General features: G+C 42.4%; 1 protein-coding gene across 1 annotated transcript; it reads left to right on the top strand.

Moving 5' to 3' along the window:
• The first annotated feature begins 44,682 nt into the window (after positions 1-44,682).
• On the top strand, positions 44,683-112,722 carry PRKX (protein kinase cAMP-dependent X-linked catalytic subunit). The gene is made up of 9 exons (XM_035114637.3): positions 44,683-45,376; positions 79,038-79,206; positions 82,049-82,312; positions 90,928-91,047; positions 104,142-104,237; positions 105,510-105,567; positions 106,605-106,682; positions 107,195-107,345; positions 108,432-112,722. The coding sequence occupies exons 1-8, from the start codon at positions 45,190-45,192 to the stop codon at positions 107,318-107,320; spliced, it is 1,098 nt and encodes a 365-aa protein (XP_034970528.3). The 5' UTR covers positions 44,683-45,189; the 3' UTR covers positions 107,321-107,345; positions 108,432-112,722.
• The last annotated feature ends 31,457 nt before the right edge of the window (positions 112,723-144,179 follow it).

Below are 144,179 nucleotides of genomic sequence, written 5' to 3'. Positions count from 1 at the left end.
GAATAGCTAAATATCTGACCATAATTTCTTACTCATACCCCTGTGCTCCTTGCTTATGCTCCTTGCTTGCTTGCTTGCAATTTCACTGCCCCATTCTTGCTGGGCATCTGTGGTCTTATCCTGACATGTGCACTTGAATGTACTTGCAATACCAGCTATCAGTGCTCCTATATTAGCTTTTGGAATCTTTCCATCATTCATGCCCTTTCACTCATATCCCTGTGTTTCACTTCTTCTTTTCAAACTCCATACTTCAGCCAACACAACAGTTTGTACCCATGTTTTGTGACATCTGGTCCCTCTAAGAATCCACAAATAGGACTTGCAATATCATAATAGCAGAGCATCAGTATATGCCAGGGATATTTTTGGCTCCCTAAGAAAAGCTCAACAATTTTGGCTCCCTAAAAGAAAGCTGAACAACTTTGGTCAATCCAATGGGTACATCACTGCCAGGTTTTTTTTTATAGTGGGACTAGATCGCAGTCTCTTGAAAGTTGGACATGCCTGGTATATACCATAATCAGTAGAGGTCTTAAGGTCCTGTACTCACACACCCCAAGCCATAGCACTGGATTCGGAACACGGAGAGCAAAATCGGGGCTCTCTGGTGTTCCCAGCTTCAACTGAAAGGAGACTGACTATTGTTTTCTTATCTTCACTAATGATACTACCTCCAGACATCTAGCCATTAAACTATTTACATGAAACCACAGAGAGAGGTTGTCTGGAGGTTTGGGGTTCGGTGTCACCAGCAAGCTGATGCTATCCAGTTCTGTTTCTCCTTTCCACCTAAGTCCAAGGAAGATGCCTCGATTCAAAATTTAAATGTGCCTTGCACAAAAATACCTGCATCCATCTGTCTGATATTTTACAGTGTTCATCTGAACAGATGGTGTGAGCAGGCCTGCAAATTTCATCTGATTATCCCAAACGATAAAGTTTTAGACAACGAAAAGAAAAAGAAATAAACACCCAGAACCATAGCTGCCAAGTTTTCCCTTTTCTCGCGAGGAAGCCTATTCAGCATATGCCCAGAACCTATTTGTTTGATGATTGGTAGGCTTTATCTAACCAGGAGGGGCTAGCAGGTCTGCAAATTCCATTAATTTGTAACAAAAAGCAATAAAATAAAATAAAATAGACATTTGTTATACCCCATGATAGTTAATGGGGAGGCACATTGTTACCAAAATGGCTGAAGTTAAAGCTAGAGCTGAAATATTCACAAATATTTGAAATCCATCACCATTCCCCAAAATGGAAGTTGGGCTCTGAATGTGCCATCTCTCAATTACCTGTGCAGGCATGAAATAGAATCTCTCATAACATGCTTGCTGCTAAATATTTCAAATACTAAATATCATTCCATCCCAGCTGTCCAAGACATGCCAATCATCCAATATATGAAATACCATTGCATGTCAGCCATCAAGTCCCATTACATGCCAACTATCAAAAGCTGAAAGCAAAATGCTCTCGAGTGTCAAATATAGATGTCAAATAGATTGCCTCTTGTACTTCTGCAAACTTTGGCATTTTCCTGAGCCTGCTGATAACCCTTCCCGGTAGTTGAGGCTCATTTCGGCTACATACCCAATGGGATTCAAAGCCTGAACATCAGAAATAGGATTGATTAAAAGGTTGCAGAGTAGTATTTAGTGAGCAAATTTGTTCTAGCTTTCAGTCAAACAAGCACAGACACTTTTGATGACTGAAGCAGTATTCCCCCCCCCCCAAAAAAAAAATGAAATGGATGCTGTGATGCCATGAGCCACAGAGCTGCTGCTGGTACTACCATTAAGAAAATGTTGAGTGGCAGAAGGAAGCTAAAGTCCCTGCAGCAGATGCCATCTGTCCTATAAATACTCAGACAGATGCTACTGCTGCGCCAATTGCTCATGTCTTTCCTGGTGTGTTCAAGGTTCTCCTAACTTTCCTTTGACAAATGCAAAGCTTTTGCCAAGAACCGACCCTGCCAAATGACCATCTTTTATAACACGGAAGCATTCCCCAGCTGCCAATTACGCTCAAAGTCATGACGCTGGCACAGTTTACCAACATATGCATTCCGGAGGATAACTTTAACAACCAGAGTGCAACTGTGCTGTTATCGCAGTTGTACCCATAACCCTTTATGTGTTCCTGTTAATGCGAACGACGCAGCTCAGCTAAGATGCAGCTGCCAAGGCAACAAATATTCTCTCACGTGCTGGGCCCAATAACCATTTGGATCCCATTTTAAAAGATAAATGTTTTCCTTAGTCCAAGCTAACAGGTGTGAAAATGTCTTGGCTGGGCAGGAAACAAGCAGTTCATAAAACCAGACACTAGAGGTAGCATGCAGATATAACAAAAAAATATTTAAAATTAATAAATGAATGTGTAAAGTAATACATTCAGAAATTACAGCATGGGCAAGCACAAAAAAGATTAATCATAACAAGAGTATAGTAGCACTCTAAAGAAAAGCATGCCTGGAAACTAATCCAGAGCAAATGTATGCTTAGCACGGAGGAGATAGAAGGCAATGGGTGTGATCCAACTAAATGTAAGCATTTTTGCTCAAATGGTAATACAGGAAAGTAAAATATATACTACTTAAACCTCCCACTTGGGTGGGCGATGAGAACTTAGTGTCTGAATCATGTTCAAAGACCTATCTGGCTTATGCCCATGCTATCTGAATAATAATAATAATAATAATAATAATAATAATAATAATAATATATTATTTATACCCCGCCCTTCTGGCTGGGTTCCCCCAGCCACTCTGGGCGGCTTCCAACAAAACACTAAAATACAGAAATCCATCAAACATTAAAAGCTTCCCTAAACAGGGCTGCCTTGAGATGCCTTCTAAAGGTCTGGTAATTGTTGTTCTCTTTGACCTCTGGTGGGAAGGCATTCCACAGGGTGGGTGCCACTATCTGAAGGAGTATTCCCTCCTACAAACCTGCCCAGGACCCAAATCTTCGGTGGAGGCTGTTCTCTCAGTCTCTCAGTGGAGGCACCAGCTGGGGAACCTGCAAAGGAACCGCCAGGGGAAGAAGGATCAGTGCCAGGTTGTGGGACGACGCTGAGTGGTCAGAGGGAGAAGAAGGGGCAGAATGGGAGGAGGAAGGGTCAGAAGCTGAAGAGGCAACAGGGAGAGGCTGTGCCAGATGCAGGAGAGGAAGGGGGTCAGGAGACAAAGATGAAGCAGGCTGTTGAACAATCCAGGGAGTCTCCCCCTCCTGCTGCAACCAGCTTGCCTCCCCCATGTTCTCCCAGAACACATAGAGGAATTAAGAGGGCAAAGCAAAGAGAGACAAGGTAAAGAAGTCTTAGATTGCTTTGGAAGGGCCAGGGGGAGGAGTAGTCTAAGGAAGTGATGGGGAGGCGACCTTCAGTCCTCACAACTGCCTCATTGGGGCAAGACCTACTGCAGGCATAGGCAACCTTGGCTCTCCAGATGTTTTGGAACTACAACTCCCATGATCCCTAGCTAACAGGGCCAGTGCTCAGGGATCATGGGAGTTGTAGTTCCAAAACACCTGGAGAGCCAAGGTTGCCTATGCCTGACCTACAGGGAAGAGTTGCTGTGATCACTAGGCCTGCGAAGTTTAGGTCTTTTAATAAAGAGTTAACTTCACTGACACCAGGTATTTTATTGCTAACCTAGACCTGACTCCAGCTCCTGACATCCTAGTGAGGCTAGACTGGCTCCCTGCTTGTCCTTCGCTCAGAAGGTGAAGACTGTTTTATTCTGGCAGGCTTTGGGGGACAGAGTCATTCAAGGAAAGTGTGTTTAATGGTGCTGTGCTGTTTTTACTAGACTCGTTTTAGATTGTTTTAATTCTATTATAGTTCAATTATTTTTGAACTATTATCTGTTATATACTTTTAACTTTCTAAGTGAGTGCTGTATAATTGTAAATCAGAGGTGGGGAGCCTGTACTTCTCCAGCTGTCACTAGAACACAACTCCCATCATCCCCGTTGGAAAGTGGAGTTCAACAAATTTGGAGGGCCACTGGTTTCCCTCCCCTGATGTATTCAATTTCATTTGCTAACAAATCTATATTTAACTGTCTCTTTTTTTAGAAATAAAAAACAGTGTGGTGCAATTCTCTCATATGACAGATAGCTAAGGTTTGAGGTTAGGTGTACAGAAAGATGCTCACCTCGTCCTGAACCTGCAGTGTCGTTCTTTTAATAACTGTATTTTTAAACACTTGATCCAGCCCATTAATTGACTAAAAGGTTTCTATGAAATACCTTCAGCTAATCAGTTAAGGAGTCACTACTGTTTTCTGTTTGGTACCTGTCAAGAAGGAGAACAACGTAAATTATAGCTTAGTGAAACTTCTCCACTTTGGGAACTTAGGAAACTGCCATAAATTGAGCTTGCGTTCACATGGCAGTTGATTCCATTTCCGTGACCTTTTTCCTAACTTTTAATTTCCACATGTTATATGAACTTTCACATAATGTAAAAGCCACTTCTGGAACTACAGCGAAATACAGCTCAAGTTTAACACTCACTTCCATATTATTTGCAAATGGGTCTTTTCTGGAAGCAAATGACATGGAAATGAGCACTAAACCTAATAAAGATTCTGGAATGAGCTCAAAGAACGCAAGAGTTAGGAGAAAGTCGTGAACATGGAATAAACTATCATGTGAACGCAGCCCAAGTCAGTGCTATTTTTCTAGAAAAAGAGGTTTCAGAACTCACCATGAATGCCTCACTTGTTCACTTGTTCACGTGCAATGGCACCCACCTGAAAGGTGTCAGAACTGACCTTAGGCTGAAAAAAGCCCCGCCTTTAGCCCATCAAGCTCAGTATTGCCAATACTTAGTGGCAATAACCCTCCAGGGTTTTCAGGCAAGAATCTCTCCCCCACCCCACCCCACATCAAATAAAGCTTATCAGTGAAGCTAAAGTTCATTTCCAATGGCTACAGCGTGTGGATCACTAGCTTGCAAGTATTTACAGAAGTTTGAAGTGACTTTTTTCCCCTTCTCTTTTGACAGGGAGACAGTTGTCCAGTTCTTCCAGAAGAGGGTGCTGTTCTCTTTCAGGAGGTAAGGCACCTCTGTGCCTAAAGATTCTGGAAATGCAATACTGTACAGATTATTGAAAAGACTATGGAGGAGTTCATAAGAAATCGGAGTGGCTTCTCGTGTATCTTTAGCCGTGTTCCTGGGAAGGAAATAAAGCTTTTTAAGACATGTGCTTGTGTTGTGGGGAATACCTAAAACAAATCCAATGTTTCTTGTATTCTGCTCTTAAAAGTATAAGGGCCTTATCCTCATTTCAGCTGGCCATCCTAATAGAATTAGGCTGGAAATCACTTGCATTTATGTAGGGGATACTGCATTAGTTTTCCTGCTTACAATGCTAGTGCATCTTCTTTCTAGCATTCATTTCAAACTGCAGTACCTGTTGTATTACAGAACTGTGGCTTTAGCAGACCAGCATGTCATGCTAAATTTCATTCACCCCAGTGGGGGTGGTGTGACACTACAATTGCCATTGGGCAATGTTGCTACTCCCCTATCCTTTCCACACAAGTATGTACTTCAGTTCCCCCATGAGTCATCCATGAAAATAGCAGAGGAAAACTATGTGCCAGTATTTCACCCACACATTTTGTGACTTCTACAATTTTGGGGGGTTGATGGGGTTACAAACTGAGTTAATGGGAGTTAAACTGCCACTATATTCCATGTTGTTCGGATGCCTGATGATCGTCTTCCAAAGCAACTACTCTATTCCGAACTTAGAAATGGAAATCGTAATGCTGGTGGTCAAGAAAAGAGGTTTAAAGACTCTCTCTCTCTCTCTCTCGAGGCAATTCTTTTAAAAAAATGTAGTATAAACACCAACAATTGGAAAACACTGGCCTCCTAGTGCTCCAATTGGTGTCATGGACTTTACCAAAGGTGTCATGGACTTTGAAGATGCTTAAACTCAGGACAAAAGGGAGAAACGTGCTAAGAGGAAGGCATGTTTGGCAAACTCTCAACTTGATCAACTCTCGCCCAGAAACCCATGTCCCCACTGTGGAAGGATGTGTGGATCCAAAATTGGCCTCCACGGTCACTTACAGACTCACTGCTAAAAACTGTGTTCATGGAAGACAATCTTAGTCGGCTATGAGTGATAGAAGAAGAAGAAGAAGAAGAAGAAGAAGAAGAAGAAGAAGAAGAAGAAGAAGAAGAAGAAGAAGAAGAAGAAGAAGAAGATATTCTACTAAATTTCCAGGAGTGGAATTGCTTTTGTATTGTGTGAAAGCTGAAATATATTGCAAAAGCTAACAATTAGGAAAATTGAATAAACTGCCGTGTAAACTCAATCTTTGTGATTTATTGTTTTTACATGTCTGTGACTGGCATTGACTTGTGCCTTGTTTAAAAAAAATGGGTTCATAAATTAACATCAGTTGGTATTTCTAAGCTGGTACTGTGTGACAGCAGAGCATTGAAGGCTGATAATTAACTCCCCTGAGAAAAGCATTTTCATCAAGGGATAGTGGCACTTAATTTCTAAAAGAAAGAAAATATATAATTTTCCTTCAAGAATTCCCATGTGATAAAGGCAATTTCTGCTCTTGGTTCAGGAGTTAAATCAACATGAGTTCAAAAGAAAAGTGTGGGGGGGGGAGACCTGCTTTGTGTTTTTGTTTCCTGTACATATTTTTGGAAACATAACCCTCGTGACTTGATGTAACCGGATTTGATAGAGGATTCAGCATGACAATGTTGCAGTTGTTCTGTGTACAGGAAAGCAAAGGGATTATTCTGAAAGCTGTACTTAAAATGAAGTCCTTATTTGGAATGCAGACACCATGTGAAATTCACGCTTGGCTTTAAGCTTCCCTGAAAAGAACACCTCTGTTTAAAGGGAGGCGCTGCAACTTGGTAGGCAGGCAAGCAAGGATCGCTTTCAGTTTCCAAACAGGGTTGCTAATTGACTGGGGAGAGGGGGTGCTGAGGTACCCAGATTAGTTTTGCCTCTAACACAGTGGTGGTAAACCGTTGGCCCTCCAAGTATTGCTGGATTTCAGCTTCCATCCTATCTGATCATGTGGGATTTCAACAATACCTGCGGGCTAGAGTCCACAGGGCCCCACGTCCTTTTTAAACAAGTATATAAAGGTAAAGGGACCCCTGACCATTAGGTCCAGTCGTGACCGACTCTGGGGTTGCGTGCTCATCTCGCATTATTGGCCGAGGGAGCCGGCATACAGCTTCCAGGTCATGTGGCCAGCATGACAAAGCCGCTTCTGGCAAACCAGAGCAGCACATGGAAACACTGTTTACCTTCCCGCTGTAGCGGTTCCTATTTATCTACTTGCATTTTGACGTGCTTTCGAACTGCTAGGTTGGCTGGAGCTGGGACCAAGCAACGGGAGCTCACCCCATCACAGGGATTCGAACCGCCAACCTTCTGGTCAGCAAGCCCTAGGCTCAGTGGTTTAACCACAGTGCCACCTGGGTCCCACTTAACAAGTATATAGGAACCAACAAATCAAAAATCATTTAAAGATGGATGCCCAATTTGTTTTATTTGCCTACCATGGAAATTTGTCACTTAACACCAGGATTTTCATACCATAGCACACATTGTATCTGTTTGATAGAGGAAAGGCGATTGCATGCTGAAGGAACAGAGTCACAGACAAGGTACTAGTATGAGTTCAAAAGAGCAAGGTGGGCAGAAGTCATGCAAGCACTGCTTCCAAAAATCTATCAGCTATGGGGGAGATAAAGCAGCTGCCAGACACCTGCCTTATCATTTAACTCAGCAGGTGTGCTCTCAGATGGTGAAGAGTCAGCAACATGGGAATTACTGTTGCACCTGCAGACACCAATTACATCAAACAAATTCCATGCCGTGTATGAATTGACCAACAAAAAGGGGAACCCAAAAGAGCAGCTGGAAGCAAACAGCAGAAAACACCGGGTTCAAATTATTATTTTTGTTACCAGGTATGAATTGTATAGAACTATCATTACTTGTTCAAACTATTGAGCAGGAGAAGAATTCTTTTTCTAAATGCCACTTACATGTATTCTAAGGAAATAAAACAATGGAAGACACACACACACTTCACATGGTAAAATTACAAAACTGGCCAAAATCACAAAAGGCTTAAAACATTTTTTTTCAGTGGTGATGGGCATAATGCACATTTAAGCATGGGTAGAGAGCTGCACATTTAACTGTTTCATAGAAGAAAGAAGTGCACTGCTTCCTTAAAAAGTTATATACTTCTGTTTTTATTCGTATTATTACTGTATTGTACCACTTATATGCCAAAATGGCCTCTAAGCAGTTCACAGCTATAAAATGAATGTTATCTTAAATTGCACAGAACATTAAAGCATTCAATTAAAGAAACCAGGTTAAAACAGTTAAAACAATAAGATTGAAAATTTAGAACATCATTTGTGTCCCTTCAAGGAGCTCTGAGCAGAATACACAGGAGCTCTGGTGCCAGCCACAGACAATAGTGTGATCAGCGTTGGGCACTATAGCATCAATCCGGGGCACTGTGTGAAATGAACATGGTATTTGGTTGGCAAACATGGTGGGTCCAGCTGTGGCCCCAGAAGATGCCCAATTGTGCAAAGAGTCATGGCTGAAGTGCTACTATTCTGACTTGGATAACCACAATGTTGCGCCACAATGTCATGTTTTTCACAGCATCAGCAGCAAAACCACGGCTGCTGCCTTGAAATCCAGGATGATCTTTCATGCTATCTGGGCCTGCTACTTTACCCTAGATTGGAAGATTTGTCATCTAGTGAATTTAGACACTGTGATATTGCTCATCTGTTTAATATACAGCTTTACTCTCCAACTTCTGAAGCAAAGTTTATTTTAGTTCCAAGCCATTGCAATCTCCAAGCTGTCGTTTTAACCTTTCTTATCGCCCTTTCCAAATAATTTTTTGTATCGGATGCCTTTGAATAATGTCACCTTATCCCCTGACTGGAGAGTGCATTGGAAAATAAATCCATATAGCTATGGCAACAAGAGAAGTATCAGATTCCACACCCTGCTCCCGCTACATGCTTCTGGTGTCAGAAAATGGAAATGCCTATGAATTGTTGCTTAAGACAGTGCTGCACATTTGAAATGCCCAAGAAAGCTAACGAGGGAAAGTGCCTCTTAGCTAAAAGCGTTACAATTCTGAAAGGCAATTTTGGCACACACACACACACACACAAAAAAAAAACACACACACCAAAAACAGGTATATTGCAGAGAATTACTGAGGGGAAAATAAAAGTGATATTTAAATGTTTAGAGAAAATACCACCCCCTCAGAAAAGAGTTTCTTTACTTGGGGGGGGGGTACACAATATTCTTCTGTTTATATCAAAGGGATACCTTTTTATAACAACAAGTCCCTCCCCCTCCCAATAATTTATTGACATAGTTTCAGCCCTTGCTCTTTCATGCTGGCTGATTCAAAGGCTGCACATACACTATGCATTTGAAGCCTCATCATCCCATTTTAAAAGGTCAATGCATCCCTCAAGAAATCCTGGGAACTGTAGCTTGTGAAGGGTGCAGAGAGCTTTTAGGAGACCCCTAGTCGCTCGCAGGTTAGATAGCTCTGCCAGAAAGAAGCAACTAGACCAGGTATCCCCAAACTGCGGCCTTCCAGATGTTTTGGCCTACAACTCCCATGATCCCTAGCTAACAGGACCAGTGGTCGGGGAAGATGGGAAATGTAGTCCAAAAAATCTGGAGGGCCAAAGTTTGGGGATGCCTGAACTAGACTCATTGTTGGGAAGGGATATCCCCATCTTACCCCTTTACAGGTTCAGGGCCGCCTTCCTGACATGTCTGCCCTACCCCCTCAAGAGGCACCCTTCTCTCTCCCTTCTCTGACTCTCTGAGACTTCTAAGCTTTCAGAAGGAGTCTGGAATTTTGCAGCATTTCCTCAGCCCCACCCTTTCCCAGCTGCCATCCAATTAAGCTGATTGCTGGTGGTGATAGACATGAGTAAGCAACTGGTCAGGCAGCTTCTTTCCCCCTTTCCTCGCAAAGATCATGGGTGAGCAACAACCCTCCTCAGACTCCCTCCCCATCTCAGAGTCGGCATTCAGAGTCATATGCTGTCTCTAAATATGGAGGTCCCATTTAGCCTTCATGGGGAATAGCTTCTGATAGGCCTATCTTTAATTCTTCTAGCAAACCCTGTTGTGGTAGCAAATTCTGTGTGTTGATTATACAGCATGAAGAAACACACTTCTGAATCCATTGCCATGGCGTGGCCAACCAAGAAATACACTTCTGAATCCATTGCCATGGTGTGGCCAACCATTGACCAATATGGCGGCGTAGACTGTCTTGCCCCAGTCCCTAAATAAGCAAATGCTACTGAATTAAAATTTACTATTTTTCTGAAACCAGGAGCCCCTGATGGGACACACTTTCTAGAAGAAAGAAAAGCAAAGCAGACCCACTTAACCTGTGGATCTCTCCTTCAGTAACCGTGGGACATTCATCCGACATCTCAGCCTCACAGAAAAACAATATGGCGCCCAAGGTGGAAAGAAGCAGGAGCAGCAGACCTGGAAAGGTAAACAAAAATCATGAACTAACTTCAACACAAAATTTAGGTTCCTTAATCAGAAATCAATTAAGCAAAAAACTGGTCACAAGCTTTTAAAGCCCCCGAGGGAAGAGAAAGTGAACTTTCACGAAACTATAACTGAAGTAAACAGAAATGCTAAGGAAGCATTTGATCTGAATGTTAAAAACAGGATCTCAGTCTACTCTCTTAAGTGCTTTCAGGCAGACTTCCAATTGCAACTGAATGCCTTGCCAATCCATCCATGCGGTATGCCCAAAATGGCTGCTGTGCTCTCAAGGGAGAAAATGGGATGTCCCAGTTTTTCCACGGCAGTTGACGGGTTTGTATTTGTAAGCGGTGAGTCTGTAGCCTATGGGCCTAGTTGCAGGCTGGCCTGCCAGACCATTTTGGGCAAACTGCACCTACTTTATCCAACATCACAATGTCAAGCATGAAAAATTGTATGTCACAGCGGCAAACAAAAAAAATTCAGTTGCACACTCTAAATGCACTCCTGGTTCTTCTTTTGAATTTGGCATCTTTTTTTCCCTTTTTTGCCAACCTTAGTAGCCACAGCCTGAGTTAGCTCTGCCCACAAAGGAACATTTTCCCCTTTGCAGCTACATCTTGAATTCAAACTGGGCTGCAACAGAAAAAAAGTCCTTTTGCAGGTGTGACTTAAATTAGCCGTGTTTGCAAGGGAACATTTTTCCTTTGCAGCTTGGAATGTGTTCAAGTCATGGCTGGAAAAGGAAGAAAAAACTTAAGTGCATTTTCTATTCTTTCCTTTAAAGTTGTGTCATTTGTTATTGTGATGTTAGCTGATTGCTGATTCACAGATGGAGAGCTCTTCCCACCTTTTGAAGTGGCTCATCTGGAGCTCAGAATCCATCTCGTTGGCAAGATCCTGTTTCCCATCCCTGGCTTAAATAAACATGCAAGGAGGGGAAAAGGAAGGATCCATGTTACCACATGTATTCAAGGCACTTTCTGTAGCAGGGGAAGTCTCCTGTACTCATGGAGTGAACCCTGTGTTGTACACAGACACTCCTGAACACATGGAGAGTGGTGGCAGACAGACATGGATGCTCATGCATGTTGTCCCCTCTTTGCATACTTATTTAAGCCTTATTTTGAACACATGACTAGGGATCATAAGACACCTCCATTTGGGATTAGGGAGTATGAAATCTCTCCTGTGAGTTCCAATGCTTCATTGTACCTCTGCATGCATAAGAACATGCTCACTTGCAAAGAACCTGCTCAAATTATTTTGAATTACTTCTGATCAATCCATTTTAATCCCATTCACCATTATCTTCATTGGGTAATCAGCACTGATTAGAAGTAGTTTCAATATACTATATACTATTTACAATATACTATTTACAAGTGGTAAATGTTGCTGGTAACACACAAATTTATTATGGAGAAATGAATGCAATGAGTCTCTCTTTGTGTGTAATGCTGGAGTAGGCACAACCCAAGCAATCTAAGGTTAGGTTTGATTCCCAAACTTACCGTAATTTGAAACTGTGGATCAACTCCTTGCTTTGTCTCGAGGTGGATTCTCCACCTAGTCAATTAATTTGCAAGTTGAAGGCGTTCAACTTCTGAGCCCTTGGGGATGCCAAGTGCTCTAACACTACAGTGAAGAGGGAGGATAGTTTTCCAAAATAAGCACACTGACGTCAGAAGCTTTTGTGTTGCTAAGAGAAAGAATGAGCATGGCTTGGGAAAAGCATGCTGTTTCAACAAATCCAGTCGAGTTGGCAGCCAAACCTGGCGAAAGATAATGGAAGCAGTTTGCCGCAATACATACCAGATTGTTACATCAGCCTAGGTTACATGAGCTAGCCACATGTGTGAGGTTATTGAGGATCATGCCAGAGAAGATGATTGTCTTCTCGTTCATGCTTGCTACAGAGACTGCAGACTTATTTAATTTTTTTCTTAAAAAAGTACCAGTTGTTCAAGCAGTAAAAGAAGGGATGGCCTACCAAAGGGTAATTATATACAGAGCACGGTGGTCATTTAACAAAAGGGAAGGAATTTCTTGATCACTTTCCTTTAATCAGCAAGTGTTCCAAGCATTCATGGTCCATTAATTTTTAAGAACTGATCAGGAGATAGATGGCTTGGTTTCTGTAATTCTGCCTAATGATTGTGGACTCTGTATTACCATTTAAATAGCATCATGGTCCACGGAGCAATATGCAGATCACTTTCACTATGGTCCCTAACTGCTCAACAGATGTTCCATTATGATTACACCTCTTTCCCTCAAACAAACAAACAAACAAACAAAAATAAGGCAACTAACAAACCTGTAGTGTAGCCTTTCTACCGAATAACTTTAACACAGCACATAAACTGAACTTTCAATGACTGGATGGAAAGCACAACTCGGCCCTGCTCTCAGGGGCAATGCCAGCGGTCAAGACGCTGAAGACTGCCCCCTTCAGAAATGTTGCTCACATGTTGCATCAATCCCAGTGTGCCTCAGCAAGTATCTGCACCCCCGGGAATCCACATTCCATCTTACCATGCCCTCTGGCGACCACTTGCACAATGCAAACATCCCTATCGGGGTCAGGTAGACCTTCCCGCGTAGGATTCCACACAGTTTGGAAAACCTGTTATCATAGCTGCCAAGTTATCCCTTTTTTACAGGGATTTTCCCTTATGCTGAATAGGCTTCCTCGCGAGAAAAGGGAAAACTTGGCAGCTATGCCTGTTATGCAGCGCTCCAGAACATGCGGGGCCCTTCACAAACACTGCTGTATGCACAAAAGCTTCTTTGCTGAAGATGTCTATGCTGCATGTGCAGATGCTTAGAGGTGTGCACAGCATCAGGGGCGGGGCTAATCATTGTGAAACAATAAATAATACTGATGTGGTACAGGTAGCTAGCCGTGTTGGCCTGACATAGTCGAAACAAAATAAAAAAATTCCTTCCAGCAGCGCCTTAGAGACCAACTAAGTTTGTCGTAGGTATGAGCTTTTGTGTGCATGCACACTTCTTCAGATACACTGAAGCAGAAGTCCCCAGACGCTTATATATAGTCATATGGTGGGGGGGGGAGGTATTACTCAGAAGGGTGGAGGGAGTGGATGATTGTCAGACTGATAGCTGTTGATGACCGTTAACGACTGCAAATGGTCTACAGGAAAAAGCAAGGGGTGAGAATTCCTTCCAGCTTTATCATGTATAATGATGTGGTAGTTACAGGTAGGTAGCCGTGTTGGTCTGAGTAGAAGCAAAATAAAAAAATTCCTTCAGTAGCACCTTAAAGACCAACTAATGATGTGGTAGTAAGTCTGCTTCCATGGCAGAAAGTCCAATTCTACTCATGATGATAGGATGATAGGATTTCATTGTAAAAGCTAGCACTTTTTAAAAATATTGTAAGAGTTTCATGTTAAATGACAAGGCGCTCCCTTATATAACAAATGACAATGGAATACTTAATTCCCAAGATCCCCTGTGCCACATGGCAAGAGGATGAGCACAGGATGACACAGTTAGAAGCATCATAAATTAGACCATGGGCAGAATCGAACTACAGTGGTACCTCTACTTACGAATTTAATGCGTTCCGAACGCACATTCGTAAGTCGAAAAAAAATGTAAGTCGAATCCCATAGGAATGCATTGGGAGAAAAAATTTGTATGTCGAAGCAACCCTATCTAAAAATTCGTAAGTAGAAAAAATCCTATCTAAACCGCATCCAAGATGGCGGACGGAGCTCCATTCGTAAGTAGAAACATTCGTAAGTAGAGGTACCACTGTAAACCGTTCCACCACTGCAAGGACTTTCAGCTGTGCAGAGGAACTTCCATGCCCTCTCTTGTCCATGTGTCCTCATATGACCCATAAATCTGTTTTAGAGTTTTCCCAAATCCTCCTAAGTAGATGCACAAAGCATGGGGGAGAGGAGACGGCAAGGAAGTTCCATTGGGAAGCTAAAAGTCCTTTGCTCTAGCAGAACTGTTTACTTCAATACTGCCCTATATACCCACCTAGTGAATCACGAGGACAGACATACAGACGTTACTTAATATTAAGTAGTTTGCTGAAAAGCAGAATTGCCCATTTGCAACAGGAGAAAATGTATATATAACCAATGGAAGGGCTTTAAACATATTTGATAGGTGACATTTCCATGTTTGTTTATTTTATAAAAATTTGCAAATCATGAGAAAGTGTCATAATAATATTTCTACAACTTTGCATCTAGGTGTGCATGTGGCTTTTTGTTTTTTAAAAAACAACAACAACACAGCTTTGCTTTGCTGTAAGAGTGCAAAACTGTGTGATATATAAATTTGAATTCTTCAATATAACTGAATGTGGGAACCTCTGCCTTCCCACTTGAATGAATTTGAATGCAAAATAAAAAAATAAAATTGGGCTGTCCCTTGATTTCTTATTATGATTACCCAGAGCATCTGTGCAGTTTTTGTTAACTATCCCACAGTCTAATTAACGCCTCGTGACTGCTGTTACATGGCAGGAAACTCAGGTTTATTATGGAGCATAGATTTGACAGTGAATCACAGCAAGCTCTGTACTTGTATAATTCACAATTACAAGCACTTGTCTGGCACATGCATACTTTTATATTTCTGCATGTATGTTTCAAGTAGTGTAGGAATATACCTTAAAGGTGCAAGGCGCAAAGAAGCCCTTATTCTGATTTTAACCTAAAGAATGAAATCTAGTCATTAACAGTGCAATCATAGGCATGCCTACTCAGAAGTAAGTCCCACTGAGACTTACTTCCAGGTAAACATGTCTAAGATTGCAGTCTAATGGGCAGTTTCAGTGCAATCCTAAGCATGTCCATTAGGGGTATTTCCTATTGAATCCCAGTTGAGTGGGGTGAGTATTGCAGCCTTATGTTCCCATCAGTGGATACTAGTCATGACCATTGAATGTTATTTCCAGACGCAGGAGGTGCAGTGGTCTAAACCACTGAGCCTCTTGGACTTGCCAATCGGAAGGTCGGTGGTTCGAATCCCTGTGATGGGGTGAGCTCCCATTTTTCTGTCCCAGCTCCTGCCAACCTAGCAGTTCCAAATCATGTCAATGCAAGTAGATAAATAGGTACAGCTCGGCAGGAAGGTAAATGACGTTTCCATTCGCTCTGACTTCCACTGCGGTGTTCTGTTGTGCCAGAAGCAGTTTAGTCATGCTGGCCATACGACCCAGAAAGCTGTCTGTGGACAAACACTGTCTCCATTGGCCTGAAAGTGAGATGAGCGCCGCAACCCCATAGTCGCCTTTGACTGGACATAACCCTCCAGGGGTCCTTGACCTTTTACCTTTGGTAGTCATGATCATTAGATGTTATCTCCAGGATCAGAGGCAACATACCTCTGAATATCAGCTTCTGGGGAGCAGCAGAGGAAGAGAGATGTTGCTTTCCTGTCTGGCTTGTGTGCTTGCCAGTTGTTCTGGAAAACATAACGTAGATGATACTTTTTTTTAAAAAAAAATATGTACACACTTGTATCTCACTTTATAAGGTGGTGTCTTTTTAAACCAATGAACTGTGAATGCCAATATTTAAAATGATAATAATCATTCAACAACAGTGTCATAAAATCAAGTCATCTATAATTGCAAAAAAAAAGCAAGCGAGAGCACTTCAAAACCTAGCACAAACACTTCAATGGAAAATACTACTAATAAAGTAAAACCAGCAGAGGCAGCGGTGAGATCAGTGCAGTACAAATATGTTTGCCCTGCACTTGCTACTGCTCACTCTTCCCATTTTCATTCCCATTCCCAGCCAGAGGGAAGTCAGGGAACTGTGCAGCACCATCATACCACCTGCTAATGCCTAGCACAACTCTTTAATTAAAAGTAGATTAAAATACAGGGCATTTTCAAAGCCTTTTTGCAACAGATAAGAACCTGCATCAGGCTCATCTAGTGGCCACCTGGATGCCTATGTGAAACCGTCTAGCAGGACCTGAGCACAAGAGCCCTCTCCTGTCATGCATTTTCCAGAAAATGGTATTCAGCAGCATTACTGCCTCCAACCATGCCCACAGAGGATAGACATCATTTCTCTTAGCCATTGGATGACCTTATCCTCCATTAATTTCCTCGTTCTTCTTTTAAAGATGTCCAGGTTGGGAGCCATCGCTGCCCCTTGTGGGAACAAGTTTCGTAGTTTATGTGCTGCATGTATAATAATAATAATCTCAATAATAATAAAGAAGGGGCTCTTGGGATGGAGACCCAAAGAGGTGGGGCCACCACTGAAGATGTCTCTTTGACTCACCAATCCATTAGGTCAGCCACCCCCAAACTTTGGCCCTCCAGATGTTTTGGACTACAACCCCCATCATCCCTGACCACTGGTCCTGTCAGCTAGGGATCATGGGAGTTGTAGGCCAAAACATCTGGAGGGCCGCAGTTTGGGGGTGCCTGCATTAGATCTTGATGGAAAACCAATGGTCTGATCAATAGGATTCTTCTTATGCTATATTCTTCTGAACCTTAGGTGCTTATCTGCAGTGACCATGGGACCCTCATTTGCATTGCGGTACCATAACCAGTGAGGCAGCAACTATAAAAATGTGTTATATGCAGTTTGATGTATGGCTTAAATAAGGAATATGTAAATCCTAGCTAAATTAAATGCCATACATCAGCACACAGGCTGCTGTGCCAAAATTAGAACAGCTCATTTTTCCTCCCCTCTGAGACAGCTTGTGGCTGTAATTCAGACAGATGTATGAACACAATGCATGCAAGCAAAAGTGTACGAGATGATATACAGATGTCGTTGCAAATTGGTCTAATCCTGTGTTTCCCATCCCCATTAAAAATATCAGTTATATCAGTGATAAATTGCATGCACATTCCTATTGGTTGTGACAACACAGTTTCGGTTTTGCCTTTATCTTCCATATATGTTGTAGATATATATGTTTAAAAACAGCTGTCTGACCTCTTATGCCCCGCACTTAAATTTGCTGATATTAACTTGGAGTCGAGTGCAGTTTCTGTAGTGGGAGGATTGCCAACTGAACATATTTCCTTTTAGGGGCAGGGGGAGATTCGAGTTCAGGCTGGAAATGCCCAGGTGGCTATGAGTTTTTGGATGGAAAGGTGTTTCTCAGGAAAAGAAGCCTACATAAGGGAAAACACCTGACCCATATATCCTGTGCTCCATTCTCTTCCAACTTGCGTAGCATACTTATTTCCAGTGAGAGAGCCATGTGGCCGACACATTCCTGCTCAGTAAAACTAGGCAGCTTGTCAGATTTAACTTTGATTTTTTAAAAAAATAAAAAAAGGATAAAAACCATTTTACTCTGCATAGGCATACATGTATTAACAAAGTTCATTATTATTAGTATTAGTATTTTGTAGGAAAGCTTTGGAGCTATACTTGCAAGACTTCAGAACTCATGCAGACAGAGGCTACATACACATCTAACAGTTAAAGCACATTGAAAGGGCATAATCCTCCCCCAAGTATCCTGGGAACGGCAAGTTTGCCCCTCACAGAGCTATAATCCCCAGCACCCTTAACAAACTACAGTTCCCAGGATCCTTTGCAGGGGAGGTCACGTGCTTTAAATGTGGTTTAAACATGTCGTGTGCGTGCAGGCTTAGATTCTGAGCCTGCGTAGAAGATCACACACTACTATGGGATACACTGCAACCAATGAGTAAGGATTATTTATGTCTCTATCAATTTAGGCTAGCTCTAGGCTGGGTGATGACTCCGTGACCCTTCAAGTGTCATGGACTGACAGGTGAGTGTGCACCAGGGGCAGGGGGCTGTAGTCTGACTTGGGAGAGGGGGAGCAGTGGTTTGTGGGGGCCTGTACCAGGCAGAAGGCGAGAATCAGATGCACAGGAAGCTTCAGAGCTGGAATGTGGAACACAGGACGAGTCAGAAGAAGAGGAGGAAGAAGCAGGTCAGGGAACTGAAGGGACAGATGCTTGCCCACCCTCTCCTGCTACACTGTCTCCCAGAACAGAACCAGGAGGGGGTTGAAACAGGATGCACAGGGAAAGTTTCCACATAGGCTACATGCGTGCAGCAGCCCGGCGGGGGAAGGTACATAAACAGGTTGAGGTCCGTGGAGTGCAGACCTGGGAATAGCTGCCTAGCCATTAGATTGGCGTGCATAGATATCCAGAGCTATAGAAGCGACTGCAAGTGTTACCTTTGACAATAAATACTTAACTCTCTGCCATGTGCATTACTCGGCTGGGAAGCCCCCTTGACACCAAGTATTGTTGGACTCCCTACTCTCATCATCGCCAGCCAGCAGGGCCAATGGTCTAAAAAAGTGGGAGCTGTGGTCCAGCTTGGCAGGTGTTAGCTCTATAGTTGAAGGTGGTATGATAGTGCAAAGTAAATGTCTGGTCACAGATCACTGGTGAAAGGAGTGACACCACGCGAGTCCCCTTTCCCACCCCAAATACTGTATATTATAAGGCAAAGTATGTGATGATGTCATTGCAGTGTACTTTCTCTCATCCCTGCTCTCCTTCCTTGGTTGTTGCTTTCTGGAGCAAAGAAGGAAACTCCTTGTGTGAGGATGACATATCTTGTCCCTTGCCTTACTGAATGCTTAGATGTGAGGGTAAGAGGAGGAGGAGAGTTGGTTTTTGCTTTGGTTTATTGATTTATCAGAATTTATATTCTACTTGATTGCAATAAAACCTCAAAGTGGCTAAGCTCGAAGGTTTGCAGAGGGCTGGAGGGGACAAGAGAGGGAGAGGGAGCTCTCATGCATACATGGAAGTCTGTTGCATTAGCAGAGCTGCAGCCCATAGAACTTGAGAACCAGCCTAATATTATTCTGTAATGTTCTTTTGGCACCCCCCCCCCCTCTGTGTGTGTGTGTTATGTGGAGAGAGAGAGAGAGAGAGAGAGAGAGAGAGAGAGAGAGAGAGAGAGAGAGAGAGAGAGAGAGAGAGAGAGCGCACCTGTATGTATTTAGTAAGCAATGTGAGATGCAAATCTGAATCCCAATAGAGTTCAGGCAGTACTCAAGTGTTCTTCTGGTAAAAGTCCAGCTAAAATAAAAGCATAGCTGCCAAGTTTTCCCTTTTCTCGCGAGGAAGCCTATTCAGCATGAGGGAAAATCCCTTAAAAAAAGGGATAACTTGGCAGCTATGATAAAAGGCATATCGGAGGAAGGGAGGGAAGGTGAGGGAGAGGGAGAGAAAAAACTCTTTTCAAGGTCAAGCTGATTATCAAACAGAGAAAGACAAATCCCATGCAATTTACTCTTTTATTTCCCTCGTATTTTCTTCCTGCTTCTAGCAGATTAAAGTTATAGACCACCAAGTGTCCAAGCAGGGAGAGGTTTGACAGGTCCCAGCATTTAACCTGGCTTTCATTTCCTTCAGAATGAGGATGCCTGAGGTTTATTGATGTTTTATAATATTTGTATTTACAAATAGGCAAGTGGCAATACAGCACTGGACGCCTCAACAGACCCCCCCCCCCAAAAAATACATATCAGCTGTTTCCATATCAGAGCTTCAGAGGGAAGGGATAATCAACAACTACAGATTCTTTCAGAAAGCACCTTTACGTGTATTTTCAATAGGTCCATCAACACTTCTGTTTGTCCTGTGATTTCAAGTCATGGGGCTGAGAAACCTTTTTTTTTGTCCTGCCAAATGTGAATCAGGCTTTCTGTGGATTGACATTTGTTCTGATTCAGCAGTAAACAGCAAATTTTCCTCTTGGATGGGACAAACAGAAGTTTGGATGGGTGTCTCTCTCTTCCAGTTTGCCCCTGGCTTGCCTCATCCTTCTGGCAGCTGTCATCTTGGCCTTCTCAGCCATTCTAGCTCTTATTTAGACACACCACCTTAACGTCATGGGTTAACAGTGTCTCCTCGAGTCTTTAAGAGATATTGCCTTGAGGCTACACACACGGATAGCTCCACTCACAGAATCCTGATAGGAAACCCATAAGACTGTGTGCTGTGAACAGGCGCCACTTAAGTCACACTTTGTAACAGTGGAAATTGCAGACTGAGCCTGAACCTGGAACAAAACAGAAGGAATGCAACCCAATTATTCGTGCAATCCTTCCGGGCTAAAACATGCAGCACATTCCACAGCACCTTCATCCCAAACCCACAAGTCCTTTCCCCATGACTTTGTTCAAGAATGCATTTGGCGTTATGGTGCTGCCAAAGTAAAATTCTTTATCTTTGATCTCGATGCAAAATAAATCAGCCATGTGGAAAACATACCATCCAGCTGCTGCAAGCTTGCTGATCATAAGTACTATGAAATGTGGTGCCTGGGAGATTCAGTTTGGATCTGTCTAGCATAATGGAAAGGAGGAATCTCTTAGGATTGCATTTTTCCATGTTTTTTTTCTCTCTCTCTCTCTCTCTTTTTTACTCTGAGTTGGAAAAACTGGTTTCTCTTCCCTGAGAAAGGGTGGGGCTGGAGGGAAAACACAGGGAAAGACTGGGGAAAAAAGAATACAGCTGGAGATCTGGGATGGCTGGTGCAGCAACAGTGGGAACTCTAAGAGCTGGAGCAAAAGAAAGAAGGAACTGAAATTGTAACATAGGATGGCTGTGAAAAAGCTCTGTACAGGAAGCCTTAAACCCAACAATCCCTGTATTTGCAAGCTCGGGTGGTGGGTGCTTAGGGGTATGCACTGGCCCTAAGATTCAACTTGTATCTGTTTTGTTTTGTTTTGTTTTGTTTTTGTTTTAAAAAAAACTGGTCTGTTTATTGGTCATTCTGTGCTCTCTCTGCTTCATTCTGTAATTTGGATTCTAAGCCGCTCTATGTAAAATAAAGCTCTGTGTACTCTATTCACTGTAACAAGAAATAAATAGAGAAATAAAGCTCTAACTTTTCCCCTGGTCAAAGTGCATGAAATTTGCAGGCACAGGAGCCCAATTACAGGCAGGCAGACACATCTGGGAGTTGTGCTGGGCATCTCTAATGTTTGATTTTTCAAAAATAAAAAGTCTACAGCTTTTACATTTTCTTCCCAAATTGGATGCAGTTTGCAGCCACAGGTAGCTTTTATGGGGGCATGAAGCCTGCCAGATTTCAGAAGGATAGCTACGGGGTGTCTAAAATACTAGGAATTACTGAAGCTACCCAAGTGTTTTGTGAGTAATCAGTCTGAAAACTGTTGGCATGAGAGAGGTGTCCCTGGTATGAAAACCTTGCAGACAGATGCATCCAGGGGTTTGGGTGAGGGAAGTAAAAATGATTCACTTTCCTCCATACCCCATGTTAGAGCCATACTTTTATTTTGCTCAGTAAAACTCCCAAATCCATTATTGGTTTTGTATTATTTGTTTATTCATTTTTTTTTAAAAAAAATAGAATTTAAAAAGAGAGATGGAAATAATATTATTTAGAAGTGTAGAGGAGGGAGATTTGTCTCTTGGCTGTTTGATACGTTAAAATGTATTAAAAAAGGAGCTTTACGGCTTCACACTAGCCTTTCTGGTGCTTTTTGATAGGCCCTACTACATGAGGCTGTCAAAGATTTTGCCTGCAAAGATGTAAATTAATTTGGAGTTTCTTTCTTTTCCTTTTTTCCCTAGAGTGGCATATGACAGACAAAGAAACCTTCAATGAAGCTTTCTGATCTTAAAAAACAACAACCAACTGTTGACTGCTGTGCTGAAACAACAACCAAAATCTGGCCCTTTTTGGTGCTCTCCAGGCAACATTTTGGACAGACAGACTCTCTTCTTAAAAAGCCCATGGGCAGGGTGGAGACAGGGACTCAAAGATAAGAGCTAGGGTTGCCAGACTCAGTAGACGACAGGACTTCTGTGCCTTTAAATGCCCTGCTCTCTTTTGAGCCTGGAAACCTTAAAGAGAAACCAGCCGACCCTTTGCTTGGAAATTACTCAAAAGAGAGCAGGGCAATTAAAGGCACAGAAGTCCTGTCTCTATTGAGTCTGGCAACCCTAATAAGAGCTGCACAGTGTGCTTGTTGGGAATGGCTAGATGACACTGAGTTGGCAGACAGAAGCCTAGTGTAAAGACTCAAACGTCTGTGATTTAAACCCAGTATAATGAGCTGTGCCCTAAAAGGGTCTACAGCAGGGTTTCCCAAACTTGGGTCTCCAGCTGTTTTTGAAGTCCTGCTCTCTAGGGATGATGAGAGTTGCAGTCCAAAAACAGCTGGAGAGTCATGTTTGGGAAACCCTAGTCTACAAACTTCCCTGCTTACTATGTTTAATCGTATGTTTATTTCTTGGCCAGGTGTGACTGTGACTGCTGGGACCCACCTGTCTAGGTAGCAATATTTATTTATTATTTATTCACTTTGTATACTGCCCTTCATCCAAAGATCCCAGGGTGGTTCACAGCAGACTATGAGAACATCCAATGCTTTTACTTAACGAGGTTGTTTGCTAAAATGGCAGCTGGAACATGTTGCAGAATGGCATGGAATCTGTGAATTAAAATTACATTAGTGTAATTTTACTATTAGAATTCCTTCCGTATAGCCCACATCACAGCTGCTCCAGAGATGCAGTGATCTACATTCTTGCTACACTGGAAGAAATTGTGTAATAACTGAAACTATTAAGCTTTTAAAAAGAAAGGGGAGGGGAAACCCCAATCCAAGTCCACAACAGAGATTGCTATTTGTGGCAATTAGCCTACCAAGAAAAGAAATCTACACCAAATGTTCACTTCTAATATCCTTGGCTTCTCTAAACTAAGGTTCAAATGAGCTCAGATGAATATATTAAAGTGCATGTATGCCTTTAGGCATTTGATGAAGTAATCCATGTGGATTGCCAAATTGTCATATATGGAACTAATCAGACAGGTTGTTGCCAGTTTGAAATGCTGAATTTGTTTGTCTTCACAAGTAGGAGGTGATTGGTTTTCAGTTGCCCGATCTCAAATATGCATCTATATCCCCATTCTTCTGAAAATGTAACAAAATGTTATGATTTCAGGCCAACACTTTTAAAGAAAGCAAACATATTTTTTTATTTAGTTACAAATGTTTGTTTTTCATATTCATAAAAACAGTTAATTTTTTTTCAAATATACATACAATATAAACAACAGCATAGCAACCTTGTTTCACATGCCCTAGCTTTCCCCAAGAGCTAGTGAGACAGGAAGGAGGGGAAACAAGAAGGAAGGAAGGAAAATATAGAGCTGCTTCAGGCATAATGTTGATTCATGACTTAGTCTTGCATTCAGAAGTAGTCAGGACAGGGGCTTCTAGTTTACCTATTATTCCATCCTTCCTATTGTTAATTATTGTTGTGGTTGTTATTTGTTAAATTTGCATACCTCCCTTCATCCATAGATCTCAGAGCGGGCCACAAGATAAAAATACAATATGTTTATGCAGTAGAATGGGAGGCATTTTTTGGTGATTTCCCCCTCTTGTTATTTATTTCTTTAAAATATTTATCCTTCCACCATTTTTGCTCACATAACTGGAGGTGGCATTTTTACACACACTTTTCCTTAGTACAGTCATACCTCATGTTGCGTCCGCTTCAGGTTACGTATTTTGAAGTTACGTCCCGCGGCAACCCCGAAGTACCGGAATGGTTACTTCTGGGTTTCACTGCTTGCGCATGCGCAGAAGCGCTAAATCGCACCACGTGTGTGCGCAGATGCTGCGCTTCTGGATGCAAACGCTTTGAGTTGTGGATGTGCCTCCGGGACGGATTACGTCCACAACTCAAGGTTCCGCTGTATATGGATTTTTGTAGACCAACACACACTGTACACACAAGTTTTTACTGGGTTGGAGTACAGCATTACAAAATTAAGATGAAGGAAGGCTGTGCTTTGGTTGTCATATTGTTTTGGAAACTGTGGGAATACAATCTGAAGTGAATTTTCACCACATCCCTAAGTGGTATAGGATTGCAGCCTGAGAGTGCCTTATTATGCCTGTTTACCAAATAAAACTGATGGCTTTCAATTAGATTTAGTCACAAGCGTGCATAGGATTGAAGTCTCCCTCCCTCTTTCTCTTTATATATATATGAAAAGAAAAACCTAAATGTTTTCAGATGTTGGCTTTGTATGACATAAAGCAGCGGCATCGCTAGCCTTCTGGCTGCCCGGGGCAGCAAACCCGAAGGCACCCCACCAGGGGGGGGGCAGGGCATCAGTCGCGCGCATCGCAGAGCTTCACGCACGCACGCGCAGGAGGCCGGCGACGCGGCAAACCCCGCGAGCAAGCCACGGAGTGAGGCAGTCTCGCTCGCATCAGGGCTTAAGTCCTCAATGGCGGCAGTAGCGGTGGCCGTCGGAGGTGGTCAGCCCCGTCCAGCCCCATCCAGCCTGCTGCCCCCCCGCCCAGCCTGCTGCCCAGGGCGGCACCCCCCCATCTTAATATGCCACCGACTTAAAGGAGATAAAAGTATTCAGTAGGAAACACACTTTGTGAATAATAAACAAAATACTAAACAGATCTCTTTTTTTTCTAAATTGCCTACAACAGAGTGTGCGAGCAATAACTGTTTTAGCATTAGGGTTTTACATTATTGTACTTACAGCATGTGGATTATAGTTCTTTTTAGAGACCCTTAAAATCCTATTGAGATGAGGATATCTTTAATCATGTAAGTAATCCACAGCTTAGAGCCTCTGCTGATCTGCGTTGCTATGAAAGACGACAACAGTAGTGAAACAGCTCCTGTGGTCTCTGGTGTCATCAGTGACTTTAGAGGCAAAATCCATTTGGAACCATTAAAGATTAATTTTCAGAATTGGAAATACATCCTGGCAGGCATGTGCAATGGCATTTTCCTTGCACTGGGCTGTTATATTACACTATTGCCTTAAACTGCTGCTTCAGTATATTAAATTTAACACCACACTCCCTCTTGGCTCTTGCCGCCCCCCTTTAGGTTGCCAGCTCTGCAAAATTCCGCGGTGATGGGAGGGGGTAAAAGTACTAGAATTTTCATTTGGAGGCGACTCTAAAAAGACACACAAATGGTCACTAAAGTTGTGGATGCAGCAATAGCCTTCCCTGGTTGGCCTCTCACCCAGAAGCCCCATTGTTCCTTGTCTCTTCTCTCCCTGTCTGCTGAGAACTCTGTCCTTAGACCTCGTGTGAAGGTTCCTGCCTCCGCCGCCGCCTCCTCCCCTTCCTTCCTTCCTTCCTTCCTTCCTTCCTTCCTTCCTTCCTTCCTTCCTTCCTTCCTTCCTTCCCACTACCCATAATTTCATTAGGCCCCTAGTTTTCTGGCAACTATCTACTCTGTTTCATTTAATTTAGACCAGGCATCCCCAAACTCGGCCCTCCAGATGTTTCAGGACTACAGTTCCCATAATCCCTGACCACTGGTCTTGTTAGCTAGGGATGATGGGAGTTGTAGTCCCAAAGCATCTGGAGGGCCAAGTTTGGGGATGCCTGGTTTAGACCCTCCCAGCTAGCCTCCCTGCCTGCTCACCTTGGCTGTTTCTTCTCCTCTTATCTCACTAGCTTTCAACAATACACTAACTGCCCTAAAATCACATACAGCTGTTTTTGCAGTTTGCTTATTACTGACCTATCGCTTCTTCAACTCCTCCTTATCTGTCCACCTGCTCCCCAGGCCCTTTTTTGTCTCTCATGCACCTAATCTCCCTTTATCTTACTCCATGGTCTGTGTTCTTTCCCCCACTTCCTTTCTTTCCTGCCTCTGCAGCTCAGCACTATGTTTCTTAGCTTTTTTTTAACCTATTCAAATCTTTTTACCTTCAGCTTTCCAACCTCCAGGCTGTCCACATACCACACAGCTGCTCCTTTCCCAGGTGCACGTATGAAATTTTAATCCCAGACAAACTGATGATTTCCTTTAGTGAAGCCCGAGTACAGAGATCCTGCCAGCCGTGTCACAGCATCTGAGCTAGAATGTTCATAAGCATTCTCTGATATCACAGTAGTTTAGCCAATGGAGGCTTTTTAAACTAACTAACTAACTAAATAAATCCAAATCCATGTACAACACAGCTAAATTAATTCAGTTTGCAACTTCTTTTGTAGATCGGATCAGATACTGTCCATACACACACACACACACACACACACACACACACACACACACACACACACCATTCCACATCATCTCATTTCAGCCTTACATATTGTATTCAAATTTCATATACATATTTGAATGTCATTTATGTCAAAATGAACCTTGTAGCCTGATTCATTCATTTCCATGCAACACTCTCAAGTGGCAGGTCGTTCTGAATTCTAGTTTATATAGAAATAGAAATAGAAATACTTTATTGTCACTGTACCACTTGTTTACAGTGAGATTAAATGACCCCCCCCCCAAACAATCACTCAGTCCTTGTTACACTCTGTGTGCTGTCGTACGACCACCAACCCCGAACGTCAGCTGCAATGTTGCTGTCTTCCATTCAGCAGCCTCATGGCCCATGGGTAGAAACTGTTCTTTAACCTATTGGTATGGCTTATCATGCTTCTGTATCTCCTGCCTGAGGGCAGGAGATTAAAAAGGTGCTGGCCAGGGTGTGAGTCATCCCTGAGAATGTTCCTCGCTCTTCTGAGGCAAAGGTCTCCCGCAATAGCATCTAGCGGACTCAGGGGACAGCCCACAATATCGTGTGCTGTCTTCACCACCCTCCGTAGGGACTCTCTGTCCATGGCTGTCAAACCAGCATACCACACCGTATTGCAGTATGAGAGAACACTTTCTATCGTGGACTGATAGAAGGAAATCATCAGCTGCTGTCCAGCCTTGTTCTTTCACAAGACCCTAAGGAAATGAAGTCTCTGCTGGGCCTTCCTAACCACCTGGGCTGTATTGACCTTCCAAGTTAGGTCTTCACTAAGATGGACTCCCAGGTATTTAAAGGAAGAGACTCTCTCCACACAGCTCCCCCAATATACAACGGGGCTAGCTCCCCTCTCTTCCTCTAAAAGTCCAACACCATCTCCTTTGTCTTGCCAATGTTTAGGTGCAGATTCTTCTCTGAGCACCATGTGGATACTTTTTGAACCTCCCCCCCTGTACGCAGATTAGTCTCCGAATCTGTATCATTAGTTGCCTCAATTTATTGGCAGGGGAATGCTTTACTTACAGTGACTTTTCTATTACACATACGACTCTTTAAAGCAAGTTTTTTTTAAAGTGCTTATTCCTTTTCGGTTCTCTATCTTATTCGCTAAAGGAGTATTGGTATGGGATGATAGAGGAGGATTTACCATTTGAAACAGCTCTCTTTTTTCCCCCTCTTCAAAAAAGGCCATCTGGTATCTTATCAATGTAATGCATGCACATACCCGGCAAAGTATCTATTATAACGATAAACTGCTAGGGAGGTTTTCCATCCTCTTAATCCAGATGGTTTGTAATAACTTAGATCCACAACATTTTATACGTCCCTTTAGCTGTAAGGCTGAATTCATTACAATTATATTACACACACACAAACACACTGCTTTCCTTGTAACAACATATTTTCACTTCAATCTTATTTTTCTGATACTCTAAATCAGCCTTCACCAACCTGATGCCCTCAAGCTGCTTTAGACAACAACTCCCATCTTCCCAAGCCAGCGCAGACATAAATATAGAGCTGAGCTGCAACTTTATTGAAGAATTTCCCGCTCGAAACATGGAGGTTCAGGGCGAAAGGTTTTGCAGAACTGTATGCCCTCTCAGGTTTTTCATGCCTACCTGTTTTCATGAGCCTCACAGCAGAGGTGATGGGGCTCATCACTGCCTTGTTAGCTTTTCCTCTTGAAGGCTTCATATACAGGAGTGGGAGCAAGAACCATTGCTGCCCTCACTCTGACTTGGCTTCTTAATTGTGCCCCTCCCCACTACCTCAATCACCAAATATCTCCACACCCACCCACCCCTCAGCTTCACAGTCTGTGAGCGGAGCAGTGAAACTGCAGAGGCAGATAGGGATTACAGCTTCACTCTGCAATAGATTCTGAAAACCTCTAAATAATAATGTCCTGCCTGAGCTGGTCTCAGAGGCAGTGTTGAGGACTCCCGGACTGCTGGTTTTGGGGGACGTCAACACCCATGACGAGGCAACTGGCTCTGGGGTGGCTCAGGACTCAATGGCTGTTCCAACATGTAATCGGCACAATGCACGTGACAAGTCCCACTCTGGACCTCGTTTTCTCAACAGGGCAGGAAGACGGTGATGTGAAATTGGGGGATATTGACATCAGTCCATTCCAGGAGCTTGTGCTAAGCCATAGCTTGACTTAGTGTTTCAAGTTAGCCAGGAAGCCGAGTAGTTACATGGGCCTGTATACCATGCATGCATGCCGAAAATCTTGTTTCATTTAACAAAGTCAGTACCAGGACAATCATCTTTATGGAAATGTTTGACACCTCTGCTGATGCATTGTACCTGTTAATAGGACCTGCCATGTTGTAAATTTTACACAGCTTTGCACTCCCCGTTAGTGTTTAAGCAAATAGATGACGGACTGACTTTCCTATTTAAAGATCCCAAAGTGAATAGCCACAAAAAGGTATTAGGCCTAGAGATGGGCAAGCACAGCTGTAGATCCCTTTTGTGATCCTATAGCCAGGACTGTTCTGTGGATAATCACCCCCCTCCCTTTTTAAAGCATTCTGACCTGGCTTTGCCAAGTGCCGCAGTACAGCACCATCACTCCTGACATTCTGGCTTCCCTGAATGGAGGCCAGTCAGGGACTAATGCGATTACATGTCCAGGATCCTTTTAAGAGGAAAATGGTTTAGAAACCTGCAATTGGATTGAACCCATAATCCCTTGAAAGCAAGGTGGCTTTTCAAATCCCGATGCTGAACTAATGTGTCTAGGAGCCTTTTATAGGAAAGGCAGCAGAGGCCACAAAACCTGGTAAGGAGCTGTTTCTTTATTTTGCTTACAAGGCTGTAATATATTTAAGTGCTTATCCGTTGGGCATAAACCAAGCTGGTATTCGCCTCAGGCATCTCAGGGAGGAGGGGGGTGTAGAAGGAAAGAAACCATGCTGGTGCAGTGTGTGTGCTATCTGTGGAGAACCTAAATGGTTTGTGTTCCTTAAAATCTATCTCCCTCCTCTGCATTTCAGCAGTATTAGAAAGCAGCCACCGGCAAAGGTCCTGATAGGCAGAAGCCCCTTCTATCCCGCTGTGTGTTTGCAATGCAGCCTGGCCTCAATTACATGCATTGGAAGACTGTTTTATTTTCTCTGCATGAAGACCCAAAATATTGAGACCTGTTTCCTGAAGCCTGCTCAGCTTAACCAAGTCATTTTCACATGAAGGAGTAACTTACTTGAACTGGATTTTGCCTCTTCTCTTTCTGGGCTCGCTACTGTGCTTTAACAATAGTCTTTTTCTTTAAAGAAGTTTTTCCTGGCAAGGAGGCGACTGGGAGCGAAAAGTTCACTTGCAAATAAAAATAAACAAACATGGAGCCAATATATTACATATGTTTGTTGGCTGCTCCTTCAAGTGAGACATTTTTGTTTGGTGGCTCACCAACCATTCCAGGTGATTTTCTGGATCTGGGGCGGGGAATCTTCAACCTGGGGAACAAATGTGACTCTTAGGGTTAGATATATCTGGCACTGATTTACACCCTCCTCCTCCAGTTCTTTTGCCAGGATGGATGGAATGTGGCCTTGAACTGTAATATTGCCCTCTTGACTGCCTGGATGGTGAGATGTACATATAGAAACCTCTGGCTTTTTCATGGTTGGACTATAGCCTACTAAACAAATGTTGTTGTTGTTTAGTCATTTAGTCGTGTCCGACGCTTCGTGACCCCATGGACATAGCACGCCAGGCACTCCTGTATTGCACTGCCTCCCGCAGTTTGGTCAAACTCATGTTCGTAGCTTCGTGAACACTGTCTAACCATCTTGTCCTCTGTCATCCCCTTCTCCTAGTGCCCTCAATCTTTCCCAACATCAGGGTCTTTTCCAAGGATTCTTCTCTTCTCATGAGGTGGCCAAAGTATTGGAGTCTCAGCTTCAGGATCTGTCCTTCCAGTGAGCACTCAGGGCTGATTTCCTTAAGAATGGATAGGTTTGATCTTCTTGCAGTCCATGGGACTCTCAAGAGTCTCCTCCAGCACCATAATTCAAAAGTATCAATTATTTGGCAATCAGCCTTCTTTATGGTCCAGCTCTCACTTCCATACATCACTACTGGGGAAACCATAGCTTTAACTATACGGACCTTTGTAGGCAAGGTGATGTCTCTGCTTTTTAAGATGCTGTCTAGGTTTGTCATTGCTTTTCTCCCAAGAAGCAGGCGTCTTTTAATTTCGTGACTGCTGTCACCATCTGCAGTGATCAAGGAGCCCAAGAAGGTGAAATCTCTCACTGCCTCCATTTCTTCCCCTTCTATTTGCCAGGAAGTGATGGGACCAGTGGCCATGATCTTGGTTTTTTTGATGTTGAGCTTCAGACCATATTTTGCGCTCTCCTCTTTCACCCTCATTAAAAGGTTCTTTAATTCCTCCTCACTTTCTGCCATCAAGGTTGTGTCATCTGCATATCTGAGGTTGTTGACATTTCTTCCAGCAATCTGAATTCTGACTTGGGATTCATCTAGTCCAGCCTTTCGCGTGATGAATTCTGCATATGAGTTAAATAAGCAGGGAGACAATATACAACCTTGTCGGAAAGGAGTACTAAACAAATACAAGTCATATCAATTGCCCGACCCACCATTGGGATTATTTATTGCATAAAATTTATATAGCGCTTGATTGCATGTGGTCAGCAGAGGGTTGCCCATGAGGAAATACGCCCTGTGGAATGAAAAGTGTTCCACACCCCTAAGTCTCAAAGAGGTCACCACCAAATATTCCTCTTAACCATGTGAGATGCACTGATGGTATGAGGGTGGGGGAATCTGCCATTCCATGTGATACCAGTGACAAGCCACACAGAGCAGCCACCATGTGGGCTCAATTTATTTTTATTCATTAAATGTCATGTGACATCCAACTAGCGACCATGTTGGGTGAATGGAGCCTTCAAATACCACAGGATAAATTCTACAGAAGTATGTGGCTAAGTCCAGGACTCATAAGGGTTTTCAAGTTCGTAAAGTTGGTGTGTTTACAAACAATCGAAGGTTGTTGTTTTTCCAACTCAAAGGATTAGATCTTTTTTTCAGCTTGAGACTAGAGTCAGCCGGTAGCCTTCAGGAATGTAGTCAAATACCTCAGAAGCCTGGTCATGTTCGCTTGCTAGGCCCCTTAACAAAAGCTATCTCAATCTTTTTCTGTGTGATGTAACCAATATGGTGTTTCCCTATAGTCTGTAGTCATGCTGGGTATCATAGCATTTTTAAAAAAGCATTCCATAGTACTTGACTCAATAATATAGTTGCTAGCCCAACTGGCATGTGACCAAAACACTGGAGCTATTTTTACCCACTGCCCACACACATTCCGCTTACAGTGTCAGTCAGGTTTAAGGAACTTGTCACTTCTTGTTTTGGATATCTCGTAGGGTGCAATTCTTTGTTGCATGAGAAAACACCCACATGATTCCTACTGCAGTAATGGCTGGCTTTCAGCTGTGGTGGGTGGGAGTGGAGTGATCTGTATAATTTGATTAAAAAAAAACTGCTTTGCCTCGAAACCTCCTGCAAACTGGGATTGCTGCCGCCACAATCTCTGAGCATCAGCCAAGGGGATAGCCAGAGACCTGCCGTGTAGCAGCCAAGACAGGGGTGCTGTTCTGTCAGCACGGTTTAGGGCAGGCATAGGCAAACTCAACCCTCCAGATGTTTTGAGACTACAATTTCCATCATCCCTGACCCCTGGCCCTGTTAGCTAGGGGTGATGTGAGTTGTAGTCTCAAAACATCTGGAGGGCCGAGTTTGCCTATGCCTGGTTTAGGGTATGACTACAAATGATCACAAGCACCTCACATTGGTGTGTGTTCTTATGTGCCAGCAGCAACAACACAAGGTGTGTTGGCCCTTCACACGTCATGGACTTGTACACTGTCACCACAGCTGGGCCTTGCCATGGAGCTCTTTTCTTCCGAGTAAGGACATCCTCATTCCTTTGTTTGCCATGATCACTGGCAGCGTAAAGTACTGCCTTCAGTGTAAAGTACTGACATCAGATTTAATATGTCTCAAATAAAATTTACAGACGGACAGGCTACACTGAGGAATGGCCTATACACTGTTTAGTGGCTGGCTTTTTAAATAGTATAGTATTAAGGCTGTAAATACCTTGTTGGCTTGTACATGTCCACTAGGTATTCATTCAGCGGTAATTATGGCAAAGATCCCTAACCTATCATCTGTTATTGATCACCAGTTTCCATATTCCTCTATTTGCCTCTCATTGGTCGCATCCAAACACTTCCCAACAACCTTCACAAACTACAGTTCCGAGGTTTCTTTGGGGAAAGCTGTGACTCTTAAATTGCCACAAGAATCCTTTAAATGTATGTGGTGGGTGTGCCCTTCATTGATGGCCTGCAATTCTCCATGTGAAAATCATACAATGATTTCCGTTTTTTTTATCCAAGTATTACTGTAGTACACTAAGGCTGCGACCCTGTACATGTTTTCCTGAAAGTAAGGCTAATTGAACACTATGGGGCTCAATTCTGAGTAGACATGCCCACCATAGTAACTAAGTATGGTAGGTGTGGTTGGAAAATCAATTAAGGGAGGGGATGAATTAGGTCTTCTGTAAAAGGAAGGCATATATATCATGAAGCACATAAGCAATAGTTTTTTGGGGGGGGGGATGTAACCGGGAGAAATGGCAAGGCTCACTTTCCCCAAATCATCTCTTTTAAATTTTGTACCTTGAGAGCCTGCTCTTAAGGTACTCTGCACTTAACTACCTGAGCTCTCACAACCTTCAGGAAAATAATGTATGGCAATTGCTGGCAAGAGTAGCCAAGTTCACTTGCAGAGTTTTTCACATGTCAACCCAAGTGTAGTTGATAACAAGACAGTAGAATGCTTGAGGGACAGCAATGTTTTGGAAAGCCAACAATTATCCAATGGCAGCTTTAAAGTTATTATGATCTGACAGACAATTGCCAAGGGCAGTGCGTGCTAAAAATATACCCCACACACATTCCTGGGTTTTACTACCAGGACGTTATTATGAACATAGACTGCAGCCCAACTTCAGAGTATTTTAAAATTATTACTTCTAATCACACACACACACACACACACACACACACACACACACACTTAAGCTGTGCATTAGTTCCTGCCACCTTCATTCCCCCCCCCTGCATTCAAGGGTAGCTTTTAGTCTGATTGTGTTGATTGGAGCCTATTGGGTGTTGTTGATGTTTTGAAGGAAATCTCTTGGTTCCAGCATGCAAATGGATCTCCCTGCTAACCCACAGCTATGCCAAGTACTGGTACATATTGTCAGAGCATTCCATGGCAGGGGAGTAGCAAGGGAGGGACGTTGGGGGTGCTCCGCCCCGGGCAGCATGTGATCCCGAGGGTGCCATGGCGGTTGCTCCTGCCTGCCCTGCCCCCAGAACACGCGGCCCGCCGCCACGGGGCACACGCCTCACCCCAAAACACACACACCACCCCCAGAATGCGCACCAGCCCCGCCCCTGCCTGCTCTCCACCCCCGGTGGCAGAGCATGAAGCTACACCACTGTTCCATGGTCGATCTCCTGCATATCCTTGCAGGGAATCTTATCTTCCACACAATGCATGTAGTGCATATGTGAAAAGACACACTATGCTGAATAGAGTACCCACAGCTGGGGGGGGGGTCAATCTGAATTAGTTTGCATTTGAAGGTGAAGCTAACAAATGAGCACTTTCTGAAACAATGCACAAAGGGAAACACGGCCCTACTTTGAGATTTGCACGTCTCTGAATTTTGTAGTGCAAGTTCTGCAGCCAAGTAACATACACAAAAATGCAAACACCAGGTTAAAGTGTGCATAAAATACATATATTTATAAATGTAATATACAAAAATGCATTATATTAGGCAAAATTGTGTTACAAAATATGTATATTAGGAGAAATTCACACTAAATTACCAATGGATTTTCATGTGAAGTTTTAAAAGAATGTTCACCAACCAATATGGAAAAATGGAAAAAAATAACTTAAGACAAGAAAAATGAGAAAGTGAGAAACACCAAAATAGATTGATTTGCCCATCCCTATCCACAGCACACCTTGAAGTTTTGTATATACAAGCCTCGTGGACATTAGTCCGGGCATTGACAATATGTGGCAGGACGCTCCTGAAGAGCTGATTCTCCTGGCTCCTATCCCTTCATTTCCAGCTTTAGGATACTGCTTGTGATGGGCTATCTAAGTTTCCCCACAGCATGGGATTCTCTCCACTGTGATGCCCAAGACATACAGTTTGGGACGCACAGCGGAGGGACTGTGCTGTGAATCAAGAAGGTCTTCATTCAAATCTCTCGTTGACTGTAAGCTACTGCCTACCTTGCAAGTTTGGCATATGGGTTGTTCAGACAATGGCCAGGATTGTTCATTTACCCACCACTTTATGAACCCCTCCTTTCTTTCTGCCACACACCCGTTTTGGCACAGAGACTCTGACTCGCATAAAGATTGGGTACCTTGGAATTTGCTGCAACACCAGAACCAGGGAACTCTGGTTTAGTGTCAGGAATAAACCAGATAGTAAGTCAGATTGTGGTTTATGAAGCTGTGGACAAATGCCCAAATTCAGTCAACGCATAAGAAGAGGGTGGTAATCTAAAGTGTTATTTAAATGTGAACTATTGGATACATATTTTCAGAATGAATACTGCACCACATTGTGTTTATTGGGAAGCCAAAATTATTACAAGGTTCTGCTTTCATTGTCAACATTCATATCTTCCTCTTTAACAAATGCATTTCCTGAGCACAACTGAATCAGAAAGCCATTTCTAATAAATATTCATGATAGCCTCTCGCTACCACAAGTACCTGTGTTGCAGCAGCCAAGAGGGTGAAGAATGAGATGCTGAAAAGTGATCAACAAATGCGCTCTCAGTAGCAAAGGAAGAAGGCTGCAAAATCAATTCAGCTGTAGAGCCAAGGTGGGATGGCTCAGCAAAAGCGAAGTGCTTAGGGTTGTTTTGGGAAATCATTACTGCAGCTTGTTTTGGAATCTAAAATGCACAAGCTTAAAATGCCATAATAGAAATAATATTCTCTTTCAACAGTCCCAGAAGAAAAAAAGTGTCCTCACTGTGAGATAATCAAGAGGCATAATGAACAATTTAAAACAGAAACACTCATGGGGGTGGGGGTGGGGATAACAAATTTTAAAGATAAATAGCCTACAACCATATACCAATGAAGTTCATTGGCATTTACTCTTGAGTAAGGATGTTTAGCAGGCTTTCCGAAACTGTGGTCCACAAACGTCAGTCAGGTGATCTGTAAATATACAATAAAAACCATACACCAACTAACAGAGAACGTGATAATTGTGAAAAAAGCAGAAAAATAAGTTCTGGTGAGTTCCAGCTTAAAAAAAAAAAAAGCCCTGGGATTCCAGCCTAAGAGGATTAATCCTAGATAGGAGTGGGGGAGAAGCACATTGAATAGCTAAGGGTCTAGAGATTCATAAAGGAAGATCCAGGTACAATGTGATTTGATATTTAGATAGATAAATTAAACAAATAGTTGTATCCAGTATAAGTCATACTTACAGTGGACCTCAACTGGTGATATTCATTAATTTAAATGAGTCTACTCTGAGTATGGCCAACAGTTACAACCCACAGCTTATCTGTAAAAAAAAAAAGAAGTCCATTCTATAATAGTTGAACCCTTTCTATGAGCTGAATAGGGAAACAGGAAAAACACTGGCAACAAGCAGATTCCAGCCATTAAGAATCAAGTATGTTTTTCTCTGTTTGGTCTTATTCTGGTTTGTGTTTCCCGGTTACTTTAGAGCCATGAGAAAAACAAGAAATGTGAATTTTACCTTTTTAGTGGCACCTAGTTTTTGCACACACCCCTCTCTTCCCTCCATCTGGGCAAGCAATAAGCAGCAATGAAATATTCCAGCCAAGGGAAAACATCCCAGAAGGGTGCAAAGTAGGACTGGTGAGGAGTATGGCTTGAGAAACGTCCTGAGGGCCAGAAAGAGAGGCTGTGGGCAGGCACATTTGGACCCCAGGCCTGAGGATCGCCATCCCCACGCAAAGTGTGATAGAACAGAAGTAGCTTTTAGATGGATTTGTGTCTATCTGATAATTTACTTTGGGGTGTAGGAGCAAGCCAAGGATGTCCCAGCTACTCAGCTGGGTGGCATGAGCCTTTGATCTTAGCTGACAGAAGGTAGCACCGCACATCACCATGCCTTCTTCCAAGACCCAGCAATTCCCAAAGAGAATCTAAGGGAACATTTAACGATGCAACTGCAATGAGCTGCTTTAGAACACACTTGCACTGTGTCGGAATGAGGATGGTAATTACCTTCAGCTATCTAAGGAGGTGACACTGACACAAAGCAAAAGTAAATATTTAATACTGAAAGGAGTGCATAAATGTTAAGGACTAAGTACATTTCTAGATCTGCAAGGGCAATTAACTTTTGGCCTGTTTAGATGTTGCTGGAACTGTCTACATTAATAGCCTGATTTATAGAGGATGCCTTGTAAGCTTTTTGCGCTAATGCCTCTTTGATTGTACAATTGTTGGAACTATGTACGCTTGCCAGAACAATAACATTTGAAGGGCTGGGTTTTAAAGTTCACAAAAATGCAAGTGCAGAATTCGTCTCTTGTGCAACTCAGATAGGACTCTCCATATTTTGCATGACAGACCCAGAAATGATTTTCTTTTGCTGGGGTAGGATGTTTCTGTTCTAAGTGATTGCCCTGGAGTCAAACCTTGATTCTAAGCTACAACTTAATTAACCACAATCCTAAAAAGAACCTGTTTTGCCAGCGCTTTAAGCATGACTCAGTGTCATCGTGAGCAAAGGATGCCGTGTTCAATGCAGAAACATGAAAGGGACTGTCTTTATCATTAGAATATGCCATCTTATGTAGATTTACTTCTAGAACCGGTATGTCCACCAAATGGTGGAAATGTGAGCATCATCTTACCATAGGAAGGCTTTCACTGGGAGAGCAAGTTGCAGTCAACATTCCTCTTTCTAACCAGTACTGACCCATCATCCTTCCTCTTGATGTTTTATACGCCAAACCTTTGAGATCCCATACTCCTTCCATTTCTCCTTTGCTACTTCCCTCTCTTTCCTGATTTATCTTCTCTGTTCCTTTAGACCAGGAGCAGGCAGGAAACTTTGTTCAGCCCAGTGGCCACAGTCCATCTTGCACAACCAGCCAAGGACAGCATGCCAGTAGTGGGGAAAGCTTGCAACAAAAGTGAGTGGAACGGTGAGCGCAACTCTTATCTTTGCACAGTCAGCTATATTCGGGTGTGCAAAAGTCAAAGATTTCTATACACACCTCTCTCCATCTAGACAAGCAAAGAGCACTGTCACAGTTCAAGGACACATTCCAGTCAGGCCAAAACACTTAAAGGAAAGTGCAGAACAGGACTTGTGATGGGCTAGGGAGAGTCTCAAGGGTCAGATAGAAAGGGCTGAAGGGACACAATTTGCCCACAGGCTATAAGTTCCTCATACCTGTCTTCTATCTCTGTCTCTTTCATCAGCCTCCAGTTATTCATATCCCCCCTTTCTGTCTCTTACCCTTCTGAATCCTCTGCACTGCTTTTCCTCCCTGCTTTCTCCTATCACCTTAGCTTGGCATCTTCTGTGCCAATTTGTCCAGCCTAATTTCATCCCTCTGCCTCTTGGCATCCCTGTCTTCAACCCTGCTCAGCTGTTGCCACAGAATTTAAAGATTTGTAATCATGCAAATAGGTGATGGTAGCAGGACTGTATAAGACAGTTGTTGTCGCCATCTTTTCTGTCTTGGGAGACAATGGAGGAGTGCACCTTTAGGGGTGAAGTCAAACTGTCGGAAGGTTTAAGCACTGGCTGTGGCTGTAGAGAGAGATGTGGGAGAGATATGTTTTGTTGCAGCTGGGGCAGATGGAGGCAGCTGGTTGTTTTGACGCAGATGCACCATGGCGTTTCTTCTCTCTGTGCCCCTCATAGTGGTCATTCCTCTTCTGGTCACTGTTATGGATACACAACCTGACTGCCGTTGGTACAGATACTTGCAGGCCTGCTTATTCTGTCACCTATGCAATTTTTAATCCACTGCAGTTCTTAATAAGGGAAGTTGAGGACGTTATTCTTGGATGTTAAATATTCCCTCCGGACTATTAAGTCTCCCTTCCTTTCAGATTTTTGATATCATAACTTTTCTCTTGTTGGGTTGTGTAGACCCCACATGCGGAACTCAAATCTGCATGGTTCACCTAGTGCAGGGATAGCCAACTTCCAAGAGACTGCGATCTACTCACAGAGTTAAAAACTGGCAGTGATCTACCCCCTTTTGGGGGGTTCACGTAAAAGTTGTTGAGCTTCTTTAGGGAAGAGGAAAGCGACATTGAGCTCTTTTTTTTGAAGAAAAGCCCTGTTTCTGGTGGTTCAGGTCATTTTAGGGGTGCAGGGCAAAGATGTTGAGCTTTTTTTAGGGGAGCCAACATTTTTTAGCTTCTTTGGGGGGAAGCCACTGACCTACCAGTGATCTACCACAGACATCCAGTGATCTACTGGTAGATCACGATCTACCTATTGCACATGCCTGACCTAGTGCTTACTTAAGGCCCTAAAGTTTTTTTTTAAGTACTTTTGAGTAATCACCTTCTGCTGTTGTTTTATGCTGTTTGTTTTTGCTGATGGCTGCACTTTGTTTTAATACACTGCCTTGCAATAGATAATAAAGGGCAGTATAGGAGTTTTCCCCCCGAATAAAGATTGCTCCAACCTGTGCTTGCAAAGTGGTTCAGTAGAAGAGGGCATACAGTAATACAGCATAGCTGCCAAGTTTTCACTTTTCTCGCGAGGAAGCCTATTCAGCATAAGGGAAAATCCCTGTAAAAAAGGGATAACTTGGCAGCTATGTAATACAGGCATACAGAACATTATATAGATATGTGTTCTCAACTCACTCTACAAACCCACCAAAAACAATTCTTACTAGACTAGCTATTTCTTTAAAAAAAGAAAAGTCAGTGCATACTGAGATGATAAGTAATTGAAGAAGTTGCCTGTGCCGGCATATCTCACGAATATTATATCGTTCAAAGTGTTAGTCCTTTCACCCTAATTTACACATGAACAAAATTTATACCATAAATATGATCTAAAATGAGGAAATAGTCACAAGAAATGTTATAAAATCTATCTTCATTTTTGTCAACGTTGAGGCGGCTTTAAAGCAAAATGAACACTAAATTAGAAAATAAAACATGAATAATTGAAATAATATGTAAACTCTGGACTAGCACAATTGCCATCTGCAGAAGAAACTCTGACTCATTAATCTAATGTGTATGTTTGAACAAGGTCCAGAGTCTAGTGGATGTGTTTATATGATAAATTGGATGGTAAACTTGACATAACTCATGAATCACAGAAGTCAAACAAGGCAGAGTCACAAATAGAAGCACCATACAGTCCGCTCCCCACCCTTCTTCCTTATATAATATATGAAAAGAAACTTCACCATGGTCCCCACGTTGTACAATCATGTGAACCTCATTGATTTCCAAACAAATATCAGCCTGTTTGGCAATGAGTTCAAATGTCAAGACAGGTCCATTGGCCTGGATGCTTCACTGTTCAACTGGGCACACAGTCAGAAAAGGACAATTCAATGAATCCCTCATATACATAATTATTAAGAAATTGAGATGACATTTCTCTTTCATTTTCAATAAGAAAGCAAATGTAACTTTTACAAACAGTAGCAATATGGTTGGTGTAGGTAAATAAGCAGATAGGTTTTGAATAATGTATCCCTGTTCTTAAGATATTTGAATTGTATGCAATCAGAAAATGTATGATATTGAAAAATAACGTTATGCCTTTGAAAATGACAGGCAGGAATCCAGGAGCTAGGGAGGCTCACAACTAGGAATGGAAGGATCCGCCAATTTCCGTTCTCCAGTTTCTAATTTTTCCCAATCTTAAATTTAGTTCTTCACATTTCTACAGCAACTTTCCATTTTTAAAAAAGTCATGAACATTCATCAGCACTTTAGTTTGACTTTCTCCTAATAAACCCAGTTTTTTATGCAATTTTGACCAATATGCATATTTTTGCTAGCTATTTCCCTGTGGACTACAAACATTTTTGTATGCTCTTTTGAGTGATATATTATGTTTATGCATGCTTTCTGCTAATACATACATTTTGTAAATACTGGTTTGAAAACTGCATTGAAAAAATCAGATTAAGTCAAGTTTTGGAGGATGACTGTTTTGATCTTCATAGTGTTTTGGAAAGTGTGAATTTGACAGTTACCTATAAATGTGAACTGCATTGAATTTCTCCCCATCTTCACACAACACAGTATCTAAGCTTGTGACAGACATCAGCCTCAGTCAGTGGCATAATTCTCAGCATTGGCAGGTATGCCCACCCTCACTAGGCATATCTAGTGGTGACAGAACTGTCCCACCCCACAGATTACTTTGTACAGATGGATGGCTCATATGATATCAATGATTCCATTCAAAGGAAGAATTGGGAGCACACTCTTAAGAGCGTTCTCCCAATTGTTCCTTTCTTCCTTTGCAGTCATGGCTTGAATTCAAATTTCTACTCCACAAATTCCTGCCAAAAGCAAAATGTAACTCTTGCTTTCAGCAAGGATTGGTTCCACCCAAGAGATGCTAAGTGGAGCCGATCTCAATGGGACTTGCAACTGGCACAGAAATAAATATGATGCAGAACCTCCTGCGTAGAACCAATCCTGGCAGTGCTTGCATTTGGTACCAAATTCAAAGGGTGCTGAATGCAAACTCTATGCTCCAAATGATGCCATATAATGCCAGCTGTGGGGCAGATGGATGTGGTGAGGGAAATTGTCTCATGGGCCAAACTCGGACCACTGGCAGGCTTTATTCAACCCATGGTCTGGAGGTTCCCACTTCCTAGTTTATGGCTGCCATTTGCATGTTCAAATGCAAGGCTGAGTTATATATTTTATAAAAATGCAGCCCAAAGTTCATGTTTTTTACCTGGAGGTATGACTGACCCACTGAACTCAGTGGAACCTACTCTTAAGCAAATATGCATAGAACTGCAACTGTGCAGCCCAGTTCTGTGTTTGTTTATATAGAAGTAAGCTCCACTTTGTTCAGGAAAGCTTACTCTCAAGTATGTACTTAACAGAATTGCAGTGCTAGCCTTGCAGTTAATTATTTACTTGGGACAACTAGCAATTCCTTCTGGGCAACTAGCCTGCTATGCCTGCTGCGCAAGCTTCTGTAAGCTGTGACACATGGGCACATGATCTGGTCTATGGAAGGAACCAGCATATTATCATTCTTATTTGTCTGATGAAAAAAGATATTGTAACAGGATGCTGTTAGGACACCACATGGAGACCGAAGGCTCTTCTATTGATTCATTGCAACTATTTGGGCTTCTGCCTCCAGTTCAGTGGAATGCAAATGTCTGTGTCATAGAAGGAGGCTTGTTAAAACATGAGTCATACTGGAAAACCATTACGTATGAAAAAGAAAAAAAACAATTTTGAAAATTTCCAGCCAGAAAAGTCAGACTGATAAAAACAAATAATATTTTATTGCCTTTATATAAGCGACAGCATCTTTTGAAACGAAATACACAGAGCACAATCTAACCAAAATAAAGCAATTTTAAGATTATTACAATAGGAAATATTTAATCAGGTGGTTAACTCTGCTAGTTGAATTCAGTGGCAGTTAATAGTACTACACTTTGGCCTGGCTTGCCCGTAGCAGTTGGCATTCTTGAGCAGTGCTCTTCCTGTTGACTTCAGCTAAGTGTGATTTCACACACGCAGAAAAGCTTTTGCATACTGAATGTTTACAATAGGGCTAGTTGCAGTTTTTTTATTAGATCATAGCATCTCGGGCAGTAGGTCTCCTTAGTGGTCTTGGGAACAATTGTACAGTTGTACACACAAATGCCCAAGATATCCAATGTTATGGTTGTAGTGGGTACAAGCAGACCCAGCAAAATCAGTAGTAGTGAACAAATAACTGAAATAATTCCTCTAAGATCTTATATGGCCAGAGAGGAGTCTGTGAAACAGAAATGGTGTTGGTCAACACTGCCTGTAGTTGAGATGGCTGGATGATTACATGAACTGTTAATGTGTCTTAGAGCCCCCCAAAGTGCCATTTCTAATTTCACTTGGTATGGCATCAAGAAAAGTCAGAGGAACACATTTTGTTCCTTGACTGGCTGAGCCCCACCTAAACTGGGAGCAGACCATAACAACCTCTTACCCATTTTCCAACTCAAACTTAAGTTTTCAATCCAACACGTCAGAAGCCAGCAAAGAAACCCACTTTATTCTGTCTTGTCTGGTATTTTACATACTGAGATTACAGGGTGAAACACAGTGTATACGGATGACTAAAGGGAAACTAGGAGTTATCTAGTAAGTAAAGTAAACAGAAGTTATGTTACCAGAATAAAACCTTGCCGAAGAATGAAACATAGCACATCTTATTCTTTTATTTATCCGTAGATTTAAAATGGTTCTGTTATTTGCCTATTTAACTGTGATGTAATTCAGGCACCACTTCCTGAAAACTTCTTTGCTGCAATCCTGGCTTCATCCTAGTAGTTGCTCATTAGGTACATCAATCAGTTACTAGGGTGAGAGGCATCTTCAAATATTTATGAACATTTGCATTATCAAGATTACTGCTGCTCATGAAAATTGTATTAGCACACAACAACAACAATGCATAGGAGATTGTGTGTGTGTGTGTGTGTGTGACTGTATAATACCCAACCAATCAAGATTTTCCCCGCCACACTTTTGCAATATGGAAATTTGGATGGAGCTTAGGGCTTACCTTTTGTTCTAGGTTTCAAATCTACATTAGGAGCATGCATAGGTTGAGCAAACAGGACTGAGCAAGCCTGTGTGCAGGTTTTCAGACCTAACCTTCAACCCTATACTTCAAGCTTTGGAAAACATGGTGCTGTGTTTTTAAATTTCATTTTTAAATAGCTTCATTTCCTCCCATTGCTTTATTTTTGTTGCTCCCTACGCATTTGACCATTCTATCACTATCCCTCCCCAAAAGTATATTGAAAAATCTGTGGCTGTTAAGCCAGTGGCCTTGATTCAAACATTTACTGCTAATAGCCCCAATTAACAATAATTCTGCCTTTAAATAAATAATAATTCACTGCATGGCAGCTGTAATTCGGGCCTAATCCTCATGACCATTTTCTTACAAGGTGAGCAAATTGTTGGGTGAAATTGCCCCTATTAAGCAGCAGGCAAATTTATATATAATCTATTTATGAACCCCTGTTTATTATGCCAGTCTTCCAGTATTGAAGCTGGCTTGAGCAGTGGAAACACCCAATGGACATCCAGAAAAATGGGTTTGAGAATCAAAATGCAGAGCTAAAATAATTGTGCTTTAACACCTTCCATGGGTATAACCAGGTTTTATGTTGGGGGAAGCAGAATCTCAGTTTAAGTACGGTACTTTTATTGATTTACTTGATTGGGGAGGGGAGGCAGTCGCCCCACCTGCCTCCTTTGGCTCCGCCCACGCACAAACCTTTGTCCAATAGCTCCCACCCTCCCAGGGGGGCGGGAGGACTGCCTTGAAGACCAATCAAAGAAAATGCAACTGGAGGCGTCTAAACCTAAGGGGAAGAGCTGCTCAGGAATTCCCACATCTCCTCCAAAGCACCGAGAAAGGTGCAAGAAAAGGGCCGGTGTGTGTGTGTGTGTGTGTGTGTGTGTGTGTGTGTGTGTGTAGGGGCACACCCCTCGTCCTTCAGCTTCTGACAGGATTATTTTAAAAGGGGGGGGCAGGGGGAGACCGCGTCAGCAGCTACAAGAGCCATGTGCAAAAGGCAGTCAACAGCGTTGTGGCGTGTTTTCGTTGTAAATTCCAAGCAGCAGCTCGCTCGCTCCAGCAGCCGGTCGCTTGTTGCTCCTCCTCCCGCTTTTCTCTCTCGCCTCGCCCGCGCGCCCCGCCCTCTCTCCGGCTCTTGCCGCAGCTGCAGGAAGCCAAGCCCCGCCCTCTCATCCCCGCGTGCGACCGACCGACCGGCTGGCTGGCTGGCGGGCGAGTGAGTGAGGCAGAGAGCGAGACTCGGGCAAGCCCATTGTCTGCGCCGAGGTGCCGGCGGGAAGCGAGCGAGGAGCGAAGGCGCACAACCGGTCTCCAGAGAGCGAGGCGAGCGAGCGCGCGAGCACAACACACACACACACACACACACACACACACACACACACACACACACACACACACACACAACCAGGCAAGCCAACCAAGAAGCTGCGCCCGGGCGCGATGCGGGGCGCCAGCCGCCGCTTTGCAGCTGCCGAGAGGCTCCTCCGACACCCGGGCCGGGCTCGGGGCAGCGGCAGCTGCTGAAGAGGGAAGGAGGCCGGGCCGGCGCCGGCGCCCCAAACTTCGCCCTTTTGCCTTGACAGGGCGCGCCTTTTCTTCCTCCCTCCCCTCGCCGCCCCATGGAGACGCTGAGCGCCGTGAGGGCGAAAGTAGGGGCCAGGAGCCCCGGCGGCTGCGAGGCGGGCGGCACCGGCGAGCCCCAACCCGCGCCGTCCTCGAGTCCTGCCGGTCGAGGCTCTCCGGCGCACCCGGCGCCGGACTCGCCCGCTTATCGACTGGAGGATCTGGAGACCTTAGCCACTGTCGGTGAGTGAGGCTGGGCGCCAGCCAATCAAAAACAAAGGATGGGGGGAATAGAACGTGCTCGTCTGTAGCCGCCCCCCCCCCCATGACCACCCACCAGGTTTAAGAGGCGTCTCTGACTGGCAAGGGACACCCCCCTCCTTTTTAGTGCCCTCGCCATACATAATTCTGGTCACCTCTCTGTGCTCACAAATGCCATACCTCTGTGCGCTCCCTAGATCAGGTAGTGAAATACAACCCTGCGGTGTCTCTCCTTTTGGAGATCCTTCTCTCTGAGAGTCAAGGCAACCGGAAAGCTGTTGCTACCGCTTTTCTTCCCCAGGGCAGAGCCCCAGTGGATGCTGCCATCTGCTAACACTGTGCCATCTCCACAAGCATGGATGGGCGCACCTCATGCCCAGGAAACAGTTTGTTTCTTTGGCGTCTAGGCTCACTTCTTAACATGATCAGGGTTTGGTGTCTTCCTTCCTGTTTTCGTATCCGGAAAGCTTCGCCAGTACTTTTTATCAGAGAGAAACAGAACAAGCTTTTTGCAGATGGCAGTTGAGAAGCAGGCAGGTGCCCAGCTGTGCTTGAGAACTGTCAAACCCAATGTGGAGAAGTCTGCTGTTTGGTCTCTGTTTATTCGCCAGTAGTCTGGATTTTGCCCAAATCTGTTTGGTGGCAAAAAGCTGAACTGGTTTGTAAACAGTGTGTGGTCCTGTTTATCCCAGAAACTACTCTTGAGTTTGCAATCCACAAACCCTTTGAACAAAAATATTTGCATGTAAATTGTTCTGAGTCCTGGCGACATCATTGAGCGTTCAGCCTGTTTAACTGAATAATATGCTGTTTAAGCAGTGCATCAGTCATAACCTTATGTTGCAAGTAACTTTGATGCTTGCTTTCACAAGTGTTGTGTGTGAAGTAATTATGTAAGTTGATGTATGTTTACAGCTCTTTATGCTTATACTTTATGCTTATACTGTGCACTCTTCCTACAGTTCGCTTGCAAATTCCATCCAAGCTCCTGTTAATATTAAACATGGCTTGCAACTGTGGGTTTGTTCTTCTGTTCAGCTACTTGGGTTTCATGATATCTAAAGCATTTTAGTATTGCTCACGTGATGAGCTGGAATGTATATTCCTTTTTAATGGCAGATAATCTGTAGAATCTTAAACAGGACCAGGACCAAGGGAGTCCTTCACTTGGACATGGCTTTCTTCCCCAAATGTCCCCTCTTGAGGGATGTTTGCATCTGATCTGCGTAAATGGTTTTGTTAGCAGGCATTGGCTGCAGTGGGAGAGGAAGGAGAAGGGACACAGGGGAGGAGAGGATATGATTGCAGTGCCATATGACACATGGGGAAATCTGACGTGAAATACTTCGTAAGAGAGGGCACATGACATAAACAACCGCTGCCATTTGTTTCGACTTAAAAGGCACTTTCATACATTATTCGGTGTGTTTCATAGAGTAGATCCCAACCTCTTGGTGCCTATGCGCCGCTTAGGGTGGCTAACAACAATTTAAGCCTGCCATCAGATAAGTGCAGATTTATAAAAGTACATAGGAGTGGGAGGGGCAGAGTTCCTGGTTACACGGGTTGTATTCAGTATGGCTCTAAGGTGATATCTTCTTGCACAACAGAATGTTCTGCTTTTCTCCTCCCCCCACCCTTTGGAGCCCACCCCACAACTGCTCAGGATTTCCTCCCAATCCTCTGGAGCGGATTTGGGGATGGCTAGGGTGCATGAAGGAGGAGAGGGGATCTCGTTGCATTGGTGCTAATACTTAAACTAGTGCAAAAATGCTGCCCTTGGAGAAAAGTTTGCAGTATGTCCATAGTGTCTTTTGATATGGTAAAATGAATTGGTGTAGGTTTAGTGTCACAGCCAGCCATATTGAAGATACCCCATCCCACATATGTGCATTTGTTTAGTGACAGAGTAACATCTGGTAGCCATAGGAAACAAGGCATTCATACAGGTGAATAATCAGGCTGGCAGCGAATGGGTGTATCTCTCTCCCCCTCTACAAGACTATGGGCAGGAATATAGCTTGCTATGAATCTAGTATCCTTTCTGTCTATAGAGAAGGGTAAGACAGTAGCACACAGCCACAATGGAAACACAGGGTACTAGGGTCTTTCCCGGCTAGTAACTTTGGGGTTTATCTGCAAAGTTAGCCCATAATCTTCCTGCTACAGCTCTTGGGAAGCTATATTAATTTTATGTGCCAGTGTTGTTCTGATCACTTTGGGTCTCAGCTGGTGGATAAACTGTCTTGCCTTCAAATTAATGAATTTATAGCATGGCTTGATTGGCCTGCTAGGCACATGGTTTTCATGTAAGGTGAACCTCCTGAAGAAGTTCTGGCAGCTAGGAGGGAGCTGTAAACTATATGTGTTGAACGGGTCAAGAGGCAGGATCATTATTGGATACCCTGGGTCAACTAAGAGCGTCTGTATTAAGGGCATCCCTGGGGGGCATGTGATAGGTTGCATCTTTCCCTCTGACATTGGAGAGGGAGTTCTGATATCTGTCCCAGCTCCTTGTCCAACTGGCATTGATTGCAGTAGAGTCAAAAGGGGTGTGTGCTAGGAAGTGGCTTGGATCTGAATGATAGAATGCCTAACATACCAACACACATACCAACAACACACCACAAACTGGTGGAAGATTTAAACACACTTCTGAACAGGCTCTAATCCTTTCCTTCCATGGGAAACAATGGGAGAGAAAATGAATACTATTCATATGATATGTGAATGGATATAGGAACATTCCTCCATCCTTGCTTCTGCCCTGTGGGTAGAGCCAGGCAGAGCTTTGGATGGGCTGCTAAGCCATCTTTGTATTTCCTGCCGCCAGTTGTTCATGTATTGTGTGTATACCTTCTACTGACGGTGCTGAAATACATAACGACAGTAGCTCACTTCAGACATACCATCAACATGTTGTGACTTCCATGACTCTATTTTTATCTGTAAGCTAAGCTACCTTGAGTTCTGTCATGGACAAAGTTGGGGTAGCAGTGCTAGAAACTCAAATATATAAGCTAGGTGCTAAATGGCTCCTTAAACTAAGGTGACAGTCGCCAAAACGAAATGCCTCATTGCCATTTTGGGGCCAGACGGTTCGAAAGTCATTTTCAATACAACATTTAGGTTCCTGAAATTCATTCTGATTGTGGAGATAAAATATAATGGATAGGATTCTCCAGGATGTGTTGCTAGTGTGTGAAAACAGTCAGGATCCAAGGATCCCCATGCATGCACCTCCAGATGGTGGAGATGCCCGGTACCATCCTGGTGCCTGGGCATCTTCACTTGTTCACGAGTGGCTAATAAAGGTAAATGTAAAGGACCCCTGACAATTAAGTCCAGTCGACTCTGTGGTTGTGGCGCTCATCTCGCTTTACTGGCCGAGGGAGCCGACGTTTGTCTGCAGACAGTTTTTCTGGGTCATGTGGCCAGCATGACTAAGTGCTTCTGGCGAAACCAGAGCAGCGCACGGAAATGCCGCTTACCTTTCCGCCGGAGCAGTACCTATTTATCTACTTGCACTTTATCTATTTATCTACTTGCACTTTGACGTGCTTTCGAACTGCTAGGTTGGCAGGAGCTGGGACCGAGCAACAGGAGCTCACCCCATCACGGGGATTCAAACCGCCGGCCTTACACTACAGGTATAAATTGCGCCTAGTGAATTTCAAATTCTGTGGGGTAGGAATAAATAAATAAAGGCTCTGCTACATGACATTCACACATTAGAATTGGTATCTAAGCAATGGAACCCCTTGCATGGTCAGCTTGCTTAGATGCCCATGAGCAAACATAAAGAGTGAGAACTAGGAAGCTTTGTGGCATTCAAGGTTGGACCAGCAGGATGACTTTCAGTGTGTGGACCCATTTCATATGTGTAATGTGATTATTGGCTCATGAGTTGGCGCGTGCCTTGTTTAGAATCCTAGGATTTTGTTTTTGCATCCAAATATTTTTTTCAAGATATGGAGGACTACTTGACACTTTTAAAGATGCAGTTAAACATACTCAGGCAGACACTGACTGCACATAACAAATGGAAACATGACAAAGGCAGAATAACACATATTTTTTTGATGGGGCAAAATGAGCGTTTTCCAAACAAGCTTTTGAAATTCTCCTGAATGCTTTTTTTTTTTTTTGCTGGAAGAAAAAGATGGAATTATTACTTAATTTGACTTGCTTCTTCATGTTTTTAAAGATAATCATGTTCACACCTATGTCTTAGGTTTTCATTTTTATTTCACCAAAGTTTTCCCTTAAATCATCAGTTTTATTATCCTGCAGAGTGTTATCTCACATGAGTGGGATGGATATGCTGAGAAAATGTGTTGTGCTCTATCCATTTACTGAACATTTCAACTAGGAAACTGTCATCTTAAAGTGTAGATTTGATCTTTAATTCTCTGAGCACTTGGGTGTCCTCCAATCGATACCAAAGGGAATTTATATAAAGTAGCTTTGTGTGCAGCAAAGGTAACATCACTCCTACATAGCTAGTCAGAAATTTGAATTCTGACATGTGTTACACTAAATGCAAGCATAACTACATATCTGCATTCATTTTGATGCTTGGAGCAAGTTCTCACATTCATTTGATAAAACAGTATTTGTGACTGCACAAGAGAATTGAGGGTGGAGGAGGCATACTCTTGGATTAATTGAACACATACACATACACATAATCTTAAGTAGCAGTGTTTTTTCTGAAGTTTGGGATTTATCTCTTCAAATATTGTCATTATTTATGGTTCTTTTTAGTGGGTGTAACATCTGGACTGGAAACAAATTTTGCTAGCTATGCCTCAAACACATGGCTTTTATTGGCAGTCAGAACTTGCAGAATAAGTAGGATCACTTACTAGGGTTATTTGCATGATTCCCCTATGAAAAACATGGCACACTTATCTGGCAATAAACTCTCTTGAACAAAGTGGAACTTAACTACGAACAAACATACCCTGGATTGCACTGTAAATTTGTGACATAACCAAAAGATGTTATGGTGTTGACTCGCATACATTATAGGTTCAGCCAATATAAAGAAACAATGGCTACAATCCTGTGGACAAGTTGTTTAAACCCCATGGATTTAAGCGGGATTGAACCAGCCCAATTATGTATGCTTTAATCTTCCAAAATAAAGATCCTATTGTCATTCAGGAATCCCTGTGAATAGTTAGGAAATAGAAAATTGGCTGATACAATCCTTAAACAAGGAATTATAAAAATAGTGAATTGGGTGATTGTTTCAGCTATAGAATAAAGACAGAGACTTTTCAATTCCGCAACAGCATACTGCAAAAAAGTCTTTTTCTAAGGTTCAGGCAAAGGCAATGAATCCTTATGTCTTGTTTTACCCATATACAGTGGTACCTCGGTTTAAGTACACAATTGGTTCCGAAAGTCTGTACTCAACCTGAAGCGTATTTAGCCTGAAGCAGACTTTCCCATTGAAAGTAATGGAAAGTGGATTAATCTGTTCCAGACGGGTCCACGGAGTACTCAAACTGAAGCGTACTTAACCCGAAGTATGAGTGTAATTGGTTCCGGAAGTCCGTACTTAACCTGAAGCGTACTTAACCTGAAACGAACTTTCCCATTGAAAGTACTTAAACTGAAAGTACTCAAACATAAGCGTACTTAAACCAAGGTATGACTGTATTTCCAACACAACTGCTTTCAAGGTGCACTGCGTTACACTAGAATAGAGTTGTACCTTGGTTCTCGAACAGAATCTGTTCTGGAAGTCCATTTGATTTCCGAAACATTCAAAAACCAAGGCACGCTTTCTGATTGGCTGCAGGAGTTTCCTGCACTCAAATGGAAGCTGCATCGGACATTCGGCTTCCAAAAAAAGTTCAAAAACTGGAACGCTTCCAGGTTTTTGGCATTCGGGAGCCCAAACCTATGAGTACCAAGACATTTGAAAACCAAGGTACAACTGTATTATTAATTACATTTCTATCCCACCCTTCCCTCATAGAGCTCAGGGCAGAATACATGGTTCTGCTTTTATCATTCTTTGTCTTCACAGACCTGTGTAGTAGGTTAGGTTGAGAGAGAATTACTGGTCCAATTTCACCCAGTACATGATATATCTGAATGGGGAGTTGAACCTGGGTCTGCCTGATCCTAGTCCAAGGCTCTAAGAACTACTGTATGTTGAAGTTTAAACATGCTCTGATAGGTGGTACAACCTTGAGCAGTCTTTCTCAACTGTGGGTCCACATTTGTTGTCGGACTACAAGTCCCATCATCCCTAGCTTGGAGGATCAATGGTCAGGATGTGGGCTGTAGTCCAACAACATATGGGGACCCAAGTTTGAGGAATATTGTGGACTACAACCGATACTGAGCCAATATTGTGGACTACAACTCTAATGCCTAACCACTTGCCATGCTGGCTGGACCGGATAGAAGTTACAATCCAAAACACGTGGAGGCCACCGTGTTGGCTACCCTGATCTTGAAAGTGCAAATTTGGCTATAGATTGGTCCACAAATTTTGGCTATGCTATGTAGCTAGTTGTTTCTGACTTCTGCAAAGTCCCTCTTCTCAGGGGAAGAGCTCTTTTATGTCTTGCTTTGTAGCAGGCATTGAAGGAGGGCAAAAACAGCAAGAGGCTGACTGGTGCTTACCTTTTCCTATGCCAGGCATGTGAAGTGGAAGAAAAGATCCACATCTCCACTGATAACCCTGAACCATCTGGCAGTGAGTAAGATCTTATCTGGCACTGAGCTTTTGGATGCTGGCTGAAGCAACACTAGTCTCTCCTATCGCTTGTGCCTTTCTAAAGTTTAGAGCAAAGTAAAGACTTGACGGAGAGAATCTTTAGAGTTGGGCCATGTTGGAAAGGAAGTCTCTCCTAGTGGCCATGTTTGTGGCCCTGTGTTGCTATTGTTTGTCACTATGGTATATATTTTTGACTTTCTATTTTGTAAACTGTCCTGTGATCCTTGGATGAAGGGCAATATAGAAATTTAATAAATAATAATAGTAATAAATAATGTTACTGTTTACATGCATGTATTGTAATTGTAGACTTCAGCCGGCTAGTTTTTATGCCTATAAGATAAGAGGTCCATTGATTCAATGGGCCTTAAGTGTTGCTAAGTCCTCTTTTCCCTCAGTGGTCCTGCAGTCTCTGGTCTGAAATGCACCTTTCTCTACATGCTTCCACTTTTTTTGATGAAGTGAAGTACTGCTCTGCTTTTAGAGTTTGCTGCCTGACTATGTTTTCAAATCTCTTTGTGATATTATCCCTGAACTGTCATAGACTTCTTATCTGCTTTTTCTTGCTCTTCCCTTGTTAAAAAGGGCCTTGTATAGTTGCTCAGGGAGCAGATTGCTTAAGGGCATTGACCAAACCTTTGATTTTCTGTTCAAAGATCCTTCATCTAAGTGAAATTGTGCTGGAGGATATTTACATTATGGACTCCTGAATGATACCTTATGGGTGCAGTGGTCACAGATCTGTAATGTTATGGCTTTTTCTTAGGACAGTGAAAAGCATTCCTAAATTATCCATGCTATTTGTGGATGACAAAATTTAGAGGGGCCATTTTTGCTGAATATTCTCTAGGATTAGGAGGTTGAATTCTCCAACAGTTTGCATAGGGAAAAAAAAAGGCACAGAAAAGGCATCCTGCAATAACCTCCCCCCACCCACTTAATGTTCAATGAAACACTGTTGTTTATATCGATAGATGAAGGACTCCATGTTGTAAGAGGAAGACATGAAGGAGTAGCATCAAACCATAAGTGCCCAAGCACCCACAAAATTCCCCATGAAGGGGCCAGGCACCCACAAATTTCAGTGCCAGGGCCATGGTCGCAGGGCCAAGCTGACACTGCTGCATTAAATCCATTGTTTTCCTTCAACAAATAGTAAACTATATTGGGCTGGATATACAGTTGTACTCAGAATTCCCCATCCTACCTGCTAGGAGATTGTACCAGCTCTGTGCATATCCTAAATATCAAGGCAAAATGCAGTGATTTGGGGGCAAATGCACATATTCCCATGTTGGATTGTGCTGCTAACATGGAATGTTGAGATGGACCCTGGAGTCCCAAACCTTTTGAATAGTTCCCCCCCCCCAAAGTTGCCACATCCCCCCACATTTTCTGAAAAATGAAACCAAGCTGACCAGGGAAACTCCCAAAGCTTGAATGGCAGAGGAGCTTGCAGATATAAGGTGAATCTTGTAGTCACTGCACACATCTAAAACATACTCGTGGAGAAATCAGGAGGACTATTCTGCTGGAACATCCTTTAACATATTTGGGTTTCTTTTTTTTGCGGGGTGTGTATGTATTGCGTTCCAAAAAAGGATATTACCAGATAATTCTCAGAATGTTCCTTTTCTGATATATTTATCAGAGTTCAAGCCTGGTTTTCAGCCTTTTAAAAAACTATTAAATTGCCACATCTTTATTTTCATAAGTGAAATTTTATGCTATGTTGCAGGGCATGTTCTAGTAAAAGAGAAGAGGTATCGGAAAGGACACTCGCAGCAGAATCCTATACTGTACATAAGAGCTTTCCAAACTGTGTCGCGACACATTAGTTTCAGCTGCAGTGTGTACAGTAGTTGTTTCATGCAAACAATCCCCGCGCTTCTTCCATGGCTCGAAAGGGATTAGTTTAACCTCTGGTTTGATAGTAAAACTGAATTACTATGTCGCAAAATGATGCAAAACTGAATTACTGTGTCGTGAAATGATGCATGTCCAAAAAGTGTGTCAGCAATATGGAAAAGTTTGGAAAGCTCTGCTATACATGTTTATTCAGAAGTTAGTCACATTGATTTCCATGAGGGTTACCCTCAGTTAAATGGATATAGAAATGCAGCCTCAGAGGGAGGCTGGGCTTTTATGAGGGGGGGGGGACTAGTTGTGTTGCAAGTTCAAAAGGCTCCAATGCTATGGAAATGTAACTTTTCTTCAGCAGGAAGCTAGCATATTTATAGCCTCATCCTCTGTTTTATGTTTGTGATACACAGTTGCATCATTTCCTTACTCCCTTATGTCCTGAGATTGAATTTTATTTATTTTTACCTCTCTTTATTGTCCCTTGTCACAGATTCACTGATACAAACTATCATAGTCTTGTGTGTTTAGTTTCAATAAAACTCTTGTTGCCTTTTGTTGAATTGTTTTCTTTTTTGTCACAGTTACCTCCTAGCATTGCTTAGGTTGCCCTGTGCTCACTCTTGAAAATGCCCTCTGGAATGGGAATTGTGAGAAGCATGTGAGCTTGAGCATGTGAGCATGTGAGCTTGAGACTTTAAACAACACACAAACACACCATCCTGTTTTCAGTGGCTGTAACTAACAAACGGGGCAAATAACAGTGGAATAAATAATAGTTGAATGGTTTTATATAATTTATTGTTAACTAAGTATTTTAATACCTAACCTGATCCAAAGGATTGAGCAGGGATAGAAACAACATTAATAATAGGGAGTTGCTTTCTAGAACTGTGAATAAACACATTATCATCTCTCTACTCCTCAACAGCTGTCGCAATGCTAAAATCTTAAGACTGCTTTTTTGTTCTTCTTTTGTATAATTCATAGGTTGACAACGTCCGGCCCATGGAGGCCACGTATCCGGCCCACGGACTGCCCGTGAACCAAGACGCCCGCTTGGCAGGACCCCCGCGCTGCGCTAAACCGGTGCAGCGCGGTGCGGGGACTCGCCGAGCGGCGCCAGAAATCGCATCTGCGCAGCTGCAGAAGCGATTTCTGACGCTGTGGACATTTTGGACATGGGCACCGTGGCACTGGAAATTGCTTCTGCGTGTGTCCAGATGTGATTTTCAGCTTCCGAAAATTGTGTCTGGACATGCGCAGAAGTGAATTCTGGCGCTGCAGACATTTTGGAATTGGGCACTGCAGGCATCGGAAATTGCTTCTGCGCATGTCCAGGCACGACTTTTCAGCTTCCGGACATGCGCAGAAGCGATTTGTGGTGCTGCGGACATTTGGAAATGGGCAGCGTGGGTGCCAGAAATCGCTTCTGCACATGCCTGGTGCATGTGCGGCCTGTGGATGATCGACCGTCCATGGGAATGATCCGGCCCATGGCCGGAAAACGTTGCCAACACCTGGTATAATTTATCCCCACCACCAGCACTTTAGCTAAAGATCTCTCAGTAAGCTGGTCAACACATTAAAGCCAAACCATAGAACAAGTCTTATGTTCTTCAGCTAATAGTAATTAAGTTAACAAAGTTGAGATATGGAAATTCTGCTTTAAGGTTAAGAAACAAACTGAAGCATGTGTTTCACCTTGCAATACTGAGTTGCTTCCTTTTTATTCCGAGTCTCACACTGGTTTCTTTATGGTAACTCAATGGTTCATGTTCCAAAGTTCTACTAATGCCCTAAATAAGAATAGTGTTAGTGGATATCTGGCACAGAAAATAAAGCTGGATTGTTATGTACAATTGGTTTTCTTTGTGAGCATGGGTAATACTGGGTTCAGTTTCCCCAACCTAGAATGAACCACTCTTGCATGATATTTTTTAACCATCAATGACCTTGTCTGTGGAGCATTCCTTGCATTTGAGGAGAGTTATTGGCTTATATACTAATTCTCATTAAACCTCGGGTCAACTGTAGAGAAGTTGTGTGGTTATCTTTTAACGGAATGGTGCTGGAATGGAACATGTTCACAATAGCTCCATATTTTTTTTTTTCTTGAGTCACTTTCAATGCAACTCAGTATCAAATATTAATGTACCTATTCATTCTGACAAGCTATAAATAGCAGAAAGACACAGCAAACACACAAGTGGGAAGAAGGCCTCTTCACACAGAAGTCTTTTTTTAGTAGCAAACAAGTAAAATTGGGTATGTTTCTATAGCATGAAAAATACAGTTGTTGTTGTTGTTGTTTAAAAGCATCTGTCTTTATAGACTGAACGTATGTGTAAGGTAAGGGTAAGGATGATCCATCTCTAAAGGCTGTGGCACTCCAGAAGTCTTCCAGCTCCCATTATCCCAGCCTATTGCCCTTGCAGGCTGGGGCTGATGAGTTACAGCTTATCTACCCCAGGAATGAGGTTGAGCAATGTGTTTCTAGTAGCCAGCCAGGCACCTTTAAGAAGGTTACCAGCAGGGCAGTGGAGGTGATTGCTTCCTTCCATCCCTATGATCTGACATTCTGCAAGAAATCGCTTTTTAACATTTGTGCTGTTGCTTAATGGCTGTGGCTGATTTATGTCTCAATAGACCTGCTCCACACAAATTTGCCACATCATTTTCAAAAGGCTTCTAGGGTAGCAGCTATTGCCATACTTTGGACTAATGACTTCTCCAAGTTGGGTCTACTTCCCTCAAAGTCATCCCAGAGTAGATCCTAAAATCAGAAGAATTCTATAGATGTGTGAAGATTGTTGTTTAAATATTTAAAACTAATGTCTGACGAAGGGGTTGTGTTGACCATCCTTCCCCTGTTCTGTCAGTTAAGATTTGGTAGGCGAAAGGTCACAAAGTCTGCTTGCATTTAGAAAGGAATGGATGGGTGAATGTTTTGCCCCTTGGCTAAAGGCAAGAGAGAGAAAACAGTTTTGGAAGGAAACATGGAACTAGTTATATGTTCCTTTGCAGACCAACTTTATGCTAGGAGAAATGTGGCTGTAGAGGGGACATGGGGAACCTTTAGTTCTCCAGATGTTGCTGAATTACAGTTTCTATAATCCCTGGCTACTGGTGACGCTTGCTAGGGCTGATGTGAATTGTAGTTCAGCAACATCTGGAGGACCAAAAGTCTCCACTCCTGCTCTAGAGGAACAATGACATCTGTATTTTTCTTGATTCTTGCCTTTTGCAGGGCAGGAGATAAATTCAGTAAATAAAAAAAAAATAAGTTAGATTGTGTTGTATGCTGGTAAACTACATAATGCTAAACTGCTGAACTTCAAATGATCTTTCTTAACCACATTTATTTTTAGTATTTCTCTTTCTGCAATGACTTGTCAATCTAAAGTGCCTGAATTAAATTGGAGTTTTGAGCTCTGTTGCCTGTTACTCAGGTTCTCCTTCCTGTTGCTCCAAGTGAAATAGCATGTTTAATATGAGTTTGAAGTGGTATTCATTCAATTCTTCCACAGATGAAATGTTCTCTGTGATATTCATTTATACGTTGCTTTGAATTAAGCTGCAGCCCAGCCCATAATTATGTGCAGCAACTTCATTAAAGACAGTGGGACTTTCATTTGCTTACTTCATGCATGGGATTGTAGCTTTGAACTCTGCTTAGTTTTGCAACGTATTTATAATTTTAATAACCGGTGGACTTTGGATCATTTGCCATGGAACTGAATATTGCTTGTTGGCATAAGAAAGCTTGCATAGCTCTGACCTGTATTATCCCTGCTCTTCTCTTGCAATGTTTCATACTGATGGACAACTTGTGCTCAAAAGACCAGTACATATCAGACAATTTTTGTCTGCATAACTACATTTTAAAAAAGTAAGTACGGTAACTTGGCAACTTAATATGTGTGGTCCAATCCACTACCAAACCAGTTCAGCAGCATTTTATCATGAGTTCATGTTCTGCAAGGGACAAAGCGTGGCCAGTGTTGCATTGTGGTAATATCAATGACACAACTGCAAAGTTTACCCAAGGTTTGCTACTTACGGTAACTTCCTCCAGAGTTCTCATGCAATTTAGGGAAATACAGCCAGGTGTCTCTCTGTGTTTTCAGTTATGACTGTGGAACTGACACTGCAAAGCATGTGCTTTCTTTTGTAGAGGAGACAATACGTATTGCCCAGTCTTGCCAATAAAACCACAAACATTACGAGCCCCCAATGTTTTTACTTTTTCATTTGATCACATATAACAAATGAATTCATATGTCTTTTTAGCACAGTTCTTGTTATCTGTGAGTTGCCTTGAGTCCTGTGAGGGGAAAAGGTGATAAATTATCATCATCATCATCACCACCATCATCATTACCACCAGTAGTCTTAAAAGGTGAAACAAATGGCCCACTTTGTCTGGAGGCAATTCTTACACATGAGTAGAAGCCTGCTGTATGCTGAGACCTTGCACTAGGGGCCCCCACATATTTTCCTTGAGATCGGTGTGCCCAGTTAAAGCTCCAGCATTCTGCTTTCAGGCATCTTCAGCTGAGGTGTGTCTCCAGAGAACACACGTGTAAAATGGCATTGCCACTGTTATGAAGGCTTCCATACTGGATGCTGATGATATTAGGTACGTTTATCTCTTCATGATATCCTGGTTGCATTGCCCATCCCCACCCTGGTTTGGCTATGAAGAACATTTTCTTCTCCCATTAAAAAAGCAATATGAATGAGATGACATGGCTTTCAGGTATTGCTTGCTGATAAATAATACTTTATGATAAGGTGACCAATAGCTACTAATCATTTGGTTGTGTGATCCTTCCGGTATCTGAGGCAATATGCCTCTTAATAGTTGAGGTGAGTGCTATTGCACTCGTGTCCTATTTGTGTCCTTCTCATGGGCATCTGGTTGACCACTGTAAGCACAGGATACTGAACTAGATGACCTTTGATCTGACCCAGTAGGCTTTCTCTTACGATCATGCAAAAGCACAAGAAGTTTGAAATTACAGAGATTTCTAAGCATGATATTTCTTGTCCTTATGAATTAGAATATAATGCTGGTGGTGTCTGGGAACTGTGGTTTCCTTTCCCTTTCCCATATCTTCCAAAGCACTTCCCAATTTGCATTTGCAGGTGAAACATTTTTATTGGTTTAGCAACAATAAAATATTATGTTTTAATTGGTCTGGTACTAAATGCATTAGGTCACAAAGGGTGTCTGTGGAGTATTTTGTATATGTCAATCCTGATAGGTTTCAAGTTCCATGTGCCCAAACAACCATGAGTAAATTCTAAATCTCCTTCCTGTTTAGCTGAACGAGTTCTTATAGGCTTACAAAATTCAGCAAAGCTGAACTTGTTTGGAGTCAAGGGCGTACCCACCATGCGGCAAGTTAGGGCAGCTGCCCTACTCTAGAAGCAGAGCTGGTGGGCAGAGGCGGAGCACAGCCCGGCGGAGCGCGAGTTCGCCATTCCCGCCGCACTGCGCCGCACCCTCCCTCCAGCTCCCCGGCGCGCCCTCTGGCAAGGCCAAGCGCGGCGGGGAACCAGAGAGCGCGGCGCGGCGGGCAGGAACGCTGAACTCGCGCTCCGCTGGGCTGGGCTCCGCCTCCGCCCACCAGCCCTGCTGCTAGGGAGGGGCACAGCCCGGCGGAGCGCGAGTTCGCAGTTCCCGCCCACTTTGTGGCCCCTCCCCTTCCGTGCCTTGGCCCCTCCCCTTGCCCCCCCCTAGTTTTGATCCTGGGTACGCCCATGTTTGGAGTGACGAACATGCTTTACTTTTGGAAGATCATAGCTTTGTTCCATATAAGAAATAGAATATCGTTGATGGAATCATGGTTTGTGGTGAGTGAATTTAAAGGAGCAGCTTTGAGCTGTTTAAGTACCTGTCACTATGTTTTTGCCTTGGCTGTTACAAGAATCGTGTTCTGTCCCATGAGAGTAATTCACTAATTATGTCTTACTGAATTCTGCACTGTTCTCCCTAATGTGAGCCAAGAGTAGCAGTTCGACAATGAAGGGTGTGTGTGTGTGAGAGAGAGACAGAGAGATACATACCATTGTAATCTTTTTTATTTTAATGCCACATTTATTTCTTATGCTACAGATGTGCGACCAAGATTACAAACACAAAAGTAATACTCTTAATAAAAATTTAAAGTTCTCCAGTAATGCTTCAGGGAATACGATCAAGAGGCTCTTGACTGTACTGAAGAGAACAGGATCATACACTTCTTCCCTTGTGAATGCCTAACCAGTTATTACAGTATAGTGCAAGGAATTTTAGCTTGATTGGATACAATAGCACCACTAGTAATTTGGGATACTCTTTTAAAACGTGTGGGACTCCTCTGTTTTGGAATGGGCAGAACTTGTTTTGCCACATTCAAATTAGGAAAGAAGGGTGGAGAGCAAGGCATAACTTGGAGACACTTAGCTGCATCCTCCTCCAAAGGGTGCAACAGCCTCCTTTCTTGCTGTGCACTTTAATTACTATAGCATGCACTCATTAGATGGACGAGGTGTGGAATGTCTTGCTTCACACGAGACAGGCTTGAGTAGGAGGTGGGGGAGATTTGCCTTAGATGATGGAGAAGGGAGGAAGATCCCCTGATTCCTGCCTTAAAACTGTGCAAGTGAGGTCTGTCAGTTTCACTTCTGCTGTCAGAACTGGGAAGTGAGACTGACAGGGTTTGACTTCCTTCACAGCGCGAAGTGGAATTTGCAAATCTCAGTCAGTGCTGTGAGCCAGTTCCCTTCCTAAATTAAGTTATCTAGCCAAGACAAAATGAAACTAAAGGTTTCCTATGTATTTGCTTTTAAGTAACAAATCAGTAGAAAAACAAAATGGGAAGCACAGATAATACAACCAAACATCAACCAAATGTTCACATAATGATATAAAAATGAATGGGAAGATTGTTGCTCATCACAAGTGACAGAGGCCAGTCACATTTATACAAACATGTCTTCCATAGCACTCATAACTGTAGTGGACAAACAAGAGGAGAAGAATCACATCTTCCCAGGAAAAATGAAATACCTTCTGTTGTTGTTGTTATATCCCATTTTTCCTCCAAGGAGCTCAAGATGGTATACATAGTTCTCACCTGCTCCATTTTATCATCACAACAACCCAATGGGGTGGGTTAGGCTGAGAGACTGTGACTGGCCCAAGGTCACCCAGTTAGCTTTGTGGTTGAGTGAGGACTACAACCCAGGTCTCCCAGGTCTTAGTCTAGCAATCTAACCACTACACCACACTGTAGCATGAGTACTTGTGGACTGCTGCAGCTGGAGCACTGGTATGAGTTTAAGCCTCCTTGCAACTAATCTGTATATTTTTATGCTGGAAAAAGAATTGATTGAAAAGTCCTAAAGAACCACCTTATACTAGTTCATGGTGTTGAATGGAATGGAATGAAATGAAATGTTTGATGTAGTTAATAATGTACAGGCATTAAAATGCACTCATATAATGATACTTTTAAAGTGTGAAAGCGAAAGAAAGAGGGAGGAGGATCGTAGCATAAAATGTGGCATACGTGAATGTACACACAGTGGAATGTTGTATGTACTTGCGGGTTTCTGGCAAGATAACACCTGCAGCACTTGACTGAGATGGAATTTGTCCTAAGGTGCTTGCCAGAGTTGAACAGGTACATACACTCTTTCTAGATATGTCTACCAGATAAGAGGCATTTTAGACTACTTATTTGCTGCTGGAGCAGAACAGTAACATGGAGTCCATTATGTTGTGTTGTGGCCATTGATAATACCCCTTGTCTTCAGCTGTTCTGTGTGTAAGTCTGGAAGTGCATTTCAGATTTTCATAATGATTTGAACTCCTGAACAGGAAGTGAAGGCAGAAAGCGATGGCTATTCTTGTCTTGTAAGATCAGCGTGTTTGATATAGTGCCTACAATAGTTAATGAACTTTAATGTTCCCTTCTCTACCTTTTATATCCTGCATAATGCACCAAATAGGATGAAGACTTCTAAGAGAGACAAGAGAAGTGTCACTGTTGGCATATGGCTGCACTTAATTCTAGAATCAGTTACTGTGTTCTTCTTTGAATTTTGAACTTTACAAACCCTGTGCAGGTAATCACTGTGCAGATAGTATCTGAAAGAATGCACAAAAAAATGTTGTTTGTGTCATAATCCCATGCCATAATGAAATCCCTTGTCAAACACTAGCCAAAGCTGGGAATTAATAAAACCTGATCTTCCAGCCCCCATATGTAGTAATATTGCTAAGGAACGAACATTTAAAAGAGAAAATTATTCTAAATTCTGAAGCATCCTAGAGGTATTTTGAGTCATCAGGATGTCAAGTTTTTTAGGAAACTGGAGATTGCCAATTCACTCACAATATGACAAATTTAGAACTTTCCAGACTAGAAGTATTGAGATATGGAGACAGGAAGGTACTTCAAATATTAAAATGTGTGTGTATGCATGATGGCAGGCTGGCTTAGGTTCTAATTTGCGTTTTCCTGCTAATTCAAGTTACCGGTACTTCTCCGATGTACAGGTTCTTCCTGTTTTGCAAACACCTATTGGATAGTGCCTTTGGCAATCAGTTACAAGAGTAGGTCTTCTCCTGAACACCTGCCTATTCTGAAAAAGATGTTAATACCCCCTAAAGCCTCCAATAACTCACGTTAATACCCCCTCAAACCTTAGTGTGACAAAGAGAAACCATTTCCACAGCTTAAAGCTAGGGAGGAGGGAAGGGTTTGACCTATTATGTAAGAGGTGTTTGGAGCATCTTTCAAAAGTGTAGAGTGATGTCACAATCAAGAGTCTACCTTTTCCTTCTTGAAGGAGAAACATGATTTGTGGTAGCACAAATTATGGCTTGGTACCAGGCTTATCCACAATTTTTTGGACTCTTGGGGAACACTTACTATCTTTCATCCTAATGCCTGTGCTTTGTTTTATTTAAACCAACACCCCCAGCAGTGAACACTTCTCTACTGCAGCATATAAGCATTTACGTAAAGAGAATGAAAAGCTGCCCATGAGCACGACTGCTTTGTTCTCCCTTCCCAGGTGAATGTTTAACCTCTCTGATGTTCACATCCTATTGGTTAAAAGGGGAGTGGGTGGACATCCTTATCTCCGCAGTATGACTATAGCTCACTTCCGTGTTACTGTGTGAGTCTTCAACTACTAGAACTTAATCAAGGTTACAACATAAACTTTAAAGTCCCTGACAGGAGTTGTAGCATTCGATCAATCTGTTCAGTTTCATGATCTCATCAGTCAGAATGTGTGTGAAACTGTTATGGCATCATGTCAATTTGACCAATAACCGAAGAGCTTTCACTGCCACTACGTGGGAATTTGCAGTATACTTTGAGATGCTTGAGGAGAAAAGAAATAGTACTTTTATACTGCTATGGTGTTGTTGTTTTTGTTGTTTTTGGTGTGTTTATATATTACTATCCAAGCAGATTGCCAAGAGTTTGATTAGCTTGCTTCTTTTCAAAAAATATTTGCAAATTATTTTGTAACCTTTTCTAATGTAAAGAAAAGGAAGATGACTCATTAAGACTGGGGGAATTCATTTGCTATAGTGACAAAAGGGCACACAATTAACACTTTTTTTACTGCAATACATGCTTTGCAAATAATTACTTCTCAAATACAGCAAATTTGGCTAAATTTATGTGGCTAAATATATCTCATTCAAAAGAGTGTGAAAATGCCTTCATCTTGATATCTAAGCTTTTACAGCTTTAAGAACAAAACCTTAAGAAGTAAAGGTCTGTTTTCAGTTGAACGCATGCTTCAGGGAAGTGGTTTTTTTAATATTTATATTTTATTAAGGTGATTTCAGTTAAAAGAAATAAAGTGATACAGAAAAAGAAGGAAAAGTGAGAGAGGGAAAAAACCCCAACAAAAATACATATAAATTTTCCAAAAAAGAGAACAATATACGATATTCCCCTATATTCTTGTATAGTGTTATTGTCCTAGTGCTTATGTAGATGTTAATAGCCTACTACATTTTGTATAAACTCATTCCAAATGTTATATTTATCCATACAGGCTGCGCCTGTAAGCAGTCCATTCATAAACTGTGAGTGATGCCATATTGTCAGTTCATTGATTGGAGGGTAAAGGTAAAGGGACCCCTGACCCTTAGGTCCAGTCGTGACTGATTCTGGGGTTGCGGCACTCATCGTGCTTTACTGGCCTAGGGAACCAGCGTACAGCTTCCAGGTCATGTGGCCAGCATGACAGAGCCGCTTCTGGTGAACCAGAGAAGCACACGGAAATGCCATTTACCTTCTTTTGACTTCCTCTACAAATACGTGTTCAGGGGATTTTACAGGGGGCTGGCGGTGTGAGGGATGTGGGCATTTGTAGCAACCCACCCTTCCAATATGTGAAATGGATGCTGTGTACTAACACAAGATCCTAGCACATGCCTGTTTGAAAGAGGCACTGATGATCTAGCAGCTCCTCTCTCCTAACTATATAAAAGTTGCAAGTTGTTAAACAACCACAGATGGTCAGGGTGAAGGTTTTAAAACACACACACACAGACCCCAAATCTGAACAGGGAATTTAAAAGTGCAAAGTATGAAACAGTTGATGAAGAAGTGACACCCATAAAATGGAGGTACCCCTTTCATCCACACATCTGTCTCTTGTTACAAACCTCTTGTAGCACACGCACGCACGCGTGCACACACATACACACACAAACAAACACCAGTTTGGGTGCAGGTTGGATGTATTTTGCCCAAAATTGAGCAGCATTTGAAGTGAAGAAGAGGTGGTGAGGAACCAGTCAATAACTTGTCTAAAGTTACTGACATTGATTCATTTTCCCTGGGTTTACCTGGAGCATTCTTCATTAGGCATCTCCCTCAATTCCTGGTGTTGGTGGGGAGATTTTGAAAATGAAATCAATAGTGTTTGAGTGGGGGAATCTGTACTATAGTTGTGGACCCTGGAAAGCACATTGTTTTTAGTAACATTCTGAGTTTCTAATCAAAGTCTAGCTGTTTCTTTTTTTTGTTAAATGTTGGACTGATACTATTTAAGAGTCTGAAAGCACTGTTGTATGACTTTGCAGATGACGATAGGTTGAGGTTTTTTAATGGCCAGTTTTCCTCCTTTGTTGCTATGATCAAAGGGTAAAACAAATATTTTATTTTAGGAACGTGTGACTAGCAATGCCAATCAGATAGGACTCTTATGGAATGAATGGGTGTGTAACATGGTGAGTGAAATTTAGGGATTAAAGAATTGCTCGTGCATTAGTGTCCTGGCATCTAATAATGGTTTGTGTTGACATCAGTCTTCCAAGAATTATAATTGGAATGAAACTCAGCATCACACATGCTTGTCATATTACTGGTCACACTTTGCTTATGTTTGATATCCTGTTTTCATATCTACTTGTCACTTGTCACAGGGAAGAATCAGAGTTCATTTGTCTAGAGAGCCATTTCCCACATCTCAGCTGTTGTGAAATGAGACACTAAAGAACAATGAGATGGCAATATACATGCCACTATTTTGCTGGGTTTGAACTTATGACTTGTAGGGGTGGAAATGTATACTCTGGAGCATTGTATACTCAAATTGTGGTTGAAGATGTTAACATGGAGAAAGGTGTTGACAGATCTGGTCAACAAAATGAAACATGGCCATGAAAACAGATGTCAAACATAAGAAAAATGTGACAAGCCATATGGCAGCCATGCATGATGTCTGTGAGCTCATTGTAGTTGCAGTTCCAAAAATATCAAAGTGAGGTGAATGGTTAGTGAAGGTAAGAATAGGATTGAAGCATGGAGAGGAAGGGATGATGTTTAGGAGAAGATACATGTCTGGTGTTGAGCACTGTATGTTATGGTGGAGTTACTCAGAATGCAGAGCTTACAACATCCAGAAGATTTACACGAAAGAAAAGAGTGTGCTTCTGTAACATATTAGCCACATGACCTGCAGATTCACCATACTTGCCGCCACGTTCATAGGTGCCAAGTTCCGGATTGAAAAATCCGGGATCAGCAGCGCCGCGGCACCGGAGGTCGCTTCTACGCACTTCCGGACATGTGTAGAAGCGACTTCTGATGCCGCTGTGCCCATTACCAAAATGTCCGCAGCGCCAGAAGTTGCTTCTACGCATGTCCGGAAATGCGTAGAAGCGACTTCTGGTGCTGCAGACATTTTGGAAATGGGCACAGCGGCATCAGAAGTTGCTTCTACACATGTCCGGAAGTGCGTAGAAGCGATTTCCGGTGCCGGCGTGGCACCAGAAGAACATGGCCGCTGGCAGGAGCTCCGTAATCCGGGGAATACAGGGTATTTTGCCATTTGGGACACCTGCGGGAAACGGTAATAAAATATGGGGGTTTCCTGGGGAAAATGGGGTTCTTGGCAGCTATGGCCAAGTTCCCAGAGGAAGTTTGGTTTTTTTTATTATTATTATTCTAGGCCTCAACTAAAGACCTGCTGGTAAAGAGACTAGCCTGTTCCCTATGGATTAGGATTAGCAAACCCTGTAGCAGCTGTGATGGTTGTCCTAAATATACTTGTATTTTAATACAAACTCCAGGCTGTGAAAATTGTCCTCAACAGTTATATTGCATGGCCTAAAGAAGATGAAGATTATAGAAATTCTACGGTCATCATTGCACAAATGAAGCAAACAAAAACAAAAACAAAACACATCTTCTGTAGAGTAAAATGCACCATAGAATTGGTTGTATCTCATGGAAGCTTTGGGCTTCTACTAGTGTAAGGTGAGTCATCTCTTTTTCACTAATTCCCCACACAATTTGCAGCCCTCTGCCATACCTCAAACTGTTCCAGAGGACCCTCCCCCTCCCTTAGGAAAAGTGTATATTGGGAAGGGAGGTTGGTCTGCATTGGATAGAAGGGATCATGGAAAATCAGGTGCCATGCCTTTCACAAGTGGAACCACTTCTCCATAACAGAATACCACCGTTGGATACAGCCCCCCCCCCAAAAAAAAAATTAAATGCTGCTCTATTTTTAGACTTTCTGAATTGTTGTTTGTCAACAGAGCATCATCCCCCAGGAGGTTCGCCGCCACTGGCACACCCCTGCGGGCGGCTAGCCCCACCCAGCATGTGCACCGCTCCGGGTGCCGGAGCAGCTAGCTCCGCCATTGCATATAGCAAAGCTCTGGGGTGCAGTTGGCCAAGGTCTTGCAAGACTTGGATGTCAGTTGATATAACTGACCCCATCTAGCCACTTGGGCAACAAAGCCTGTGACTAATCACTCTGCATAAAAGATGGGAAGGGTTTTTTAAAAATTCTTATTGGCTATTAGCCTAGTATTGTTTCTTCCAGGAGGTATTTGTGGTCTGGCTTCTGCCAGCTTCAGCTGAAGGGCCAGTCTGGACGGGAAAATTGCCCCCAAGTTAGCATGAATAGGAAGGTGTCTGTGAAGCCCAACTTGGTTGAGACTGGGGGTGGTTTCCAAGGTTATCAAGAGATCGTACGACCATAAAGTTTTAGGACCTGCCTCCCCTTGCAATGGAAATAGCTTACAGTCCATCAGGCATAGTTTAGGCTTGAGCTTTGAAGCAGTAGTGGGAAATTGCAACTGACTATCCATGCCACTCTTCCTGGCCTACTGTTTGTGATCAGGTTAGAGCTACCCCCTCCACATTTAGTTGAGAATGATGTATGAAATATTATTTCAGTGGTGTGTGTTCATTCCAGCTATTTGTGCATAGTGCATACGCCTTCCTTTTTTTACATTCTCACTCTGTCTTGTTTGCACAGCACTTTGCTTGGTATATCAAAGGGGACTGTGTGATGACCACTCCCTCCCCCTGCTGTGGCAGTCGCTTCTTCATGCACTCGCATATCTGAAAGCCGAGTGATTAAAGTAGTCCTGAATGGCTTCATAGTGTTTACAGTACATTATTTTTCTTAGTCTCTCCACTGTTTCCTTTGGCTCTTCAGAGTACCATAGCACTGTTAGTTTGTTCTCACCTTTAGAACTATGTGATCACATGTGACCATGTGACTGCATCTGTCATTCCAATGAAGAAGCACTCGGTGAAGTTGATGTTCAAATTTGTGTTCCTTTTCCATGTACTAGTCTCTTCTGTAGGGACGATTTCCTTGCCCTTTAATGTAGAGCTACTCCAAATCTCCCTTCCTCCTCCTCCTTATCTCGGTGACTCCAGTGAGAGCTGGACCATAAAGAAGGCTGATCGCCGAAGAATTGATGCTTTTGAATTATGGTGCTGGAGGAGACTCTTGAGAGTCCCGTGGACTGCAAGAAGATCAAACCTATCCATTCTTAAGGAAATCAGCCTTGAGTGCTCCCTGGAAGGACAGATCGTGAAGCTGAGGCTCCAATACTTTGGCCACCTCATGAGAAGAGAAGAATCCTTGGAAAAGACCCTGATGTTGGGAAAGATTGAGGGCACTAGGAGAAGGGGACGACAGAGGACAAGATGGTTGGACAGTGTTCTCGAAGCTACGAACATGAGTTTGACCAAACTGCGGGAGGCAGTGGAAGACAGGAGTGCCTGGCGTGCTATGGTCCATGGGGTCACGAAGAGTCGGACACGACTAAACGACTAAACAACATTTTTTTTTCATTATTGAAGGGGTATGGAAAATTTGCTCCAAGTTCTGGAACCATGTTGGGCCAGCAGTTTTGTTTCGTTTCCTTTAGTGTGTAGTGCTGCTAAAAACGTCCATAACCACCCCACTCTACTAGTACACCTCTGAAAGATTTAGTCATGGATCTTCCCCTGTAGTGTAATAGTTTGGCCCTCAAAGGCAGCTCAGTTAGCTCAAGACTGTGCCTGGAAAACAACACCACTTGGTATTTTTCACTGAAAAAAATGAAAATTGCAGCACTCTTTAAAATTAATAAGGCCATTCCTCCTCATTTTTAATGTAGGTTCCTAAAGCTAATAGTAGCTGCCCCCCCCCCCCCGGGTAGTACAATCACAAGAGGATTTTACTCATTAAACACATTTGAACTGTAGTAGACAAACTTGACTACTGAGCTAATGTAAACCTGGATGACAAAGTGACAATTCTGTTGAGCAAAGCATTTTGGGCTCACTTGTTCAACTCAAGGTGTATCTTTCAGAAGTGCTTCATGTCTGTTCCAATTTATTGCAGTATAAATTTGTCCATGTTCTTCAAATGTATTTTGGAATCTTCACCCTGAGCGATGTGGATTTTAAAAAACAGGTGGCAATTATATTATGGTTGCATATCCCTGGCTTGCTTGTTTTTTGTAACTTAATGGTTTTACTTCAAATTTGTTCCATTCTTGACAAATTAAGCTGGCTGCATATATCTTGCTGAATTGTGGATCTGGTCAATTTTTCCTGCAGATGTTTTGTTTATATCCAGAACTTGTAGTTACATGAGCAAAGGCTGGACACATTGCAATGAGCCAATTCTGAACACTATTATGTAAACTATCCACACATCTGAAGTGTTTGAGCAATAAAGGAATTACGTTCCGAGTACATAATTAAATGACGTTGTTCGATATTGCTGGAATAGTTGAGAGCTGTCAACATTCATTAGTTTACAAAGCAAACTGAAAATAGCAGTAGTTCCTCATTAAGTACTAAATTAAAATACTTGTGATAGAACTTGTTTCCCATGCTTGTACTTGATTAAAATGAAGATAATATTTTAAGCTGCTGCTTCTTTTTTTAAAAAAAGATTAGCTTCCTTATAACACTGGCAAAGCAGAACATTGTTCCCATATAATACAAAGTGGTTTTTTATTGCTCTTCAGCAGTAATAAAAAGCCTTTGTACATTCCAATACTTGTGTTTGCTTTCTCAAGGACCCAGTTAAGATTATTAGGTCAGATATTCTGGTGTAAAAATAACTATTCTAAGAAAGGATTCTTCTAATTCAGATGAGTTATTGATTTCAGATTTCTAATTCAGTTTTCAGTTCATTGAGCAATTTTTCCAATCTTAATATGTGCTGTAGACAATTTGCATAGTGGAGGATCTTACCAATTTATCAAGCTTAGGAGCTTATTTCTCTTTAAGGTTCCTGAATGTGGCAACCATATCAATCACATATTTGTGATCACATATCAGCCCTGATTTAGCTGAACCAACATTATGTCCCAGAAGGTACTTTCTAGCAAAAAGACACGCACACACACTGTTCATAGAAATTTCAAAGTAGGAAGGGAAATGTTGACACTGACTCTAGGCTGGAACTCTAGAGAGGAACACAGAAGAGAGGAACTCTAGAGAGGAACACAGAAATAGTGCTCATAATAGGAACCTTGTGGAATGGAGAGAAGCAGCGGAACATAGTTATCTCTGAATACAAACTCTATAGAAAGGATAGGGTAGTGTCACTCTGTTGGAATCCCAACAAGTTAAAAAAATCCCCAAAGGGGCACGCTCTACCACAGAATTGGTGTGGGTGGTAGTACCAGGCCCCAGTGCAAATCATGTTCCAATAAGGAAAATGAAAGTTACCACAAACTTTGGAAAAAGAAATGGAAGGAGACAATAAGGAATGTCAAACAGAATAAGAGAAGCATGAAGACCACCAACAAAACAATCTTTATTTACTCTATATTAGCAAGAGAAGAGCTAGGGAGACCTTTATTTACTCTATATTAGCATGAGAAGAGCTAGTTGTACCTTTGAATGATGAGGAAGTCAAAGGTGTGCTAAAGGGGATTGCAGAGAAGCTGAATGAATTATTAGCCACGTTCTTCACAGGGGAAGATGTAGAGGAGATCTGTGCCTGAACTAACATTCTAGGAAAAGGAGTCTGATCAATTAAAGCAAATTGTGGTGAAGTTCTAGAATTGGCAGTCAGTCCAGCTCTCTTTGCTGAGGGGTTATATGATGTTGAGAGGGTATCCCAAGGGAAGCCCCATACAGAGCAAATTAGAGTAATCCAGTCTTAAAGTTACTAGTGCCAGGACCACGGTGGTTAAGCTGTCTCAGACCAGGAATGGCTGTAGCTGTCTTATCAGCCAAAGTTGGCCAAAGGCACTCCTAGCCACTAAGGCACATGTGCTTCAAGTAATATTAAAGTTGGGTTCAGGATCACCCCAGGCTGTGTACCTGTTCCTTAGTACTAGTAATGCATGAAAACTTTATTTGGCTTAGTTTATAATTGCAAGTAAGAAACTGCATTCTAACATCCCACAGCACTGTGAACCTAATCAGAGTCTGGCTTCGTAAGCATATGACTATGCTATGCAAGACAGTCCCATGGAGATTAGAAATTTGAGTGCTGGGTGGAGGGGGAAGGCAAGGTGAGTAAAAGAAGGCATGCTAAATGCTTTCAGCATAAATGCCTTGCATATTGCTGTGAGCATCAGTGCTGTCCACTTAGCTAAAATGGTTATAGTATGTTTAAAGGGTGTTTATTGCAGCATCCTCTGTAAAAGTAAAAAAATAAAAATAATGACACTAATGCTTGAGGCTTTCAACAAGCATACAATTAAAATCACAAGTTTTGAAAGGTGTGTGAGGGACTATTGTTGTCTCCTACTTTGTAGCCACTTTGCTGTAGGCAAATTTAATAACTTCTTAGGTGCATTTTCCTCAGAAGAAAATAGGATTGAGTGTAATTGGCTGGAGTCTTCAAGATAAAACTGAATTGTGTACAAAAGGGTTTGCTTGTTATATGCTTTTCTGTGTTAATATTGGCTCAGACACAAACATTTTTTCAGTAGTCAGTATAGGAGTAATAGGTTTGTTTTCAAGACCATGACCTTGTTTGGTCTCTCACATCAGGCAGAAGGCTGCTTGGGATGGTTGTGCATTCTTGCCTGGCTATTGACTTCTCTTCTACCCTAGAGGATAGAAAGCAAGGTGGTGTGCCACGTGTCTGAAATAACATGTCAAATTGTTTCTGCAGATTTATAAATAGCAAGGCTACTTTTATTTAATAGAAGGGTATTAGAACCTTGCTTGGAGCAAGTATTTCAGTATCCATCGTTCAGGAATGCTCCGCTGGAAGGATGGTAATATATAAACTAGTTGCAAAAGCAAAACTTCATGCCACGGGACTTGTCACAAACATATTGCTATCATGACCATCCCCGAGGGAAGCAAAGGCTGGCATTTCAGTTGTTAGAGCATGAGAATCCTAATCTCAGGATCATGGGTTCAAGCCCCATGTTGGGCAAAATATTCCTGCATTGCAGGGGGTTGAACTAGATGACCCAACGGAATTGTTGTTCTCACTTTGCATGAAGTGCCTGAAACCATTTTAATCAACATGAGAATTATTGGTTTGCACATTCAGACTCTTGCAAATTAAGAGGCTCACATAAAGTGCCTTGTTTTAGTGTTTCCCAAATCACAGAATCCTGTAAACATCGGACTGTTGGCATCATTTGACTTTCAGAAATGCACACATATTTTTGCAAATGCTTCTGTAACAAACCTATTTCTCCTATAACAGCTTCTTCACACTGCTTTGCTACTATGTAATGATTTTTTTAAGTGTCTACTTAACAATTGGCAGCAGAACTATGTTTAAAAAGTTGAACTCTTAACTCTTCCACTATTTAAACCTGTAAATGACTCACAACTGCATAGATAATTGTTTCAGTTGTGTTACTCAGGTACAGTGTTGACCGAATTAATTATTATTGTGTTGCAAGCCCACCGTGAAAACAAGGTTGTTTACTGGTATCTGCATGCAACGTGACAACAGTACAGTATTAAGGGATTTAATCACATGTTCAATTTCCCAGGGTAGTTAGATGACATAGTTGAATATGTTAAGAAGCCTTTTCTGAACGCTGTTTATAGTTTCTATGTTTAAAAAGCACTGTAGCTCAAGAAGGATGTGATAAGGCAGCTACTGCTGTCAAATCAGTTTGCATTTAGAAGGCTTTTTCAGTATTTCATGACTTTTCATGGCTACAGTTTCCCCCTGTTTGGTTCTTGACAAGTGTGTTAAATAACTCTTTAGCAGTTCTGCATAGAGGGCTATACATTTGTGTGGTCCTGATTATATTATGGTTGCCACCCCACTTTCTTTGTGACACCCCATTTTCCTAGCTACCATCACAAAGCTAGACCCAAGGGCAACATTTTCTCCCTGGGACAAGGGCGTACCCACCATGGGGCAAGTTAGGGCAGCTGCCCTACTCTAGAAGCAGGGCTGGTGGGCAGAGGCGGAGCACAGCCCGGCGGAGCGCGAGTTCGCCATTCCCGCCACGCCACACCCTCCCTCCAGCTCCCCGGCGCGCCCTCAGGCAAGGCCAAGCGCGGCGGGGAACCAGGGAGCGCGGCGCGGTGGGCGGGAACGCCGAACTCGCGCTCCGCTGGGCTGGGCTCCACCTCCGCCCACCAGCCCTGCTTCTAGGGAGGGGCACAGCCCGGCGGAGCACGAGTTCGCTGTTCCCGCCCGCCGCGCTGCGCCCTCCCTCCAGCTCCCCGTCGCGCCCTCTGGCAAGGCCAAGCACGGCGGGGAACCAGAGAGTGTGGCGCGGCGGGCGGGAACGCTGAACTCGCGCTCCGCTGGGCTGGGCTCCGCCTCCGCCCACCAGCCCTGCTTCTAGGGAGGGGCACAGCCCAGCGGAGCGCGAGTTCGCCATTCCCACCCACTTTGTGGCCCCTCCCCTTCCGTGCCTTGGCCCCTCCCCTTGCCCCCCCTAGTTTTGATCCTGGGTACGCCCATGCCCTGGGACCTTAGATTGTACACCTCTGTTTTAAAGCATAATGACTTATTTATCGGGAGTATTTGGTATACAGTATAGACAACTGTTTTATCATGCATGCATTGTACCTCATTGAAAACCATTTAAAAAGTATATAACTGAGAGAAGCGAGCTAAAAAATTTAAGCATGCAGATTCATATAGCAAATCTATCTAAGTTGTAGTTACAGGTAGGTAGCCGTGTTGGTCTGAGTCGAAGCAAAATAAAAAAATTCCTTCAGTAGCACCTTAAAGACCAACTAAGTTTATATTTTGGTATGAGCTTTCGTGTGCATGCACACTTCTTCGTGTGCATGCACACTTCTTCTGAAGAAGTGTGCATGCACACGAAAGCTCATACCAAAATATAAACTTAGTTGGTCTTTAAGGTGCTACTGAAGGAATTTTTTTATTTTGCTATCTAAGTTGCATAGCAGGAAATCTTCACCTCAGGATCAGTCTGTGGTGAGATTCTGTTTAATCTTTTAAGTTGAAGAATCTTAATCAGAGTTATGATTTGACTTCATAGGGTGGAGCTTTCCACTTAGGGCTGAAAATGCCACAAGTGTTAAGCTCTTATCCATCCATCTGTGCAGCTTCACATAGATGTTCCCCCTCTATGTACTTGCATTATAGCTATGATTAACCAATGATGCTGTATTTTTAAGAATTAATATGTGGGTGTGGTGGAAGATGGATGTGCCTTTTTTAACCTTGACGTTTGCCTCAGAGAAGCTTCTGCTTTCAGCTTCTGTCCTCCTCATTAATTTGAACTACCTTATTTTAGAGAACAGGATTTTGATGTGCTTCAGAAGATTATAATCACTAGTTTAAATCTTGCATTCAGCATTAATACCTTAAAAAAAACTATTATAGATCTCACTCTGTGTAAGCATAAAAATACAGTATGACAAGTGTAAAACAAAGAAACTTCCTAATGAGGTAAACAATGGTGTAATAATTGGCTGCTGTATTCTCAGCTATCAAAATGAAGATGGCAAGACAGGAAGTACATTATATGACATCCTTTTGTGTTATAATGGGTGCTATAAGTATAGAATGCATCCATAATTTCCTATGAATTTATTTTCAAACCAAGACTTTTGTCCTCTGTCTATTCCATCTATTTTAGGGTTTTCAAAAGTGGTTGATATTGACTCCCTGGGGACAGTGGGACTGGGCAGGGGATGAAATGGGGGTGTTAAAAAGGGCATGGGGTAGAAAAGAAGTACAGTGGTCCCTCGACTTAGGAATGACTCAACATCCGTAGGTTTCGACTTACAAACGGGACAAATGGCCACACGCTTACAAATTTTTCTACATCCGAATGGAAACCGTTGGCAGCTTTAAATGCGGTTTCCTCGACATAATGAATTTTTCCGATTTTTTTTTTCCTTATGGGAAGCCGCATTTCGACTTACGAGCTTTTCGACCTACGAATGTGCATTCGGAACGGATTAAGTTCGCAAGTCGAGGGACCACTGTATAGTGTGAAAATTTAATTATGAACTTTGAGCCTTGGAAACAGAGAGCGTGGACATGTACAAAAGGAACCTCTGTCTACTATCTCATTAGGGAAAATGAAAAATACGGTATCATTATTTTCACTTGTTTTACTTCCATATATATGTGCATGTGTATGTATAAGTAATGAACCGTTAGAAAGGGTACTCGAGGAGGTCTATTATTGAATTATGAATTATAAGACTATGAATTGTTAAATCTTTTATTTTTTTATTTTTTTCTTCCTTTCATATACATATGTTTGATGAGGTTATATACAGTTGGAAATATGTTTATTACTTATTTTATTATTTTTCTGTTATGTTTGAAAATCTTAATAAAAATATTTTTTTTAAAAAAAAACACCCACATTTTTATTGGTGATTAATAAATGTTGATTATAGATACCATAGATAGATGGATAGATATTTCTTGACTATTTCATGTACATTCCTAATAATTTGGGTTGAGGTTGATGACAACTTTACAAGCTCATCAATGGGTCATTGAGTCTACGAAGTTTGGGAAGGCAGAACTAGGCTTTATTTCCGACACATTGCTACAATCCAAGAATAGAGATGGCAGTATTTATTTATTTTATTAAATTTTTAAACCACCCTTCATCCAAAAATCACAGGGCAGTTTACAGCATAAAAGTACAGAAATTTAAATGCAAAAGATGTTAACATAATAAAAACAAGCAAACAGAAAAACCAAAAGAACAATTCCACAAACACATTTAAGAGGCCATATGATTGTTTAATCAGTCAGAGGCCAGATTATGGAGGAACATTTTCTGCCTGGTGCCAGAACCAGGTGCTGAGTCATTTAATGTGATCATGTTTCTGCACAGAGCAGCTTGTCTGTGGTTCCACATAAAAGCGCCACTACATTGCTATTCGTATGAATCAAGGTTTACTCTACTCATAACTAGGAAACATACCACATTGTGATATGGAATCTCAAGTGCTTTTAAATTACAATGCTTAAATATTGCCTGCCATAGCTGCCAAGTTCTCCCTTTTTTTAAGGGAAATTCCATTATGCTGAATAGGCTTCCTCACGAGAAAAGGGAAAACTTGGCAGCTATGTTGCCTGCTTCGCTCCCAGTTTGGTTTTGTACCTCTTCAACTGATAACCTTATCCTTGGTATTAAGTGCTCTGTAGACAGCTAGCTTTTTTCAAATGGAATGCATCTCACTGCAGAAGCATGCCTCTTGAGTTTCTTAGCTAGCGAAAGATAGTTGTAGGCTGCTCCGTGTTTATAACAGTGTGCTGCTCATCTACTGGAATGCTTGCTAACTAAATCCAACTGCAGATTTTCTTTGTCTCTCTGTGTGTCTTTTTAATGCTGGTGTACAGAAGCTGTTCCATCTGCTCCTCCTTAAATTAATTGGATTTGTTGAGAGAATTGTGAAGAAAGTGACTAATAACCAAGGGATATTGTTCTGCAAGCGATACTGAGGGTGGATATCCAATCTATGGGCAATATATGTTTGACATGGAATATAAATGGTCTGAGGACTGTGAAGAGGGTTATGGCAGCTTGGCTCCCCAAATGTATTGTCTGCAGCGCCAATTTTCGGAAGCTGAAAATTGCGTCTGGACACACGCAGAAGCGATTTCCAGCGCCACGGTGCCCGTGTCCAAAATGTCTGCAGCGTCAGAAACAAATGTATTGTTCAGCTGCCACTAGGGCCAGAGGCTGTGGAAACCCTGGTCTGTGAGGGATTAACATCTGGCTGCTGGCCCATCTTGCAGCAATAAGAAGATAAGAAAAGCCTGCTGGATTAGCCAGTGGTCCATCTAGTCCAGCATCCTTTCCTCGCAACAGCCAACCAGATTCCTGTGTGAAGCTCACAAGCAGCACCTGAGCTCAGCAGCATACTTTCCACTGGTGGTTCCCAGCAGCTCATATTCAGAGACATGCTGCCTCCTTATTCAGAGACATGCTGCCTCCTTATTCAGAGACATGCTGCCTCCTTATTCAGAGACATGCTGCCTCCAACAGTGGAGGTATTTCCAGGCCAGGAGTTCCTGCTGCTGAGTGGCAGTTCGACTGGGAGGAAAGCTTTTACATGCATTTGCCCTGCATTACTAACAGTTGTGCTACTAGCTGTTTTCATTGTGTTTTTAGATATTTTGTAAGCTGCTGCAAGGACCTCTGTAAACAAGCAGGGTATGAATATTCCAGTGCACAATGTCCTGCAATGCTTTTTTCCATTTTACTTTCTCATATATATATATCAGACTCCACAAAATGTTTAATTCCAGATAAACAATATAAAATATATGCAATGTGCAACCTTACTCTGAGCAGCAATTTCTAGAGTGAGGGAGAAAACATAATGGTTGCATCTAGCTCTTCCCATTTCCGATCCCTCCCTGCTGCTGCAACACAGAAAGAGGAACACAAATTTTTGTGCAGACAAAGCCACCCTGTGTGCTTGTCAGTACAGTGGAACCTCGGTTTACAACTACCTCTGTTTATGAACGCCTCCGTTTACGAACGCCGCGGACCCGGAAGTGTTTACATCCAGGTGCCGCGGAGTCGGATGCGCAGATCACTTCTGCGCAGCTCACAGATGCGCAGAAGCGCTCTATCAGCGCTTTGCGCACGTGCAAAAGCATGCCTTCGGGGAGCAAATGCCTCTATTTATGAACGCCTCCATGGAATGGATTGCGTTCGTAAACCAAGTTTCCACTGTATGCTGATAACTAGCCTGACCAGAGAGAGAGAGTTAAAAAGCACTTCAGGTACCTCTTCTTAGTATGAACAGCAAGCAACAGAAATATGGTTGGATACATTCTGTCTATTATAGAGGTCTATAGCTCACAAACCCAGCATTTAAAATGCCCCAACATCTCCAAGGAGGACTAGGAATGAGTCCTGTCAAAAAACCTGAAGAGCTGCTACCAATAAGCGTAAATTGGGGCTATAGCCAACTTAGTCCCTTCCAGATGTTTTGGACTACATCAGCCCCAGTCAGTACAGCCAATAACCATGGGTGATGGGAGTTGTAGTCCACAACATCTGATGGTCTACTCCTGATGTGGATGCACCAGTGGTCCACCTTGGTATATGGTTGTGTGGCGTTTGCCCATTCCTGGGGAACTACAAATGTGCAGGAGTGGGGAAAGGGTTAATAAGAAGCAAGAGGCGGAGCTTAGGGGCTTTAAAAACCCAGTCCAGAGGCAGTTGTGTTGAGAGTGGGTTGGTGTGTGGGACTTGGTGGTGGTGAGGTAGAGTGGTGAGAGTGAGATTATGACAGAGTTAAGATCGAAAGTAATGTGTAACAGTGTAACTAATACCTGAAGCTTGCTAGTATTTAAAATAAACACTTGTTTCTTCATTGATCTTAAAATCCTGACTGTGACTCAGTGATTTACCAGGGGGGGTCCTGGTTGGTGGCAGTGGAGCAGTGGTGGCACAGGGTCAATAGTCTGTGAAAAGACCGGGGCCCCTGTGTGATCTCCATAGGTAGCTTTTTAGGTAACTGATATGCTCACATCCATTCACAAACCCAAAACCTAGGGAAGGGCAGTGAGCAGTAGTGGTATCTGAATGAAGGGCTTTAGCCACTGTTGATGGAGGGGGGGGGGTAAAGAGTTATTTGCCTTGATTTCTGTAGACGTGAGGTGGAGCGGACTGTTTAGCCTGTTCCCTGTTAAAATTGCCATGAAGTATTTAGAAGGGCCAAAGCTATGAAGGAATATATAATGTCTGCCACTTGCTTTTATATTGATTTGTTCCATTTATACATTCCTTATACATCTTAACTGCAAGATAATGTTCTTTGCAACTGACACATTTTGCTCTTTAATTTTCAGGGACAGGTACTTTTGGGCGGGTTCATCTGGTGAAAGAGAAATCGGCCAAATGCTACTTTGCATTGAAAGTAATGAGCATTCCAGATGTCATTCGACTAAAACAAGAACAGCATGTGCACAATGAAAAAGCGGTCTTGAAAGAAGTGAATCATCCATTTCTGATCAGATTGTAAGCTTTCTTCTCTCCCACTCCCCCCCCCTTATAGCTTTTGTGGCATAATGTTCAATTCTAGCATTCAATCCCTCGTCAGTTTGGATTAATTCAAAGTCTTTTGGGTGGCAAATGCTACACTTGTTCTATCCTTCTTTTGAAGAAATACTTTAAACAATATTGTGTTCATATTTTTAAGGGGGGGGGAATAATCTAGAAAAGCTAGGAAACAAAATGTGTTACGGAAAATGTATTTGATGGAGAACTGTTCCTTGGAGCATGCACAACATGATGTAGTAGTCGTGCCTGCCTGTTGTGTGTTTTATTCCACTTCTGTATGTTCCATTGTCTCTTTCCTAAGGCACACAAACTGCTCACAAACTGTACCAACAGCTGACGTGGTTAAACAAGCAAGCGAACAAAAACTATAGTAGGGGGGAAATATGCCAAAGCTGGTGACATATTAATGGAAGCTGCCACCCTTCAAATTAGGGTGATTCCTATAGCTATTAATGATGTGGTCTTGTATGCTAATTATTCAAATATGTCTACTACTACAGTGGTCCAGAGATCTCCCAATCATCTTGAACATATTTTGGTGGGGTGGGGGGTGAACAGAGTGCTGCAGAAAGAAGGGGGAATCAGTGCATTCGAGGCAGAATTTTATTTATCTCTCACAGTCTTTGATGCATCTCTGACAAATCATGAGCTCATTTTTGGCCATGCATCCCTATGTTCTTTCATATGTTTAATAGTGCAACCTAAGAGTTGTTGATAGCCTTCATTGGCAAAGAAAGGACTTTGGTTCTACCCCAACCCCAGAGGAAATGTGGCAGCAGTCGATGGAGGACTTTAATATTGACCATTGCACTTGCTGGTGGTACAGTGGATTTAACATGCCACTCTGTTTCCCTGCGTTTGAAAACTGCATGAAATATGATCCCTGTGTGTATGCTTGCTTGCTTGTTTTGAATATCTTGTGGTGTAAAGGGTGGAGTAATGCATGCAACCGGAAATGTCAGCATTTCACTGAAAACTGATAGGAATAGAAGGGGTGTGGGCACGTATTGCAAAAGTAATTTCGACATAGCAAAATCGCTTCTTGATAAGGCAAAAGGGTAGGAAGAGAATACAAAGCAAACCCAGTTAAAATGAAAGGTCCTGTCCAGTGTTCAAGTAAAGACTTCCAAGTTAATTAAACCAGGGGGAAATGAAGGCATTAATTCTGAGCTCACCACAACTAGTTTTTCACGACAACCTATTAAGCAATTATGGGTGAAAGAGTTTTGAAAGAGGTACAGTGGCAAGAGAAAACATAAAGCAGATAAGCGCCTGGTGATTGAAGAGTTATAGGATTGTTTCTAGTGGGCAGCTTTGTGCCAGCAGAAAGCACACCCACTAGGAACTTCAAGCAAACAGAACTCCTACCAGGTGGTGCATCCTGTTTTTACTAATTCCCTTTATAGCTGCTGCACCCCTGAAAAACTGTTCCTGAAGATTGAGAGACCATCAAACAACAGACTAGGGTAGACCACAAAGCGCTACCATAGGTTGGTAGGACCAGCAAAACCAAGTGTGTCCTACCTTGCGCTTTATGCTAGCAAAAAATTGATATAACCTGTATCGGGTGCAATGAACTTGTATCTGCTTGCTTTCTCTCCCCTCCCAGTATATAGCTTTTTATTTACATGTCAGTAAGTTTCCCAGGTTAAACTGCAGCAAGGATGAAAATTACTCCTTAATTAACAAAGTATAGAAATTCTTCAGGCCAGAAAAATAAAAATAAACAATCTTTTCTCACTGATCTACTCAGATGATCTACTACTAATAATAATCCATTTCCAAGTGTTTGCATAAAGCAGGCATCCCCAAACTGCGGCCCTACAGATGTTTTGGCCTACAACTCCCATGATCCCTAGCTAACAGGACCAGTGGTCAGGGATGATGGGAATTGTAGTCCAAAACATCTGGAGGGCCGAAGTTTTGGGATGCCTGGCATAAAGCCTCACAAAACAAATTTTGGGATGGCTCACACAAGAAGAATAAAAGCAAACCTAAAAACAGATACAGTAAAACAGATTGATAGGCTAATGTATACAGTATACACAACATAAAAACAAGTCACAAAAAAATTGGAACTAGAGCAGATTATAATGAAATGTTAGAGGAAAGAAATGTGCATTGTCTGGGTGTTGTGACTGAAATGCCCCTTCTGCTGTAGCTGCTGCTGTTACTGTTTTTTGTTTTTACTTTTGCTTTACTTTTATATGCAATTTATATGCCAAAATGGCTTATAAGCAGTATACAACAACATGATCAATTCCTTGGCAATGACACCTGAAGTATGGCCTCAGAATTCCTTAGCAGTCTGTTGCTTTTAGGTCTTCCCCCTGTTTATACGGGTGTGGCATTTCATTTGTGATGCCAAAATGCACAGACGATTAACCCATAGCTGTAATTCAACCCTGTCTAAACCAACTTAAAATATTCACAGAGCTGCCATTTGTGACGTTTCCCCCAAAATCCCCCAGCTGCTTTTTGCTGTGGCTGTGGGGAGCTTCTCTTCTGTTTTGAGCTGTGATGTATCCATCAACCCACAGGAGCTCCATGAGTCAATCGAGGTCTAGTGTCGGGACCTCCACAAATGCCGAAAATATCCTGAGGGGTTTCAGGCCTTGGGTGGCAGAACAGTTTCTCATGACCACGATGCTGAGATTGGGCTTCACTACATCTTCTGTTTTGAATATTGGAAGTTCTTCATTCATATTTCGGACCCGTATTAAAAATAATAATCATTTTATACTTTTCTGGCGAGTTGTTCTCTTAGTATTTTTTTAAACACGTATCTCTTTCATTGCAGATTTTGGACTTACCATGATGAACGCTTTCTATATATGCTGATGGAATATGTACCTGGGGGTGAACTTTTTAGTTATCTGCGCAACATGGGACGCTTTAATAACAGCACTGGACTGTTTTACTCTGCAGAGATTATTTGTGCAATAGAATATCTTCATTCAAAAGAAATTGTTTACAGAGACTTAAAGCCTGAAAATATTTTACTAGACAAAGAGGGGCATATAAAACTCACCGATTTTGGATTTGCTAAAAAGCTGGTTGATAGGTAAGCTGTTTTTTTTTTAACTGATATTTTATTTTACTTTATTATTTTGGGGGGTATGCAAGTATGGTGGGAAGAGGGCAGAGAATGAAATTTTGAACATGACTACTGTATTAACATTTTCAGTTTTCAGTCTGGTTAACTGCTATACATACATGCAACATACATTAATATATATGTATGTATATTTATTAAGAAGGTTTCACATAGCATGAGAAAGATAACAAAGTAGGCTCCAACAAACTTTCTGCGGCAGAGCATTCAGTAATCCGGGTACCACTAGATTAACATGTTTTGCAAATTCCCAGAGAGATTTTCTTAACTTTATTTTTTTTAAAATAAATAAATTATATACTACACTTTCTGCCAAAGGAGCCGAGATTAGTAAGCACATCTGTGATACAACAATTAAAATTAAGATGTATTTAAAAACATAAACATCTAAAAGCAATAAGCACAGTAAAGCATTAGATGTATGAGGTGTTGTTGTTGTTGTTGTTGTTGTTGTTATTCACATTTAAAGTTTTCTAGGCTTGCCCTCAAGCTCACATATCTTACCTGGCAATGCTGAATAGGCTCTTTCCCTACAATGTTAAAGAGCTGTTGGCACTCAGGGTACATATTTACTGTATTAAATAGAGCACTGGTTAGACTTAAGATGTTGGTATAAAAGACTTAAGATGTTGATATAAACTGGTACCTTCTCCTCATGTTGTGGAAATCAAGCCTTGGTTCTTGTTCTTGTTCTTATTATTGTTGTTCCTGAAAACCAAAAATGCTTCTATTCCCATCTAAAAACTTCTAATGCACAAGCCAAATATATTTGTACGTATATGAAAACAGCAATTATTGTAATTTGTGGGTGAATAAGAAGTAGTTTTGAACAAATGATGAGGGAATAGTAAAGGGAGACAAAAGAGGCTGCAGTACACAAGATAGGTGTTTTATTTTGTGCTTACAATTGACCTCCACAACTGTTTTATGTAACAGGGAAAAATATAAATATCTCTCTTGTGAAGGTTATCCTGAGACTCTCTCTCTCTCTCTCTCTCTCTCTCTCTCTCTCTCTCTCTCTCTCTCTCTCTCTCTCTCTCTGTGTGTGTGTGTGTGTGATCTCCACACTGTCCAGCTCACCTCTTGTGAGCACATGTGCTTTAATGTATACTTTCCCTTCACCCTAAAAATCTGTAGAAGAGCAGAAGCTCTCCCTGATGAAATGAATTGCTGTCTCCCAACCCCCTCTAAGCCTTCCTCTCCAGGTCAGGGTTGGGAGAAGGGGTGATGAGCTTGCCCTCACAATCATGTTGGGTCACAAATGTCTCAGATGCTTAGAGAAACATTGCAGAAGACCAGCACCTGTCTTCCCTTCCTTGGTGAGAAATATACAGGTTTGCTCTCCAGGCCCATCCATTAGCTTCTATGGATGCAGGTTAAAAATATTAATTGACCAACAATTTTTGCTAAAGCTTAGTGAAATTGGCTCACCTACCGGTAGTTAATTTAATACCTTAAATATGCAATCCTACAAACTACACATTTTTTTCAGCCTTGCTTCTTTCCCTGCTACTGAAATCAGTCAGGGTAAAGTGCTTTTTCTTATTCGTATTCTGGATAAGGCAGTGTGCATATGATTCCAGGTTTTCTCCTATCCAGACAATATGGTGCTTATCTTTGGCAGTAGCTTGCCCTAAAAACACGATATGAAATCTAGATGTTTTTCAGTCTGATTTGTTAGGCAAAAAAATGATATCTGACTCTTTAAATTTTTAACTAGCATTCTTTTTTTTACGGAGGAATGATTGGTATTGCCGTGCTAAGCTAGATGGAATGAGAAAGAAAAAGGTTTACATACTGCAAATTACTTTTTACATACTGGACAATCTTTTGGAGTTATTTGGGAAATATATGTTGCAACTGAGTGGTTTGATCTGTGTTCTCTTGTTTGTGTCTCTGAAGTTGGCCTTGCAACTGCAGAGAGTTTTAATGTTTGTTTTTAACTGTTGTGCAGAAGTCACAACTTGTCATCAGCTTCCTGGAATGTTTGCATTCGGATTTTCAAAGTATTTTGTATAAACATGGGGGGAAATCGCTGCACCTTCCATAGAAAATTGTGTTGGTGCTGGTTACAATATTACTTTTAGTAGTTGTGAGCAAATAATGCCTTCCTTAGGAAGTCAGTTTAACTGTTGACTCCAATGCATACCAAACAAGGCTTGTAAAATATCGTCAGGTTGCAGGTAGCCAGATTCTGAGTCAACTTGTACTCCAGAAATGAATGAAGATTGCCTCTACAGTGGTACCTCTACTTACGAATAACTCTGCTTATGAATGTTTCTACTTACGAATGGAGCTCCGTCCACCATCTTGGATGTGGATTTTTCCTACTTACGAATTTTTAGATAGGGTTGCTTCGACTTACGAATTTTTTCTCCCAGTGTTAGTGCATTCCTATGGGATTCGACTTACAATTTTTTTCAACTTACGAATGTGCGTTCGGAACGCATTAAATTCGTAAGTAGAGGCACCACTGTATATCCTAATGAGGAGGCAGCAAGCCTTCATAAGATAGATTTTTTAAAAAGTAAAATACTATCCTGGTATTAATCTACACCCAGATATACTTGAGGACAAGCATTGCTTACAAAAGGTCTGGTTAGAGATGGAGGATATGAAGCTGTTGGCTGTGATCCATCCAGAGTTGAGCATTTATAACCTTCCCCCCCCCCCAGTAAGAGTCCCTTTAATCAATGGGACTTACAAGGGCTTAATGTTTGGCTGGATCACAGCATTTGTGGGATGTTGACAATGCATGTATGCTGCTCAGTGTTAACCACATTCAAAATGGAAATATTCCATAACTCCTGTCCCATACTCTATAGGATGTTTTGTCTCCCATGTATGATCAGTGAGCTTAGAAGTATACGATCTGACAAGGGAAGATCTAAAGTGAAATACTGGGTGTTTTGTGGAACTCTTAAGTTTACTTGCAAATTTACCTTCAGTTCTTCTAGGAGAAGATGAGCATTACAGGCATACTTACCTAAAAAGCAGACTGCCCACCACTACTGGTCCTCTTCAGCAACATGAGGCTGCTGGAGAAAACTCTCATAAGACTACCCTGTCCTCACAGTGGCCAGCTGCATGCTTATGGGAAGCACAGTGGGAGAACCACAGTTCAGTAGTACTTGTGATTCCCAGAAAACTGGTATTCACAGGCATCGTTCATCCAACAGTGGAGGTGGAACATAGCCATCATGGCTAGTAGCTTTTGAAAACCTTGTTTATATATTTAAAAATACTTGCATACTGAGATTTCATTTTTTGGAAAAATCAAGGCAGTTTACAACAACTGTTATACAATTAAAAAAACCACACAAAGAGGATCACCAGATTACTATTATGGGAAAAGTTTTTCTCAATTTTCTGCATCAGCTTGCCAGTAGAGAAAAGTTTTCAGCCAAAGTTTGAAGGTTAATATGGAAAGTTGCTGCTGGATCTGTTTTGGAAGAGCATTCCACGAGAGTGGACCACTAGCATTGAAAGCTGGATTTTGTGTTGAGGTCAAATGAGCCTCACCAATTCAAGCAATGCTCCTACAATTGATCTCATTGATTCAGCTGGGATATAATGCCTATGCTCTATGTGCAAGGATTCTTCAGCAGCCCAAAATGTTATGCAAACTGCTACTTGAAAGCAGAAAGTTTGAAAATGACTTCTGTAGTTTTCAGTTTGAATGTCAATACACTCTTGATTGGAGACTATATTAAACTTTAGGTACAATGTGAAAGTTCCACACCTGTGGTTCACATTCTTGCCCACCCTCTCGCCAGAGTTGAGTGTTTCCATAGCCCTCTGGTGAGGGCAAGGAGAGGACCCCTGGTTTTCTACTGTAGCTTGGTGCTGGAAAAGGAACTTCCTGTGGAAGCACAAGGTCTGGCAGTGGAGCTAAATGGAAGGCTTGCTGTAAAACAACTGAAAATGAATCTATTTTAGTCCTATGTGATAAAGAGCCACCAACTATTAGGTTGTGTGTGCATTAAGTAAAACCATTGCTCATTATTACAAGGTCAAGCTCCTGGATAATCTGCCTTGTTGTGTTATCCTTTGTGCAACAGTCATGACTCAGTGTCTCTTGGGCATCTTTCGTCTCTATGCTTAGTGTGATTTACTGGGGAACTGAGGGGGATGAAGTAGGAGGGCAGATGACTAGAGAGCAGTTGCTGCTTGATTCATGCTGATAACATATTGCAGTGTGTGTGTGTGTGTGTGTGTATTTTTAAGGTTATGAGTGCCACAGTGTTTACAAAGCAAATGAAACTTTACTCTCTGGGTGAAATGCCATCCGGCAGATCGGCCTTAGGTTCTGAATGGCCTGTCAACAGCTAAGGTGTCTCTCTACCTGGAGGCTGAAACCATCACCTACTCACTGTGATAGTTGCCCGTTGCTGTGCAGAACACAGCTGCAGTCTTCCATATATTTTCATGAAAGTAAGCCCACTAAACGCAGAGAGACAGGGTTATTAGGTGAACAAGCCAGGGATTGCTCTATTAATCATTGATGGCTGCTGGTTGAGACACTGGCTGAAGATTGATAGAACACAGAAGGGGCCTGTGTGACACATTCACAACACTGCAAGCCCACCTTGGCAACAGATGCAACCAAGTTTTGCTCACCGCTGCCACTTCTACACATGGGAAAAGTTCACAAGGTATTATTTTCCTATGATCCAAGTCCTGCAGTGCTGGCTACCCAGCATCTGGCCATGAGAATGGACTGGATATGGGACGGTTTAATCCATATATGGCCAGCTAGCAGGTTTTGGGACTTGCAGTGGTGGCTTCAGCCGATGCAGAACATAATGTCCTCATTGGCTTGGATTGCAGAGCACATTGCACCAGCCACCTGTTAATTGGCTCCCCGTGCATGCATACACATGCCTGCCTATGAACTGCTTGTGTACTAAATGCTGCAGATACTACCACCTCTCTTATTTTACATTGCAGGATTTTAAAGCTAGCTGATTCTTGACTGTAGATGAAGATATGTGGGGGTTCACATTTCCGTTTCCCCTCCTTGACACGGCAAGTGTTTTAGCATCCTCGGGCAAAAAGGATGAGAGGGAGCTCCAGCTCATCCTCTGTAGAGGAAGGTAGTGGGTTGGGGATTGTGCCTATAGTTGCATGGAGCTTCAGAGGGCTCAGTGGAAATATGAAAAGGACTCCTCTCCCCCTTCCAGCTGCAAGCTACAGAGGAAGGGTGCGGCTGGAAGTTTTAGTAACAGGGGGTGCAGAACATCTCAATGCTCTGTACATTAACCTGGGAGAATGCCCCACTGGACACAATGGGAGTAATGTTTGAATAGACTTGTAGTCAAAACCTATGGACCCTTGAAGACGGATGTGCTTAATGACTGTCTTGGATTTTTTTATTTTAAAAAATCCTAGAGACTTGCTAAGTTCAGGATTTGAAACTTGTTGTGATGTGGGGTTCGTCACAAGCTCTCTTGACATAATATGCTGGAGACAGTTCTCTAGTAACATTTCTTTATTAAAGCAAACAAGACTGAGCTCTGAGGAGAGGAAAGCTACATTTATAGGGACGGGGGACTAGCTAGAAAGGGATCCATTTTGGAGGGAACAATATCAGGCAATCACAGTGCTGCCTTTTGGAGGAAACCTATAAAACAGAGGATCCAAATACAGCAGCTTAAATGAACCAATAGTAGCTGTACCTTCTGGAACCAAAAGGCAGTTACTTTACCCTAATGCAAATACAGACAATAAAGTCCTGTGACTCAATACACAACAAAACTATATTTAAGTGCTGCAGAATGCTTTGTTTTAGTGGGCATGCTTTTTTGGGGAAGAGGGTTTGAGCAGTGATAGGGTGATTATAATCCTGATAATCTATTTTGGTGTTTAATATTTTATTGATGTACAGTGGTACCTCGGTTTATGAACACAATTGGTTCCGGAAGTCTGTTCATAAACTGAAGCGTTCATAAACTGAAGCGAACTTTCCCACTGAAAGTAATGGAAAGTGGATTAATCTGTTCCAGACGGTCCACAGAGTACTTAAACTGAAGCGTTCATAAACTGAAGCGAACTTTCCCATTGAAAGTAATGGAAAGTGGATTAATCTGTTCCAGACGGGTCCACAGAGTACTCACCCTGAAGCGTACTTAACCCGAAGCATGGGTGTAATTGGTTCCGGAAGTCTGTTCATAAACTGAAGCGTTCATAAACTGAAGCAAACTTTCCCATTGAAAGTAATGGAAAGTGAATTAATCCGTTCCAGATGGGTCTGCAGCTTTCGTAAACCGAAAATTCGTAAACCGAGGTATTCATAAACCGAGGTTCCACTGTATTGAGTTTTGAATTTACTGTTGCTATTGGGCTGAAGCTCTTAGGATGGAAGGAGGTAAAAAAAAACCAGTAAGAGAGATTTTTTTTTAAAAAAAAGGTAATAACATGAGGAAACAATGTATCATAATTCAGAACACTTCATTCCTTCTAATTTGAATATACAGTTTTCCAGGATGGATGGATTTTAAGTGAAGGGTGGTTTATATCCAGATTTAAATTGCCAAGCAGAAATACTCATCTAAATACTGTACTTGATTTAAATCATTTTTTATTTTCATTTTTGCAATATCCTTATTTTATTTGAAACATGTTACTAGCCGGTTGCTGTAATAACTAAAACATGATTGTTTGTAAATAAATACTGTATAGCCTAAGTACAGACATTTTTTAAAAAAACAAACAGCAAGCATTTTAAGTAAACTTTCCTGGATTATGGTTAATTTTAACTCATTTTTAATCTTTTGCATCTCTTTTATAACTTCTCTGTACACAGCTTAGAAACTACAGTAGTAAGCAATATATAAAATTGTTGAAGCAAATAAATGCAACCATGCAACCATATTGTCCATCCCTGCAGTTCTTCTTAAAGTATCCTACCCAGTGTGCAAGCATTAGTTCTGCTATGATTTCCTGTTTTCAAAAGTTGATTGTGCAGCACTTCATATTGAAGAGTGATATTAAGTTCAAAAGTGCAGAAGTTGGTAAACGTCTAGTCAGAAGTTGATGTTGTGCCCTAAAAAGGTAGATTTGATCATTATCATTCTCATAAAGGAGGAAGAGGAGACCCACCACAGAGTATATAGATGGTCTTTTCAAAATCTGCCAGTTACCTAGAACAGGGAGTTTCCCGGAGCTTGGTCACACAAGCTCAAGGATTTCACAGATCCTTGTTTCCAGTTTCCTTGAGCTTCCTTGGGTTTGTCCTTGGTTCACTATACAGTGGTACATTGGGTTACAAACGCTTTGGGTTACAAGCGCTTCAGATTCCGCTAACCTGGAAGTAGTACCTCGGGTTAAGAACTTTGCTTCAGGATGAGAACAGAAATCGCGTGGCGGCGGGAGGCCCCATTAGATAAAGTGGTACCTCAGGTTAAGAACAGTTTCAGGTTAAGAACAGACCTCCAGAACGAATTAAGTTCTTTAACCAGAGGTACCACTGTAGCATTAAAATTATCCTTGTTTGCACAACTTTTGTCTGGGACTGAAGTAAATTGAACCTACCAGCAGAAAAATGCTCTCAAAATCTGTGTGATTGGCTTTTCTATTCCAGTAAAAGGATTCTCCCTCATTAAAACAGACCCATGTGCCTAAAAAGTAGCTTTTGTAAGTGGATTTGCAGAATCTTGGTGTATATTTTGAAGTAGAGAATAACATCAGGTTTTTGGTTAGTCTCATTTTGTCATTCATGCACTCACTGTCAACGGGACACATTCCTATTCCATACTAGATAGTTACAAATTTGGCTACATCATTGATTAAGATATATATTTTCTTCTTGTGCCAAGTCAAGGTCTTCTCTCTTTTTTGTAAATTGTGTTCAAAATGCCTAGCTTAATCTATTCAATACTTACTAGTGTAGCAACAGGTTAGGAACCTGATTGGAACGAATGGTCTGGTGGTCAAAGGTTTGGTAAATACCACGTGAAATCCCTGGGATAAAATCAGTACCATTTGGGTCTGGGTGCACTGTTATCCCTGAGCTGTGACCAAGCATTTGTGGCCATTTTGCTTAAGCCTCCTGCTTCAGGTGATAAAGTGCTCCTCTTTAACGTGCTCCGCTTAATCTGTGAGAGTTACTGCTCACTGGCTTTCAGTGTGGAGTATAAACATTTAGGAGCTTCCAGTTGTCTTACATTAAAGGAAATTCTAATTGTATTCACTTCATTTATTTATCTTTTTGTAATGTTTCATATACTGTCATCCATAACAATACCAAGGTGGTTTACAACCTTTCTTTTAAAAAATCAAATAAACAAAAATGTTAAACTTATATAAGCAGCATTACAATAAATACAAATCACCATAAATTCCGTAACCAGAACAGTTCTCAGAGCCTCATCAATTTTATAAGAGGTTATGCCATATATATGGTATTAGAATGTGGCTGTGATTGTCCTATAACTTTAAACATGCTGAACTCTTTCTGATTACAAGCCTTTAGTTCTTGGGTAGCCCATTTTCAATGAAAACTTAATCCATCACAAATATAAAATGTAATTTTAGCTTCCTGTTCCTTGTTATTATTTTCTTAGGACATGGACGCTCTGTGGGACCCCGGAATATCTTGCCCCAGAAGTCATACAGAGTAAAGGTCACGGAAGAGCTGTAGATTGGTGGGCCCTCGGCATTCTGATATTTGAGATGCTGTCTGGGTAAGTTGAATGGGGAATATAGAATTAAGTGAAGTACAGATATTTTTCGTCTTCTCACAGTGAACTAATATGGAAAATCTGGTTCTTTTACATGTCTCAGCATTGCTTGCGTGTTGTGTGGAAAAGCAATTTGGGAGACCGAAAAATCAGACTGTTCTGCACAACATCAACATATTTAACTGCACAGAATTCCCGTCTTCTAAAATTGAGATGATAAATATTTGTTTCCTTGTGAGAAAACAGTGCCTTTTAACATTCAGTCTCATGGTATTACGTATCCATGGGAGACTCCCACACAACTGGAACGACATTGAGTGACCTAGGCATACGGTTGGGACTAGATGTGTGTGCCTTTCCCATGCAATAGGTAGTGGCCCCTTCCAGGCAAGGTGCCAGTTTCATAGGATAAAAAGGTAAAGGGACCCCTGACCATTAGGTCCAGTCGTGACCGACTCTGGGGTTGCGCGCTCATCTCACATTATTGGCCGAGGGAGCCGGCGTATAGCTTCCAGGTCATGTGGCCAGCATGACAAAGCCGCTTCTGGCAAACCAGAGCAGCACATGGAAACGCCGTTTACCTTCCCGCTGTAGCGGTTCCTATTTATCTACTTGCATTTTGACGTGCTTTCGAACTGCTAGGTTGGCAGGAGCTGGGACCGAGCAACGGGAGCTCACCCCGTCACAGGGATTCGAACCGCCGACCTTCTGATCAGCAAGTCCTAGGCTCAGTGGTTTAACCACAGCGCCACCTGGGTCCCAGTTTCATAGGATAGAGCCATGTCATTGGTGCCCTCATATGGCTGAATTGTTTGTGGCAGGAGTAGGGGGCCTGTGGCTTTGCAGATGTTGTTGCATTGCAGTTCCATCATCCCTGATCATCAGCCATACTGGTTGGGGTTGATAGGAGCTGGAGTCAAATGACATCTAGGCCAGAGCTTTCCAAACTTTTCATGTTGGTGACACACTTTTTGGACACACATCATTTTGTGACACAGTAATTCAGTTTTACTAGCACACCGGAGGTCAAACTAACAGCTTTCCAGCCCCGGGAGTGTGGGGAGCATTCATGTGACACATCTACACACTGCAGCTGACGCAGTAACAAGTTGCAACACACAGTTTGGAAATCTCTGATGTAGACAGTCACAGGTTCCCCATCCCTGTTTTAGATATATCCTGTAGCCATGTTGTAGCCACCCATAGACAAATGCAAGAATATTTCAGTTGGATGATGATTCAGGGGCACATATATTAACTTGGAATTCAAAAAGAATCCCATGTTCAACACTTAGATCCACTTGTGTCTTTGGGTGGTAGGTTTCATGCCTTTGCTAACAAGTTTGAATAAAAATAGATCACACTTTTAATTTTTTAAAAAAATCAATAAATCTTTTAGAAACATTCTCACATTTTAAGAAGTTTTAACTCATCGGGCATGCTATTTGCAAAGTGAATCTGTTTTGGGAAAAGAGAACAAATCCCGTATTTCCATTCAGTTTTTCAGAATGAGAAGATGCATCTAATAGTCTTATTACAGGTAGGTAGCCATGTTGGTCAGCCACAGTTGAAACAAAATAAAAAATTCCTTCTAGTAGCACCTTAGAGACCAACTAAGTTTGTCATTGGTATGAGCTTTCGTGAAGTGAGCATGCAGTTGGTCTCTAAGGTGCTACTGGAAGGATTTTTTTATTATTATTCTGATAATCTTATGTTTCTATGCTAGATTGGGGCTCATGCTGTTTGAGTTTGTTGGACTTCTTGCTGGTACCTGTTTAATCAACATTTTTTGCTGCATGTACACATCTCTCTGTGTTTTATTAGAGCGAGAATACTGTATTATAATTCAATATCCCATAAATCCATAAATATTTGAATCCACTAGATGGCAGCATTTTCAGAATAATGCATAGATGATTTAACTACCTAGCTTTGTTGCAGAAAGGCTTTCTTAGAAATTTCCTACGCTAGTAAAAGATAAACTTGTTAAGCTGGCATTCGGATCAGATCAGATTTATCCCAGCGAAGTCAATAGGGTTGGATCCAAGTTAGCTAAACTATATTCTCATTGAGAAATCATGATTTCAGTTAAGCTAACTTAATCTAGATCTAATCCTTTGCATTTTAAAAAAAGATGGAGGTGCTATTATAAAAGAATTGTGTAAAGTAACATTGCTTAATGTTGCATTAGTTGCAGAAATGTTATGCATACCAGATAATTTATCCATGCATTTTCCCTTCAACTCTTATTATCTCTTAGAGGTAACTAGTAAGGCACTTCAAACATAGATCTGTGTCCTAAATGTGCACACCAGTTTTCATTCCTACAGTTCAAGCGATGTTGGGTTTTGTTTTGTTTTTACAAGCAAACCAGCTAAAAATATGGTCAAATTTAAGGCAGTAATGTACTTAATCAGTTACAAACAGTTCTCAGGAATCAGTGCAAAAATCTGTTTGGTCTTAAATATTAAGAATAATTCCACTGAATAATATGGATTCATTAGGTTTCTGACAGAATTGCATGCTTTTCATAAATGGTCTAAAATAGAGAGCCTGTGCAGATAAGAGTTAAATGAGGCCTGCAGTCTTTTACTTTCCTTTTTCCTTTTTCTTTTTTACTGGCTTTGTCTTTCTTATAGAAGAACTTTCTATAAAAAGATAAAAACAAGTCAAACCAACATGTGGTTTGCTAGTATCAAAGTACTTCCTGCAAAAACATTACTGTGAATCTGTTATACAAATCAGCTAAAGAGGCACATACATGTTTTTTTAAAAAAATAGAAGCAATTTCCTAAGTAGTATTTCTAACACACCCACACGATGTTGCCTGATTAAATCCACATCAAAAGAATATTATACCATAGGCTTTTAAAGCTGATCTGAGCTGTATCTTACTCTGAATTATGTTTAAGGAATCTGAAAAGCTTGCTTGCTGGAATCTTCCATTAATAAAGAAAATTCCACTTCTGCTTTGGCTCACAGGTCCCAATACTGCAGTCAGAAGACGGCACACTAAAAAAAAACCAATTCCTAAACTCCAGCTGTGCTTGCCTGATACCAAACTTATGTGACAAAGGAAAACATTATTTAAAGGGAAGGGCAGGCTAGAGGGACTTGTTAAAATCTGGAGAACTTCAATTTTTATTTAATTTGTTAGCTCTCTCAATTGCATCAGAATGTTTCAATGCGTGACAGCAACCTTTTGCATGCATTATCCCTGAACTGGAAGATACGCTAATGATATTTTGACCTGTAGGCAATACTAGAGCAGAGTTGGGAGCCTTTTTGGGGCCAGGGGCCACCTTTCCTTCTGGGCAGCCTTTTGAGGACCACATTCCAGTGATGAGTGAGGCCAGAGGCAATACAGTCATACCTCTTGTTATGGACTTTCAGCTTACGAACGCGGCACACACACATGTGCAGAAGAGGCGCTCTAGTTGTGAACTTAACAGATTAAGTCCACAACTAGAGGTACCACTGTAGTGGATGGAGGAGCAACAGATACACATTCCCCCCTTTTTACAGTAGCCTGGTTTCTACAGACACCAACATCCTCCTCCACCCACACAAGGAAAAGGCATTAAGAGTTCAAGGATACATTTCAGCCAGGCAAAAACTCACCCACTCAGAGTACAAAATGAGCATTGAGGGGTTTGGCTTGGGCATTTTTGCAGGGCAGACAAGAGAGACCTGTTGTCAGGGCCGTCTTAAGTATATGCATGCCTGGTTCCAAAGATCTGCCTGCCCCCCCCCCCCGGGTTGCCCAGAGTTGTCAACCGAGAACGCCACCTCAGCAACGATAGAGGAGCCCGAGGTGGCGACAGCAGAGCAAGGCCAGGGCCGGGCGCCTGAGGTGGGTGGGCAAGCAGAGCCCAGTACAACAACAGTCGAGCCCAAGGCAGCAGCGGCAGCGACTGAGCGAAACCGGGCACCTCGTGTGAGCAGCATGCACTGGGCGGGCCTCTTGACGGCCCGCCAATCCCAGGCACGCAGGAGGGTGGAGCTTGCTGGCCCCCTCAGTGCCTTGCTCACCCACAGCAGAAGGGCTGTGGCGCTCTGACGGGCTCTGCTCAGCTCAGCAGCCGCTGTCGGCTCTTCCCAATCCCCGGACTCCAAACCTCAGCCCCGGACTCTCAGCCTGCTGTCCCTGAGAGCCCAGCGCCTAGGTGCCCCGCACCCCTAGCGCCTATGGATAAGATGGCCCTGCCTGTTGTCCTGGGGAAAGAAGTGGCAATGTGCCTAGTGGGGCATATTTGGCCCTCAGGCCTGACGTTCCACACCCCTCTGCTTGAGTTCATATATGGAAGTGAAGACATGAGCACTTTGTAACATTCCATATCATAGAGTTGGAAGGGACCCTGAGGATCATCTAGTCCAACCCCCTGCGATGAAGGAATATGCAGCTGTCCCATATGGGGACTGAAGCCTTGGCTTTATCAGCACTATGCTCTGACCAACTAAGCTCTCCATTCGTATCATTTTCTTTTGCTGTTTTATAGTGGAGCCCTAAATTTGATGACTTGTTTCACAATGGTGGTGTTGTTTTGTTTTTTAAGGTGGTAACAATCTAGCTCTACTCATTGTCACATTGTGCATTTCTGGGGGAAAATGCACACAGTTATCTTGACCTACATTCTCTTGTCCCTAACTTGTTGTGGTGTTGTATTAGTATTACTCATAATAGGGTGGTAAGGGAGGAGAGGAACTATGGAACTATATCCTCTCTAATTGGAGATGACACACACACTTTTAATCCACCATTGTGTTTCCCATGAAAATGCAGCTAGGCTATACTGGAAGTAACCAAATTACCACGTTGGCATGGATGACTTTTGTCTGTATATATACAGTCGTACCTCGGAAGTTGAACAGAATCCGTTTTGGAAGTCCATTCAACTTCCAAAACATTTGGAAACCAAGGCACAGCTCCTGCGGCCTATCGGAAGCCGCAGAAGCTGCGCCAGACGTTCGGGTTCTAAAGAACATTCTTAAACCAGAACACTCACTTCTGGGTTTGCGGTGTTTGGAAGCCAAAACGTTCTAGTCGCAAGGTGTTCGACTTCCGGGGTACGACTGTATAAAACAATTCCTTACAAATGCGCTCCAATAAATTATGCTTTTTGCTGGCTACTCCATTCTTGCCTGCTTCCCAAACCAGCTTTTCTTCTTCACCTTACTTCAACAGTGTTCCTTCAGAGAAAAGCTTTTTTTAAAAAAATATGCAACAATGATCCTTGTGGCTCCAGAAATAAGGATTAGGACACTTTGGTTCCAAGTCACCAGCTAGGCTTTATGTGGGCTTTTTCATTTTTAATGTTTAGTTTTATGTAATTGTAAGAGCTATTCAGAGCTTTTAGAATGGAGCAAAGATACAAATGTCCATGATTAAATAAGCAAAAAGACAGAATTAGCTTTACAAGCATTCAGTTGAGCCTTTCCATTCTAACTGAAGAATAAAAAGGTAAAGGTAAAGGACACCTGACAGTTTAGTCCAGTCGAAGACTAAGGGGTAGTAATATTTCAACACAATTTATTCTGGTTATTAAGTAATTGTTTTGCACTATCTTCATTTTGGAAGAACGGCTGAGATTAAAGGACAGTGGCAAAACTATTGAATTAGCATATTTGCTTCATGCACATTCACTAAATGTATTGTCTGTTAACTTGGAAATGGTTAACAGAGCTACTTTAGGCAATCTTAAAGGCTTAGGTATGGTCAATGCGATTTCTGACCTTTTCTTCCTTTAAGCAGAAGAAATCTCCCCCCCCCCCCGCTTTAGCAATGCATTGGAACATGCAATTGGGGGGGGGTTGCTGTTTGAAGAGGCATACCCCGCGTTCTTTTGACCATGAGGAATTAGTTGAAAGATACTTTCCAATTCCACCTAACTGATTTGGAAAGAAAAGGTTTTTCCCGCCCCACCCCCACCCCCCACCCCAATAGCTGGTCTTAAAATAGTGTTAGCCATTAGACTGGAGTCGACTTCTCCAACAGTAAAACCAACATTTTCCATTTTTAACTAATCTATTACTACATAACATCAACCATTCCAAAATACCTATAAAGTTGATTTCTTAAATTGGAACAGCAGGAGGAATTATTCCCAAGATGGACAAAAATTACAAGACACATGAGGATCTATGGCTTAAAAACATGGTGTTTTGTTAGAGCTCCTTTATACTTCAGTGCTAAATATTTGTTCTAAGTTTATTAACTAAAGTAATATCCTCATGGCATAGATATGCTGCTTCACCAGTATTTAAAACATGCCACCCCAGGTCTTGCTAGCATAGTAAGTGTGAGGGACAGGGGATATCGCGAAGTCCCTCCCCTCCTGAGTTCAAGCCCGTCCCCGAGCAAAGGGGAAAGCAGGGAGAGTTCCGATTCCAGTGGGGAAGCAGGAAGTCGTGTCCGAGGCTCAGGCAAGGTAGAGGAGCCAGGGTCCCAGGTGGGACAGGAAGGGGCAAGCAAGGGGGGAAGACCCATCCCCCCAACTCCAGAATTACGCAGGAAGAGGAGGGGCAAGAGGATGGGTCTGCCAAAGCTTTTGTGTTGGAGAAAGACGCGCCAAAAGCCATTAGGAGGTTCTGAAACCGACTGACCACATCACTCCGTGTAAATAGCAATGACTTGAGCACTGTAAATACGCAGCACCAATAAAAGAATAAAATGCAGAGCTGCGTGGTGTCGTTACTCTGAAGTAGTCCACTCCGGCCACCGTGACAGCAACCTCCTAATCTTTTTTTGGGCTACTTTGGAGTTGCCGGGATGAGCGTGTCAGAGGCGGAGAAGTGGCGGCAGATCGCGGAGCAAGCCCAGCTAGAACTGCAGCAGCTATCACTGCAGGCGCAGGGAGAATTGAAGGCAGCTAAAGAGGAGACTAAGAAGGTCCAGGACGACAGGCTACAACTTGCGGAACAGGTGAGAGAGCTTCAGGAAAAAGAGCAGCAATTAAGGGCGGTGGCGGTAGACCTCCAAAACAAGCTGGATGCAGAGAAAAACAAGGCGGGAGGGGCACCCCAAGTCCAAGTGCTGCCAGGAAGGAGAGCTGGGACCCTAGTTAGCAAGTTCAATGGAGACCCGAAGGAATTTCAAGGCTTTGAGACTGAGATTGTGTATGCTCTTGAGCTGCACCACGATGAGTTCCCTGATGATGAGCACAGAGTAGCGTTTATTGTGGAGCACCTTACCGGGGCAGCCAGGGAGTGGCTAAGACCGTTAATTGCAACAAGGAATCCTTGCATGAAGAATGTCAAACTATTTCTAGAAGGTTTGAAAACGATGTATTCGTCCGATAGTCATATGGACCAGACTAAGGAGGAACTTCATAATTTACGCCAAGGAAATATGACAGTTCGCGCGTATTGGGCGAAATTCACCATGCTGGTGCACAGATTGGGGTGGGAACTGGGGTCCCCCCCAATGCAAGCGGCGTTCTACTTGGGGTTGCATGAGGAGGTGAAGGATGAGCTCTCGAGAGGTCCAAAGCCCAGTGATATGGATCAGCTGAGCAAAGCGGCTCTGGCGGTGGGGGTGAGACAGGAATCCCGGTGGAGCGACAAACAAGCAACGCGCGCAAAGCGGGCTTGGTTCCCACGGTCGCAGGAGAAACCACTCCCCCAACAACCCTTTCAAGCCACGCCTGGGGCCAGCCAGGACCAGGAACCCATGCAGATTGATAGCGCGCGCGCGCGGGCTTTTCAAACCCCAGCGGCGCCAAGACGCAAGGAGGGAAAGGGCGGGAATTGCTTTCTCTGCAACTCCCCACAGCATCTCGTCAGAGACTGCCCACATCGCAGGGAGTGGCAAGGAAGGGCGGGAACGGTGGTGCCCTCCCCCACTGACGCAGCACCACAGCAGGGAAACGGGAAAGCCTGGCTGCAGGAGACAAGGGGCAGCAGCCAGGCACAGTCAGCAGACAACAGCCCCAGCCCACCCACCCGCACAGAGAGGAGCAGAGCCAGCCCACCCCTCCCAGAGCAGGAGTGGTTCTAGAAGTCACGCTAACGCTCCCAAATGGCTATCCCCTGACAGTCCTTGCCTTAATTGACAGTGGTGCCTCAGCGAACTTCTTCTCGAGAAACTTTGCAGAAGAGCACCAGATCCAGCTTCTGCAGCTGGATTTTCCCCTTCACGTGGCAACCATTGACGGCAGAGAGCTGCTGGGGGGAGCCATCACTCATCAAACCCCCCCCCATGAGAATGACGGTGGGAAGGCACTCAGAGACACTGGCATTCAACGTCACCACCATCTCAGACCCCCCCATCGTCTTGGGCATGAGCTGGCTGGCGCGCCACGACCCCTCCATCAGTTGGCACCAGAGATGCATCACTTTTGGATCGGACTTTTGCCTGGAACATTGCATGCAGCACCAACCAGGGGAGGGGCCTCCGATAGCCACGGTGGCCACCATGCACGTCAAAGGGGGTGAGGCGATACCCAAGCCGTACTGGGACCTGCAGGAGGTCTTCAGCGAAGCGGAGTCCGACCACCTACCCCCACACAGGCCTTTTGACTGCCAGATCAACCTGGTGCCAGGGGCAACTATACCCCCAGCCAAGCTGTACGCCATGTCAGACCAGGAACTGGAGGATCTGCGCGCTTTCATCGACAAGAACCTCAAGCGGGGGTTCATCAGAGAAAGCAAGGCAGCAGGGGGCAGCCCGGTCTTCTGGGTGGACAAGAAAGACACGCAACAGCGCCGCCTGGTGGTGGATTTTAGACGGCTGAATTCGGTGACAGAGCCAGTGGCTTTCCCCATGCCCAGAGTGGATGATCTCCTGACAGCAGCACGCAGGGGCAAGATCTTCACCAAGCTAGACCTGAGGGGGGCGTACAACTTGATCAGGATCCGGGAAGGCGATGAATGGAAGACCACGATGTTCACGCCTCTGGGCTCTTTTGAATATCTGGTGATGCCCTTCGGGTTGCAAGGGGGCTCAGCCTGCTTCCAGGCCTTCATGCACCACGTCCTGGGGTCCCTCCTCTTCAAGAACTGCCTGGTCTTTCTGGATGACATCCTTATCTATTCCAATGACCCAGTGCAGCATGTGAAAGATGTCAGGGAAGTGTTGCAGCGCCTGAAGGAGAACCACCTGTATGTGAAGCTGGAGAAGTGCAAGTTTCACACCAAGGAGGTGGACTTCCTGGGCTACAAGCTGTCAGACAAGGGGCTGGCGATGGACAAGGACAAGGTGCAGGCCATCCTGGACTGGCACAGCCCCAGGACGCGCAAAGATGCCCAACGCCTACTAGGCTTCGCCAACTTCTACAGGAAGTTCATCAAGAACTTCTCTCGCGTTACGGCTCCCATCACTGACTGCCTGAGAGGCAAGCAGAAGTTCAGGTGGACACCAGAGGCGCAAGCAGCGTTCGAAAGCCTCAAGAGGGTGTTCGCCTCGGACCAGAACCTGTTCCACGTGGTCCAGGACGCGCCCCTACGCATTGAGACAGATGCTTCTGAGAAAGCTGTGGGCGCCATTTTGTTGCAACTGGACGCCAACAGGGAGTGGAGACCCTGTGCCTTCTTCTCCAGGAAGTTGACACAGCCCGAGCGCAACTACACCGTGTTTGACAAAGAACTTCTTGCGATCCACGCTGCGTTCAAACATTGGAGACACTTCCTGGTGGGCGCCAAGCACCCCATCCAGGTGTGCACAGACCACAAGAACCTGGAGTTCTGGAGAACTGCCAGGGTGCTCAACCAGCGGCAGATACGGTGGGCAGAGTTCTTCTCGAACTTCAACTTCTCCATACACTACATCCCGGGAGAGCAGAACGTCAGGGCGGATGCCCTCTCCCGCAAGCCAGAGTACATGGAGGAGGAGGAGCCACCAGCCCCAAGGCACATTTTCCCCCCGTCGGCATGGTCCTGCGGAGCAGCAGTGGTGAGCGAGGCAGAACTCACAGCACTGACGGCAGCGGATGACTTTGCCAACCGCATCTTCAGAGAACTGAGAGGGGGGAGGGAGCAGGCAAAAGACTTTGCAGAACGCAGAGGGCTGCTTTTCTACAAGGGTGCACTGTACCTGCCCACCACCCAGCTCAGACGTACGGTCCTCAAACAGATGCACGACAACCCAACGGCGGGGCATTTTGGAAGGGACAAGACCACTCACCTAGTCATGAGACACTTCTGGTGGCCAGGGGTGAGGGAAGATGTTCGAGACTATGTACGGGGCTGTGACACCTGCCAGCGGGCAAAGGTGGTCAGGGCAGCGCCACCAGGGTTGCTGGAGCCCTTAGCCACGCCACACAGGCCGTGGGAAGTGCTGTCCATGGACTTCATCACAGATCTGCCTTCTTCCCGGGGTAAGACCGCAGTGTTGGTGGTGGTGGACCTCATGTCCAAAATGTGCCACTTTATACCGTGTGCCAGGGCAGTCTCTGCAGAAGAGACAGCCAAACTGTTTGTTGATCACGTTTTCAGACTGCATGGATTACCTTTAAGGGTTATTTCGGATCGTGGCCGCCAATTTGTTTCCAGGTTCTGGCGGCGGCTCATGAACCTCCTGCAGGTGGAGGTCAGCTTGTCGACGGCTAGACACCCGCAGACCAACGGACAAGCGGAGAGGGTCAACGCCATTCTGCAGCAGTACCTGAGATGCTACGTCAGCCAGAGGCAAACGGACTGGGTGGATCGCCTGCCACTAGCAGAATTTGCCTACAACAATGCAGTGCACGTCTCCACAGGGGTGTCGCCCTTTAAGGCCAATTACGGGCGCGACCTCAGATCTTTCCCAGAGAGGGAGGGGGAGGAGGAGGAGGAGGGCCCACAGGCTGAGGATTGGGCAGAGGAACTGGAGACGGTGCACCAGCAGCTCAGAGAACACTTGGAGAGGGCCAAGGAAGCGTACAAAAAGGGGGCAGATCGCCACAGGCGACTAGGGGAGGTCATCAGGGTGGGGGACAAGGTGTGGTTGTCCTCGGAGGGCCTTCCCACCAGAGGGAGGTGCAAAAAGCTGGCACCCAAAAGGCTGGGCCCCTTCACGGTCACGCAACAGGTCAACCCGGTGGCATACAGGCTGGCACTGCCAGAGGACATGAGGGTGCATCCAGTGTTTCATAGATCGCTGCTGTCGCCGTACAGGGAAAGCAGCAGGCTCCGAGACAGCGAACAAACCCCCGAGGGAGGGGGGGAGAGGGAAGGCAGGGAGCAACTCAATGAGGCCACGGCCATCCTGGATTCAAGGTGGGGGGTGGGGGGACTGGAGTACCTCATGGCATGGGAGGATGCTCCACCGTCCCAGAATGAATGGGTCCCAGCCACTCAGATACAGGAGGAATTCTTGGTGGAAGAATTTCACGCCCTCTTTCCCCACAGACCCAAGCCCTGGCACATGGAAAGGGAGGGGGAGGAGGAGGAGGCACGGGAGAGCAGCTCACCATGGCGCTGGGAAGCGGAGTTTGAGGAACCAGAGGATGAGGTATGGGTGTCACCGAGATCCACCCAGTCAGAGGAAGGAGCAGATTGGCAGAACGTTTTTACCCCCACCAGCTCTGACGCCACGGACTTTTTGGGATTCCCGTCCGCCCAGGCGGAAGGGGGGGGCTCGCAGGACTGGGGGGAGGTATTCACACCAACGGGCTCGGAGAGCACTGAGTTCTTAGGCGTCCAGTCGTCACCGACACATGGGGGGGGCCTGGGGAGGGGTGAAGGAGAGCTTGGGAGGGGGGTGGATGTGAGGGACAGGGGATATCGCGAAGTCCCTCCCCTCCTGAGTTCAAGCCCGTCCCCGAGCAAAGGGGAAAGCAGGGAGAGTTCCGATTCCAGTGGGGAAGCAGGAAGTCGTGTCCGAGGCTCAGGCAAGGTAGAGGAGCCAGGGTCCCAGGTGGGACAGGAAGGGGCAAGCAAGGGGGGAAGACCCATCCCCCCAACTCCAGAATTACGCAGGAAGAGGAGGGGCAAGAGGATGGGTCTGCCAAAGCTTTTGTGTTGGAGAAAGACGCGCCAAAAGCCATTAGGAGGTTCTGAAACCGACTGACCACATCACTCCGTGTAAATAGCAATGACTTGAGCACTGTAAATACGCAGCACCAATAAAAGAATAAAATGCAGAGCTGCGTGGTGTCGTTACTCTGAAGTAGTCCACTCCGGCCACCGTGACAGTAAGCTTTATGATCAGACCCCTATTCATCACAAGCTAGCACTTAATAAATCAGACCTATTTCTTTAACAGATGCCCTGTACCTCAATTGTGAGGAATGCATACACCAAGGCAAAAAAAACCCCAGCCTGTTAACAAGAGGATTGACTTCACTGTGACGCAGGGTGCTTCAGAGGGCAAAAGTGAAGGCTGCAAGGCAACCCAAAGTGTTTTTAAAAAACCCATTCATAATTTTGTCACTCATTGCATGGTATAAGTGTACTGTCATTCTCTATGCTTTATGTATGTTTCTAGAATGTGTATTCTTTGGTTTACACCACGCCAAGGGACAGCAGAAATAGTCAATATGTGTATGCGTTTAAGAAGTCACTTTTCTGGATCTCAATAAGTACATAAATAATTACAGGTCTAATATTGGGAAGCAGATGGTATTTAAAATTTGTTGTTGTTGTTTAGTCGTTTAGTCGTGTCCGACAGGCACTTCTGTCTTCCACTGCCTCCCGCAGTTTGGTCAAACTTATGTTGGTAGCTTCAAGAACACTGTCCAACCATCTCATCCTCTGTCGTCCCCTTCTCCTTGTGCCCTCAATCTTTCCCAACATCAGGGTCTTTTCCAAGGAATCTTCTCTTCTCATGAGGTGGCCAAGGTATTGGAGCCTCAGCTTCAGGATCTGTCCTTCCAGTGAGCACTTGGGGCTGATTTCCTTCAGAATGGATAGGTTTGATCTTCTTGCAGTCCATGGGACTCTCAAGAGTCTCCTCCAGTACCATAATTCAAAAGAATCAATTATTCGATCAGCCTTCTTTATGGTCCAGCTCTCACTTCCATACATCACTACTGGGGAAACCATCACTTTAACTATATGGACCTTTGTTGGCAATTTAAAATTGTTGGTATTTAAAATAGGCTATGGCTTTTGCAATATACTTTTAAATATTTTTAAACTTATAGCTGTGTGGTTTTGTGTGTCTTCCTCCTCTTGATTAGGTTTCCTCCATTCTTTGATGACAACCCTTTTGGAATATATCAGAAGATTCTTGCTGGTAAAATAGATTTCCCCAGGCATCTGGATTTATATGTAAAGTAAGTGCATTCACCTTAATCACTAGGTTTATTCTGTTTAGGTTCTACCTTAGCATTACTTTAAAGTGCCATTCAAAGTACAGTGTGTGAAGCTGCTTGTCACATGCAGCCACTATTTATTTGTACAGTGCGCACTGTCTATGGATTCTGGGGAGAGAACGCTCTAATTTATATACTTGACATTAATTAAATTCTAGGGGGCTCTAATGTGAATTCAGAAAGCTTGCTCAGAGTTTTAAATATTTAACTTTAATTAGAGCTGAGCCTAATTAGTAGCATTAGTTCTGGTTTTCATATAGCAATTTGCATGTTTGATGAAGATTTCCACCCAACAGCTTAGCAAATCTCATAAAATCAGGGATTACTTCGCCTTCTATAGCTCAGACATAGCCTGTTTTAAAGACTCCAGGGAGCTGTGTCTTCCCTGAGCTAGCATATAGGGCACAGCTCAGGGAAACTGACAACCCTTGAGAACAAGGGAGGCGTAGAACCCCTGAGCTTTTCTGACAAAGCTTTGGGAAGCTTTCCAGTGTGAACTGAAACCTGAGCAGGATCTTTTTATCTATACTTTATGTAAGCAATCGGGTCATAGCCCTACTCAGCCAAATGGTCTTGAGAGTAGGGCTTTACAGAGAATATCTTAAAGGTGTCTGCCTGACCTTCACCAATTGCACAGTTCCTTTGCTCCTAAACCACTCGAGCAAGTATGGGGACCTCTCTGCAGGAAATGCCTCTCCCAGACCATGCCCCTCCCCAGTCTGCTGCAAGGATTAATAGAGTAGGAACTATATATTACATGGCTGAAAAATGATACAGCTATACTAGTTCAGCCGGTGGCAGCTGTGTGCTTAATATGTATTTATAAAGGGTCACTTAATCAAACTGGAATGCTGACTAAATGGTCTGAGTAAATCAGCGAAGAATTTAGTAATTGTGAAATATGTACCTGCCCTCCCCATATGTTTTTTTGGCAACTCAGTTTTCAGTTACTCTGTCTGCATCCCTGTCAAAGGTGTGTTGAAAGGTGGATTTATTGCTCACCTTCCCCAGCTGCACCCCAGTTATCTCAACTGGAGTATTAAGCATTGGAGGTTTGTTGCTCAAGCTACAATCTCTCTCCATTTGAAAGCTGACAACTGCAGGGAAAATGTTAGCCTTATTACATTACTACTACTACTTTCACTATTATTAGATACCTTTATATATTTTCTGTCATCATGAACTCAAATACAACTTCAACAATTGACTAATTTTTCCCCACCCCTTGTCCAGGGACCTTATTAAAAAACTTCTTGTGGTTGACCGAACAAGACGGCTAGGAAACATGAAGGTAAGCTTTAAATGCTACTTTTAAATCTCAGCACATCCTAACCATTGGCATAAAACGTTTTCCTTATTTTCGGTTTCCAGAAATGCTCTTTTTGCTTAAAACCAAATTCCACTACATTCGATTTATTTTGTGGAGGGGGGGGGGGGTCCTTATTAATGTATTCTTAAGTGTGGGAAAGCCATATCGTTCTAGAGTTAGCGGTGAGCAGTGGGGCTCAAGGCAGTGCTATTTTTCTAGAAAAAGAGGTGCCAGAACTCACCATGAATGCCTCCCTTGTTCTCTTATAATGGTAATGGCGCCCACCTGAGAGGTGCCGGAACTGAGTTCCAGCAAGTTCCGGGTGGATAGAAAGCCCTGATTCAAGATCCCTAAAAGAAAAAAATGGATTGCAAAAAGTTCCAAATAGGCATCTCCAAACTTGAGTGAATAGGTAGTAAATAGTTACAGGTAGGTAGCTGTGTTGGTCTGCCGTAGTCGAAACAAAATAAAAAAATTCCTTCTAGCAGCACCTTAGAGACCAACTAAGTTTGTTACTGGTATGAGATTTTGTGTGCATGCACACCTCTTCAAATACACTGAAACAGAAGTCACCAGACCCTTATATATATTGAGATGGTGGGGAGGGGTATTACTCAGAAGGGTAGTGGGAATGGGTGATTGGCTGATAGGTGTGGTAAACCTGTTGACGACTGTAGCATGTGGGTCTGCTACTTAAGGGTAAAAGAATCAAAACCTTACTCAGTATATGCTTTGTAGAAATCAGTCACAACCTCACAATACTACTTGCATTTGGTGTGTAAAAAAGGATGATTTGTGACCAGCAGAATCCAAATTGGTACAGGAAAAGCTGCTGGGGAATCCAGTTTTTAAGAGAGAACCAGGGAAAAAAATGGGGCAAACTGGAGTGTGTGTACTACAGTGTGCCCTCAAAATACAGATGGCAGAAATATATATGGGTCTGCATAAAGTGTTTGCTAGAATATATTTTGGCATATCCTGTCAGTGAATAAACATCTAACTTGATTTTTCTTCCAAAGAATGGAGCTGATGATGTGAAGAGGCACAGATGGTTCAGGTCTGTAGACTGGGATGCTGTACCACAGAGAAAATTAAAGGTGAATTGTGCAAAAACAAATGCAGCTTTGAGATAATTCATTATACTTCTGCTTCATTTGATTCTTTTTCAGCTTTTAAAAAAAAATCTGTTTGGAAGGTTGTCCTAGAATTATAGTGAAGGTCATATGCCTGAGTTCTTTATGTTGAAATCCCAGAGCCATCACACCAAACATTTCCCAAACTTACTACCAGTTAGGTTTCCAACGGGCAAAAACAAGTTAGTGATAGGACTCCCAGAAAGCAGGTAGGATACCCACCCCGCTGGAGCAAAGCAGATTTGGGTTCCAGTCAGAGCCTAGATAGGAACATAAGTTCCATAATGAAAGAAAGGTGGGATATAAATGTACTGTAATATATATAAATAACGACCAGGCCAAGCAGTTATGCTAAAACTGTGATAATGAGCCAACTTTATGCCGTGCAAAAAAATTGGTGAGGGGGGTGAAAAATTCTAGACTACTTCATTTGACATGGGGTTTAAATTTATTATTATTTTCCTTTTTTAATTTAGCCTCCTATAGTTCCGAAGGTATCAAATGATGGTGATACATCCAACTTTGAAGCATATCCTGAAGATGACTGGAACAAAATGCCTCCTGTACCTCCTAAAGATTTAGAAATTTTCAAGAACTTCTAAATGCGAGACACAAAATGTCATTAAGGTATTGGATACTCATCTTCCCTAAGTTCTACTTCCTATTTATTCCGTTATAACATCTATAGGAAAACTCTGGCACATGACCTAATTAGTCCCACCTTGCCAAGCCACACCTATCATATATGTGAGGCAGGTAAAGATGCAGCTGAGCCAAAAGGGGGCTTTGCAGGCACACAAAGTGCCAATGATCAGCTGATTGTCAGGGCTTGCAAAGCACTGAACCTTTGCCTTCATGGAGTTATTTCAAGACACATTGGTGAAAACAGGTCACCTGACATTGTGATGTCACACAATTGGCGGGTTGGTAGGCCCACTCACTTGTCAAATTTATCTGTTAGAGGTAAGGTCCAGTATACCTGAAGGAGCGTCTCCACCTCCATCATTCTTCCCGGACACTGAGGTCCAGCACCGAGGGCCTTCTGGCGGTTCCCTCGTTGCGAGAAGCCAAGTTGCAGGGAACTAGGCAGAGGGCCTTCTCGGTGGTGGCGCCTGCCCTGTGGAACGCCCTCCCAACAGATGTCGGAGAGGAAAACAACTACCAGACTTTCAGAAGACATTTGAAGGCAGCCCTGTTCAGGGAGGCTTTTAATGTTTAATAGATTACTTATTTTTCTGTTGGAAGCCACCCAGAGTGGCTGGGGAGACCCAGCCAGATGGGCGGGGTATAAATAATAAAATTATTATTATTATTATTATTATTATTATTATTATTATTATTATTATTATTATGAAATGAAAAGGATCAGATCCACTTCCTCTGCATTGTAAAAGCATCCATGATGATCTTGATGTTTTTATTCATTCCTGTTGCACTTAGGCATTTTTCAGCAGATAGCCTTTATGAATGTCCACTCTCGTACTTTATAGAATCACCTTGATACTGATTTTTCCTTTGGTAAAAAGTAATTCCTTGAGATAGGAATTAGGATAGGAAATAGGATAGTGGTTATTAGTGATCTTTCCTTGCAGAGATTTTCTTGTGGTTATGTCTGTACAGTGCATAAAGTCCAGAACTTTGAATAAGGAAATTCAAGTATCTACTACTCTGAAATATAAATTAATCAAACACTTGTTTTTATTTACTTTGTAGAAACTGGAAGATTATTAATGTGCTAGTTGGGAACTGGCAAAGAAGAACTTGAAAAAAGTTATGAAGAATTTTTTTGAAATGAGTGAAAGAATGTTACTTCATTATTCATAAAGAAATAATGTTAAAAGTTGGGAAAGGGTCAATAAGTTTAGTTGTATGGATTTGGCATTAGTTCAGTAAACTAAAATACTGAAGCGCCTACCCTGAGATGTAGACTTTGAAACTGTTATAGTTTTTTGGGATTTTTTTTTAAAAAAAGAAACAGTTATTTTTAGTTTTGTTTCTTGCTATGCCCAAATATTTTTGCATAGTTATCTCATTGACTAACTTTATAAGTTTATACTAAGATTGTCATTTAAAGCACAGATTAGAATATGTGTATATAAAGAAATCAATACAGAAAAAGGCACAGAAACTGTGCTAAAATGTAAATTTTTGTACTTTACAGAGTCTATGGTTTTTATTCTTAAATGGTTTTTCAAGATGCCCCCTAGAAGAAGAAAATATTAAAATGATCAATAGGTTTTTCAGCATCTTCTATACGTTTTATAATTCTTTGTAAAAAGAAATATACAAGAAAATTTTGAGAAAATTGTAACATTTCCAGCGCTCCACACCTGCAGCCCTACTATTTGAAAGCTGAAAGATAACGGGCCTGTATGTTTTGTTTAGATTGCATAATGTTTTCTTTATGAAGTTGAGTTGAAATTATGTCCATGCAAATCATGATTCTTGATTACTGCAGACTATGTAAAGACTATGTAAAGTGAAATCATGGCAAGATCGTACCTGTTCTCTGAGTTTAGGTTTAGAACTGTTGCACTTACAGGGACCTGAAGATCATCTAAATAAATATTCTGCCGTATGCACTGTTTCATACATGAACTACCATCACTGAATAACTGCAACCTAAGATGATAGCTTGGTGCATGAAACAAACATTCACCACAGATCAACTGCTACACTCAGATTTCACATTACATAAGTATCATTTCAGAAAACAAGGCTATTCACATGGTCTTCTGAGTCGTCATCATGAAAATTAATGAACATCCTTGTGTGTAAATGAAGATTCTACAGATTCTGAAGTAGAATCTTCTACATGTCAATTAATGCCATTCATACTGCTTGAAATAAACCAGAATATGTAGAATTAGGACTATATATTTACAAGATTCCAAGGTTGAGCTCAACAGGCAAGGAGAACCTGTGGCCTTCTAGATGTGGCTGAGCTACAAGTCCCATTCCTTTGATCATTGGCCATATCAGCTGTGACTGACTAGAGTTGGAAACATATGAAGGGTTATGATGTGTCGAAGTTCTTTGAGCTGTTCAAACCTAGTACCACTACTAAGATTTAAGCTTACTTATTTCTGGCAAGCTTAACTTTGAACTGGCATGTATGTTTAAAAATAAAATTTCAGCAGTTGCGCATTCCGAGAAATATTTGTTGTATGTGAAATTCTCTCCAATGATGGCTTTAGACACCTATCAAGGTTATAGATGTTTGGTCTGTACATTTGAAGAAGTTGTTTACAATAATCAATGACTGATTCTTCTCCCCATAGTCTGCAGATACTTACTGTTAGGTGGCTCGTGCATATGCGATTTAAGACTTGTCCAGTTTTCTGGTCTCTCCCGATCAGTTTTCCCCACAGACCTTTACTGTGACTATTTGAACCTGAGATGCTACAAGAAGCCCATATTTCTCTTACTGTACATAAGATCACATTTTTTTAGACCACATTGTGGGGGAAACTGACTCCAAAAAGAGAAGATAGTATGCCTTACAAGTGGCAGGGGATTGAAACTTTTCACAATTTCCTGTCACCTACCCAGTATCAAATGAGTTCTAGTGCTGTTCCTTCTGTTCCTTTCGCAGTTAGCACAATTTATCTGCCAGCGAATAAGTGACTGTTTTGCTGTTACTACATATGCTGATTCTGAACACACAGCGTTTGTGTGTCTTGCATAATTCTTCCGAGATAAACCTTCCAAATCTTGACTTCCTGTGTTGCAGAATCTTGGCATTTGATGTGCAGTAAATTAAGGTGCTTGCAAACAGAGTACTTCTGTTTGTTTCTAGCTTGCAGCAGTTTTAACAGTTGGAACCATGTTAAGCAAGAAAAACAGTGGATACAGGAAGACATGCTGCTTAATTCGCACATCACACTCAGCCAAACCACAACTTGGCAGAATGCACATGTTCCTGGACAGGAGTTTGTGAGCTGTAAACCAAGAACAAACCTTGGTGCAGCTCATAATTTGTCTGAAGCAAAAGAAACAATGAGCCCAGGTTTGCATGGCACACTAAGCCCAAACCATGGGTAGCTCAAAACAGGAAAAATGGAGCAGCCTCTTCTGTGGGAGAATGCATGTTCATGCTAAGTCATGATTTGCCTTATTGTTATATGCAAATTGAGCCAATGTATTCTATGAGTTGGTTTCCTATTCCATAAATTTATATCCTCTGAATTCAGTTATACTATTACAACTTGTTTCTCAAGAAAAAAAAATACTGAAATTGTGCTTCCAATAAGTAAGTAGGACAGTAACATTTCCTTAGCTGTGAAAGTTATACCCGAGAATTGTGGCTTTCATTTGGCAAGCTAATCGTCCATAAAAGAAATCAATTATGTATTGTAAATTAAATTCTGCACAGGAAGAAATTGAATCTTCATTTGTATGAACGACAGGTGCATTTTAGAATGTAGCTTCCCTCAGCATAAACAACAATATAAAGGGACTGTTCTGGTGCATCTGTTCACAAGGCACTGGTAATGCTTAGTAAATATTGTGCACTGAAGTCTGAAGCCTGCCTTATGGTGAATTTAGCAGGATACCACCAAACTGGAAACAGCAAAAGGCTGCCTCGAAAAGTTATAATTCAGTATGGGTGCTGTTCTTTTATCTTCCAATTTTCTGCTGTAAGCTGCCCTGGGGAAATAGTTATTGACAGTTTATATAAATTAAATGAATAAATTAAAAATATCAACTGGAGCTGCAGACACTGGGCTGGATCCAGACTGAGTTAGTTGAACTTGGTCCAGTAAATTGAACAATTTAGCTTTGACTTGGTTGTCATTGAAATCAGTGGGTGTCAAGTTCAGCTAAACCTCTGTTCAGGCATTATAGCCCCTATGAAGGAGCAATGCAGGATCAGTGAGTATCTATGCCCCTTGTGTCTGCACATACAGCATGGCATCTACAGGGAAGTGTATCTTTTCAAATACAGAGGTGCGCACAAAAGCTTCCATGTGATCTGGAACCACAGCCCAGTTTTGCTGCTCCCATGTTGCTTTATATGGGAGCTATAATGCCTGAAGAGGGCTTAACTTAGGCTGCAGTCCTATATGCCAGAAAGAGGAAACCTGTTTCTCTCCAGAGGTTGGATTCCAAATTTCATTAGCTGCAACCCTCATGCCCAATGATCAGGAATGAGAGGGTTTGTAGTCAAGCAACATGTGGCAGGCCACAGATTCATTTCACAGCCCTAGCTTCTCCTAAATTGCACTTAAACTTTTTCATACACCTATTGATTTATTTTTATTAGAATTCTTCATGCCTTATTTTTGTAATGGTTAGATCTTTTTTAAGGGACTCGAAACAAAAATTCCCCTGTTCACATCAACACACAGCTTTCGTGATATGGATGAAACCAAAACAAATCGCCCCTACAGCCTTATCTGTATTCAATTATAAGGTGAGTAATGGGCATAATCTTGTAACCAAACATGATGCAGTATAATTGAAATGGGGGTCATGCCTTAAATTGCCTAGATGTACTTGCTTGCTCAAATGTTTGTGCTGTTGTTGAATTTAACAAAGGTGATCTGCTGTAGAAGAGCAAATTTAATTTATTGAAATGTAGGTACTAAACTGTTTAACTGGATGGACAGATCTTGCAAAGTGGAAAATAGCAAGCCAGTCATCTTGCCATCCTGGAAAATTGAGATTCAGTGATTCCTATACTACAGAATTTTTCAGCTTTCAAGAACTGTAGCATAATTCCTTTGTACTGTACTGTGTACAGATTTCCTATGTTTTGCACTTTTCTATGGCAAACATGACAGCTTTATAAATACTCTGTTGTACAGTAAGTAAGGGATAGTTACATTTGTGTACAAAACCAAATTGAACAGATTTGACTTCCAACGCTGACTTGGACTGATGTCGGAGAAGTTGCTTGCTTGTTTGAACTCATGTGTATAAGCACTGTACAAATCTATAAGTCAGTCCTCATTGCACAATGAAAATCACTGTGATCTGTAAATAAAACTTAGTCCAAAAATTCTTCAGCTCTTTAATTGTATATCAGTTCTGAAATTAATTATATTTGACCTTTGTAACTTCCAATAGGTTAAAAAATGTCTCAGAAGTGTTTTGAATCTCTTATAAGGTTGGTGTTTCACTTCTTCGCACAAGATGTGGGTGTGGTCTCATATTACTTTTAAAGACTTTGTTGCAAACATTTCTTCTCTTTCCAGCCAGCACACAGTAGAAGGCCCAGACAGGTTGTGTTGTCCTTTATTGGATGATGAATCCTTCTCAAAGTATTAGTAACTGCATTTCTTGTAGACATGAACCTTTTAGACAAAATCAAGTGGATAAAATAGATAGAGTTCAGCTTGTGCGAGCTGCTTTGGTATGTATGACCTTAGAATAAAACAGACCCTGCAGGCAGATTCTCCTTCGCCATCCTCTTAACCTCAAAGAAGAAACAAGATGACGGGTGCAGAGAAATTTGCTCACTGTTACTGGGAGATCTACAATTGTAGCAACAACAACCTGCTCATGCAACATTTCCCTAGCAGGAATTGGTTGCTTGTAATTGATTGATTGATTGCAATTGGTTTCTTGCACTTGTGAAAATTGTTATGCAACCCATGGCTTACTTGTGCAGTCATTTCCACAACAGTGATAATTCTCCAACCTCTTGCACTAGTCTTGACATTGGACCTCACCCACTGTATTTATTTGTTGAATTAAATAAAAATAAATAGGCAAATATACATCTGTAGTACAGTGGAACCTCGGTTTTAGAACACCTCGGTTTACGAACGCTGCGGACCCACCTGGAACAGATTAATTCACTTTCCATTACTTTCAATGGGAAAGTTCACTTCAGTTTATGAACAGACTTCCGGAACCAATTACACCCATGCTTCGGGTTAAGTACGCTTCAGGTTGAGTACTCTGCGGACCCACCTGGAACGGATTAATCCATTTTCCATTACTTTCAATGGGAAAGTTCGCTTCAGTTTATGAACGCTTCAGTTTAAGTACTCTGCGGACTGTCTGGAACAGATTAATCCACTTTCCATTACTTTCAGTGGGAAAGTTCACTTCAGTTTATGAACGCTTCAGTTTATGAACAGACTTCCGGAACCAATTGTGTTCATAAACCGAGGTACCACTGTATGTTGAACCAAGAGGGGGAAGGTAAAGAAAGAAAAATTGTCTAATGATAAAAAGAAAAAAATGAAGGCATGGCTTTAAATCTGCAATCAGACCATGTTTCCCAGAAGGAATATAGGTCATAATTTCTTAAATGTTTGACTGCATCTGTATGCTTTTTCATTTTTCATACACACTTTAAATTAGAGTAGATTCATTGAAAGTAATGAATGCAAGTTTGTCATATCCATTGCTTTCTGAATAGAACTTACACTGGAAACGACCAGTTTGTTTTGAAATGGATATTGAGGGTAAATTCCATCCAGTAGAATGTTTCATAGGCAATGAAAATGGATTCTTAGAATGGCTATTCCTGGTGGCCTCATTTTAACCACCCCACATAAAAAGCAAAAGCCACATCCTTTTCTTATTCCCTCAATATTCTTAAGACAAAATCTGCAACAATAGGGAGGGGCGGGGATGATTGTTGGCATGATATGGCATATTCTTGTCACATCACTCCATTTAGCCATTATTTCCAAGTTATGTGGAACAGAATGAAGAGCCCATTCTTGGCAGCTTTCCTCCTGGGTGTTTTTGGAAAAGCTACATTTTGATGTGAACCCCATCAAATGCATTACTGCAAACCATTTGGCTAGGAGCTTTGGGGGCCGTGTCTGCTCTTGGCAACAGTCCTACTCGTAATACGCATGGCCCACAGATTAAAATAAATCAAAAGTGATGTTTTAAATAACTTCCAGAGCTTCCATGTCAGAGCTAGATGCACTTATCTGGCATTTCTCAGCCATGTCTCCTTCCGTGGCAAAGCCACCTGATAGCATTCTACAGCTCGCATGCCATGTCCATTATCTCTTCCTCTACCCTGTGCTACTGCAGCCCTGGCTATTATTAGAAATCTTATGCTATTCATAAATGCAACATTTCCATCAGAACTAAAGTATCATGGAAGCCAAGTTTCTTTGGAAAGGGGCAATCGGCCCTGTGGAATTGCAAATTTATGTACACAATGGTTTGCTCTGTGAGAAACACAGTGGCATGGGTGTTGGAAGTGGTGTAAAGGTAAAAAGCACACCAAGGCACTGGCACCGCAAGCAAACTTGGGGGACCTGTGGCCCTCCAGATGATGTCAGACACCAACACCCACATCCTCAACCAGCACAGTCGATAGCCAAGGATCCTGGGAGTTGTACAGTGGTACCTTGGTTTAAGAACAGCTTAGTTTATGAACAACTTGGATTAAGAACGCTGCAAACCCGGAGGTAGGTGTTTTGGTTTGAGAACTTTGCCTTGGAATAAGAACATGTTGAGTGTGTTCCATTTGTAAAGTGAGTCCCCTGCTGCTATGGGAAAGCACGCCTTGGTTTAAGAACGCTTTGGTTTAAGAACGGACTTCCAGAACGGATTAAGTTTGCAAACCAAGGTACCACTATACTCCGATGACATACGGCACCTTCTTATGACACGCTTCAGAAGTGCCCCCTTCTACTGTGTTACGATGAAGGGCTTGTTGATGTGTGAGGAAAGGTAACGATATAGAAACGCACTGCATGCTTCAGCCATATAGTGCAGAACTACTTCTATACAAGTATGCATTGCAGAACATGCTCCTTACAACCTTTCGTGTTAGAATATTCAGACTGAGAGATTGGTGGCTACTGGAGTGGATTGATGACATTGTATGAATGCTCCCTGTGTAGGCATTCACTTTTGTTTATTTCTACACTGGTCAGAAGAGGAAAATATGAAGCTCAGAACATTGGGACACAACTGGTGTGCAACCATCGGATGTTTTTGATCTGCTTGGAATATAGGAAGCGTCTTTCTACCTGACCAGATAACTTCTTTGGGTAGGTCAGAATGAGCTACGCCAGGCATCCCCAAACTTCGGCCCTCCAGATGTTTTGGACTACAATTCCCATCTTCCCCAACCACTGGACCTGTTAGCTAGGGATCATGGGAGTTGTAGGCCAGAACATCTGGAGGGCCGCAGTTTGGGGATGCCTGAGCTACGCTAACTTGCAATGGTTCTACGCTCCTGGGTCTTTCATATCATCTCTTTCTCTATCCACCATCATCCTCATCCAAAACATAACTTACATATTTATACTTCCAATATCCCAATATTCACTCTTTGTCTTCTGACATAAATATGATTTCATATATTCTATATTCTCCATACACTTTCATTTAATACAACCTTTTATTACATACTATATACTGAGGAAGAACATGAGGAATGCCATGCTTGTGCTGTTTGAGGAAAGTGATAGTATACATGTTTTTTAGGGTATATTGTGAGAAATAAGTGTGGTATAGTGGTTAGAGCATCAGACTAGAGTCTGGGAGACCCGGTTTCAAATTGTGAGTCATGAATCTCACTGGGAGACCTTGATTTACTTCACAGACTCTCTGATTTACTTCACAAGGTTGTTATGAGAATAAAATTAGGATGCGGAGAACCATAAGTGCCAGCTTGAGCACCTTATAGAAAAAGTGGGATATAAATGTAAAGCAAAATATATAAATATTTCTCATTTCAGAATACCCAATGTACACTTTGGTCCCAGAGGGTTTGGGGGCCTTTTAAATTCTGAATCTGAGAGCTTCTCAGTGGCTGCAATCGGATCATGGAACAGTTCACCCCATAAAGTGTGGTTGGTCCCTAGCAATCTTTTTGATTACCAGAGACCTTTATATTCCAGCAGACATTTATTTTACAAGGCGTAAAATGTCTTACTTGATGTTTTTAACTGCTGATCCTGGCTTCTTTGGCCATTATTTGACATTGTTTTATTGAACTGTAATGTTATATCTCTGAGTGATTATGCTACAAGGGTGGAATATAAGTGCTTTAATTGTGTGTGTGTGGTTAAACATTTCCTGAATTTAAATTTCATGACTGCTATTGGTATTCATTCCTCATATTTTTTTTAAAAAAATATAGATGCTTATAAATATCTCTGATTTTAACACAATTCTCTAATGCCTTTTATTCACCAAAATACAGTATGAACAGCAGATAACTATGAAACTTAAAGCTGCTCCCCCCACCTTTTTTTTTGCTTGTTTCTATTAAAAATTGCAGGAAAATATAGTCCATTAATAACATCTTTAAAACGTCTTGGCACACTTTGAAACAACTGAAAAGACAAAAGCTTCAAAAAGTGAGTGGAAACAATAAGTGAGTCTCAAAACATGTGTTGCCTAAAGTTTTCCCCTCTTGTGAGTTTTGTTTTACTAGCTATAACCTCCTCGTAACATCCTGTACCTTGAAAAAAGCCATGTGGTACGTATGTCTTGATAATCGGATTGCCCGTTTTTGCACCTAAAATATATGTGTGACCACAGTTATTACTTCCCCTTTATGTGGCTTCCTTTACGAAAATCAATACTTCATTGTTCCCCTTTCGTTTGGGAAGCGCCTGCTTCATTTTCATGGTTGCCCCCCAGGCTACACTCAGTGACGTTAAGTTCTGCTTGTTTGATCAAGAAGTCCTTCATCTGCGCCTCCTCACAAAACTAGTCTGACAAGTTAGGGGCAAGAAACTTCAGAGTGAAATCCTACTTTGATATTGTTGTGCATCCCGTTGAAGTGATTCAAAAAGGAAATGGACCGCAGCGTACCAAGATTGAACAACTTATGCCAGTGATGTTCTTCTAACGATAGATTTCCAACCATCACTTAAGGCTAAGATCTCTAAGAATTGGGAATTTCAGTCATCACACTTGAATCACATTCTTATATGAGGCCAGGGTCCCAGTGGTTATGCTGCATTATCTTCATAACAGCTCAATGCAGTAAATAATGACTTTTCCAAGGCTACACATTGGGTTCCAAGAGCAATCCTGGGCCCCCATTTGATGGTGCTATATAAATGTTAATCATTGTCATCATCATCTAGGCTCATAGGTGCCAAGTTCCGGATTGAAAAATCCCGGATCAGCAGCGCCGTGGCACAGGAAGTCGCTTCTACGCACTTCTGAACATGCGTAGAAGCAACTTCCGATGCCGCTGTGCCCATTTCCAAAATGTCCGCAGCGCCAGAAGTCGCTTCTATGCACTTCCGGACATGCGTAGAAGCGACTTCTGGCACTGCGGACATTTTGGAAATGGGCACAGTGTCATCGGACGTTGCCTCTACGCATGTCCGGAAGTGCGTAGAAGCGACCTCTGCTCCTGGAGCGGCACCAGAAGAACATGGCCGCCGGCAGGAGCTCTGTAATCCGGGGAAATACGGGGTATTTTGCCATTCGGGACACCTGCGGGAAACGGTAAGAAAATACGGGGGTTTCCCAGGGGAAACGGGGTACTTGGCAGCTATGCATCTAGGTGCTGGGTTAAATATAAGATAGAGTTAAATAAAAGATAGCATAAGCTATATTGGGTTAAATATAAGCTAGGTGCTCGGGTGGGAAAAGCTAAAATTAGAATTTAGAGAGGATGAAAGGGAACACATATTTCTGCGTTCCCTTTCATCCTTGTTTGGTTAGCCAAGTAGTTTAAGAGTGCACTTCCGTATCAAAAATATTATCTTTCCGCTGTAAAAGATTCCTAGATGAATGGGGAAAGCATTTTATGGGGTAGACATGAGTTAATATTTGAATATTTAAACTCTGGGCAATGCAATCCAGAGCCTAAGTAGCTTCCTTTCAAGTTCTTTCAGTTTAAATATGGTGGTGACCTATCTCAGCTTGAGGCTACTTAAAGCTAGAGGAAAGAGTGGGGACGTAAGGCCTTCTTATAGCAGCGCAGATGATACCATTGATTCTCTCCTGTGCTATTAAGCATGGCATCAAAAGCAATTGAGTGTATCCCAGGTATAGAACAAACATAGAACTATGCTTCAAACCTACATGTCACCTTTAGCCAGTGAGCACTGCAATACGGAGCGTTATACTGAGTCAGAAGATGGGTCCATCTAGCTCAGCATTGTCTGTGTTGAGTGGCAAAGGCTCTCCAGGGTTTCAGGTAAGGAACCGTTCTCAGCTCCTACTTGGAGAGGCTGGAGATTGAGTCTAGGACTTTCTGTGTACTAAGCAGATCCTCTGCCACTGACCTATGTCTTTCTCCAAGATAACACCATGAGCTTCTGTTACTGATTATAGTTCAGCATCTAGCTCTGCATACCTAGCTCCTAGATTCAATCCCTAGTATCAGCACGGGGAAGTTCCCCATCTGGAAATCCAGAAAGCTGCTGCCATTCAGTGTCAACCATTCTGAACTAGATGCACCAATGGCCTTGCTTGGTATGAAAACAGCTTCCCATTTCCCAGTGTTCGCTAGCAAAATAGGGTGTGTGAGTTTAAAGCACAGTTCTGAAACAGTGGGTCTCCTATTTTGTTCACCCTACTGTGTTTCCCTTGTATAATGTGGATTGTAAAGCCCTAAATGGCCTCGGTCCAGTATACCTAAAGGAGCGTCTCCACTCCCATCATTCTGCCTGGACACTGAGATCCAGCGCTGAGGGGCCTTGTGGTGGTTCCCTCACTGCGAGAAGCAAAGCTACAGGGAACCAGGCAGAGGGCCTTCTCGGTAGTGGCACCCGCCCTGTGGAACACCCTCCCATCAGAGGTCAGAGAGATAAACAACTACCTGACATTTAGAAAATACGGTACTTAAAGGCAGCCCTCTTTAGGGAACTTTTTAATCTGTGATATTTGATGTATTTTAATGTTTGTTGGAAGCCGCCCAGAGTGGCAGGGGAAGCCCAGCCAGATGGGTGGGGTATAAATAAATTATTATTATTATTATTATTATTATTATTATTATTATTATTATTTGGGGCCCCTTGCGTAAAGTGGACAAGACAAAATATACTGCTTTTCTGCATTATTAATGGCATCTTTTGACAAAACTGGAAGCTTTTAGATTTAATAGCAGGTGTGGTAAAGTCTTTTGTTGTGTGTTGCAAAGATCTCATGTGCTCTGAATACTGTTGCTTGGCAGATATCATCTCTAGACACCTACTACACCTTATTTGTAGCCATGGCCTATGTGTAATACTGTAGTAAACCTTTAAGTTTATCAACTTTTGTACTTGCACAGCTGTGACTCATCTCTCTCATTACTTTGAAAAAGTAACTAAACTGCTTCCTAAGGGCTTTAAATCCCTAGGTTCTGATGCCTTTTACTCTAAATCTTAAATGTTTTCTTTTCCAAAGGGAGTATGAATACCCTTTTGTATTCCCTTTTGCATACCTCAAAGAAGTGTCTATGGATAAATGACATGATTTTGTATGCATAAAAGCAGCTCCTTTTCCACAGGAGGAGATGGTGGCATTCAAACATGCATTGTTAATTTTCTGTTCAGTTCGTGTAACTCCAGGCAGTGACTTTGATCTCTTTCCCTCCACTTCTTAACGTTAAATCCATTTATAGCTCAGCTAAACTAGGATGCATTTTAATTTGGGCTATATTGAATGATTGCCTGCAAACAATTTAGGGCTGAATATGGCTTTTTCAAGGCTATTTTTCCCCTTCAAAAGCCTTGGCTCCCTCTCTTTGGAGGTGGCATCATTTGTGGTTGTTTTCAACCTGGGCTGGATCTAGACCAGGCATCCCCAAACTGCGGCCCTCCAGATGTTTTGGCCTACAACTCCCATGATGCCTAGCTAAGAGGACCAGTGGTCAGGGATGATGGGGATTGTAGTCCAAAACGTCTGCAGGGCCGAAGTTTGGAGATGCCTGATCTAGACACATCAAGGAAGCGTTTCAGTTAAACGTGTTGTAATCTTTGTATGAGAAATCAGGTTGGCAAAAATGGCCATCTGGTTTCACAGTGTTACATAATGTATAACACCTGTATAATACATTTAAAACACATATAAAGTGCTCTTTTTTGCCAATGTAGCTGAGTCCCTGGACTACAATGGTCAAGTATGAAATGTCAACTGATTTCCCCACCCCTTATTTGCAAAATGTCCTAGAGACCAGGGAAGCTACAAACATTTTTATCCCTGCTGTGTGTTCCTTAAAGACTGCTGAAACAGAATACCCATTTCACAGTGGGTGTTCTCCAAAGCTGTCCCCCAGTCTTGAAGGTAAAGGGCCCCCTGGGGTTGTGGCGCTCATCTTGCTTTACTGGCCGAGGGAGCTGGCATACAGCTTCCGGGTCATGTGGCCAGCATGACTGAGCCGCTTCTGGCAAACCAGAGCATCGCACGGAAATGCCGTTTACCTTCCCGCTGGAGAGGTACCTATTTATGTACCTGCACTTTGACATGCTTTCGAACTGCTAGGCTGGCAGGAGTCTTACTCCTTCATAATTTTAATGCTTTAGCTTCTAGGATTTCTTTTTTGTTTCCATTTTAATTTTCCCTCAGGCTATCAACTTGGAAGAGTCTTTCAAAGCTTCTGGCCTATCTCTTCAGCCTAAACTCACGAGATACAATGTTACTTGAATAATATTTGGTAGGTGAATGAATTACAGGATGCATGATGTTCGTAAAGAGAGCAAAAGGATTCCCATGAACCTTCTTTTTACTGCTCTTTTACTGCCGATTGTAAATAACGCGGGGTTTTGAATGTGTACTGGTGATCCCAAACAGTTGACACAACAGTGCCTCACAATTTCCATTTTTCCTCCTGTCTCAATTTTCCAAAGGGAGCACCAGGAAGTGAAGGATTTGTTATGATTCATAATATGGCTGCTACTTGACATGACCTCATAGAACAGAAAAGCTTTCCTAATGCACTAGGTATTTTTTCATATTCAGCTTCTGTATAAAAATACTAAGGAAAACAATTTTGGATTTAGCAGACTAAAAAAATGCATCCTCCTCAAGGATGCTTTTATTTTTTTATGTCTAAAACCTCATCTTCTGATTTCATCTTTCCCTGCCATCATGTCCTAGAAGATGTAGATTCTAAAATGAACTTTTCAGCCTCCGGTAACCAATCAGAACACTTATTTCCAAGGGACTTAAGAGCTGAAAGCTAGATCAGAACATTTTAGAATGTCGCTTTGCATGCATCTCAGTTACTCCCACTGGATGGAGTTCTGTGATAAAACTTTTACTTGGAAACTTTTTAATGTTCTGTTTTGGCTAAGCAAAAACACAAGCGTAACTGAAGTGGTACGGCTCTGTGCCAGAAGAAAGTACACAACTTAATCCAATTCTTCTGAAGCTTCTCCTGCTGACTTAGAGGGCTTCCAATGAAAGCTTTAATATGCAATTGTCATGCCTTTCTCCTTCAGATATTTTTTTTTTGCAGGGGGGGGGGGTCCAAATTATGCTGTAAACCAATTGTAAAACCCTACTGTGTTTTCCCACTGCTTCTTTGGCCTTTGTTTTCTGCTAGGGCATTTCCTGATTTTCACTATTTTCAGGTGGGATTCAATCACACGCTGGACAATTTGGCTTGTGCAAATTATAGGAAGCCTTGTGCAATAAATCCACTTCCCTAAAATGATGGACTTTTTGAAATAAGGAAAGTGCACTGGAAAGAGAACTGTAAAATGGATCAGAATAAATACTCATTAAATGATTAATGTTGCCGTGTTTGGCTGCAAACAAATTAGGAAGCATGCTCAATAAACAGGTTGTCTGAAAGCACCCTTACTGTAGAAAGCACAGTCTAGTTAAAAAGAAGGAATCACTGCAAGTCCCAAGCAAGGCAGTGTGATGCAGCAAAATTGGTGCAAGCTAAGTAGCTGAACGGGAGACAGTTTTGAAAATGAATGTATGAAACTTTGCTTTCTGCAGAAGAAACAGAAGAGAAGATTATTGGTTTGTCTTTGCTTTTATGTTGTGAACTATCCTGAGATTTATGGGTATATGTCGGTATACAAATTTTAATAATAATAATAATAATAATAATAATAATAATAATAGTCAGTACCTAAATTAGGTAAAGGTACCCCTGACCTAGTTACAGGTAGGTAGCCGTGTTGGTCTGAGTCGAAACAAAATAAAAAAATTCCTTCAGTAGCACCTTAAAGACCAAGTAAGTTTTTATTTTGAAGTGTGCATGCACATGAAAGCTCATACCAAAATAAAAACTTAGTTGGTCTTTAAGGTGCTACTGAAGGAATTTTGTTATTTTGTACCCCTGACCGTTCGGGCCAGTCGCGGACGACTCTGGGGTTGCAGCGCTCATCTCACTCTGTAGGCCGAGGGGGCCGGCGTTTGTCTGCAGACAGCTTCTGGGTCATGTGGCCAGCATGACAAAGCCGCTTCTGGCGAACCAGAGCAGTGCACGGAAACGCCGTTTGGAACCTAAACTAGAAGAAATTTTTCCACCTTCACCGTGATCAGGGAGAAGATTCAGTGGAAGAGGATTGGAAGAAGTTTAAAGTTTATTTGAAAAAGAACTGTAATATTGGAAGTGTTTAATTTAGATTTGGAAGTACATAGAGGTTGTAGAGGAAAGATATATTAAGGTTAATGTAGTTTAAGATATAGATAGAAGTGTTAAATAAGATATGAAATGAATGTTAAAAAGATAGAAAATGAGTGGAAGTATGATAAACAAATTACTAAAGATGATATACAAGAAAACACACTATGGGGGGGACATGAGGAAGTCATAAATGTTAAGAGATAAGAGCTATAATTATGAATTTTTTATTTCTTTTTCTTTTTTCTGTTGTGGTTGTTTTTGTAGTTCGGTTTTGTGTGTGTGTCTTATGTTATTTTTGTGCTTTTCTGTATTTTATATTATCTTTTTAAAAAATGAATAAATATTATTGGGGGAAATAGAACATACCTGCCAAGTTGCTGTTGGAGAAATAAGGGACCGGGCCGGAAGTAGCAGACCGGAAGTAGCGCGGCGGCCATTTTGGAATTGGGCGGAGCATGCTCAGAAGTGACTTTTGATGCTGCTTTGCCCAGTTCCAAAATGCTTTGCCCAGTTCCATAATAAACCGGGGGGGGGACAAAAAAATCAGTTTTTTCAGCTAGGAACAGCTGGAAAAACGGGGATTTCCCGGGGAATACGGGAGACTTGGCAGCTATGGAAATAGAACCTAAATTAGAAGCTGGCAAAAGAGGACACAGTCCTCTTACATTTTTTGGTAGATACTTACCTTTTTAATTTAAAAAAGCCAAGAGGCTGGGGGGGGCAGAGCAAGATGTAACTAAAATTGGGGGAGTTAGGCCTGAGGTCTATGGATTCCATTCCATTTGCAGGACTAATTAGTTGCATTGGGCGCAATGATACTTTCTACCACTAGGTATCCAAGGAGTTCAAGGTGGTATGCATGCCCACCCTCCCGCTACATCATAACAACCCTGTGGTTTTGCAGAGAGAAAGAACTGGAAAATTGCCACTACTTGCTGAAGTAGAAGCAGCCAGTATAAACCCTGGTGCTCAACACAAAGGGCGTTATTTAACTTCTCTCTTGCCTTCAGCTCTCTACTGTATATAATTTCTTTTCCAGCTAAAGCAGTTCTAGATCATCAATTTCTGCTGTTCTGTGAAACCAAGCTGAAATCTTTCAGAAGGGTATATCTGAAGAGTATCATGGAAAGATAGTGGTCTCTGACATTTCGCACAAGACTCGTGGTGCTTGGGGAGGTGCCAAGTCGCCAGTGGTGTGTCTCCTCTTCAGATTCACTGGGAAGTTTCTTGCTTGAGTAAGCAGCAGTAAATTTGGTCCAGGGGCTGGAGGAAGTGTATTACGGCGAAATTTGAAGATATAGGAAAAGAGTGCCAATAAGACCCAAATGCTTCAGGATTCTTTTAAGGTGAAATGCAGATGCAGACAATGGCTCAGGGAGTGTTGTTGAACGTTCAAAATAGACAGGAAATGGGGGGGGAGGGCTGAGCAAAACACTAAAACAGCTGGAGAGGAGTGGAGGTTTGATAGAGGAGCAGTGAAAATAATTAATCTTTAAAAGATATTTGCAGTGCCCAGGGCTCAGTTTGCTCAACATCAAGGTAAAGCAAATTCTGTGCCAAGAACAGCTGAACTCTGGAGCCTATTTAAAGCACGTGCATTAAGCATATTTGCATAGTTTTGCTTTTGTTAGCCGTAATGAAGGGTTTGAACCATGCAGGTCATGGGACGCCTGCCTGCTAACCATGGGAAATATTACTCAGTCCTTTCTCTGGCTTGACATTTTATCCAGGCATTGGTTACACATAGAATCCATAAAATTGTAGAGTTGGAAGGGACCCCAAGGGTCATCTAGCCCAACCCCCAGCAATGCAGGAATCTCGACTAAAGTATCCAAGACAGATGGCCGTCCAAGCTCTGCTTAAAACCTCCAATGTAAGGAGAGTCCACCCCCTTCTGAGAAAGTCCGGGTAACCATTTTTATTTTGTAAGCCATCCAGATAACTTTACAACTGGGCCCCAATACATATGCATTTAATCATAACCATTCACATAGACCCCTGCACATTTAGTAACATCGTTGATCGCAACAGTGAAAATGTTGTGATCACACTAGAAGCAGGAAACCACCAAGCATAAACTTCTTTGTGAAAATTAATCAACATTACAGTGGTACCTCGGTCTAAGTACACATTTGGTTCCGGAAGTCTGTACTTAACCTGAAGCATACTTAAGCTGAAGTGAACTTTCCCATTGAAAGTAATGGAAAGTGGATTAATCCGTTCCAGACGGTCCGCGGAGTACTCAACCTGAAGCATACTTAACCCGAAGTATGAGTGTAATTGGTTCTGGAAGTCTGTACTTAACCTGAAGTGTACTTAACCTGAAGCGAACTTTCCCATTGAAAGTATTGGAAAGTGGATTAATCCATTCCAGACGGGTCCGCGGAGTACTTAAACTGAAGCGTACTTAACCTGAAGTGAACTTTCCCATTGAAAGTATTGGAAAGTGGATTAATCCATTCCAGACAGGTCCGCAAAGTACTTAAACTGAAAGTACTCAAACCGAAGCGTACTTAAACCGAGGTATGACTATATAGTGTGGATTTCTCCTAATATACACATTTTTTGTATGTAGCTTTGCCCAATAAGCATTTTTGCAAAGAAATTCCCCTAATCTACCGGTAATGCCTTCTGTACACTATTTTTTGCTAAGATATGCATTCTCATGCACACTGTATCTTAGAATATGCAACATTGCTTGGCTGGAGAACTAGATCCTGGCTAGTTGGGGTTGATGGGAGATGTAGTCCAAAATACCTGTAGGGCACCAGCATGAAGTGTGTGTGTGTAGACTAGCTGATGTACTTCCCAGCTCACACATTTAAATTTAAAATTCAGGGGAAGTGTGAATTTCAGAGATTGGTTGTATTTTGGTCCGCATATTGTTTTGGAAAGTGTGAATTAGCCGGGCTCATATTTAGAAGTCAACTGAATCAAATTTCTCCCCAACCCCCAAGGTAAATTTATTTTTATAGCCATGGAATGAGAACTCATGCCTGCCTCATCAATGAACTGGACGTGGAGCCTCCATTTTCTCTTTCCTTCTCTCGTACGTTGCATCACTGATCTCATTCCTCCTGTAGGAAACAAAGGGATTTAGAGAAATGGAAGCAATGCATCAAGATGAGATCACTTTTTGGAAAAGCAGGAACATCTGTTAATTCCAAGTAGTGCAATGCTTGGATACATCAGCCAAGAAGTCATAGTCTCTGCTAAGGATTACTAGAAGGTGATACTTTGATCAACAGGAAAGTTGAAGGAAATAAGATGTATGGATAACAGAAACTTTCTTGTGTGAACTAGGAAAGCAACTGCTTTTGCTCAGCAGAAAAGAAATCACTTTGGGGCTGTTGAACCTCCATTTGACTATACTGATGGGTTAGCTTTTTGTGTAGAGTTCTGGGTTTCATTCATGGATGGGATGTAACTTCATCAAAACCTTCACCTGCCAAGATGTTTGACAGACACATTGTGTTGATGGTTACAAGCCAATGCAAATGACGAATGGTTTTAATTTTGCTCTTAACCCGGTTCATATTTTTTGTTGTGCCTCCACCTTCCAAAGTAGGGATAAGCTGTTTGTATCCATGAAATACCGCATTTTTCCGTGTATAAGACTATGATTTTTTAAAAAAACACACACCCAAAAATTAAGTTTAAAATAGGTAGTGCTGCTGAGGGGTGTTTTCTTAATTTGGAGTCCCACAAAATAGGGGGCGTCTTATACATGGGGGCATGTTATAGGCAGGAAAATATGGTACTCTCCCTATTAGACATGAGTGGTGGAGAGAGATACTCTTGCACTTTGACGTTTTTGTCCTCAGAGTGATTCCCAGTCTTCATATAAATGTCCTCAAGAGTGTGGGGTTTAATTTGTATGACTATCTTTTCAAGGACTTGGAAATATCAAAGTTTTGTTTGTTTCTACCAAATGCTTTCCCATATATGTTATGGGGCTGCATCTTCCTTGGCATTTATAGCAGGAGAAGCCAAGATGATCCAAAAGGCTCCTATGATATTTTCTAGAAATTGTTGACCCCACTGTGAATCATTATGGATTCCGTAGAGATGGGCACCTTTATGTTTCCCCCTAGGGCAGGAGTGGGGAATTTCTGACCAGAGGGCTAAATATGAGCCTGCTCAGGACTGTCTTTCCAGGCCTCAGGACCAGGGCAACCCCATCTCCTCAAACCACATCCCACCCACCACCCACCCCGGTCTCCTCTGCATTCTCCTTGAATGTTTTTGGCTGGCTCAAATGTGTCCTTGAACTATTAACACGCCTCTGCTTGCCTGGAAGAAGCTGTGTGTGTGTGGCTTTTGTGTGGGTGCAATGTATCTTGTTGTACAAAGGTTAAGACTCCTCCTATCTGTTTGTCTAGCCACTTTTACCTCTGACCCCACTGCCAGTGGCATATGGCCCCTGTAAGGATGCCGATGGTGAAAAGTGCTGCTCACGGGGGTTAACCCCAGTGCCTTGACTTCAATCACATGGCCTTTCCTAGCCTTTCCTTGCTAAAAAGCTGCAGACTGCCTCAGAAGGCAGGGAACTCTCCATCGATGGATGTTTTAAAGCCTGTTTTGGACTACAGCTCCCATCAGCCCTGGCTAGTTGGGGTTGATGGGAGATGTAGTCCAAAATACCTGTAGGGCACCAACATGAGGTGTGTGTGTGTGTTTGTGTGTGTGTGTGTGTGTGTGTGTAGACTAGCTGATGTACTTCCTAGCTCACACATTTAAAGCACACAGCTCCCCCCAAAGAATCATGGGAGCTGTGGGTCTGGTGACTTCTCTTTCAGTGTATCTGAAGAAGTGTGCATGCACAGGAAAGCTCATACCAATGACAAACTTAGTTGGTCTCTAAGGTGCTACTGGAAGGAATTTTTTAAATTTTGTTTTGACTACGGCAGACCAACACGGCTACCTACCTGTAACTAATTTTATCCCTGTGAGGGAGTAAACTGCAATCTCCAAGATTCTTGGGGGGGGGGGAGCCATGCAATTTAAATGTGATTTAAATGTATAAGAGCATAAAAAGGACACAAGAAGAGTCCCTGGTTCAGCCATTGGTCCATCAAGTCCATCGTCTTGTTAGCGACCAACGAGAGGCCAGAGGAAAGCCTGCAGGCAGCAGATAAGCTCAAGAGCACTCTCCTCTGCTATGGTTTCCAGTAACTGGTATTCAGCATCATTACTGCCTCTGACTGTGAAGGCAGAGCATACCTATCCTGGCTTCTCCTTCTCCTCCATGAATGTTCGGTTTCTGATAATTGGTTCTCATGGGAAACTTACAGATTCTTGCTTCACACAATTAACTAATGCAGTGTCAATTTACTCTTGGCAGAAAGCCAAGGTCTGCCTGGCCTGGCAACAACTCTCTCATTGGTTAATGACCAGCACTGAACTCTGTTATCTAGGAATGCTAGCACAGTTGTTTTGTGTGGGTGTTAGGAGTATTAGTGCTGCATATGGTTGGGGAGAGAGAGAGAGAGAGAGAGAGAGAGAGAGAGAGAGAGAGAGAGAGAGAGAGAGGATTTATTTTGCTTGCTTTGTATGCAGAAACTCTGCTGGTTTTCTTTTCTTTTAATAAATCCTGTAAATAGTTATTCTGTGTCTAGCCGACTAGTCATTTCCACCTCAACTAGCTTCTGCACTGTGCAGGAAAACTCTGCTACATTTTTCTCTACGCCGCACCTGTTGAATTTCCTTCTGGAATCTCTGAGAATCAGCAAACTGGTTCAAGAGACAGGGCTGGACACAAAGGACTCAGCTATATTAGTAAAGATGTAGCAATTTGAATGCGCTATAAACATGCAACACCAGATGGCGCCAGAGAGCAGGAAACTATAAAACATGGTTTTCCATAGAGGTTTCTTTCTTTTGTTATAACGATCTAATTTCTGACTTATTTATAGCATTCCCCCCCCCCCCCATGTCTAGATGCTTTCTGGTGAAAATGTAGATGTGGGAAATCTTTACTATTCTAGACTTTAACACACACACAAAAAGCTTGATATTTGATACTTATTTCTGTATACTGTTTTTTCTTTGTTCTTTCAAGTCTTAATAATAATAATAAAGGATATAGACTAAAAGTTTACCAAAGGAGAACGGAGATAGAAGGGAAACTGCAAGAGAAAAGTATCATGAAGTGGAAGTCAAGGGGGAAAAACAACTTTTGAGAATAGGCAGGAAAAGATCAAAACAAACATGTTTTAAATAACAAATGCAAAAGCAGTGGAACAGTGTAAAAATATCAGTATCATATAAATCGAAACTAAATTAAAAGGCCTAAGCAAATAGAAAAGTGAGCCTCTTTGGGGAAAGTTCTACAGGTGCTTTGAACTTTTCCCTGGTTACCTCCGAATATAACTACCCAGAGAAAGGTCCCTAAGACTGTTCTCAGCACTGGAGCAAAATTGGTGGGGGGAGAAGGAACTTCCCTCGATGTTGAGGTCCAGGGCCACATAGTCTTAAAAAGTTAAAACCAGCACATTGAACGCTGCTCTGAAATGAACCAGCAGCCAGTCAAGCTGTTGCTTATGATGGGGTGAGATGTTCTGCTCAACAATCTAGCAGCTGTTTGGGGGGTGCTAAAGTATCCAGTTTGGGCTGATTGAGCTGCCAAGCTCTTTTCTAGGATATAAAATTACGGGTGAGCAAGATTTCTTTCTAATTCTCCACTGCAACTGAATAATAATAACAACAACAACAATAATAATAATGTGTGCAGTCATTTTTATTGTGCAACCACTATGGTGCCATGGAAGGAAATGTGTGAAAAGGTTAGTATAGCCCTCTTCGGCTTGTTCTAATTTGCAGTGCTTTGGCTCAGACCAAGAGAAACACTTCTTTCATCATGCTGACAATTTCCATGCTCTCTCTGGATGCTGCTGCATGTGTAAAAGATGAAGCATTAAAGTCTTTATAGAGAACAGCAATTAATCGCTTAGGATGCTCCAAGAAACAGGAAATGTAAGTGATGTTGGCAAAAGTCAGCAGCAGTAATCCCAAACATCTGAAGATCTTTTGTGGGAAGGCTCAGGAATCCTCCAGGGGACATCTGAATTAATAAACACAGCTCAGTTAAACTCAGATGTTCGATAGTTTAATGGTTACATCATTTAAACGATAAATTGCCTTTATCGCCTAAATTTATACAGTGCTCACCAACAGATCGTGATTAATGTGACACCCTTTTGCTCCGTGGATCAGTTCCCATAATAGCAGCCAGAGTTTTGCAGTGCTAAATGGTAAAAAAAAGGCTTGTGCTTAGTTCTTAGCTCCCAAATGACAAATGTAGGTCAAGCATCTTAAAAATATAGCATGCCTTTTCCTCCTCTATTCATAGGGTGCCTATAGATGTATTTCTTTGGCAGTAGAGAGAGAAATGTCTGCTGGAAGTTTAGGGATGGGTGAGTTGTTTTATAGCTGGACGAGCTGCTCTATAACTCCATAAATCTGGTATACAAAACCACTGGAGGCTTCCTATGGCAGTCTGTGGAGTTTGGTGGGTGTCTTGTCCATCTCTAAACTGCCAGCAGGCAATCATATCTCGAATGCTGCTAAAGTTTTAAATAATGATCCTTGACACACCCCTTGTGCCTTTATCACCACCCTCCTGTCAGTTTTTCATATGTTGAATGAAATGTTCGGAGGGGTGGGGAAGGAAAATCTGAAGAACCCATTTGCCAAATAGGTTGGATTCAGTTGCACAGCAGGTAGAACAGCAAAAGCTGTTAAGGGTTAAGACAGGGGTAGGGAATCTTTTTAAAACCACATGCCAGAAGTGAGCAGGGTCATAGGGAAAAGTGGTGGATGGAACCAGAATTGTGACAAGTGACAAGAAAGGAGATTCCGACTAAACATCACGAAAAACTTTCTGACAGTAAGAGTTTGACAGTGGAACAGACTCCCTTGGGAGGTGGTGGACTCTCCTTCCTTGAAGGTTATCAAGCAGAGTTTGGATGGCCATCTGTCTTGGAGGCTTTACGTGAGATTCCCACATTGCAGGGGTTGGACCAGATGACCCTCGGGGGTCCCTTCCGACTGTGATTCTGTGATTCTATGACTCCTTACATTTTCCTGGTGTTGTGTAGCATTTGTAAGCAAGACATCACTTTGGAAACTCTACCCACTCGTCAGAAATGACCGTGCCAATTCATTGATCATCAAGCCACTGTGGCTTTTGCTAGGGGAAAATCACAACAGTGAACATGCAATTTCAGTTGAATTTGGTAGAGCCACTTGAAGCATCCGTTGGGTTGAGCTATTTCAATTGCTTTTGTTTGATTTCCTCATTGCAAACAGCTGAAAGTCTGTAAATTTTGATAATAAGCATGATTTGCAATTGGAGTTGAATAATTTTGATTTCAACTGTGTGTGTGTGTGTGTGTGTGTGTGTGTGTGGAAAGAGAGAGAGAGAGAGAGAGAGAGAGAGAGAGAGAGAGAGAGAGAGAGAGAGAGAGAGAGAGATTGTCTAGTTTGTCAACGTATTTCATAAGATAACACCCCATCTTTGATTCAATTGGTAGTTCCCATTTGATAAGATGCTCCTTTCAACCCAACTCAGAATTGCACATACCGTGTTTCTCCAAAAATAAGACACCATCTTATATTTATTTTTCCTCCAAAAACACACATGGTGGCTTATTTTCAGGGGATGTCTTATTTTTTATATTAAGTATGGTACAGTTTAACCTACAAGGTTAAACTGCCTATCACTATGGCTTATTTTGGGGGGGGTATGGCTTATTTTCGGGGTATGGCTTATTTTCGGAGAAACACAGTATATACATTTGCTGTATTACAACTGTTTGATTCATTCAGATGATCCATATTAACCATAGGTTACAAGGCCATAGGTTACTGGGATACGGGTGGCACTGTGGGTTAAACCACAGAGCCTAGGGCTTGCCGATCAGAAGGTCGGCAGTTCAAATCCCCACAATGCGGTGAGCTTGGTCCCAGCTCCTGCCAACCTAGCAGTTCGAAAGCACGTCAAAGTGCAAGTAGATAAATAGGTACCACTACAGCGGGAAGGTAAACGGCATTTCCATGTGCTGCTCTGGTTCTCCAGAAGCGGCTTTGTCATGCTGGCCACATGACCTGGAAGCTATACGCCGGTTCCCTCAGCCAATAACGCAAGATGAGCGCCGCAACCCCAGAGTCGGTCACGACTGGACCTAATGGTCAGGGGTCCCTTTACCCCTTTTACTAGGTCAATATGTTGCTCTCTAGATGTTGTGAACTACAGCCCCCATCAACATCCCTGACCATTGGCCATGTGGACCGAGGCTGATGCAAGTTGCAATCTAAAACATCTGCAGGGCACCATGCTGGCTGCCCTGGCCATAAGCAATGCTGACACCTTCCACACATCATATCTAAACTCATTTAAATTCTTTTTTTTGGGGGGGGGAGGTTTAGCCACCTCTCTCACATGCATGTAGGTCTGGTCTCAGAATTTTCAGTTAAGAAACTTATGGTGGAAATCAGCAGATCTCACTTTCTTATCACTGAGAAAGTTTGTTCAGAGCTGGAAGAGTAAGAATGTTAAAAATTCAGAATTTCTAAAAGTCCTTAGCCAGGCTTTTATAATGAAATGGCACCTCATTCCTTGGTGATTATATTCAGATGTATGATTTTTCTAGGAAGACAGTGAGATAAACCAGGTGGAGGTTGTTAAAACAAAAACTTTTAGAGTGGATATGTGTCTATAGAGGGAAAGATGCTCTTAGCTATATAAAAGCTATAGAAGAGGTCAAAATGTCATCCAAGGTTTATTTATGTGGAATATAAAATAGTACTGTATCATAAACCAGAACAATACGGGAGATGCTGATTCAAATTCTGGATTCGATATTTGCAGCAAGCCACAGACTGTTTTATCTTTACCACTTGAAAAGTTCTATATGGTCATTAAAGTAGATAATCTATTGTCTTGAAATAATGAGTCATGTATATTTCTCCTTGTGACTTCCTCCCTCCTGGGACAGACATTTTGAACCTGAATTAGCCACTGCATTTGATATTGTATGTATGTATAGCTGGAGGTGGGGGGAGAGAGATTCAGACGCATAAACTGCAAGAAAGAGCTCCCCAGTGACAGATCACATTTCACTGGGAACTGCTGTGTGGGATTAGGAGGCGTACTGCAGAAATGCAGAAGGGCAGAAAACAAACAAACTGTGCATCGTTGTGTCCTGAGGCAATGTCTGGCAGTCCATTCTAGACTTCTCTGAGCCCAGAGGCACAACCTAGCAGCATTTGAGACACAATTTATTAATCAACCCTTCTGAAATTTGAGAGACTCGAATATTTGCAGCTAGGTTTGATAGCTGCAGCTGTGGGCTGGGGCTCCCTGATGCCATAGAATAAAAAGGAAATGTTGAGGAAACAGGCCTTTTGTGCAATTGCAATGGTTATACGATGGCTTCAGGTGAACTGTGACTATAATAATAATAATAATAATAATAATAATAATAATAATAATAATAATTATTTTATTAATCCCCTTCTATGCAATTGACTCAAGGTGATGTACAATAAAAACAGCAAAAACAATTAAACACACAAACAGCACATACATTTAAAACAAAACTAAAACCACACAAAATAGACACTCTTGGCAAAGACCCAATTATCCGGCTGGGAAAATCTGTGGAACAAAAAATATGTTCAGATGTTTCCAGAAAATACAGTTAGGGGAACCTGTTTTATCCCGAAAGGAATTCTATTCCACAGGATAGGGGCAGCTACACTAGAAGCCCTACTTTGAGCTAATGCTGAGTAACCATCTATCACTTTTTAAACATTTTTTTTTTGCAAAATTGGCTGATGTTTGCAGGCGTTCTGGGGGGGGGGGGTTGAGCTAGTCTAGGAACCATTGGAACAGGTGACAGCATCATCTCTGCAACAGTTCCAGGCTGACACAAGGATCTGCATATATTCTACCTTCTGGCCCTCCCAGGCTGTAGCCGGTTAGGATTTTCCCCTTAATCCTTCTATTTTATTGGATAGAAATGGAAGACAACATTTTCTGAAAATATATTGAATCTGTAGATGAACCCTATAAAGAATCATTTTCCTTAAATCAGAGACAAGGAACTTGCAACCTTTGAAATGTTGATGGACTCCAACTCACATCTGCAATAGTCTGGACCTTAGTCAATAGTCAGGACCTTAGTCCAAAACGTCTGGAGAGCTGCAAGTTAGCCTAGCCCTATCCCATACATGCCAACTCCTAGGGACCAAGGCAGTTTTTTAAAAAATAAAAAAGAGGGGCAGCCCCCCTTAGTGTTTAGAGGGTGTTCAGCTCCGCCCTCTGGCTCCTCACAATATCACTAAACAGGGTTGGGTTCCCTCAATCAACTTGTGAAGCTAGCTCCTCTGCTCTGCCCTACCTTAAATATTATTCTAGCCACGGTGTTCTGTTGTTTGATCCAAAGAGATGGTCACATATGAGGTTTTATCTATGTGTCAGCTAACGGTAAACCATAGATAACTTAATTGTGTTCTTTTTTCCACAAGCCAACTTTGGTTGCATCTCCACCCACCAATGAAACTAAACATTTTTCCCCCATCTCTGGCAGAACTTCTGGGACTGTCTGGGAGATCTTCTAGGACAGTAGAGCACAAAGGCAGCAGGGTTTGTCAAGAGAGGAGAAACTTGAGAAAAAGTCTTCTAAATCCTGTATTTCCTGTGTGCTTGCCTCTGCACCCCATAATGCCTATTCAAACTGTACATTTGCATTTGTAAATGAGCTTCTTATAAATATTCTATAAGGAATTGGACCTTCTACTTTTGGAGAAGATATGGCAGGAACCATTATATGCATATGAGAAAATGGAAAGTTTCAGGCTATTTTTTTGGAACAATGGAAGACAGGGAGAGAGAGAAATAGACCAGTAGCATCACCATTCTTTTCAGAAGCTTTTTATACCCTTTATTAGAAATGATTCCAGATGCAGTTATCCCAAGTAAACTTAGACTATTGCAATAGGAATGACACAGTTGCTATATTTAATGCTAATCCAGAGCCTTGAAATTGTTAAAGGTTTTAACTGACAATGTCTTGTTTCTTAAAATATATGAAAAATGAACCTTGGTTTCACATAATCATAAACAAACCCATGACAAAACACAGTGTAACAAAACGTTATTCTGTGTGTGCAATCGGAGAAGATCTGGAATTTGTAAGCAGTAGCTTGGTTCAGTTCCCTCCTTTAAAGCAAAGGCTGAATTGCTCAGCTATGGATGAGAACAATGGTGGCTTTTAAAAGAACGATGTGTGGAACATTGGCTTTTATGTAGCGCAAGATGCAAGTCTAAAGTGGCTGAGGAGCTGGGCCAGTTCTCTGCATTGTGTAAATTTCAGCTTCAAGCTTGCAGAAAGCAGACCACTGTAATGGCTCCAGTCCCATGCTAATCTAAGACAGGCAAGAGACAAGAGTTCCCCTTCACACACATGGCACTGTGCTTAAAAAAGGGTGCCTGGGTTATAAAGCACGTTGAATAGATTCCATTTGGCTCAGTGGAAAAGCCCACCCTTCTGTTTTCCCTTTTGTTTGTCACATGAAGGTTTTAATTAAAGGCAATCTTTGGATCCAAGTCCTACCGCTGGTGATGTCTGTCCAGCTTCCTTATGCTAAAAGATGCATGATGCGAAGTTTCGATGGAGTGGGGAGAATGCTATGGAGTCAATTGGAACACTGAAAATATAAAATACAGAAGAGCAACAGAAGTACATTGTTGAGTTGACTGACAAAAATAACTGCATCTGCTGAACCGTTTAATGTGTGCCTTAGTGGAAAATCTCAAATGTGTAGGTGGGTACACAGCACTAAGGATATAGAGGCAACAGTCAAAGAATGCTCAGAACTTTCAGTTATTCCAGCAAATGCTGAACGGGGATCAAAGTTGTATGAGGACACCGTTAATGTCAAAGCCTCCTCATTATATAAGATAAAGAAGGTCAGCCAAAGAATATTAAATATGTACAGCACTGGGAAACCTTTATTACTATTTGCAATACTAGAGCACATTTCTCGAAAGATGGAATATATTTATGTTGTAAACTTCATACTTACTAAATTATATGTAACTGTATAGATTGTTAGGCTAAATATATGGAACTAAAATTATTTGTTAACAAAAGAGATGTGAAATGATTTATCTTAAGGGTTTTTTTTAAAAAAAAGTTTATATTTTTGTACTTTTTTGTTGAAACGGTAATGTTTCATAATTTTTTTTACACAACAGCAAAAAGGCTCCCCCCACTTTTGTGCACTTGAATATTGCAGATGACTCTCTAAATTTGTAATATCTCTCTCTCTCTCTCTCTCTCTCTCTCTCTCTCTCTCTCTCTCTCTCTGACATGTATGTGTGTATGGAACACTTACATCTGTCTCAGCATGTGACGAATACTCACGGTCACTTAGGACCAACAAGCACATTATCTGAGGAAAATGTGACTGGATCTTAGAAACAGAATTTGGGGATAGCATTATCCAGCTGTACTCTTCACTCAATCTATACCTCCTACCACTCCACAAAGCTGCTGTTTGCCTCACCGGGGAAGGCATATATAATGGTGCAAACAACAATCTGGGAAAGGGCAATTTAAAACGGAAACACCAGGAAATCATTAATTTCCTGCCTAATGCGCTGTTTAGTCTTGAGTGTGGATTAGTTGCCCTTTTTACGCCCTTTAACTTGTCTGCTTTTTTCACAGTAAGTGGTGATTCTAACTGATGAAGCTAGCATTCCAATTTGCATTTAGTGATCAGAGCAGCACTTAGTTCCAGAAACTTAAGGACTTAATTTAGTAGTTTGCATGAGAATTTTAAGGGTGCTTAAGACCCATTTTAGATCTGGCTCCAGAGTTGTCTGGGTCTGATTCAAAGGGCAGGGAAAGAAATCGAGATCTATGTCCTGGTTTTGGATCCCATACTATCTTTGCTGTGAAACTGATTAACTGAAAGTTAATGTTTCAGAGACGTGGATGGCACTGTGGGTTAAACCACAGAGCCTAGGGCATGCCGATCAGAAGGTCAGCGGTTTGAATCCCTGCGGCGGGGTGAGCTCCGGTTGCTTGGTCCCAGCTCCTGCCAACCTAGCAGTTCGAAAGCACGTCAAAGTGCAAGTAGATAAATTGGTACCACTCTGGTGGGAAGGTAAATGGCGTTTCCATGTGCTGCTCTGATTTTGCCAGAAGCAGCTTTATCATGCTGGCCACAGGACCTGGAAGCTGTACACCGGCTCCCTTGGCCAATAACGCGAGATGAGCGTCGTAACCCCAGAGTCGGTCACGACTGAACCTAATGATCAGGGGTCCCTTTACCTTTACCTTTAATGTTTCTGTGCTGCGGAGTTATGAAAAAATGCAACAGGAATCAATGTTGCAATCCTCTTGCGTAAACTTTCAGGATATCTTTGGGGTTTGACACTCAGTTTCTGGCAGAATTCACTTATATATTTAAGATGGTTAGCACAAACACACCACAGCATTGCCAAGAACGAAGACCATAGTTGTGTTTGAAATATTTTCTAACTCCAAGATTGCATTTCTGTTCTTTGTTAGTCCTGTGAAATCTGTAGAAGCCATTTGGGTCAGACTCTTGGCAAGAAATATCCAGACCTTTATAATATACATTGCTCCATTGCTTTCACTGGACACTTACCAGGCCCAAACAGAGGCATTCAGGGAAAACTATCCTTCACCTACCGCCTGGTGAGAGCAGAAGTTTTGTCTGGCAGCATAGCTGGGTTTGAAAACAGGGAGGTCAACTTGGTGATTCATTGTAGGAAGCTGAACTGCTGTTCTCCTTCATGGATTACTGTCTTGTCATTGCAAAGGGGCTTCAATAACTCAGAGAAGCTATGAGCGATGCTGTGCAGGGCCACCCAAGATGGACAGGTCATAGTGGAGAGTTTTGACTAAACGTGATCCACCTGGAGCAGGAACTGGCAAGCCACTCCAGCATCCCTGCCAAGAAAACTCCATGGACAAAGACAACAGGCATATGCTCACTGGAAGGACAGATCCTGAAGCTGAGGCTCCAATACTTTGGCCACCTCATGAGAAGAGAAGACTCCCTGGGAAAGACCCTGATGCTGGAAAAGATTGAGGGCACAAGGAGAATGGGACGACAGAGGACAAGATGGTTGGACAGTGTTCTCGAAGCTACGAACATGAGTTTGACCAAACTGCGGGAGGCAGTGGAAGACAGGAGTGCCTGGCGTGCTCTGGTCCATGGGGTCACGAAGAGTCAGACACGACTAAACAACTAAACAACAAACTGCTGTTGAACCTGGAACAGGGGAATCAATGTGTGTGTTTTTTAAAATGTAAAAGGGCACTCTACTCATCCATACTACTCATCCATTGTTACAGCCAACATATTGGTGTGTTTTGAACTAAAACCTTTTTAAATAGTTTAACAATCATGTGTTTCCCCAAGGAATTTTGGGAACTCTTGTTTTCTTAGGGCCCTCACAATGAACTACAGTTCTCAAGACTTTATTTTTTTTTAGTGTAAACATGCTCTCAGATTCCTAGTTGACAAGTGCCACCTTTATAGATTTGCATGGGTTGTAATCCAGCACATAGTTAAAGTCATAACTGACTGAGAGTCACTGGAAACTTCCTGCAGTCGTGTGTTATATAGGGAGGTCTTTGCCTGAGATTCTATTTTGTACTTGTGTCATGTATCTCTTATTTGGATACTACCCCTTTCTTTGTCCTCATTCATTGCATTTGGATGAGATTTGATGCTTTGGACCTTGAATCAAAACTTGTAGGCATATCCCACAAAGCTGACATGTCATTCAGATGCTCATTTTTCTTGCACGGTGATAACCAGTTCATAAGACTGAGCTTATGGCGTCATCTCTAGAACAAACAGCATACTCCTACATCTCTAGCAAACAGCATACTCCTACATCCAAAGACTTGCTGGAGTTTCTTGAACTCATTTCTGCTCCTTTCCTCTGTTTTTGGCTTTAATATTTTCTTCCGAATGATATTTCAAGCAAGCTGTTGGAAAGACATTCCATGAAAATTATGTAAAGGTCAGTTCCTCTCTCTCAGATCCTTGTTCTTGAGTCTTGCCTTGATTTCTCTTTCAAATGATGAAGTGATGTCCCACATTACCTCATCTTTTAACCTACTTTTACATAAAGTTTGAAACCTGTTCCTGGAAAGTACACATTCAGCTATATGGAGCATGAGAACATAAGCATGAGAACATAAGCTGGATCAGGCCAAAGGCCCATTTAATCTACCATGCTTTCCTCACAGCCTTTGGGAAGCTCACAAGCATGACCTGAGCTCAAGCACTCTCCTCATTTGTGGTTCCTAGCTACTTGTTTCAGAGACAAAAAACCAAGATATCAACACCTCTCTGATCTCGTTCTCCTCTGCTTCATCCGTTTGTTATCAGTGCTGGAAAGGACAGCTCCCCATTTTCGGCCAAATCTTCACCACCCTGCAATCATTTCTCACAGGGACTTTGAAGAAGGCTTTATTCTGCTATAACAGGGATGAGGAACCTCTGGCCCTCCAGATGCTGTTTGACAAATTTCCCATTATCCCTGGCTATTGACTACGCTGACCGAGACTGATAGGAGTTGAATTCCAATAACATATGGATGACTAAAGAGTTCCCATCCCTGTCCTAGAGCCTTTCATTTTCTTTCAGAGTACAGAAGACTAAAGCAAAAATTCAGAGCATGATGCTGGTACTGCTAGGTCACCTGAATAATGTTTGGCCCCAATTATCCTACATGAAGCCTGAAAAATGACTTTGTCAACTTGCAAAAGCCTCTCTGTGGTGAAATTACTTGTCCATGCTAATATGAGAAAACAACATTATGATGTTTGGAATGATTGTTAAATAGAGTGTTCTGCAAAAGAGTACATGTATTGGACACACACACACCCCAAAAAATATTCTATTGTGAATGGAAATTTTGAACACGGGCCTCAAGGTTACTGGATGGGTCCAGAGAAAAGTCATGCAAACAAGCAGGGGAGTGGGTGGGTTTCAATACAACAGGAGGTCCAATGTGATGTAATGAGAATAGGGTTCAAATCCCCAGGCAGCCACAAACTGCAGTTTATGATCTTGAGCCTGGAAGTGAGCCCATTTGAAGTCAATAGGACTTAATTCATAATAGGATTGCACTGTACGAATATTTTAATATTTGAACAAAAACCAGTGTCTTGATTATTTAAGCATTTTATACTTATCTGTGTGAAAATGAATCATGCACTTCTGGAGGCAGACTACTATGCACTCTATAATATAAAGAAAACCACATCGTCTATGTTCCTCCTTGGTTTCAACAGCAAATATTAAAAGTCTTGGTAAGTCCGCTCAGAGAGATGTAACCGTTTGTTATTTTTTATTATTAGATGGATGACAAACCAGAAACAAAGCAATGCCACATTGATGTTTCTATTTCCAAGCATTTTTGTGTGAGAGAATATCCCCACCAACATCAAATGCTGGGTACTTTCTGATGATATTTGTGGTTTGATATTAATATAAGATGCTAGATCTGATTTATTTCCTTTCTGAACATTGGAATGCATCCACAGAGTGGAGCAGAGAGCATGAATCTGATTAAAATATGAACTCAGAAAGGATTTCTGCTGTAAGGAATGCTCTTAAGCTTTGGGTGTTGTGGTTAGTGATGAGCTTTGGCACTGAATCAAGAGGGGAAATGGGTTCAAGTGAGATGATGCTGATTTATCAATATGCACATTCAATATGAAAACAAATAAAGTGGCACTCAGATAACAGTCCCCTGGATCTAACAGAGCAATTCGTCCAGGATTAAGGTTCAGAACCTATGGCTCTCCAGACTGACTCCATTTCTTATCATTGCCCATGCTGGCTGGGGTTAATGGGAGCTGGAGTCCAAAGATATCTGGAAGAATACACGTCCTTGATCCCTGAGCCAGAAAGCCCTTATTCCTCCTATTAGAGTAGTAACAAAATACTTCTTGTTATGCTGAAGACCTGTCAATCATCATCATCATCATTCTTTATTCGACCGTCAGTCAGAAAAGATACAATTCTCAGTACAAAGTTAAAACATCTAAGACATCTAAAAACTAAAATAAAACATGGGCAGCACTAATAAAGGCCATACAGATAAACCCGCATCAATGCAGTCAATTTTACTCTTACGATGCTTGAGAGCTAGGAAGAGAAATTTGGCCACCAAGAAAGCTGTTTTCCCAGTGGGATTATTCAACAAATGTACAACCTGACTTTCTCTGGATAGACAGCTAAGCTGAGATAGGCATGGGGCTATGAGACATTGTCTTAACTCTACATAGAAAGGGCAACTCAGGAGGATATGTTCGGTGGACTCTACCTCACCCAAGGCACAATGGCAAGTTCTCTGATCGTATGGAACTCCCCTGTACCTTCCCCATAATACCGCAGATTCGAGGACGTTCAGTCTGGCCACAGTGAGGAGTCTGCGGTATTCCACATAGTGGATTACCGCGAGATAAGGGGCTGGTGTAACCTGATAGATCTGCTCCCCCAGGAACATCCCTGGTTTCACGCAGGCTATGTCCTCTTGTCTAGCAATATCACCCAATCTCTGGGCAATCAGGTCTCTAGCTTGACTGTAATGTCATAGACTCCAAGTAAAGATGTGGATTTGTCAATCAAGAAGTGCTCTTAAGCACTTTAATGATGATTTTTATCAAGCCATGCTTTCCCCTCAACATCCGGAGGATTTCAGTATGACATGTAGCACAAAGGATTTCAATATGGCATGTATCAAGACTGAGCCAAAAGGAGGTTGGTTTTTTTAGGGAAACTGTTGCCTTGAAATTGGTGGGTTTCAGTGGGCAAAAGGTTACACAAAACCATCTCACCTTTTTCAGTTGCTGTTGTCTCTGCCTGTGCCATTGGTCCAGAGAGTCTAAAATTACCTACTGTAAGTGTGCCACTGGTCTCTCAAGCCTTTATCTGAATGAAGCTTGTATGGGAGAGGGATAGCGTGAACTGGCATGTCCACAGCTACAGCTACAACCATTCCTGCAGGATGCACCATCTAGAACACTGGGTGTCATTTTATTTTGGCCCAGAGGGGATCCTGAGTTATGGGACCAATGCCTAATGCAATGTATGTGAACTCTATTAAGAAAATATGCATGTGTCCTGTGTTTAAATTATACTGCTGGTTGGGGAGGGAGACCCTGGCTCTCAGGCCAGTAGACTGGTGGATTAAACTAAATCCAGCCAGGAGAATTTAAAAAAAAAGCATTTGGAACATCAAAAGGCATGTTTGAAGCCAGGCTGTTCATCTATAAGCCTTTATAAATGAATGGTATGTATCCTCTCCATCCCTGTTCTTGGAACTGGAACTAAGATTCTTGGTTTGTGTAGTAAATACACGCGGCGGGTTATCTACTGAAAGGGTGTTGAAAAGCAAGTGGAGCATCTACAGCTGCTGGTGGAAAAAAAGATGAAACAAGCCAGTTTGATCTTAAATCCGAGCAGCATAAACTTCCCGGGCTGCAATTAAATGGTAGATGAAGTTTATTAGTATCTGGAAAAGATGCTGCTGCAGGTCTTTAGTTTATCAGTGACATTCTCTGGAAAAAGGAGGAAATATACAAGGAAAGACCATATTCATTAGTTTTTAATCATTGGCAAACTTGTAATTGCCCCCCGCATTGGGGGTCTTAATGAAAACTTGACAAGATGTATAATGAGTTAAGGTTTTTAAAAAAACCTACAATCCTTTCATTGCAAGTGTATCACCATTAGGAATGCACTTTCCTGAATATCAAATTTTATCTGGTCATGTGCCTGAGCAATATTAATCAGAATTGCATGATGCCCCCCCCCCCAATCAAGTCATTTTGGGCATGGTTGGTGGGAGATTGGCTTACCAGTTAATGGGAAGGGGGGAATATCTGCCTCCCTTAATGGCCCTTCCCCCAGCTAAGGTGACATGGAGCTACTCTGTCAACTTGATCTGCAGCAATGCAGTGCTGCTGTTCAATGCCGGTCCTTAACAGAGCAGCTAGGAGTCTATCTTTGCATATGTGAGTCAACCTGGCTTGTCTCACTATGAGCTGAGTATGTGAGCTGGGTCGACTTAATGCCCATCTACTCAATTCCACATAATTTCTCGGTGCAGCACCAACTAGTGGTGCCTGGTGCTGGAATCTTATCTCCATAGCCAGGATCTCTGTCCAGGTGTGTTTGCATCTAATATTAGGCAATCATATCAACTTAAGGATTTCACTGATGTATCAACCATCCCACAAGCCAAGAGTTTACCTGCCTGAGCTGATAAAAGTGGTCTCAGATTTGGCCCTCCTTTTTCAATTTTGTTTTATGCTTATACTAAGGTTACCAGATGTCCCCGTTTCCTGGGGACAGTCACCGGATTTATAGCTTTCTCAGCATTCACATGTACGTAGCAAACAACTACGTGTTGAATCCTCAGTGTCCCCGGATTCATTGAAAAAAATCAGGTAACCTTAGTTTATACCCATTTTGCAGTGGAGGGATTATCATTAGTTCTAAAAGATAGGGAAAGCAACAAACTTAAATTCCAAATATAAATGTGCTGGCTGACAAATTGCCTTGTTTTCTCCCTCCGTCCTCACAACTGCATTCGTCCTCCCCATTAGGGGAAAAAGAGTTATCCTTGGAAAATTGAAAATGTAGGTAACAGAAATGTTGAATCAGATTCTAGGTCATACTAGAATTCCCTAAGCGACTCATTGAACAACATGGTTTTGTCCAGCTAGAATGAGTCATAGGAAGGAAACATTGTCTGTCACTTTGGTGTGCCACACCATGTTGTGGCATTCCCTTTCAAGACTGCTGGCAAAGGATGGGCTGGAAGAATTAGAAATGCAGGAGTTGTGCAGAGGGGATGATGTAAGCATTTGTCTGCCTCAGATCTAAACACAGAGAGGTTAGAAGGCACAACTCCG

This window comes from Zootoca vivipara, chromosome 4, assembly GCF_965207765.1.
Source record: "Zootoca vivipara chromosome 4, rZooViv2.hap1.1, whole genome shotgun sequence".
Lineage (NCBI taxonomy): Eukaryota > Metazoa > Chordata > Lepidosauria > Squamata > Lacertidae > Zootoca > Zootoca vivipara.
This window is presented reverse-complemented; position numbering and strand designations above follow the sequence as displayed.

Bases quoted from the DNA above. Each gene is read 5' to 3' on its own strand.
- PRKX (XM_035114637.3), top strand. From the start codon at position 45,190: ATGGAGACGCTGAGCGCCGTGAGGGCGAAAGTAGGGGCCAGGAGCCCC. The intron at 82,313-90,927 runs GTAAGCTGTTTT...TTATTTTCTTAG, and splicing joins GCTAAAAAGCTGGTTGATAG to GACATGGACGCTCTGTGGGA. The intron at 91,048-104,141 runs GTAAGTTGAATG...CCTCTTGATTAG, and splicing joins ATATTTGAGATGCTGTCTGG to GTTTCCTCCATTCTTTGATG.